Source organism: Catharus ustulatus, chromosome 1, assembly GCF_009819885.2.
Source record: "Catharus ustulatus isolate bCatUst1 chromosome 1, bCatUst1.pri.v2, whole genome shotgun sequence".
Classification (NCBI taxonomy): Eukaryota; Metazoa; Chordata; class Aves; order Passeriformes; family Turdidae; genus Catharus; species Catharus ustulatus.
The window spans coordinates 98,572,753-98,716,931 of NC_046221.1; the positions used below are offsets into that span (position 1 = coordinate 98,572,753).

At 42.5% G+C, this 144,179-nt stretch overlaps 3 protein-coding genes and 1 long non-coding RNA gene across 4 annotated transcripts; all 4 read right to left on the reverse strand.

The window, feature by feature from the left end:
• Positions 1–9,357: 9,357 nt before the first annotated feature.
• On the reverse strand, positions 9,358–34,512 carry GLIPR2 (GLI pathogenesis related 2). The gene is made up of 5 exons (XM_033070636.1): positions 34,324–34,512; positions 22,678–22,786; positions 19,095–19,198; positions 11,789–11,866; positions 9,358–10,940 (listed from the first exon to the last, which is right to left on the reverse strand). Exons 1-5 carry the CDS (start codon positions 34,334–34,336, stop codon positions 10,780–10,782), a joined length of 465 nt encoding a protein of 154 aa, XP_032926527.1. The 5' UTR covers positions 34,337–34,512; the 3' UTR covers positions 9,358–10,779.
• A 3,827-nt stretch (positions 34,513–38,339) lies between these two features.
• LOC117000456 lies at positions 38,340–40,561 on the reverse strand. Its single transcript, XR_004418778.1, has 3 exons — positions 39,382–40,561; positions 38,829–39,215; positions 38,340–38,746 (listed from the first exon to the last, which is right to left on the reverse strand). It is a non-coding gene; the product is annotated as an uncharacterized LOC117000456 (long non-coding RNA).
• A 5,824-nt stretch (positions 40,562–46,385) lies between these two features.
• BLOC1S4 (biogenesis of lysosomal organelles complex 1 subunit 4) lies at positions 46,386–53,120 on the reverse strand. Its single transcript, XM_033079463.1, has 5 exons — positions 52,909–53,120; positions 52,509–52,580; positions 51,188–51,289; positions 50,386–50,520; positions 46,386–47,379 (listed from the first exon to the last, which is right to left on the reverse strand). The coding sequence occupies exons 1-5, from the start codon at positions 53,113–53,115 to the stop codon at positions 47,281–47,283; spliced, it is 615 nt and encodes a 204-aa protein (XP_032935354.1). The 5' UTR covers positions 53,116–53,120; the 3' UTR covers positions 46,386–47,280.
• A 1,655-nt stretch (positions 53,121–54,775) lies between these two features.
• PARD6G (par-6 family cell polarity regulator gamma) lies at positions 54,776–118,975 on the reverse strand. Its single transcript, XM_033082594.1, has 3 exons — positions 118,835–118,975; positions 105,769–105,991; positions 54,776–56,870 (listed from the first exon to the last, which is right to left on the reverse strand). The coding sequence occupies exons 1-3, from the start codon at positions 118,904–118,906 to the stop codon at positions 56,011–56,013; spliced, it is 1,155 nt and encodes a 384-aa protein (XP_032938485.1). The 5' UTR covers positions 118,907–118,975; the 3' UTR covers positions 54,776–56,010.
• Positions 118,976–144,179: the final 25,204 nt, after the last annotated feature.

Consider the following 144,179-nt stretch of genomic DNA (forward strand, 5'->3'; position numbering starts at 1 on the left):
AATTTCAGCTACTCTCCACTGCTGGCAGACTGCCACAAGAGTTTGTTCTTCCTCCTGGCTGAGGTAACACCAGCAGGCCAATGCAAACAGCATTTTCAGAAAGGCTTTTAGATCAGCTGTGGTTTCTCTGCACTTTCAACTGTGTTGGTTGAGCTTCGAGGCTCTTGGGTCAGACTGGACAGGCTGCCATGGTCTGGCTGACACAGGGAGCAGGGATTGAGGGCTGTGTTCCTCCCTGCCTTCCCCAGCTCCACGAGTGCACTGAATTCCCACATTTTGCTGATTGCCATGCATAATCTCTCACTGATCTCCTCTCTGAAGGCTGCTTATCTAATGAAGTCTATGTCAGTGCATATTTGAAGCAATAGAGATTCCATTAGGAAGAATACTATTTAGAAAAGAAAAAAAATATACTGGAGATAGAAGATTAGAAAGAAAACTTTCTCTAGGTTAAGCACAGATCAGAAGTTTGCAGTGACACACTTTTTTGGTAGAAAAGGCTGGAGCACTGTACTGAATTTGCATGTCAAGGTTCTGGATAGAATAATCTCTTCCTGTCCTTAACTTGACCTATAAGCTTTTTGTCCTATTTTGCCCTCTTTTTGTCATATTTTCCTCTCATTTCCCTTCCTCAGAAAGACCCCTGTCTAGCTGAGGGGGGAGGGGTGAGAGATCAGCTTGGTGGGCACCTGATACCCAGCCAAACTCAACCCATTGCAAGATCCAAACTTTTAATGGAAAAATTGCTTGATCTCATCTTTTCCCAACACGGTGTGGGATTGTGTTTCTGGAGATGAAAGCTCTCAAATTGCAATATCAGCTGCTGTCCTCTGTTTCAGGGCAGGGATCTGAACCTACAAATTAGGGGTTGTACATGGGTATCCACTCTGCTGGAGGGAAGAGAGGGTCTACATCAGCCTATCTGTAGAACATGCTGCTCTCTTTCTTACTCTTTCATTCAAATAAATAAAAGATAAGCTATTGAAGGCTGTACCTGCAACCTGGTGGTTTCAACACTTGTCTTAAACACAATTGATCCTGGGACATAATACTGGGGGGAAGTGAGGGTAGGAGGATCATAATAGAAGGTTTTCTTCTGATCTTGAATAAAATAAAAGTTCTGCAAACTCTCACAACTGTCATAAAGCTAAAAAATTGTTTTTCAGGCGGCCCTATGAATTCACAAGTGGTGATAATTACTTGTGAGAGGTTTTGGCCATCTCTGAAAACATTTCCATTACAAAGTTATCAAGCAGAGGGTGGTTCAGGTAGGGGAGGCACAAAGTGTACTCTCTTCTGTTAAACCTGTTAACATTGCCACATATTGTGCCAAATAACAACCCTTCCCTGCAGAAAGACCACCGGAAAGCTCAGGTGTACAGACTGGCCTCTAGACTATTGTTTAATCCTGTGTTGCAGTCAGAGCTCTCCTCACTTGGAACCTGTAACCTGTTAATTGCCTTACCCTCATTTATATGATAAGTGGTTCATTTCCTTTATTGTGATTGAATCCCCTCCCTATATTACAAGAAAACTGGAGCTGCAGAGAGTGCTTGATTGGATTTCATTGCTGTAGGCCATTTCTTAAACAGGTTACAGGTTGACAAACATAGAAGGGGGATCAATATCCATCCTTTGCCTCATTGACAAGCTAATCTTTTCAGTAAACATTTCATCAGTACCTGCCATTTGTATACACACCTGCCTCATGAGGATGGAGAAAGCTCTGCTTTATAAGGTTTAGGTAACTAATAAATGAAAAGACAAGAATATAAATTGGGCAAATCATTAAGATAGCATTTTTAGGAAAATGTCCTTTCATTGCCTGCAGAATATAACCAAACACATTTCCAACCACTCTTAATTTTAATTAGGTTGCATTACACTCAGACCTGGTGTCAGCTCCTGTTTCTTTAACTCAGCTTGTACTGCTCTCTCGGAAAGGTCTGTCCCTCAGCCCAAAATCTCACACTAGCCAGAGCTGAAGATACTAAATGAGCTCAGGGGAACTAAACTGTCTCTTTTTTAGGCACGTGGCCTGCCCACTTTTTGCCTGCTTTTTCATTCCAGTGCAGATAAGAAGGGCTGCCACATTCAGTAAAGTGACATCCTCCTCTCTTATCAGAGCCAACAGGGCTATTGTGAGTGGGGATTGAAGTTGAGGCTCTAGTAATAATTTAAAACACATGAGTCATACTCCAAAAGAAAGCAAGTGTGTTCTGTTAAATGTGTTGGGAGACATTTTTTTGTTTTATTTTGTGTCACATGTTGAAGCCTCCTTCCCCCACAATGATGTGGGCTAGAAACTGGCATTGTCTCTAGCACAAATAAGGGCCAAGAGAATCACTGTATTTAGGCTTCTCTCACAGTCCTGCGTATTAGAATTGCATGGTTGGATGACGAATGCTGCCAAAATTGGTGATGTTGGATTTCAGTCTAACCTAAGATGGAGCATGAACACGTTCCCTGCAAGTTCTGGGGTGAAGGAAAATAAACAGCAAACTTTGAAACTTGGCGTTGACAAGAAGATTAAGTAATTCTGATGTGGATACTTTAGTAATGAGTTTATTACTACCCTCTTGTCTTTATTATTAATCAAAAAGTATATCTTAGGGATGCAAATAGGCTGTGAAGCATGAGAGGTGATTTAATTCTTTACTAGCCCTTCCTGTGCTGCCAGCATCCAAAGCTGTGCTAGAGGAGTGCACTATTTCCTCTTGCACTTCTGAAATACCACCTGAAGGATGCATGCATGAAAAATACTCCTTTCCAGGCAGAAAAGCTTCCTTTCATTGCTCACCAAGGCTAACAGAAGTGGGTCTGCTGGTGCATGTGCTGCTTTATCTAAGCTGCTTCTGATCACAGTTACAGGACTTGATATTACTCCAGCTTTGGGCAACGTTAAGGCTTCAGGACCATCACCATACCGAGCTGCCAGTGGATGGGAGACACTGGTCCTCTGCAGTCATATCAGTACAGGTAGGATACTGCACCTGCTCTGCTTATGATGTGCATTTGTTCCTTTGGACAGCTGTAATTTGCCATCTCACAAAGACCTGCAAACCAGAAAATGTCCCCTGCAATAATTTCAGAGGCAAACTGTTTCTCCAATTTCTCTCTAACTTTCCTGTTTCCTTTCTTCTCTGAGAGAAGGGAACTCTACAAAGTCACACAGTAACACTTTCCAGCCAAATACATTTGCAGAGAGTAGAATATATTAGAGGGGGAGATTTCCCCAGGTGTAACTTCACTGACACCACTTAAGTAATACCAGGAATAGTTTGGTGCTGCATCTCACTAGTGAAAAATGAGGGAATACCACTACTTAGTGGCACCACTGAGTTTAAAGGCAATGTAAAGGTCAGGGGAACACATATACAGTTCCTTTTCTCCCCAAGGGAGTATTTCAATAGGTATTTTAAAACACATAGTAACTAAAAACGACACATCTCGGATGTGAATTCTATTATTGATATAATATTAGGAAGAGCAAGTAGAAAGCGAGAGATCAAATAATGTTCAGCAATCTGAGGAAGTATTTAATGTAACGTTTTCCCAGGGTATTGGATGCCCTCTTTTCCCATATCAAGCTGGTCTGTGTAGGCCTGAGAACCTTTGTTTTCGAGACTCTTCAATTAGCAAAAGCAAAAAGTGTTAGGATACATCTTTTATTTGGTGTGCAGACTAGAATAGAAATGTAATAGCAGAAAAAAAAAAATCCCATACCCATAGGTTAATTGCTAGCAAATGTTGCTCAAGCAGTCCTGGGTATGTTGATTAATGGCCTCAGTAAGCAGCTGAAAAATAGCTGGGCTGCTGGAAAGATCATTAGCAATTTTAACTCCTCAGCTATTGTGATGGGCATAGAGAAACAATTGCTAACATATATAATACATTTTTCTGAGTACAGTGGCACACTGAAACCAGTTATAGCAAGGGAGAAACAATCACTAAGTTGTTCTTGAATTCAATTTTATAGAAGTTTACAAGACAAAGAAAGAAAAGATTTTTTTTTTCTTGTCTTTCCAAAGCTTTTGGACACCTCCTTGATAAATGCATGGGAGGTTTTACATGTAAACACAAATACTCAGTTCTGCTCATTAAATCCTATTATTTGAAGGAGGAGAGGGATGGAGATGCTGTGTGAAAGGTACCATGCCAGCAAGCAGACCCTATTTTTACTTGTAAAGGCACATAATATTAAGCAGAGCCTTGTGACAGCACAAAGCTGGCAGTCCAGGGGCTGAGGAAAAGAATTACAATCTTTCAAGTTTTCTCTGATCTTTGAAAGCCCTGCATACCACTGCCTCCAGGAGACTGTGATCCTTTAGGGAATTCATGGCAATACCTCTCCTTACCCAGAGTGGCTGCAGACCCTGAGGGTGCCACAGTACCAGCTGAAGTTTTGGAAAGGAAATCTCTCAGCAACCAGAAGAAGGGAATTCAAAGCTCTTACAGACCACTCCTGGCCATTTACACCAATAAAACCAGGACAAGGATACCAACATCCTCCTCTGGATAGATGCCCAGCTCCACAAACACAGTCATAAATTGCATTTTTCTACCAAAGTCCTCAGAAAAGAAGGAAACATCACCTTCAGGCTGGCTCTTCCTAGTGAGGCTTCTGCAGAGCAGAGCATGGCCCCACAAGACCTGAAGGACTGCATGCAGGAGGCTGGGAAAACAGGCAGCTAAGAAGAAAGCTCATAGAAACACACCTGCATACACAGCAGTGAATACTGCTTTGTTCAGGAATACAGCAACCTCCAGAAACTATGATCAGGTTCCTTGAAATTATGTGTTCCTTTCAGCTGACTGTGTGGTAGGCAGGGTGTATGGGCGCACAGGTCTGTCAAAACCAGCTCTGTGTTGCTGAATGATCTTCCTAGCCCTAAGAGTCCTTGACTCTCTTCAGGCACAGCTGGGGCATCTCCTCTGTCTGCTCTGCTGCATGAACCAGACATGTAGAATGATCCTTTGAAGTCCTGCTGGCATTTCTGTCAATCCTCCCATATTCTTTGGGCCACCTGCCACCTTCAGCCCCAGGAATTTCACAATGACCTCTGCAAACCAGATCATGTCTTTACCGAAGAGTGGCATAAAGGTGATACACTCTCATGAACAGTCATTGCTGTCTCCTGGAATATCCTTTGGTAAGCCCTGGTCTAGGATATAGGCACCATATAAACCCTTTATGAAGCATCCCTACTGCTCAGAGCCCTCTCTTCCTGACATTTTTCTGTGCTAACCCAGACAATCTTGTGACACCTACTGTCAGAGACTCCATGATCCATATTAGCACTCAAATCCCAGGAGGAGAAAATAAAACAATCCTGAAAGACAAGAGAAAAAGGGTGGCAAGAAGCTGAAGGCTATAACTGGCTGATAATTAGACAAGTTCAATTGCAGCAGGCTCCTGGAAAGCTCATCAGGAGCAATCCCTCACATGGTTTCAGAAAATATGCAACAGGAAATTACAGCCTGAAGGCACTGTGTTCACTAGCAATTCCCAACCAAGGAAAAGAGAGACAACACAAGCCAAAATAATTGCATAAGACTCTTTGAGCTTTGTATGCAAGCTCTGCACTTGTCAAGCAAAGTGGGCAAGCAGCCAAAAGGGACACAATATGTCACTAATTATCAAATGTAGGAGAGAAATAGCTGGCTTGTTGGAGAAACAATTCATAGAAACAGAGAAACATAGTATCTTTTATTATGGAAAAGACTTTTAAGGTTACCAAATCCAGCCATGAATCCAGCACTGCCAATTCCAGCAATGAACCATGTCCCTAAACTATGAATCTTTTAAATATCTCCAGGGATGGTGACTCAACACATATTCCACAGTTTTACCCTGTCTGGAGCAAGGCATTTGGTAAAGTACCTGTGATGGAAGGGCAGGGGAAATCCCTTCATGCTCCTTACACTTGGCATAGCTTTTGTACTGAGGCTTCTAAGAGGGACTCAGCCAGTGCACAGCATGGACACAAAGCATGCCAGGCACTCTAAGCTATTTGCTTTGGGTAAGAAACACACGGGACGGTAATTTCACCCAGAAGTTTGCCACTGTCAAAAGGCAAATGAGCCCTTCTTGCCAATCCCACAAAAAGCCAACTTTCTCTGTTGCAGGGGGTTTCTTATCTATTTTGCAGAAAGCCTAACTAAATGCGAGGGAATGAAGAAAAGTGGAGACAGGAGGAGTGGGAAAGCCATCTACATCCTCTGTTGCAGCCTGGAAGGACAAAGCTTTCCCTCAGATTGCAGAAAGCACCGCAAGTCCTGCCAAGCTGCTCTCAAGCAGTGTTCCAGGTAGTGGTTCCCTCCTCTGTGTCCTGCCACTCCCAACATCGACAGACACCCATCAGTGCATGCACAGGTACCAGCACCACCTTCTCCCTGCGCCTAAGGCACGTTTGGCCACTGAGTCAGGACTGCCAAACAGCGCTGAGAACTGTGTCAGACAGCACGCTGCAATAAATGCAAGGTTTTTGTGAATGTCTTAATTATTGCTTTGTTTTCTGGCAGCTCAACGCGAATTTTGGATGCAGGTGTGGGTGGACCTGCAGCCCCTGAGCCATAGCTACAGGTGCAAACACTGGAGTGAAAAAAAGAATATAAATCCACTCCCTGTTCCCATCACTTTATCTCACTGTGTATTTGGGCGGGCTCAGTTAAACCCTTCCAAATCGCATTTTCAGTCCAATCCGTGCAGCAGAGCCCCAAATCCCGGCCTGAGTTACTCCCCCGGGTGCCGTGGGATTAAGAACACCCGGACGAGGCTGGAGCAGAGCGGGAGGAGCGGCGGCAGCGCCGGGGCCGGGTGGGGCCGGGCGGGATGCGCGGGGCTCGGCTTCCCCCTGCGGGCCTCGCTGGGAACAGCGACCACGGGAAACCGCCGGGAATCTGTCGGGAAACTGCTGGGGAACCACTGAGAAACTTCCAGGAAACCGCTGGGAAATTACCAGGAAACTTCTGAGAAACTGCTGGGAAACTGCCGTGATTCTGCTGGGAAACCACCTGGAAACTAGTGGGAAACCACTGGGAAACTGCCATGAATCTGCCAGGAAACCACCTGGAATCTCCCAGGAAACCACCTGGAAGCTGCTGGGAAACTGCCAGGAAACCGCTGGGTATTTGCTGGGAATCTGCCGGGCTGGTGCTCCAGCGGGACCACAGCGGGAAAGGTGAGTGGTCAAAAACCGGCAAACCAGGTAGCAGACTGAGGGGATGTCTGATCACAGAATCACAGAATGGTTCGGGCTGGGAGGAACCTTAAGGATCATCCAGCTACAGTCCTCCTTGCCAGCCCCTGCCAGCCTGGCTGTGAACACTTCCAGGGATGGGGGTAGCCACAGTTTCTCTGGACATCCTGTTGCAGTGCCTCAGCACCCCCACAGTGAAGAATCTCTTCCTAATATATAATCTAAACCTGGCTTCTGCTGGTTTAAAGCCATTCCCCGCATCACTACATGCCCTGGAAGCAAGTCCCACTCCAGCTCTCATGCAGGTCCCTTTTACACATTGGAAGAATGCTACAAAGTCTTCCAGGAGCTTTCTCTTCTCCAGGCTCATCAGTCCCATCTCTCTCAGCCTATCTTCACAGGAGAGGTGCTCCAGCCCCCCAATCACCTTCATGTCCCTCCTCTGAACCAGTCCAACAGGCCCACATCCTTTTTATACCAGGGGCCCCAGATGCTCCAGGGATACAGTACTCTGGGAGCAGGGAGAGGGTCTCACCAGAGCAGAATAGAGGGGGGAAATCCCCTCCCTCACCCTGCTGGCCACACTGCTCTTGATGCAGCCCAGGATACCTTTGGCTTTCTGGATTGAGAGCGCACATTGGTGGGTCGTCATGAACTCCCAGTCAACCAACAGCCTCAAGTCTCCTCAGGAAGAGGTTTTGTCCTTTTGGGAAGGTAAAGGAGGGAAGCTGGCAATTGAAAAATGCTTAATGCAGACTTCCTTTTTCAGCACCTTTTAAAGACCAATTCCAGTTCTTCCCCAAATGCTTTGTTATTATTTAATCCAGAAGTCTAGAAATTAAGCCTCAGACCAACAAGTATTCCTCCTCTTTCTCCTCCTGCTGCAAAAAGCCCTTGGAAATCATCTGCAGGCCTCTAAAAACAGCTATTTTTGTCAGTTTAGCCTATTCTTTGTTCCCAGGGCAAATGTTACTTCTACCTCTAAAACTCTGAGGAACATCTTGTTTTGCTCTAACCTGACAGGAGATAATCTTTGCCACCTCCCAATCTCCACAACTCTCCAAGATGTGGTAGGGGAGTGAGGCAATACACCAACACAGTCTTTTAACACTGATGGCTGGAAAGTCAAGGTTCAGTATACAATTCCCAAAAATCATGTGGCTTTTGAGTGAGTCACATCAGCAGCATTACCCTTCCCTTGGCATTTGGACTCCTACATACATCATGGTTTGCTGCACTGCCAGAGTTCATTTGCAGAAGGTATCAGCATCATAATCTTGGGTGATAAAGAAGTAAATTAACAGTTTGGGGTTTTTTAATTGTTCCAGTCATACTTACATGGACTCTTTGTGGAGTGCACGTAGCAAGCACTGAGGTGATCTGAGTGGCTTTGTGCTTCTTCCATGTCCAATTACGTCTAAAAATCTCCAGAAGTTCACTTGCCATTATTATTTTAAACAAAGATAAGCAAATCTTTGTTTTGTTTTGTCCTCTCTTTATCTACCTTCCCAGTTCTCTCTGAACTTTAAATAAAACCTAGGTGGCAGCAGAGAAAGATTCTGACTTGACTCGCTCAACTACAATATGTACAGTTTTGCATCAATCATTCAAGTGTCAATAGCATGAAAGCCATCAGGATAAAACCAGAGTAGGTTAATACTGCCAATTCCCTTAACATCAGCTTTTAACTTTATGTCAGTTGCAGCAAGCCTGTTTTTTTTTTTTTAGAATGTCCTCTTTGCATTCCCATCTTTCTTGTCATCTGAGGGCTGAGGGAAAGGAGGCCCCAAGGCTGCAGTTCCTGAAACACAAACACACCTGAGTGGGAGTCGAGTGGGTTTTCTTTACTGACAACACGTCAGCCGAGAGAGGGAGCAGCAGAATGAGACAAGGTACAGAGCAGGAGCTCGGGAGAGAAAGAGAGAACGCCTCTTCAGCTTCAACTCTTCACCCAGTCTTTGTATGAAGTGAGGATTTATGATCTGTTGTATGATCTAGCTTCTCTTAGAAGGTCTCCTCTTTCTTTGCTGGAGTAGAACAGTTGCTGCTTTTATTTTCCCCGATGTTACAAAAGTAATAATGTCATATGTTAATGTCCTGGAAATAAAATTTGAGGATTATTCTACAAAGACTTAGGTAACAGTAAAGGCTTGAGTAGTTCATATTCAAAAATATTTATTTTTCAGTTGTTCATGATAAGTGTCAAATTCTTGGTTACAGCAAAAAATTATAACAAACAGCATCACAGTGACATATAATCAAGCCATCTGAGTGCAGTTTATTACAACTGTGTAAACAAAAAGAACTATTTCTGTAATGGCACTGTCCATAAACCAGATTATGGCATACAAAATCTCAGCAAAAGTCAAGGGAAACTTTGCAAAGAAAACAAACCCCCAGACTGAAGCACAGTATATGAGCCTGGCCAAAATGGTCCAATCCACATTTAATCAGAGAAAAAATTGTTCCCAGAATTTTTGCTTGGCTTATTGTTAAGGATATTAAATCTTCATTGTTTTCAAGGCATCAATCCAGCATGTGAAATAGTACTATTATTGAATAATCTGAGTAAAGAGCAAACATGTCTTAATTATGACAATGTGAATACCCCTACTGTTACATTATTAAAGGAGATGAGATGATTTGGGAATGTTATTACCTGTATAGCATGACACCTTTAAAAGGTATTCCTTAGGAAATAAAAAATAAGTTACTGAGAAATAAAATCCAAAGTGCACCATCAAAGAAAGTTTTTCTTGTGCATAAATATCAAAAAAGTAGAGTCTTATTTTTCTGCAACAGAAGTAAACAATTGGATTATAATCCAAGTTACATACTGTAAACTGCAGGATGCACTTTGAACTTAAAATACACTCATCTCAAACATATTTTATGTATCAGCATCTAAAATGGGATTTTAAAAATCTTAGGGGTTTCTTTTAGATCATGCATTAGTTACATCTGGCTTGATGGCCACAGTTTTGCCAGCAGCCTTTTAGTGTTCTGTGAGATCCTCTTAATGAAAACACACAGGTCTGAATTCCACTACATTTTACACATGTACCTTTCACACAGGAAGTTTTGCATGTGTTCCATCTGCAGAGAGTAGGTCCCACAACAGCAGGAGGTAGAGACAGAACAATGAAGGTACAGTTATTAAAAAGTACTGGACAGTTGTGAGTACATAATATAATTACAAGCTGGTATCTTCAGTTTACAGAAAGCTATAAATTTGTTTGTTTAAAAAAAAAAAATAGACATCCAACATGGGCTTACTTACATGCTGACACAGAGTTCATGCAAACAATTAAAAATAAATCTTGCCCATTTTATCCCTTTTATAGAAATGTTGCATATAACTCATCCTCAAATAAATTGAGGTCCCCTCAGAAACAACAGGGGCTTGATGTGCAGATTGACTCAAGCAACATGTAATTGCTTCCTCCACAATGAGACATGAACAGCAGTATCAAACAGGAAATTTCATTGAATTGGGCTTCATTTCAAACACTGTTAGGTCCAAATCTAGGTTCACTTCTCATTAAGCAATAAGACTACCTTAAAAAAACAAAAAGAGTTATTTTCTTGGAGGAAGAACATTTTCTTCATAATAGCCTGGATTTACTACATTTCCAGCTGGGTCATATCTAGCCACCACAAAGGTTGAGCCGTCACTAGCAGATGCTTTTCCAACTCCCATCTTCTTTGTGTTTTTCCAAACCATTGCTGTGAAGTGACCTGAAGAAAGAGAAAGAAACATAAATGTTCCCTTTAGATATACCCTTTAACAAGTGAGATGCTGGGGGGAAAAACCCTAATCTGATCTGTTTTCATACCACTATTCTCATTTCCATGTCCTATATCCAAATAAGAACATGTAGCAGGAAAATCATGAAAGAAGTAGTTTGATGAGTATCTGATGTAAGATTTGACAAAGACATCACAGTCTGTACTCCCTGCAGTGTGAACAGCAGTTTTGGAAGTGACTATTATTCATTTGCTTTAACCACCTCATACTCCCCCATGTGTTTGCACGTGCAACTCTCCAAAAACCCCACTCTTTTTGTGGCTTCTTCTGCCTAGTTTAATAGCCACCCCTACACTGTTGTTCCCTCCATGCATAGGCAAATCCCAGAATCAGGGAGAAAAGCGTGATTTTCTTAGTCTGAAACAAGGTCAGGCACCTCTCTTGCTTGAGCAATATTTAAAGAACAATGTTCTCAAATGCATTTTGCACTAGATTGTCAATATGCAGCCAATAGCCTGTTCCCAATCTCCAAATTTTAGCTGAAGCGATCTCTGTGAGTGGAGTGATATAATTCAGCAGAAGTCATATGTCAATGTAAACAACAACATAGTACATTTAGTAAGACTCCTTTGTATGATTCCAATTTCTTACAAATTAATTTGCTTTACAATAAGTTGCCTGTTCAAAACTTTGAAGTTGGAGTAAAAATGCAGTACTAAAAAATCCCTACAAATTTTGCTTAGTTTCTAATTTCTCAGAGTCTTTTACACATTTGTCAGTTTTTAGCATAACAGTAGAAGTTTCATTTTTGAAAAGACAGTTCCCAGTCTGAACTTACCTGTCCTAGAAGAGAACCCTGGGTTTTGAAAGCTGTAATTTTTTATTTCACTGTACCATCTGTCAGCCACATCTTTTCCTGAAAGACAAAAGAAATGTGTGCAGAATCATGACATAAACACAAAAGTGTAGCTCACTCCCAGCCTGGCCAGTAAGATCTGGTGTAACTTTCAGCTTGGAAGGTAATGAAGACACATCTCCCTCATCTTGGGTAAGTGCTCCTGTCACCAGGCTTACACATACAGCTTTCACCAGCTCCTTCCTCCTGAAATGTGTTTGAAAATGCCTGTGTGCCACATTTTCTAAGCAAAAGGCCATACCTGTGGATGTTTACCCCGTCCAGCTCCAGGTAAACCAAAGAAAAATTAAATTTCTGATGTCTTTTAGTTTCCCATGTTCTCACAAGTGTTGAATATTTCAGATTTCTGAGTGCATTTATTTTTAGTAGTTTCTACCTAGCACTAAAGCAATTGTGAAGGTCCATTTTGAGGCACTCTGATCCAGGGTACTACAGAAGAAACCTCAAATACTTGGGAGCTGCTTCTGTGAGGAAGTCTGTGTGTCCAGCACCATCTCATCCCATCCAAGGCTTTCCCTGACAACAGCTGTATAAGGACAATCACTATGGCCAGGGATGTAGCTCAGAATCTGCAGATGCAATGCAGACAAATGTCAAATGTTACTTGTTTTCCATTACTGGTTGATAGGAAATTCTTGTGTCAAACACCAGGGGGATGAGAGGGGTCAGGTTTTTCCCTGAGCAACCTCGGTAATTAAATTTCTGCCTAGCATTCCAGGATGCATCATCCACACAAGGCCAGGAGGTTTCAAAGCAAGCTGCCAAAGCTGTTAAGCCTGCCATCATGAAGAATGCTGGTCCCTGGTGGACTGTTGGCTGCAGAAGAACAATGACTCATGCTTTGCTATTTTGCTGCAAAAAGTCTTAAACTTGCACACTTCTAGAAGTCAGACACTGCATTGACTTCTTTAAACTTCGGTTCATTGTGACTGAAGTCAGCTAAAAGGATGGTGCTGTCAGCCTGGCAAGCTGGCTGTCAGAGCCCTAGCTGATAAGCAAATATTCTATGAAATGCCATCTCTAGAGAGCTTTATGAACTGGAAATACTATAAACTTATACATCACACAGCTTGTTAGGAATGGTGCTTAGCAGAGTCAAATCATTTTTTCTACATAAAAAGGTAACAAAACAGCTCTTGCCTCCCAAAGTAAAAGTTTCAGGAATAACAATTGGTTTCTTCTTTTCCTGCTCTACTTGTGCCAAAAAACCAAACCCAGTAGACCTGTATTATGGTCTAAGTATGTAACACGTACTTATTTATTCATTTCTTTTTCTAAAGCTAAAATGAAGACTAAAAGAAAGTGCAAATAGTGACCTTTATGCAATACAAGGGGAAAAGAAAAAGCACATAGTAAAAAAACACAAACCAAACCAATCAGATCATCCTGTCCCACTCTAGATTTCATAGCTATGAAGGATTTAGATGGCAAAAATTTGTGGTAAGCTGGGTGTAACAGAAGTACAGAATGTGACTGACACATCAGGCCTTATGAAGCCCATGTATTTTACGTGTACAAGTGTTGAAGTGACTACACTACATAAGCAGGATTTTAGCAGATGTAGGACTGCATTCTCACTGCTGCCAGCTTTTTATTCCCTCTGTTAACATATCAGTGTGATATAGTATAAACAGTATTTAAACAGAAAGTCACCCCCACTCTGCTTACTGTAGCTCTGAGAAGTGTGCCTAGGCTGCACGTGACAGAACTTAAAATCTCCATAATGCAAGTATTGCAGGGCACATGAAAGCTTTGGCAAACACTAGCTCTTCATAATTAATTTGCTTTTAATTTAAAGAGTACTATTATTTGAAAAATGTTTGCTTTTTAATTCAAGGGAGATATCAATGGCATCAGGCAAGACTGCCTCAATCCTGTACCTGAAAGACAATGAGCATAGTTGAGCAGCGCAGGCTATCATGTGTTAATTCCCAGATTTCAAGGATGAAAGCTTTCAACTGACTGAGGTCAGGCAGTTAAAGCCAAGAAGTGGATCACTGTTCTCCATTTTTCACATGCAGGATAAAGTTTTCATTATACAGCATTGCTGTCATCATCCTTGAATTAAATCATGGCCTCATAAGGTGTGAGAAAATGAAGACTGGCTTTATTCCAGCAAAAGAGAAGGTCACCAAAGGACTAGGCAACTTTTGACAAACTCTGTCTTGAAATCATGTTAAATAAGTGTCTTGTAAGTGAAGGGAATGAATTGTATCTGTCACATGGCACAAGAAGTGAGAGAGAGTCCAGTGTGCAAGATATTGCCCTGTGAGAAGACAGGTAGGCACCTAGTGATTAAACAGTCTCTATTTCCTCTGGAATACTTTTCTCATTCTTTGCCTTGGTGGGACACAAGCCAAAACAGTGTTGAAAGTGAGAGCCGACACACAAGGGACTAAGGAAAACCCCTGTTTTGTACCCATTGACTCCCAGGCTTCCAGAGAGAAAACAGCACAAGGGTCAGGAGCGCATTGAGCCTACCTGCTTTAGCAGCAACCTGCATCCTCAGAAAACTGACCACAATATTTCCATTTACAGCAATTTCACGATTATAAGCCACACCATTTTGACTAAAATTTTGGCCCAAACCTGGAAGTGCGGCTTATAATCAGGTGCGGCCAATATATTGATGAGGTTCAGAAATTTGCCAACCCGGAAGCGCGAGCCCGCATGGCCTGAGCCAATCTGAGCCCACACGGCCCCGGCAGGGGAAAAGCGGGGCCAATCCAAGCCTTCCTGGCCCTGAGCTGAGCCAGTACACTCCACGATCCCGCAATTCTGTTACTAATTGGCAACTTTGTGAAAGTTGTGCAAGCATCCTTGCTGTGAACGAAAGTGCGGCTTATAATCAGGTGCGGCTTATATATGGACGAAGACCTAAACGTTGCCGACACCCAGAAGTGCGGCTTATAATCAGGTGCAGCTTGTAATCGTGAAATTACTGTAAATATATTATGGAATAAATTATGCAGTCGTATTTAGGGTCTGTTTTGATTGCTTTCCAATGTTTCATTGAAAACAGCTCCCCCTGCTCCCAAAGTTCCCCCAAAACAGAGGAAACTGGTTGTTGTTCAAAATGCTTTTCAGTCAGAAGGAGAAAAACATAGAAAAGAAATTGCTGACATCCCTCATTCCTGATCAGAGAAGAAATTATAAAGTTTACAGTAATTTCACGACCATAAGGCGCACCGGACTATAAGGCACACTCCCCGGGAGCCGGCACATTTCGCAACTTTGTAGATCAGATAAGGCGCACCGGACTATAAGGCGCACTTTTTTTTGCAGCGAGGCTCCGCCCCCAGTTTCCCCCACATGGTTGCTGGCCGAGGCCCCGCCTCAACCCGGTAGCCATTGGCCCCCGGGACCGCCTGTACCTGGCGGGGCCGGGGCATGGCCGCCACCCCTCCGTGCCGCCTCCACGGGGCCAGGGGGTGCCTCTGGAGGGGCCGTCCCGCCTCCATGGGGCCGGGGCGTGCCCACCGCTGCTCCGCCCCACCTCCACCTGGCAGCCATGGCCCTGCCAGCTCCCCCCGCGGCTCGCAGCTCACTTCCAGGTAGGAAAACTTCTGAACTTTGTCCATCAGATAAGGCGCACCGGACTATAAGGTGCACTTCCAGGTTCCGGGGAAAATTTTAGTCAAAAGGGTGCGCCTTATAGTCATGAAATTACTGTCCTCCTCTCAATAAGCACAGGGGTCTGCCCTGCAGTCAGAGCTGTAGCTTCTCTTCTGTTGCTTTGCTTCTGCAACAGGTTTATAAATATTCTGCTGGGTTTTTTATTACCCTTCCTCTTTCCACTGCTGTAAAGCACACTCAGTTTCAACACTTTCACTAAGGAAACACAGTTTGACTCCACCCTTCTCCCAGTGAGAGAGAGCTCACTGGTGCTCAGCTAGGCTGAGCTAGTTCATTTCAGAACAGGCTGAATCTCACTCTAATGAGTTTCAGTCATGATGGACAATCTTTGTCACATGAAAACTTGGTGCAACAATTCTTGAACTAATGTCCAACTGTAGTTTTGCCCAAGACTAGGACCAGAACCAGCATAGTGATTTGACTTTATTTACACAAGCTACATGCTTGCAACATGGCCACACTGATTGTGCCTCAAGCTTCCTCAAAGGGTCAGAAGGGTGACCATGCAGGCTCAGCCTATATGTAGGACTAATCTAAATTATGTCCCTTTTATTATCAAGGGGTCACTGCAGGTAAGCGGGTGCCATTACTCTTGCCTGGCCATGCTCTCATCTCATCAGTTGTGCTGTTGTCTCATTAAATGTCATTTTTAGCTACTCTCCTGGGTGAGGAGCTCGATTCTGTGTGGATGTTGAGGTGTGAGTGCCAACAACCAGTACCAGACCAAGGGTTGCATGGTACTGGTACTGCATCTGTTTGTGCTGCTCCACACATAAACACATGTCCATGCTACATGTGTTTATGTGTGTAAGGCTGGACACACATTCCCAGCCACACCATTGGGAACGCAATGCTGTGGCAGCCCTATTCCTGTATTCAGCTCCCCTCAACTGGACCAAATTATTTCTCTCAGCCCAGCCTTACTGCTTCTTCCAAAGACTGCTTTAATTCTCAAGTAATCCCACTAACTTGCCAAAAAACATTGTAATAGAATCACATAGACCATATTTCTCTGCAAATGGGCAGCACCTTGGTGATCTACTTAAAAACTAAGTTTTCACAACATTCCTTCCACCAAGGGGAAAGAGGGTAGATTTAACATTGCCTCAAAAACAAATTATCTACCTAAAATCATACCAATGGCTTTTGGAAGTAATTCTATACTTTCAACATCCCTCATGCAGGTCCTTGTTTTATTTTTCTTTATTTAACAGTATTGTATGGCCCTGGTGTTACACAGTAAGAGGTATCTGAGTCAGAGCACACTCCTCTAGGGCTTGCACAGACAGTGCTTGTGCTGCTCTGCCCACAAGTCCCAGCTTCAGGAGACCCAGATTCCTCCCATGACAAATTGGGTGATAGCACACTGTGGATATCTCTTACAAATTCTCTAGAGAGTTCATATGCTGCAGTGTTTCCACCAGTAACAGGACATGTTCTTCTCAGCCACACCAGCCATCCCAAACAGAATTCAGACATCCAGTGCTTGCCTTCAGCCTCCTGACACATGAGAAAGGAGATGAGGTATCCTGAGAAGCCTGACATAGCACAGCTGCCAAGGCAGGCTGTGGTCTCTCGCATTAGAGGCAGATGACAGCTCACTTATTTGAACACAAAGAAAAGTCTGCCACAGAGCAGTTCCTGCAGGACTGGAGGCAGGAAACAGCTGCCAACTATTTCTTGGATTACAGGGATAAACATATTTCTAGCAACAGCTTTAGGCTATGTAACTCTAAAATCCTGAATAGAATTCAAGGTATTCTTGTACTAGGAGAGAAGTCATATTAGAAGGCTTTATAGTTGAAAACTTAAATCTTCCCTGAAACAGGAAATGTATCTTCTGGCATTATTAGAGAACTCAGTAAGAGCCAAAATAAATACCATCGTCACTTTTTGAGAGAGAATACAGAGTATTCTAGAGGTTTATTGAGTCTTGCTTTATCTGGGAAAGAAACCAGAAGACACTGCCTGCCTTTGTTAAGCCCCTGAATGGATGTCTTAATCCAAATTTCAGCCTCATTGAGCAGGGTACAAATTAACTATCCAGAGGGAACTATATGAGAAAAAGAGGAAGAATGAACCAACTCCACACAGGTGAAGACTAAGCCTAGATGAGAAAATAACTTCTTTTGAAGAACTAGCTTTCTCATTATGGTACTTTGAGTGATCCTGTTGCATTGGAAATGTAGAAAAGTTTCACAGAACAAAAGAGGGTACAGCTCAGTTTTCTCAACACGGCATTTAATCCTGTGGATGAAAAAGAGCAAAACTTCTCAAAACTGGAAAGTTATGTATGGAAACTGCATTGAAGAAAACAGATCGGATCCAGAGAAAAGACAGACATTACGTAGAAGGATTTGTGTGTTGTGTTTCCAGCTCTCTAAACGGGAATTCTGTGGCTTTAATCTCGAGGGAAGGAGCAAAGGACATTAACACAAACAAGAAGAAAGAAGTAAGCTCAGGCAGTGAGTCATAGCCACTATGCAAACTGTGCTGTACATCTGTGTTTTCCCATGCTGCTATGAATCCTTTCCTCACACCCTTGAAAAGGACTGAATGCCAAATATGAGCAGATCAAATTGCATTTTTCCACCATGGGTTTCTTTTTCAACATGAAAATGTGCTCATTTTGGACTAGAGTTGGCACTCATAGAAGAACCAAACAGCATCCCTGGGACTAAAATGCACTAAACTTTCCAGGTCCTTCAAGCAGAGCCTCTAGCCTGCAGAAACAAGCTTCTGCTTCTTTGGGGCTGTGCTGGAAATTCCAGGGGTAGATTGGAATAAAGAAGGCAAGTGGTCACTTTTAATACATCCCACCTGCTGTCCCAGCAGGCTGAGGCATGAGCCCTGCCCACCGGAGGAGGCAGCAGGGAGGAGCGTGCTGAATCTGCAGCTGAGGGCTCACTGCAGGCTGTCAGCCTGACCAAAATTCAGCTCCCACACCCAAACAAAAGGCTCCCAGTTACATATTGCATTTACAGTCAGAAAATACAATGGAGTAAAATAGTCTTCAAAAATGTAATTGTGGAAAAGAGCTTAAAGCCTGTTTGCTGACAGAGAGGAGGATATTTAGTGGAAGGACATTAGCCACTGCCACTTTGGTGTCCAGTCCCCTGCTTTTGCCCCCACAAAGAGGAACTGCTGTGCAGTGTGCAAGAGACATTTTTCCACTTCCCTCACCACAGCTGTGGGCAGACCTCTCCTTGGCTGGGACAAACTAAGGATATAGGAGAAGCATGGGCATTGTCAGCTTCCTTCTCTCCTGCCATGGATACACAGGTACCACTAAAGGCAGTTCCACAGCAGGCACACACGGAGCAGCCTGGCTGCCAAGCCCTGCCTCCAAAGGGTCAGAACACACCACCACAATCCTTTACTCCCCCTGCCCATATATGCTTCTTGGTCCCAGGGTGTAGAGGTGACTGCAAACCACCAGGCTGTCCCCAGGGAGCCAGGGCTGGGCTATGTTGGACGCATTATTGAAGCAGAGGAAAACTCCAGCACTGTTGCAACCAGATGCTCTGAGCCCAAGCACTTGAGATAAGAAATTTATCAGGAGTCTGTGAGACAACAAGAGAAGAGAGCTCACCTGATTGGTCATAGGATGCCCATGCTAGGTTTTCTCCACAATTCCCATTAGCAGACTCGGAGCTGTGCTTGAGGACCCTCGTGGCAGCCAGTTCTTCTGCATACCTAGCAAAGGAATCCACACATTGGGTCAGGGACCACAGCTGCAACGAGCAGAAAGGAGAAGGAACAAAAGGGAGAGAAGGCTATGCAAGCAAGGAATTGTGCTGGAAGATGACAGGTTTAAGTCAAGTTGCAAAGCTCTGAAGCCAGAGATACTTTAAGGTTACATAGATCTATGAGTTAGGCAAAGGAAAAACACATTTTCCCTGTCTTTCAAGACCATCTGTAAAAATTCTGAGAAGGGCCAAGAAGAAATCAAAGGGCAGATCCCCTTGCACCACATTTTAACCAGCACCTGGAAATCCAATGGCCATTCTTAGCCACAGCAGCTGGTGGAAAGGGAAGTATCTACAGCAGTTGCTACAGGTGTCACCTCCTGGTCCCTCACAGGAGTAAATTAAATGTTCTCAGTGAGGCTGGGAAAAAAACCCAGAAGTGGGGATTCAGTCAAAGCAAGTGAAAACCCCCCATATTTATAAATGAAAGAAAAAACGTCAAATGCAGAAAAAGAGCAATGTACCAGGAAACAAGATGGAAGAGGAGGGGACCACATGGAGACTCTGAAGTAACAACTGTGTAAAAACCAACATAGGGATAAGCAGCACTGTTTCTATAGAATTTGACATGTGTGGGATGTATTTTATTTTGTTAGAACAATAAGGTTAAGTGGAACATCATGGGTAAAACAATTACTCTCTTTATCGACCATTGGAAAGGGTCAGTACAGAGACAGGGAAATTGGAAAGACCATTTGTTATTTCTTATAGTGGCAACACAGAGAGTCATCAGGTCATAGATTTAAAATTCAAGTGAGACAAAGCATTTCTTCCACACTGTGCAGCAGAAACGTGCAGCAGCACATTGCCACAGGACAATGCAGACACCAAAGCACACGTGAGTTTGAAAAATAGAGAGGCAAATTCACAGTGTATGGATGTGGGGAGGAATCTTCATTGCATATTGAACAACAGCAACAAATTAATGAGGAAACAACTTATTAGGTAAACTGTAATTTCCAGGATGAATCTGTTATTTCCAGGAGAAGATAATGGGGGAAGGATCACGATTGTTTTGTCCTCCTATTCCCTCCCTAATCATGAGTTACTGGCATCTGCCAGAGACATGAATTTTGTCCAGCTGAACATTTTGACCCAAGCTAGTACTTCAGTCTTTAGGTTGTAATTTCCTTCTGCCCCAATCCTCCCACATAAAAAAAAAAAGGCAAAAGGAAAAAAAATGAAAAAAGAAAAAGAAAATAAAAAAGAGTATTTAGCCACATCCATTAATTTACAGATAATGAAAACTTGTCAGTTGCTAGATCCTGGACGTGAGGATCTTTAGATGCTATCTCTACAGTCCTGTAATTTTTCTCAGGATCCTCATATCCTAAGTTAGAGGCAGGACTGGGACAAAGTACACTTTGCAGGTGGATGAAGCTGCCAGGGATTTGAGACAAAGGGTGTTTAATCGACTCCAGCTTAGGCAGTTGGAAGCATGAGATTTTCATCTGAGATCATCACCCAATGCTTCATCACAGTCAGACTCAAACAGATACCTGCTGAGGCTGACTCATCTCATGTTAAAACATGGATCCAATAGTCAGTTCACATGCCACAATAACTGGGCCTGAAAATAGTAGGAAACGTACCATTCTCAACATGGTAGAGAAGCACAGAAAAGTACCCAGAGATACACCAGATACACACCAACAAAGGTATATATGTATAGGATATGTATATATATATAGGAGAGATATAGATATATATAGGATATATTTATATATATATTATATACCCAAAGAAAAGGTGAAGTTCTTCTTTCAATTTAAGAATATGAAAAATCTGTCTTGACAAATATGAGATTTCTTAAATTCCATGTCTTTTATTCAGACCAAAATATTTCTTGTTCTATCAACCAGTTTTACCAGTCTCTGAACATGTCTTTTAATTCTTACAAGTTATAGACCTCAACCAAAGAGAGGTTTCCTATTGTTGTTCATCACAGCAGGGCATCAGCTGAGACCAAAGATGGCTGTGAGGAATTTCTGAAGGATCTAAAAATACCCAGCAAGGGCAACAGTACACTTAGAGATAAATGTGGAGCAATGTATATTTGCTAGAATAATCTGAACTATTCTTACAAGCCGACTTGTTCAAACCAAGTGTTGCACTTCTGAGACCAAACAAGTGCTATTGACAAGTCACTGAAATCTCTTCCTCACTGTGAGCATGAAAAACAGAAACAAACAAAAAAACCCTTAGAAGAAGAGAAGGAAAGTCCCAGCAGATTACAAGGTTGGTGAATGAGTCACTGGCATTCCAAGTCCTAAGAATACTATATCCAGTTACAATGATGTCTCAAGAGAAAAAGGAAAAAAAAAAAAAAAAAAGAGAGAGAAAAAAAAAGTGAAAAGACCAAGATTTTTCTTGCTGCCAGAGGTCATGTCCACATGCAATTTACATGGTGTGTTGTACAGCACAACATCTGGGAGAAATCTAGGAGTTGGAGCCAGTTCATCTGTGTGACATCCGTGTGACATCTGTGTCCCATCATGCTGGGACAATAAATCAGTTCTGGAAAGACTACAGCATCTCTGTCTCCCAGTCACCCAGCACAGAGAAATCTGCATGGTTACAGTAAAGCTAATGGGAGGAGATCTTATGCCTAGAGTAAGGATCAAACTGCCCACCATTTAGTATAATTTATCTTCTGAATAGTTTAATCAGCATTTACTCCTTCAGTGATCTCCTTTGTACTGTGAGGATCAGCATGAAAAAGAATTGAAGATTTTTAAATCTGCTTTATGAAAAGATTGCTGTAAAGAGAAGGGAATTAATCTGGTTATCGTAATTACAGTAAAGAGGACAAGCAGTATTGGACTCAAACTTCTGTAAGAGAGACTCAAGTCAGAAAGCAGGAAGATGGATTCACTGTGTGTTAGATTGAGAAGAAGTTGTGCAGTCTTCAACACTGGAGAAGAGGCAAGATGTTTCCTTCCTGAGAGAACAGAGAACATCTAATACTTTTACATTTGGGACTGGGAGATAGATAAATTAATCTGAAATTACTTCCTCCCAATCTTAGACCAGTCACCACTTCTTGCGATGAAAAAGTTATTTTCTCACTATTTCAGCAGGAGTAGATATTCTCCTGCAGATGACAATCCCTCATCTGACAGAAGGGGTGGTGAAGCATATTTTAGACAACTGCCTTCTGCAGAGAACACCCACCAGTGCAGACAGATGTGGTCCACATCTGTAAAAGGCACCAAGAAAGATTTATACAGCTATGACCACAGAAGTGACCAGCTGCTGCTGTGTGATGGAAAAAGAGGGGATGAAAGAGTCCCTCACTTTCTACTCAGTAAGTCTTCACTGGTTATCAACATGTCAAAATGCAAATATCTTTGCAGTAAACACAGTCAAACCTAGCAGACAAAAATACCACAAATCTCATTAGAGGAAAGAAAGGACTGAACTCACTGTTGGGCTCCTCTGTTTAACTTCTTGCAGAGTTTTAATGGGGGGACTCCATGTTTCTTCCTGTAGTCATTGTGCACTTTCAAGACTTCTTCAGCAAATTGTTTGGAAGCTGAAATCACATTAAAAAGTGAGAAAGGTTTGTCAAATACAGACATTAGTGAAGACAGAAGAAGCATACCCTGTACCTGATATGCCACTGGTGCAGGCTGGACATAAGAACACAAGAGTACCACCCTCATTACCTGGCAGCTGGGTGAAACAAATCACTAATGACTTCCATCCAGAAACAAACTCTAACAGACAATCCCATTGGGAAGCTATGGACTCACCAAAGGTTGAAGAAAACTGTGATCCTTACTGCTTTCCTCAATAGCAAGGTGATTTGACATTAATCAATCAGTTTGTTTAAAACAAAGTTTAAAACAGAAATCGGTTTGACTGCCTTTCATCCTAACAATTAAAATCGGTGCACTGCATCACCATTCCAATCACAGAGTAAGCAACAAATAAGTCCATTAAGGAGATGCATTAAAAATGTAAATGATTGTCCCTTTATGCAAGAATTGTCTGTATCAGTCAGGGCACCACCTAAAGAGAATGAATATACTAAAATGTTTACAACTCTTCAAGTTCTTAGAAACATGCACTATTCTTGTAATTAATTTTATAGTACAAATTCGTAGAAATCTCAAAATGCAGCTTTATTTGGCTCAAGACAAATAAATGTTCAAAACCAGCAAGAGGTAAGGAAAGAAACAGCTACTGTGGCATGGGTTTTTATATTTATTAATGATTCATCAGCTTCATTTCTGAATATCCCAATTAGCATGACTACCATAATTTTCCTTGTAAGACATTTGGGAAACCCAAAGAGATCGCATGACTAGAAAGCATTTCCTGCTATTAACCTTAGATTTCTCAACTTCCTCTCACTGCTTGATCCTAACAACTAAAATCAGTCAGTCATTCTCTGTTGTATTAGCATATTCTCTTCTGCTGTTTGTAATGATGCACTTTCCCCACAACAGAGCTGTCAGTTTGCACACACTGCTCTCAGAACTTTTTCCCAAAGTGATTACCCAGCTCACTCTCATGCTTTAGGCTGTTCTTGGAGTTCTCTCCAGTTTCCTCAATAGCACTGGGATAATATAGCAGCCTAACATAATCTCACAATCCAATACACATAAGAAAGTCATTACAGTTTCATGCAGTACCTTAAATCTTTTGAACACAGTCTGAGGTTGGGTTGACTCTTTCCTGATCGAAGTGCCATTGTGGACATATATCTAATATATTCACCATAAAATGCTTTCAGGCTCACTTTTTTCGGTATCAGTTTGTTGGTATAACACATCAGCTCTCATGAACAAGGTGACATCTGCCCGTCACCTTCCTCCTCTTCAGTTCTCTCTCAATTTTGTGTATCACATGTTGCACATCATCAGAAAAACAGGCACCTCCCTTGTACTCAAGCACACAAACTCCCTTTTCCTAATGAACCTGTCCCATCACTCTTGTTACCATCACACACTCAGCTCACTAATTCTATCAGGCCAGAGTCCTAAACCTTTCATCTGCTCTGTTATAGAGGTAGCCAATTTCTACGGCATCTATCAGAAGTCACTGAGGAAAGAAAGCCTAGATCCAATTCAACCCCTTCCCCTGATGCAGGGGGTCCAAGTTTTCAGCAAGGAAATGTTAAGTCAGCCTAAAAATTAAAGGTATTAAAAAACACAGCTTTGAAAGTTGGATCACATACTCCAGACTACTTTTCTTTTTTTTTCCGCTTGAGACCATGCTAAACTTCAGGCTGTTATCACCTAGACTTAATATCCCACCCACTCAGCACTGGATAGTAGATAAACAATCCGACCTGCAAGTACAGATGTTTCTATCCAAATCATTTGCTCACAATGACAACATCAAATTGAAATTCTAATTAAAAAAAAAGGCAACTGAAATACAGATTTTATCAGTGCTCAGCCCATACAGTAACTGAAATACTGCATAAAGTATCTCTGTATTAACATTCTGATTTACAAAGAGTAACAAATCATAGACAAAACTGAGTTGCTTGTAGCTACAGCAGGCATTGCTATGCTGTCCCTGGAGAACCTCCATCCTCCCCTTCCCTCAAAGGTGGCTGCTATAGAAATGCTTATCTTCTGTGACTCAAACTCATGTGCTAACCACCTCCCTCTGTACAGCTTCTCCTGTGCCTGGTGATGTGTGGAGAGGGACGCCCAAGTGCCAGATAAATTTCAGATTTGTTTCAGAAGGCACATTAAGTTTTTCCATTTTATGAGTGTTCCATACACTGAGAAGCCAGGCATTAAAAGTGAGAGTTAATGGGAGTTTTCAGGCTCCCACCCAAATGGGAACAGCTTCCCAAACAGCTGTGGAGACATACTTCTTTCCCTTCATGTAAACTGCTAGAAGAAAATTATTTTCTGCTGCCAGAGAGTTAAGTTTGGTGATGAATCATTACACAGCTTAATAAGTAAAACAACTGAAGGTATTAGATACAGTTGCTTGCTCCTCAATATTCAATTATTTGCCTCTGATTCTTGTTCTTCTGGAACATTGGCTAAGATAATGGCAGCATGTGACGAATTTCTAGGCTATGATGTGGTACAGAGCGTACCTTACAGCTGTTATGCTCTTGGACTTCCAGTTTCATTAAACAATTTTGTGTGACAGGGAAAAATAAGCAGAGGGATCTAGGTTGCCTTTCCTCATCACGTTTGTTTTTCAGAGAATTTTATTTCTCTATTCTTACTGTCTCTAAACAGTGCCAATCTACTCCGTCTTTCTTGCATTAAGAGCTCTTCATGCCTGAGTCCATACAGCCTCCTCTTAGGGGCACCTTCTCCTGCCATTTCTGCCTTAATTTGAGCCTCAAAACAGAGGTGAATTACCCAAACATGTGTTTCACAACCCGAGCTGCCCTGCATCACCTTTGCAGCTGTCAACTGCACCTCCTCCACTGGTCTTGTGGAGCTGCAAGATGGTAACAGTGATATCAGATAATCGTTCCACAAAGCACCAAATCCCTACACAGCATAAATGCTGTGGGTAGCCTTTATGTCAGCACTCAGGACACACAACATTACAGCAGGCATACACATGACTAGCAAAACAGGCATACATTTTTGTGCCTAAATATCCACCCTGGTGACTCAAAAATGAGCCCTGTATCAATCTCTAGAAGTATTGTTTCTTCTCAGTGCTTTTTGTCCTATTGTTTATGGATTAACCTTCACTGGTAATGTTTTACTTTCCATAAATGCTAAGTTTTTCTATTCAGACTGCAAATAATTAATATATAATGCTATCAACAAGAGAGAGTTGGGACTGTTCAGTCTAGAGAAGACAAAGCTTTGGAGTGACCTTGTTGTGGTCTCTGCTTAAAGGAGCTTATAAGAAAGATAGAGGCAGACCATTTATAAGGCCTGAAGTGATACAACAAGGGGTAATATGTTTAAAATGAAAGAAAATAGATTCAGGCTAGATGTATGGAAGAATCTTTTTATGATGAGGGTGGTGAAACACTGGCACAGGCTGCCGAGAGAGCTGGTGAATAATCCATCCCTGGAAACATTCAACGTCAGGTTGGATGGAGCTCTGAGAAACCCAATGTAGTTGAAGATAGACCTTCTCTGGGGATTGTATTAGAGGACCTTCAACACTCTCTTCCAACCCAAATTTCCCTGTTACTATGAAACAAACCTCATTCAGAATCCTACACAGGATCTCTGTCTCAATCTCTCTTTGAACCATGACAGCAGTCTCAAACTTTTCACCCAATGTGTGCATTAGAGGTAAATTGAGATAATGACCTCAAATTTCAATCTTCCCCCAAAAACAAATAACTAGAAATGTGCTCATATAATAACAGGACACTGCATGTTCCTTCCATGTTACTCTTTTGGTCCAGAACCTGGGCAGAAAGAAACTGCCCTGCTTCCAGCCAGGCCACTGCTAATTTTTGCAGCAGCATACGAATTTCTCACCTGACATGTACATTTTTCTATTAATATTGTTACTGTCTGTTTTCTTCCTCTTTCCAGTAAATTGTTTCTCATTGCTGTTTCCAGTAAATTGTTCTTAGCTCAACACGTCTTTATATTTTGTTTCTCCAATTCTTCTCTCCAGCCACCTATGGGTAAGGAGAGAGGGGACTGAGAGCAATGCATCATTTGGGGTGGTTTCAGTGGGAACACTAAATTGGAGAGTACCATTCCTAAACCACAACAGAAGCCAAGTGCCAGAATACATGGAGAAGACACATGCAAAGTAGATAGAAAACATATAAAAGGTAATCAAGGAACAGTTTAAACATTGAGTTTAAAACTCGGCTTTAAAACTGAAATCCCTTCAGTTTTCCTTGATTCTGCAGAATTGCTGTACTCCACCCTGGAAGCAGAAGTGGGTTATGGAATAAGAATGCAGCAAATACAGCTTTTAGTATGCCAAACAGGTTTGTGGAAAAATTAATTTGGGAACTGTAAAGTAATTACATCAAGAAGTCCTTTGTTACTGTCCCAGGTAACTGATACTTCTATTGTGACAAACTTCTCAAAGTATATTCACCAACTGGAAACAAACAAAATTCTCAAGTAAAACAGATCCCAGCTTCTAAAGATCACAGTTGTATCTAGACTCTAAGAGAACTGACATTTATTATTAATCTTTATTCACATTTGAAATGCAACTCTCTGGAAACCAGCCCTAGCTGAGTCTTTCTCAGTCTGAGAATTCCTTCTATGGAGAAGTGATGGATGTGCAACTGATATGAGAAATGCTAAGAAGACAGGCATGTTCTATTGCACTTTGACTCAGCACTTTGGTTTGAAGCCACAAATGCTTCAGGGTGGTCTCATGCTGGCTGGTGTCTGCAGCAACACAGGGAGTGAATGTTCCATGCTTCTTTATGCACGTATTTCAATTTCTTCCCTCCCATTTGGGACTGCAACATCTTCCAAGACTGGTCCTCAACGCTATATGTCATTTGGGAAAATGGATCTGACAGTCCAATTCATGACTCATTTCCAGCCATAAAAACCGATCTCCCTCAGTGTTAAACTCCCTTTTTCCCTAACAAAACTGGCTGGTTGGTTGGAAATTTACAGAAGAAATGAAACTGTGCATAAATCCTGGAGGAAAGGAAAGATAAAATCATACTATGTTTAGAAAGCATTGTATCCTGGGTGGAGTTTTCTTGTCTCCTTTTACACAATCAAGAATTCAATAAAGGGCAAGATCTCCATCCAATACAATAGGCATTTATGAGATATCATAATTGTTGGTACATGATTTCCCTTCCAACCTGAATTATCCTGTAACCTTACAGAAGAGAAAGTATCGCTGATGAAAGTGAAAGGAATTGGGAGTTATAATTAGATGCTAGTTTAAATGGGAGTAGTTTCCTGGAATGTTCCTATGTTTGCTGCTCAAAATAGCTTTCCCTTCAGCTCAGGAGATCCTTCTTCAGGGAGGAGTTTCTGTGATGTTTCCCAGCATCCAGTTTTACCTGAATTGGCTCACACACCTGCTTACCACTGGGGTGAGCTTCGGGACAGCCGTAAGATGTCTGAGTTAACTGGATCTGATGGACAAGAACCCCACTTATTTTAGTATCTTGGTTGCTCTACAGCAAACCGGCAACTTAATAACCTTGCATTTTCCGTGCCACATGATTTAACCCACTCTTCTCCCCCATACCCAATTTGGGGCATGTGGTCTGAGAATATGAAGCTGCCAACGCAATAATGTTTCAATGACATCAGTCATGTCACTGTTTGATTGCAAATCCTATTCTTGCTCTCTAACAGACAGTGCTGATTACTTCCTCACTTAAAGCCTTTTATAAACAGTAAGGCAATTGACTGCCCTGATTAAAAAGGAACACCTGGTAAACTGGAGGCTGCCCAGCTCTGAGAGGCAGCAGAGCCTTACATGATACAGGCATTCAAAAAACAAGCAGCATTAATCAGCAGTCTTGAGGTCTTGAGCACTGACAGAAGCAAGTTTTCACTTTCACTGGAGGCAAGGGCATAAGAAGTCCTTGGCTTGCAGCCCCTGTCTCTTCCAAACTGACCAACAATCAGGACAGCAAGCTGTCACTTCCATGAAATGCTCATCTTACATTAGGTTGGAACTGACTGCTCATCATCTCCAGAGCAGCCAGTCCTGGCTTTGCATGAAAGACAATCAAAAGAGTTGTTTTTATTACTGTTCTGCCAGGGAGGACACCTGAATATTGTAATCATGCCACACACCCACAGGGAAAATAGTAGTAGGCAGCTAATGTGTATGCTGCTATCCCTTTTAAAAAGGCCAAGGAGACTCTCCCATCAGAAAGACCTTCTATTCTTAAATCCAATTACCTCAGAATTCCTAGGGCACATGCACTTCCAAATACAAAGCCACAAGTGACCTGCATGTGTTAGAATCACATTATGCAGGAGAAGCAATTCATGTAATCTTCTCCATCTCTTCTTTCCCCATCACTGTATCTGCTTAGAGTTTATAATTACAGCAATTTATTGAAGAAAATAAGGCACAACTATATTTACTAGTGAATTTTGATTAACTGAAAAGAAATAATTGAATTGAAATGGAATAATTTTTTGCTATTCATATTTTGGATGCTGCATGTTCTTAGGCTCTGTAGATGGACAGCAACAGACATAATTTTGATTTTACCCAGTGCCAATGTCATTTTACATAGCACTGCTAACCGTGTGGTGTCAACCAAAGTCTTTGGAAAGTGAAAAATTGTGCAAACAAGAACCAAAGGGAGATAGAAGAACTATCCCATGTCTCCTGGGATATACTCCTTCATTTTACACCCCTACCATTCATGTTCTATCATGGTTTGGGGTAGGCATACCTGAACTAGCTTTAATCTCATCAGCTGAAATATCCTCCCACCTTGCTTTTCTGCCAAGGACATCCAAGATAGCTGTGGCAATGCCCAAAGTATGTTTACTCATGCACCTCCCTGAGGCATGGAAATATGGCCATGCACATTTCTTCTGATCACTGATGTGTGTGAACTCACCTACCCAGGAGCCAAGTCAGGCAGGGAGGCACAGAAATCTTTCTTTACTCACATTTACTATCAATTACATCACCTCTTTTTCATCCCTCTGATCAACAGGTTAAACTCCAGTTCTCACAATTCAGAATCTTTTAAGAAAGATTTATTTCATAGAACCATAGAAGAATAGAATGGTTTGGATTGAAAGGCAACTTGGAAGGTCATCTAGTCCAATCCTCTAGTCCAATGAGCAGGGACACCTCCAACCATACCAGGTTGCTCAGAGCCTCATCTGACCTCATCTTGAACATTTCCAGGGATAAACATTAAATGATATTTACAGTGACCTAAACAGGCCCATATTGGTTTCCTACACAACACCTCAGACTCCTATCACCTCCTCACACCTACTTGCACAGGAGCCAGTTGTGCACAACGGAGATTGGGCAACTGCACAGCCTCACCTCATCCCCCTCTGTGGGGCCATCCAGCCCAGCTCTGGCTGCTGTTCAGACCTTCACAGTCTGGGCAGAACTTGCCTACATCTGCCTGTGAAAACAGAACAGAGATAGGCTCCAACTTATCTTTCAGAGAACAGCACAGCCTCTACAGAAAGAGAGATCTGTAGCCTTCTGGCCTGTTGAGATAAATAACAAACAACAACACAGTTAAAATCAAAATACATGTTTTCTCATACTTTTTGTTCCTGCACATAGAGCACCAACAGAAGCAAATTCAAACCCGGGCAAGACAGACACTACCAACTGCACTGATAGAAAATGCAGGGTTTGCATGTTTCCAGTAATAAAAGCTTTCTTCGTGCTCAATTTTTTTTTTTTTATGTACAACACAATAACATGGGAAATCTTGGTAGGTATCTCAGTTACTACAGACCATCCCATTCTATCTTATTCTTCCTGAGTCCTTCCCACTTTTTTTGGTATTTATCTGCCTTGAACATGAGGAGCTAAGGGTATAATCTAACAGCTGATAGGAGCAACTGCTGTTGCATGGGCTGGCTGCTGCATTCTCCTCCCCCACCAGAACCCTGATGGTTCAACAGACAGGTAAAAATTGGATATATCCCTGGAAGACTTTTTTTTATCTGCTATTTATTGAACTTGAACCCAACAATCAATGTCTTCTGCACACAACAACTGGAGATGCAGGGCTATGAATTGAATTAACTTTGGTTTTGAAATGCCATTTTCCTACTACACCTCCAGTTCAGTTCTGCCGGAAAGAAAAAGACACTAACTTGTGTTACCAAGTTCTGCAAATATCCCAATGTTACCAAATTCTAAAGCTCAGTTTCTAACAGCTCAGAATAATCCATCTTCCCTATCCTCACCACTACTATAAAACCAGCCAGCACAACTGTTTGTCATTTTGGCAGCTTGGGAGTATCTCATTTCTCAAAAAGCAAACAAATCCCTTGCCCGTATTTTTCTCATGACCTGCCATGGCTGTCTCTTACCAGGATGCTGAAGTACAAGTCAGCATTTCAGCTGAAGATGTAGCTTGTTCTGCAGAAAACACAATAGTCCTTTTTACTCTGAAGATGCATCTTAAGAGTTAAAAACCAGCACATGCCTCTAAATGAGATTAAAACTAGCATGGAAAGCGGCACTGAGTCTGGTTCCTGTCTCTTTTCCTTTTGTCAAAACCCCTTCTCAGCCCCTCTTTGTTTTTTTGTACTGACTCAACATGCAGAGCAGTTGAGAAACTCCCAGCCCTTTCTCCGGAGTCCCACCCACATTTACAGAAGGGTGGGGGGGAAGTAGAAACAGCAGAAAAATAAAACCAAACTATAAAAAGAAACCCAAACTCTGTAAAATGATCTCAGTATTTACTGAGCCTGACCTTGACTTTTACACCGACTGCACCCACTTGCCAGGATGAAGAGGGCTATTCCCCCGCAGGGAGCAAGAGGGGCAAGATCCCTTCCCCCACGAAGCTGAACCCGGGGGGAAGTGGGAGAAATAAGACTTTTAGCAGCCTTTCCTACCACTATCCCAGCCTTTTCAGAGACTCCCACTGCTCAGCAGAAATCCACGTGCTCCAGAGCGGAGGAGTGGAGCTTGCAGCCAGCTGCTTTCCTGAGCATCGCCTGCAGCTGCCCGCAGGGATGGATATCCTGGATCTCCAGCTGCAGCAGGGACAGAGCCCTGCCGGCACGGCAGTCCCAGCAACAGGGCAACCAAGAGCTGCCAGCTCACCATTCCCTCCTTTCCTGCCGAAATACTTATCCCTGTCTGTTTGGTTACAGCTCTCTGGGGTCTGTGGGGCCAGCTGCTTGCATCCCCCACTGATCCAAATGGTGTCTGAAAAGAGAAGACCTGGGGGAGGACAGAGGAGGTCTCTGTGTTTGGCTTAAGTTTTTGCAGGAGTTATGAGCACAGGATGAATTTTTCTGACCCTGACAAGGAAGTTTCAATATGAATTTGGTTTCGTCAGCCTGCAGCTTCCAGGAAAGAAAGCTGAGTCAGAGATGCTTTCAACACTCAGCTGTATTCAATGAAACAAAGAAATGCTCGTCTCTAGCTCTGACACTTGGAATGAACATTGCTTCAAACATAACCAAACAACTAGCAATACAAAGTTACATTAAAGTAGTGGCCCCGCTTGTCATGAATTAGAGCATCCTTAAATTAAACCTTCAGGGAATCTCTGCCTTAATCTTTCTGACCCAGGAGAGGAGCAAGGAATCTGTTTTGAGGTCAAGCAGATCTGTCATGCAACCTGTTACACGTTCATGTACAGTACAGAGAAATGTGTCTGCATCACACCTTAGGAGTACTAGAGCAGGAACACCTTTTGTATTTCTCACAAAACACAGAGGAAGTAGTGTTCTGAAAAACAGCTGCTCTCCCCATTCAAAGGCAAGCCAAACTGAATGATCTCAGACAGGAATTTGAGGACCTCAGTGAACTAGAAAGGGCAGATGAGATTTAGTCAATAAACCAATTGTCAGGGTAGGATCTCAGTTTTTGGTTCATCTGAAAATACTGCACACAGCTCAAAGACAATAACCTGGACCCAGTTTAACATTGGTTTGAAAAGTGTGACACAACTGACAAAACATTTTTAACATGTACCTAGATCTCAACCTCTATTTGTATGACCACCTAAGGATGCAAACATTACCTAAGCCTTGGCAGAGGTAGTTTCTGGTCTGTCATTGTTCCCAAGTTTGTAAAAATCAGCTAATGCACAGCAATAAATGCGTAGGGGAAAAAATGAAGATAGTAATTGTCTTATGACTGCTCTAGCAATTTGCATGTATTAAAACAAAAGAAGATTTTTATTCTTTTGGGGACTGGGAGGTGCACAGTGGAGTATCTCTGCTGCTTTTGCCCAATGTGCTTTGCTAATGTAATGGCACTACACTGATTTGGCATTTGTACTTCTCATGATGTTAGCATGGGAAGTGCTGAACTTGATACTTCACATCAACTACACTTATTCAAACTGTTATAGGGTTATTTATCCCAATCTAGCTGCCAGGATATGAGGCCAAACCCACCCACTGGCAGCTGGACTTTCAAAAAAAAAAAAAAAAAAAAAAAAAAAAAAAAAAAAAAGCAGGTGGTTTGTCTGGACTGGGTGTCATACTAGTCAGCCTTCTACAGCCACATTTGCAGACAGCTCTGATCTCATCTAGAAAGCTGACCTTTAAAAACAAAGAAAAAGGGGAAAAAAGCTGAGGCCCTTTAAAGTGTTACTCAAGGATTTTCCTTAGGTTTCTCTGGAGGCCTATAGTTTTGAGTTAATCAAGTACTAGGTTTTGCTGAGCATGTCCCCATATGTGCTGTTCACACACAGGACAGACAGACGACATGCCACCAAGTTCTGATTTGTCACAGAAACAAAGCCCTAAGAACAAGAAATCCCATCCAGTTTCACAGCTGTTTCAGAAACTCAGGGCAGTTTTTCACTCATGGCCTTAACAGGACAAAGGTGAAGGAAACCCGGGGCACTGAGCACTCCCTTCTTAAGGTCTCTGACTCTTTGGCAGGTTTAGGGAAGTCTCTTCCAGCCTAAACCCAACAGGGTACACAGACAGAGAGACAGACAGGCAGCAGCAGCAGGGAAAGGCTTAAAGAACATTTGCACAGCTGGGGAGAGACTTAGGAGCTGAGCAAGGCTGTCCTCAGTTAAATGGTAACCAAATCTTACATTTAAATCCTTCCGACAGGAAGGGTGATAAGGCTTACCCCCCTCGAAGCATCCTGCTGTTTATCCTGCAAGGCTAATAAGTTTTGTCAGACAGCAAGACGCAAAAGAACTTTAAAGCTACAGGATTCGTAGCCATTATTTTACAGCAGAGCAAAAGCACTTTAGGTTACAAAATACAACCTGTACACGAAATACAACTACCTCTACACCGTGCAGGCTGAGGAGGGGGGTCGCTTTTCTTTTCCTTTTTTTCCAATCCAACCCTTTGTCAGAGAGAAAGCTCCTCCCAGGCTGTACCATGCACAAGTGAAAGCAGCCTTCTCCGAGGCAAGCCGCAGAACGCTTCGGCAGCGCTTTGCAAGCAAAACCAGGCACGGACTTTGTGCGAACGCACGGCCAGCTGCACGAAGGCATTTGCTCACCTGATTTCCCCATGACCAAGTGGCTTTCTTTTTTGTTTGTTTGTTTTGTTTTTAATTTCACCGGCTTCCTCCTCTCTTGGCTGAGTTTGCCGCTAAGTGCCGGGATGGAGTGTTCGCAGTTTCAGCTCAACTTCATTCGCCCGCGACCGCTGCTGGAAAAAAAACTCAGCAGCACGAACCCGCTACCGCCCCTTCTTGAGCGCTGGAATAAGCCTGCCCATGCCTTTATAAGGCATAAGGACACCGCTCTTTTTCATGAAAAGATCCTGGTTAGGGTCAGGAGCTATTTATCCTCCACAGCAACCAAGCAGCTCCAAAACACCATATGTTTTCACATACCATTTTAGCTTAGTAATTGCATCTGTCTTCTGATAAGAGTAGGCTGTGAGAAGAAATTCTGCTGACAAATAGCTCTGCTGCCACAGTGGGTATAGCTCATGGGGTTAATTCATACAGCTAAATGCTGTTGAAGTTTTACCCTCTTGCTGTACGTAAAGTTGAAACAGAAAAGCGATAAAGAAAAGTGATAAAGTAAAACTACATTTATGTCTAAAATGAATCACTTCCTGCACTGTTACAACATAGTCTGTAGAAGGTATTAGTAAAATAAGATTTTGCAGGTTAAAGAGGAACTGTGCTGATGGTGTGTTTCTGTGAAAAGCATTGGATGTATGTCTCGTTTTATCTGTGTAAGCACGCTGTGCCACCACTATCTTCACATTACATCAAAATGCCTCAAGCTAATCTGGCAAATATTAACCACTTTAACTACAGTGAACATGATACTTTGATTTAACTTCAGAAGTGCTGCATATCTACAAACAATAATTCAGTTACGTGTTTCCAACTTTCATCTTCTCATCAAAAATCATCTGAGGTTAATGCTTCCCAATTTTTTACAATGCCTTTCACTATTTCAAGGTTCTTCTTGGGTTTGTGACAAGTCTGCCAGCTCAGCAGGATTTAATTATCCTTTGTCCACCTCTGTAGGCTTGGCTTCATGGTAAGAAAAGAAAAAAAATGATGCAAGGGTTGGGTTTTTTCTTTTTATGCAAGTAGCAGCAGCAGTGGGGAAAGGCAACACCCCTTCACCAACACACTGCTCCTCCTGTGGTTGTTTCACTGGCAGGGCTGAAACACAGGTTGAGGGAGTGTCACTGACAGCTGATGGGTTCACTGAGAAGAGGCATCAGAGCAACTGATCACCACCCAGAGGAGGAAACCACAAGGTGCGAGGCCACATTCATCTTCACAGCTGCCTGACATTTTCCTTTGCTGGCAGCAAGGCAGGCAGCAGGAGAAGGAAGTCAGAGAAGGTGCAGAAGGAAATCTCTTCTCAGTCCCTCTGCTACAAGTGGCAGTAGTTGGCTGAGGAAGAAGGTGGAGAGCTGGAATTGGTACTATCAGAGCCCTATCAGGAAAAAGCTGCTGTTTTACTTTGCTTGCAGGAGTGAAGAAACCATGGACCAGTCTGAATGAGCCAAATCCTTAGTCTCTGAAAATGCCCTGCTAAACTTGAAGTACTGGGCTGTGCTACTCCTAGGACATAGGAGTAGTTCAGCCCAGCTCAGCAATCTGTGCTCAGCCATAGCCAGTGCCACCCCATGGCCATGACAAGGAATAAAAGGGAATTTATATTTGCATAGTTGGGAGTCTCTGGTATTTGAAATGTTCATTTATATTTTCATACTTGATTGTTACATTTTATACTATTTATGTTTTAGATCTTTATAATATTCAGCTGAATTATAAAGCAACACCACTTCAGGACCTGGACTGTTAGTAGGACACAGCACCAAGCATTTTCAAAAGTGACCAGATACATCTGCATGCCATTGATACAACATCCTGTGAAATCATAACTTAGAAAAGAGGGTTTCTCTGATCTGACAAAAATCCAGTGATACCTATAGGCAAAAAAATTGTGCTTTTCCTGATCAGAAAACCAAGAAATCAACATCAATGCTCCAGTCTGAAATGCCAAAGTATCAGTACAAAGTAAATGCAATGACTCATCAAAGACAGGAAAACAGTGTAAGCTGAGACATACAAAAACAAAGAGGAAGGAGGGAGTTGGGCTTTTTTATTATTTTAACATCATCTGCAGAAAGTTCCACACTAAAGGATATTACTGAAGAATATTATCAGATGGATATTTAGAGGAGTTATGTGCACTAATAATTGAGAATGCAAACAAGCCTTTGAAAATAATAAGAGTAATTTAATAAAAACCACTGCTAGTGATAATTATCAAGCTGTAAGCCATTAATATGCTTTTACCAGTTTCAGGCAGTATCAAATAAATGTGAATGGTAAAAACCAGGATTTTCTGTTTGCTTTATAATGTGTCAAAGCATTTCCAAAAGCATGATTCCTTTACACAGAGAAAATACTAGGATGATGTTGGCATGATCTAATAGTGGACATTGGAAACTACATTGCAGGTACAGAAATGCCCTGTGCAGTAAGAGGCATTCAGTATTCTGCCTCCTGTGGCCATACCTATTAAATATTCCTGGACAAGGAGGCAAAAAAAGTACAATGTGGACTGACTAAATTTTAACTCTTTCATCTTCCTGTTAAAAGGAAAGCAGAACAGAAGCAGCAGGCTAAGAGAAGTAACACACAGTAAAGACTGCTGTAATAAATCTTCTTTCTGGGAAGAGGCTATAGAGCACATGATAAGGAAAAATTAAATTTTAAAGGAAGTGCATGAATCACTACATTCAGGCAGTTAGTGATAACTCATCTACAGTACAGTGATTCCATCTGCATCCTGAAAATCTGTGACTAAAATTTTGGTGTCAAGCTGACTGGGCCATTCAGATGACAGAACATTCCTCCTATCCTATCTCCCTTTTTCTCCTAACAAAGCAAATCCTTTTCACCTGCCCTCATCAGTCTCTTCTCTTTACCTTGATGTGACTGACCCTAATGCACACAGTCTCATAACCTCCCCTGGTGCCACCAGATACTTCCTTTCTTTGCTTTCCTGTCTCTTCTGGAAGCTTTCTGCACCTCTCTTTCTCCTGTGCCCCAGCCTGCCCCATTTGACCTGCTGTTTGCATTGTGACCAGCCCTGGGGAGCTACAGGCACTCCTGTGGTGCCCCACAGGTTGCCCCATGGCTGTGGACCTGGCAAGGCCAGTGGTGGAGGTGGCAGCGTGGATTTTTGGGCTCAGCTGGGATTCTGCTGCTGCTGCCTGCTGTCTCATCCAGCTTGGCCTTCACAGCCGTGTGCCAACAGCCTTCAATATTCCTCCAGGATCCCCCACCAGTCAGCCATAAATCCGTAGAAACTCAGGATTAAACAGATGTCTTTTTGATAGAGCAAGGAGCCCCAAGCAGATCCCAGGTTACCTGTTGTCTTCCCAGAGGTCTGCCTGCAAACAGCTAAATGCCTCCTTCCAGCTGGCAAGGGCACCCCCCTAAGCAGGCTCCCCAGCACCTGTGTGCCTGTTCCAAGAGCCCTGGTAGCATCATGGACTTCAGCCTGCACATTTCTGTCCCAGCAGCAGTGCAAGTAAAGAAGTAACAGCCAGCCAGCTGCTGCCTATGCAGATCCCCAACTGCTGGCAGGCAGGTTCAGACACATAAAAGAAAGCCTGAGATGAACCTTTCTACATGTCCACGCTCTGATGGGTCCAGTTTATGCAAATGCCTGTCATCATCAATATTTTGAGTCATTAATTCATTCCATCAGTTGGCATCTATCAGGTATAATTAGATGTCCATACAGACTGGGACAGACATTTGACAATGCTGTCACACGCAGGCCTTACCAGGGAGGTGTGGATGCATCCCATCCTTCTTTTAAATACAACACTGAGCAGTTTTTCCTCAAGTCAAACCATGCAGATGAAAAGTCAGTGAGCAATTCTAAATGTAACAAATCTGTTTTCCCCAGACACCCTTAACAAGTGACACTCAGGACCAACAGTATTTATATGATTATAAAAACATGACACAGGAATAATATCACGTATAGTTACAAGAACCATGAATAAACTGTAAAATTATGCACAAAGCTGTACCAGACAACAAGAAAACTGCTTTTTTAAAAAAATGTAAAAGGAAAATGGGGCAAAAAATGATGGTAGAATATTTCAAAATATTTCTTCCTCTTACAGTTATGCCAGGCTTTGCTTCTGGTCTCTGATCAAAAAACGTCAACTTGAACAACAGTTGGAGATGTTAATTTTTCTTGCAAGACAAGATACCGCTTTTTAGTTTGACTATAATGCTCAGTTGCTGAAGAAAATGAAAAGAACTGAGCTGGAAAGAGGAAGAGTGCAAAAGCAAGGTTATACCTCTTTTCTCAGCACTATGCTGTTATCAGATGGCCACATCCACAAAACTCTCACACAGAAAGCAGCAGACTGTGATTGCAGAACAGTCATTCACTTCAACTTCTTCCTACACACTGCAAGATAAAAGTAGCGCGTGATTAATCATCATCATAGAATTACAAAATGCTTTGGGTTGGAAGGGACCTTAAAGATCACCTGGTTCAAATCCTCCTGCCATGGTGTGGATTGGAACCAACAATGGTCTCAAGGGCTGGATTCCAAGCAAAGGTTTGGGGAACAAAATGAGTGAGTATTGTTGTCCAAAGGAGTGTCGCACAAGCACAGCTGTTCTCTCAAGAGGCCCAGCAGACATTCTTCAGGATCATCCAAAAGCCTGAGAATAACAGCACGCTAATCTCACCAGGGCAGGGCAGTGAAATGCCTGCTTTGGACTTGGGATGTTCCTCAACAGGGCTCGAACCACAGGGGTTCTCACTTCACAAAACTCTCAGCACGGTTGCTCTCAACCAGCTCAAAGCAGGAGCCTCCATAGGAAATGCCACTTCCCACCTGTCCAGATGCTCGGAGTGCTTCCCCTCTACCCTGCCAGGGAGGAAAGAGGCTCTTGTAAGAGGCAGCTCAGTCTCAGGATACAGAGGAGTTAAGGGAAAGAGGAGGGGAGAAGAAGGTACCCTGGACAGACTTGTGACACAAAGAAGGACTTGGGAGCACAGAAAAGAGAGTTTCCACCATTTCCTCAAAGTGCTACCTGTCTCTTCCAAGGCTGCAGTGGGCTGAACAGTATCCGGAGCATACTTCATGGGCTCTCTGCTTCAGCACAGTACCTCAGGTTGAGTTTAAGCACCGTTTTACCAGGACCACTGCTCTGTAGCTGTGATGAGAAAAGGTAAATGATAGCCCAGGTGAGCACAAATACACAAAAGGGTCAGACTAGGCCAGTTGCTGTCCTCCAGTAATGGTGTATCCACACAAACACACTGATCAATGCAGTACCTTCTTTTTGCCTTCTTGTGCATTGCCCCACAATCTACTACTTTTTATATCTGATCCACATAGCCTTTGTTTTAGCAAAATCTCATCCTACTGATTGGAAGTAGCTCCTGCTTAACAGCCACAGATTTAGCTATTACATTAAAATATCCTTGTACAAGAACCACATTATGAGTCAGAAAGTAAATTTGTGCAGTTACTCATAAATGAGATCACACAACTCTGATAGGTCCTGGAAACCATCAGTTTAAACATTCAGAACAAGACAAGAAAGCACATCTAATATTGGGATATAACTAAAGAAAGAAAAAAAAGGCAGGTTGTGGTACTGTTTAAATCTCTGATTTGCTGCTGCCTTAAATTACATGGGTAGTCCTAGTTTTCTGATCTCAGATAGGATAGAGCAGAAGTGGGAAAGGATCAGAGAAGGGCAGCAAGTACATGGAAGCTTCATACACAAAATAACAGGGCTTTAAGCAACCTGTTCTACAGGCAAGTATCCCTGCCCATGGTGAGGGGTGGAACCAGATGATCTTTAAGGTCCCTTCACAGCCAGGCCATTCTATGATACTTCAGCCAACAGAAGAGATCATGGAAAAGGAAATAACAGACATTACTACAAGAGGATGAGCAACACAAATGGCTCATGACTGTTGATTGTGTCCTCCAATACAAGAATTAGAGGATATTAAAAGCAGCCTGTGGGAACAGGGTTCAAAAATATGAGTATGGGATGCAACAGAGAAAGTCCTTTGGCAAGGAGATTTTATTTTTGTGCACTGTTGTCCTACCAGTGGGCACTGCTGAGAAGTGCTTTTCTCCCTCTCCTCCACTCCCTCCCTTCAGGTATTTATACAGATTGATGAGATCACTTCTGAGTCTTCTTCAGGATGAACCATCCCAGTTCTCTCAGACACTCCTCACAGGAGATGTTCTAGTCCCTTAATTGTCTTTGTGGACCTGAACTGAACTTGCTTTAGTTACAAGATCTATGTCTATCCCTCCATCATGTCCTCTTCAGCAGCTTTCCTACCTGACATTTACATCAGGCTTTTCACAATTCCCACACTGTCCATATTCAAGCACCATCATATCTGCATTCATCCCAGAGCTTTGTTTCAGTCTTTTTACCCCTGCAGAGTGCTGCTTGCCACCCTAGGGCTATGACTGAGCTAGTAAGTACTTCAGCACTGTAGTTCAGGTAGATTTGTAGCTTAATGTTTCACTGGGTTTCATCTTGGCCTAAAACTAGTGCATGGCCAGCAGCATAGAATGAATACCCAATAGCAGTTGTAGCAAGCCAGCTCAATTCCAAAAGAATCCATTTTACACCCAGAGGCAGCCCCATAGTGCAAACCAGTGAGAAACAGAATGCTTTTCAAGATAGGCACTGGTATCTCGTATAACCCTGCTTTTGCTGACCTCTTTTGATTATTGACTCTGTGTCCTCATAATTTCATCTAACTCACTTGGTAGAATCTTGACTTATCTCACTGGTACATGTAATGAGTTTGCAATGGCACTGCTCATCTACCTTGTTAGATAACAATACCATATTAGATTTTTCTTAGGCAAGATTCCTCTGACATTACTGCTTTGTGTTGTCCTTCAACTATAGAAACACAATTAAATTCAGGAGAAGTCAAGCTAATAAATCCAGAAAGAAAATACAATTTTTGTTCAATTATATTGTTCAGTATTTTTCCTCACAAATATTATTTTGCTTAATAATACACAGAATTTTAGATGCAACAGGCATGCTTCAAAAAAAGTTCCCAGCAACCTTTGACACCAAGAATAAGGGCACTGCTCATCACTAGCAGATGAATAATCACATTTTAGTTGATAAAATATTGCTGGAAGCAGGCATCTGAGCAGGACACGCAGACATCTCTGTAATGACAACAAGAAGGTTATTCCCAACACCTTATTTCTTTCTTGTTCTTTCCCTCTGTGTTTCCAATTAAATTGCAAAGCTATCCCTGTAGAGAAAAGGGCTAATCAAAGAAACACAAAGGAAACAGATGTTAATTCCACAGCAGGCATCTCCCCAGCTGTACATGGGTGTAAGCTTTATTTTTGTCTCTGGTAGTAGTTTTACCAGGACCTGAGAGTGCTAATATCGATTAGCCATCTCCCAGGAGCTTACATCAGCCAGCAGAGAAAGACCAGAGGCCTTACTTGACACGTTCCACAAGAATCTTTATTTCACGTGAAGGGTGGTCAAGCAGGGATTCTCACAGAACAAAGGGCAGACAGCCATATTTATAGGTTCAAGGGGGATTCAAACTACATCAAATAAAAAGTTTATACAAAGAACAACATCCAATCTAAGACAAAAGTTCTAAGGGTGACCTGACCAATTACACAAACTAATTTCTAACCAAATATCTTCCAAGGTGTTAGAGAGTGACCAAATTCTTAAGGAATTGGGCTCAGCCTTGGTATCTAGGAGACCTTATCTATTATAGCAAGTTCCAGGGGCCAGGGGAAGATGGCTTTGGAGAAATTGTATCATCCACACATGGGGAGACAGTGCCCGGCTAAGTGCTTTGCTTACCTTCTCAGGGGGATGGCTGGGAGTAGAGGAGTGTCACCCCTCACCCTTGTGCCAGGACATCAGTGCTGGGGCTGGACTGTTCGGCTTGGCAGGAATGATTTTTAGCCAGAACAGTCCAATAACCTGGTTAGCTACCTGCAAGTCCTACTGCTTTTGAGAAAGAGGCTGTAACCAGAGGCAGTTACAGCAGCCTGCTCCACACACACACACACAAACACACACACACACACACACACAAACACAGACACACAAACACACACTAACTTGTCCACAGCTCTAGTACAGTTATAGTCCCTCCTAAAACTATGTACTTGGGGATACTGCACACTGGAGGGAAAAAAAACCAGTCTCCTAAACTGTGAAAAAATAACAACAGCACATATATATGCTATGTCTGCTGTGGATCTCTATTCATACCTCCCAGTTCAGGGATCTTGCCCTCGTCTGTTGATGCTGCTCACAGCTCTGTCACCACAAGTTCACACCTTGGCACGTGCCCTGGCTTATCTCCTGGCTATGCTATTTTCTGCCTCTTCCATTCCTGCACAAGGCTCTTACCATTCCTTTTTAAATTTTTTTATTTAGTGCCAGCCCTTGGTTTTAAAGTCCTAGGATTGTGGAAATGCGTGCTTTTGTTTTTTTCTTAGAAGTTGCTTTCTAGATCTCTTGCTTGTAAAGAAACTCCTGATGGCGTCACCTGTAAGGAACAGATGGCAATTAATTTATTTTTAAATAATGTAGGCATTGAGCTATTCTCATGAAACCTTCTGAAACAGTGGGAGATGAGAAATTGAATTGGATACTTATCCTTTTTTTCTCAGCGAGTTCACTTTCCCCCCATGTGAATTCTGTCCCTTTGTCTTTTCACTCAGAACCCTCTGATGAAATCCTTGCTGACATTCAGTTAATTTTCTTAGGTCTATCAGCACATTCATATACCTGTATTTTCAACGTACTTTTAAAATATACTATTTAAAATCCCATATAGATAGCACACTGGAATGATTATTAATGCAATTTAAATGTATTTTTTATTACTTTAATTGTCCACTAATGAACGTACAGCCAATATTAAAGTTGACAAAAATGAAATATTGTTTCAATTCTTCCATGTGGATTTTAGACAGGCTATTTCAGTTTCCCTACCATATCCTTTAGTCTGATATAATTCCATAATTTCTGTATCTATAGGTGATTGCATTCTGTCTCCCTGGCCTTGTACTGTATTGCTCACAAGAAACAGTTTCTATTCCCCTTTTTCTGTTTTACTTCTTCCTTAACACTTTTAAGACAACATGCACTATTCACATATCCCTTACAGTTTTTCAAAATCATAAAAAATGATCAGTATTGAAAGAGTTTGTGAGTAGATAACATCAGGCAAGAAAGCCAAGAGCACTCCCAAAATCTCTGAGATCAGCTGGAGTCTATACTACCATCTTTAGGTTGTACTACCACCCATCGGCTTGAAGCAGAACTAAAAGCAGATGAGCGGACAAAGCCCTTGCTCTGTTACTGCAGCACAGCCTGCCACAGCAGCTCAGCTCCTATAGGGATGTGAATCCCAGCAGCTGGAAACTCCTCATCCCTGATGGATTTAGCTGCAGTGGCTAGAAAGATACCAACCCCTGTTATGGTCCTCTTTGACCATAGCTATATCTGACACAGATTTTGGCTTTTCAAGGATATTCTTGGTAGCTGGTGCAGGACTAGATTTCTTTTCTATAAAATGTGTGGAAGTTTAAAAAAATAATTGCTGAAAAAAACATTTTCCTTTTTTATTTTTTTTTTAATAGGAATGTTATTTACCCATTCCAAATATGAAGTTTGTTTCACAGATGAAGGTGCAAGCTATCATGCTCTTCCATGTTCCTTCTTTCATTCTATGCTGATGGCTGTGCACTACTTTTAGGCCAAGATGAAACTCCTCCTTCATTCTGGGAGGTCTTTCACAAAGGATCACTCTTTACAGCTTTAGCATGCTACTTAATTCTTAGTATTGCAGGTCAAACCACTTAACCTTGAAGGCTATTGTCAGCAGAAGTAATGAAATGCCTAATGAATGCCACAGGTTTTGATTGTCAATGTAACCCAGTGCATCTTCAAGTAATTTATCTTATTTGATCAGATAAACCATCAAACCTTTTAAATTTAATTTAAGTCATTGCAAACTTCTGTAATTTCTTTGGGCTTTACTGCAGTTGCAGCAGCACTATTTGACTGGAACAAACCATGATGGTCCAAAAATAATTGAATACAAATATCAATCTTTATGTGCTGACTTCAGGTATAGTTTATCATACAACTAAGTATCTGTATAAGATACATCACACTGATTTTTGTCCAGGAGCTATGACAAGTGTAGTCTAGCCTGACTGTGATATAACCTCACTGTGCATACCTTGTGAATGGAGCTTCTGTGACATATTGACATACACTGTACAGCAAACAGGTAATTTTTAGAAAGCTGCAGCATCAGTTTCAATTAGCATTAGACTAATGCTGATTAACACTGGCCTAAAATGTACATAACTATAAGAATATAAAAACTTATAGCATTACTTTTGCTAGGACTGCACAGTGATCACATACTGCTTTACACCAGTTCTAGATTAAGAGCTCTTCATGATAAAAACAGGTGATTAGCTCCTTAGTTACTGGTTTGTATCTTGGAACTCAGGCAAGAGGACAAACATTGTGTAGGGAAAGATGCAAGTACAGCCTTCTGGGGCTGTTAATATTGGTATCAGTGGATTTTGAGATTCGGATTTTGTTTACACCTGGCAAACCCAGTAAACATTGAACCTAATTAATAATATACTTATTACTTAAACTTATTAAGTTTGTTACTTAAACTTAATAGTTTTACACTTACACAAGGTAACAGAAGACAGAGTAAAGGAATATTCTGAGTCTTTCCTGACTGAGTGCGAAAAATTGGGATGTATTTCATGCTATTCCTGCATGGTAAGACTGACCATGAATAAGGAGACAGCCAAGATGCAAACAAACTAACAGCAGAGTGCATAGTCAGTATTATGAGACTGCTTAATTTCATAACCATGAGTTTTATTTCATAACAGATGAACTGTGACCTTGATATTTTGTGCCAGGTATTTCTAAAAGACACAATTTATTTATTGTCTGTACTTTTATAGCATTTCCTCAATTTTTTTCCCATGTATTGTCCATTATTTTCAGTAATAAAAATATTTTGGAGAATTTCCAACATAGAACTATACTAATTAAAGGAACTGTATGATTTTCTTTTTGTAGTGTGCCTTGAAGATACAGATCTTTTTTTTCCCATACAACAGTTCAACAAAAATGCCCACTTCAGAATATATTAATTTTTACTCTTATTAATATGAACAATATTGTGTGAAAAAGACTCAGCTATATAAACTCATTGAGATCTTTATTAATTTTTCAAACATCATCTGTTCAAAAGAAACTCAATTTCAGCTTCACACAGCAGAGGGCAAAGTTATTTAAGAAGGTGATTAATGTAATTAGAAAGTTGTTCTATATATAACTTCTTTTTTTTCATAGCAGTATTAATATGTTTGAGAGTATTTGACTGCAGCCTCATGCTGCTACACTAAGTAGGTAATTTTATTAGATCCCACTGCGGAGGGATAAACCTTCAAGTATTATTTATGCATACACTGGAAGATACCACGCCTTTTAGAAATGCAACTGTTGCTCCAATGGAACATCTGAATAATGAATTATTTATGAAAGCAAGGAGGATGGGAGGGGAGCCCTTCTTCAAAGTCATGTCTGTTTCTTTCTGCATGTTTATACATTATCATTGTGATTATTTTTCTAGAGTCTTGATGTTCAAATTCAGGTATGTTTTACATCAGAACTGCTTTAGGAGCCTACTAAACTTTGACTTTAATATCTTTGTTTTAGTCTTTAATAAATGTTGCTTCAGATCCTGAAGATGTTTAGAACCCAATCCCTGCTGGTCTTTGGAGATAGAATCTACTAATATATAATCTCTGCTAGGCCACTCCATACCTGTTTTGTATTGTTTCTCTAAAGCATTCCTCCCAAACTTGCATTTTGAGGATTTCTAGTGAGTTACACTGGCAACAGAGCAGCAGACATAAAACTTGTTCAGAGGAATACATCAATTTATGACTAACACTTGCTAGGTGGGTCAGTACTGTCCAGTGAAATGCAAGACCACAACGTGGGTTAGCCAGCTATTAGTTTATTGATAACATAAACTGCAATCAGCACAGGAAGCCTCAGCAACCACAGAGAGCTCTGAAGGAAATGCAAACTGATCAGGTACCTGATCAAGGGTCAGTCCAGGGTCAACATTCCCCCCTCAAATTAGATACTTGTTCTTTTTGACAGCAGGTTTTAGGCATCAATATCTCTCTCTATATATATATAAAAGTCTATTTCATGCCCATCTGGTTACACATCAAACAATACAATGATGCAATAATTAAAAGCTTGGGTCCTTGTGACCTGAGGATCATCAGTGGGGCAGGATGTTTGCTTTGTGAGCAGGGACTACATCACATGCATCGAGCCATGTCCTTGATTCCTTGATGATCTTTCAGACCCTGCCTCTGCAACAAGTACATCCCAATGTGGTGCATTTTTCTGTACAAACTGCAGGAACCAGGCTTAAAACCTTGGAACAGATGATTTTATGCATAGTTTTTCTTTCACCTCAATCAGCACATTATGAAAAAAGACAAATAAACCCCCATCCTTGTGGTACAGCTATTTACACTTGCAGCAGCACAGATATTTACGCATTAAAAAACTTATATACAAGAGTATGTTTCTTATTATTACCATATTTTAAAAAACGTAATGCAAAAATATTCTTAAATTCCTTCCCCAAAATAATCTGAAAACTTACATGGTGTTTTAGGAAGGCTTTTGAAATAATGTGCACAAACAAAGATTACCTGAAAATATTACCTGAAGGAAGACAATGAGAATCAGAATGGCAATATGCCATCAATAGTGCTTAGAAAAATGCAGCTGTTCAGAGGTTGGCATTCCTTTTGTTCACTTGGCTCTCTCTATTCTGGCTGATTAATATCAATCCCAAAGCAAAAATCATCAATATGGTCCTTCATTAAGACATGGAAAATAGTCTTCAGTCTTGAAGAGGACTGGAGGTTCATAGAGCGTCTGCTGTTGTCGTGAGGAAGACGATTTCTGCAAATTAGATAAATTTATTTTTCACAAAGCATATTAAAACAAAGCCTGCAGAGCTAAAATGCAAAACAAGGTAAGTTTATAAGGTGTATCTCCTTAGTTGAATTAATTCCTAATCACAGCTCAGATGAGTCTGGCATATTCCTAACGTTAGTGAAGAAGCACAGCCTTTGACCTTCGCCATTTCAGCACCTAAACAGAGCCAGTCCTGGAACATGTATGATATGCCAGCACTGCAGGAGCCAAACTGTACCCTCCAGCTGATAGGAGTGTCCTTCATCCTTTCCAAGCCATACCTTTACCTTTTCTGCTCCAGCCTTCAAATTCTCCTCAGCTGCTTCTTCTGAGTCAACTCTGGGCCTGGGTTCTCATTTAGTTACTCAAAAAGTCCTCCTATGGAAACACACCTAGCAAATGACTCTTTCAAGAAGTTTGCTGCTCCTGCCGAGCTTCTTCATATGATACACTGTTAAAAATAATCTGGTGGTGGACTGGGAAACAGCTGTTACACTGTTTTTCAGGAAAATATGTGTACATGTTTCTTTTAAACATTAAGTGTACATTGTTTTGCTGTATCAAATGGCACACTGAGAGACAACATCAAGGACCACTTGTGACTACTGTGTCAGCCTTGCTGCATGTAAATAATGCTGCAAGACAACACAGACACGTTTTCAATACCCAATGCTAAACAGAAGGCTTGAAATCAAGATTTCATTCATTAAAAGTTCTTTTCAACTAATAAAAAGATTTTGATGAACTATTTTGTAGAGCCCTGTCAGTCTGGAATGAGGAAATTAGCCTTCACCAATAATTAAATGAAAAGTATACCAAATATCATTAGCAGCCTTGGAGTTTAGAATGGTTTTACAGCACCAAAACGAAGGTAATAGCAACCATACCTACAAAACAAAGTGGAAATTTCTCAATATGCAGTTGAGCTGTATACTAGTACTCCATATGAAGTAAGTACATATTCTCCTGCTTTATACAAAATTGCTGATACATTAAATTACGTCTTTATAATAACATTAATTTTTCCAAGTGTGCTTTGCCATTCAAGTTGCAATGAAATTAAAAAATATAAACAAAGATCTGAACAGTGTATATTATCAGTTTACAGTTCCACAGTATCATAAATTTTGCCAATTGTAAAAGCAACCTTCAAAATAAAAGTTCTGATTTTTAAAATAATTTCTTACCCTGTACTGTCCTGTCAGATAACAACCTGCAAGCATGGGAAACTAAGGTCACAGGTTTTCTGCAACTCCTGACAAGGATTTAAGAGGCGCCGTATTTGCTTCTGTGCAAGAAGGTGGTAATTTCAATCCAGTGAGGAAATTTGTAGGCAGGGACAGTATCCACAATTGCCTAAGCACACATTTGTGATTAGTTACTTTTGCAGGAAAATCATGACATCAGAATAACCTCCTCTTCCATACCATGTATTTTACCATTGATATATTGAGCTAGTTAAATACCAGGCATGTGGAGAAACCTCTGTAAGTATTTTCATTCACATATGCTTGTGTTTACTAGTGAAAGTAGGTATTTTACTATGCAACACCAAGAACCACCATGGAACTGTAACCTACTTTTTAGTGAATCAAATAATGCCAATAAATTCTGAGTGTTATTTTTTTGCTATCCATAATCAAACTAAGAAATCATTGGAGATGCCAGGTTTACCTTCCTGACACTTTCAAATATTTTTTACCTTTTAAGTTGTGGAAAAAGTGCTAATTTGACAAATTAACACTCAACAAAGTGTTCCCATGCAACACTAAAAAAGCACTTTCTTGGAACTATCAACCTTTTAATCTGAAGATTATAATTCCTTGGTCGATAATGGTTTTTAGCAAAAATAAAATGGAAAATACTGTTAAATATTCTTCAGGGCAACTTAGGCAGTTTTTTGGTTTTGTAACTAGCCCATAAAGAGCAATTTTGTGCAGAACTCTAAACTTAAACACCAATGAAAATGAAGGAATGAGATGAGAAATTAACTAACTTAAGACTACACAGTATAAACAACAGTGAAGAACAAGTTCTTTGAACTGAGCCTCAACAAGACAACATGTTCTTTTTATATGTATTTTTCTCTGCTGCCATACGTGCTTGGAAGATGTAGGAACAAAAATACCTTGAAGAGCCACAACCTTCTTCCTCTCCCCCTCTACAAAACTTTTTTCTTCATTCTTATAAGAATACAGAAAACTATGTTAATTAGTTAGGATGAATATAAAAAAAAAAGATAAAACAATCTGTGAGCTTGCAAGATGCAAAAGAGTAGAACTTATAAACAGTGTACTGCCATTTGATGTCAAGAAGCATCAGGTATTCATTCAGGTGATTTTTTTTTTAAACCAAAAGGTTATTTTAAACCCGAGGTATAATGACAGTTCCGTGAGGCATCTCTGAAAAATACCAGAGACAGCACTTCAAGTCTTTTTTATAGGAAGAGTCAATAAGGTAAGAACAGAGAAAACTGCATCCTTAGAAAGTTTACCAAGATGGTAACATGATTATCCAGCTGTGTGGATTGAATATAAACATGAGCTTTGTTTTAAAAACAGTGTGCAGATTAGCATTTATTTTCTTTTTTGGTTACATTTGTGCAGTGATGTTATCAATGCAGAAGGATCCTTTAGCAGTGTTGCCTGTACAGGCTCTTCCTACTTGCTTTGCATACCACCAGAGATCAGGGGTGCTTTAGTATAAAGGCTTGCTTATTATGTGCTTGTTTGTGTCCTTCACATTCATTTCTTTGTGTGCTCAGTTTTGTTTTGCAACGTTGCACAAATCCTTGTATTTAAATTGTATTTAAAAGTTTGGTTGTTTTCTTTTTTTTAAGAAGCCTGAGAACTCTGTAAAAATCCTAATAAAGTATATTAAAAGGCATACAGCTACATTCAGATACATGTGTAACAAACATTATTATTTTAATCATCTGCTCTAGTAAGCAGAGCAACTAAGCTGGTCACACAGCAGCAAAACTTTACTTACATTAAGGAAGGATGGTATGCTGATTGTGTGCAAGATTTTCTTGAATGTGCTCGGAAAAGCTCCAAGGTCTGTTTCTGCCTTTGTGACCCGTTCTTCCAGTCCAGCTACGCTATTCCCAATCATTTTCACAAAAGCCTAGTGTGAAAAAAGATCCCAAAATAAATATGACATTTTCACTAACAAAATAAAACAGATTATGCATTGCAAAACAGCAGTGAAAGATCCATTGCTTAAATGAGGAAACTTCAAAAACTCCACGCTCTATTTCCTGTCTGCATACAAGTCCATTCTAATGCTAGAAATGGAAATACTTAAGCTGAAAACCAGCTTAAATCTAAGAAAATAATTTTCCTTTTCCAATTTACCTTTCAAACAACTAACCTGGATTTTTCAGAATCTAGACTTCTGCCTGCCTTTCTGCTACCAAAAGAAAACCCAAGAATCAGAATCACGGTTTTGAAGCTTTATTAGGCATCAAGAGATCTGTCATTCTATTTGTTTCTGAAACTTTGGAAGCTAACACCAAAAAACTGCCTTGCTTCAAAAAGTCAATGAACAGGGTTTTTTAAAATATATGTTAAAAAAAATCTAAAACATGTCTGGAATTCCCCCAGTCCCCAGGAATTCTTCATAAACGTAGTCGTCTTTATTAACCCTGAAGTATTGAACCCAGCATGGACATGGAGAGCACAATTCACCTGAGCTCACTCCATGTGAGTGCATATACACACACAAATACGCAGACATTGATCTTCCCCTCTGTTAGGAAACAAAATGCATCTAGAAGACAGCAAATACATACCTCTAGTTTGTCAATCTTCCTATATATCTGTCTCATTTCTGTAGCTTTTGTGTAAATTTGAGGTATACTTTCATTGACAAGCTGAGAGGAATCACTTCGAATCTAAAGACAATGCAAAAAAATAATACAAAAAGCAATTAATGAAGTAAAATGTTTAGTAGGTTTTATTCTGGAAACTAGAACTGTGCTCCAATGAACAGACTAAAATTTAGAGTTTAAAAATACCAGAAAAAAATCAGTATAAAAACACTAGATTAAAATCAATGCACTATAGCTTTTTCATATAGTTTCTAGTTTCTAAGTAACTTTGAAGAAAATGTATTTTACAGAGACTTATATTTACCTTTATACTTTTATTAAAATAGGATAATACAATCTCTTCTGAGCTGAGATGGAACATTTTCTAAGACACATTAAAAATATATTAAGCTAAAATTTTGTCTTAAGTTTTACTACCTGTACTTCTCCTCAGGTTTGTTTAAAAAGTCAGAAAGTCAGGCCACAGAAATCTTAGTTTACTGGTATTAAAAAAGAATTCCAAACCTACAATACAGCTGTGCAGGAAAATCATATGTGCTACACTTTAAAAGACAGTCTATGTACCAATGTCAGCTTACAGGAACTTTCCATTCAGTTCCCCCATCTAACCCTATAAGAAAAGTGAAAACAAAGCTGCCTTTCTGAAAAGAGGGTCCCCTAAAGACAAATCTAGTTCTGATGGTTTGGCAAGTCTGTTTAGACACTTTTATTATAAAACCAACAAGGATGTCTTTATGTATTTTAAAGGATAAGCAAAATATCATACTGTTCTTTTAAACCTCTGTCACTACACCGTTCAAAATGGGATTCTGTGCATATACAAAGACAAGAATACAAAAACAAATATGTAGTTAGGAAAAAAAATCTTCACTGAAAGGGTTGTCAAGCATTGAAGCAGGCTGCCCAGGGAAGTGGTGCAGTCACCATCCCTGGAGGTATATAGAAGATGTGCTACTTTGGGACAGGGTTTAGGGGTGACTATGGCAGTGCTGGGTTAATGGTTGGATTTGATGATCTTAGAGGTCTTTTCCAACCTAAGAAGCTCTATATGGTTCTATGACTCTATAGCTGTATGGACACAGTACTCTGACATGAAAGCCTGGTCGTTTTCATCCATGAGTTACCTGATTACCAAAATAAGTCACATAATCATCAAATGTGTTTTCACACTGGAACCTGCCTAGACCAAAGGCTTCTTTCTCTCTGTGTCTTACTTACAAATACCGATCAAACTCTGTTTAATCTGACTTCGAACACACAACCACATGCAAGTTACACATACCATGTCCAGCATTCCCACGAATTCATCCACCCTGGTCAGTAAGTCTTCCAGACTCTTGTCTAAGCTTTCTATCTGCAAAACAGAGGTCACTTACAGTACGTGAAAACACACACACACAGAGACACATTCACAAAACCCCAGCCAGTCTCACAAACAAGACCACCCAGTACAGACACAGGTCAGACTATAGTCAGTCCCACAGGAATCCCGCGGCTTTTCCCTCTCTGGCTTCGTTCAGGGCGAAGGACGCGATCCCCCGTGGGTCCTGTCCTGCTGCCACCCGGGAGCGTGTCCAGCTCCGGAGGGCTGCGCTCCCAGCACGCCGCTCCCGGCGCCGGCCCGGCCGCACGCCGCTGTGCCCGGGAGCTGTGCGGGGGCCCCGGCCCGGCCCCTCGCCCACCTGCTCGCTGAAGAGGCTGCGGTCGGCGAGCAGGTACGCGGAGTAGGCGGCGGCGGTGGCGCTGAGCGACGCCTCCGAAGCGTCCTCGTCCTCGGCCTCCCCGAGACCGGAGGCTCTGCTCTGGCTCTGGGACACGTTCCCGCTGTCCGCGCCGCCGTCCGGCAACTCGGCTGCACCCCGCTCGCCCGCACCGGGGGCCGCCGCCATCCCACCGCCCGCTCCCGCCGGGATGCGCCGCCCCTCACATGACCGGGCGGGCCGGCGCAGCCGCGCTCCCGGCAGGCGGGGCGGGATCGGCCCGGCCCCACGCCCCGGCACCGGCAGCGGGAGGAGCGGGATCGGCCCGGCCCCGGCACTGGGCGGAGCGCTCGCATAGCCGGTGCCCTGGCAGGGAATCCCCCCTGGCTGGAGGAAACTGAGGCTCCGCCGCCTCCGTGCCGGCCGTGCCGCGGCTCTGTCAGCGGGAGATTGTGGAGGTTGTGGCCTTCAGCGAGGGCTGGCGTGCCGCTGCTCCCTCAGAGCCCGCCCGGCAATGGAATCCCACAGCCCACGGGGCCCCGGCCTGGCGTGTGAAAGCCGAGCGGCTCGGCCGCGTTTCCACGCAGAACCCTCCCCTTACGGCCTGAGCTGGGAAGGGAGCTCACTGTACAGCATATCTTCATTTGTGGTTATAGGGCGCTCAACGTAGAAGCTGGGTTGTGTGTTTATTTTCCCCACGAGGAAGCTGCAGAAAATGTTTACTAGCCTTAAACGGGTTGGATCCAAGGTCAACATATCAATAGATGGCTGTTCTCAGTTTGTAATTTGTAGGTGTGCATGAAATAACTAACGCTTCCTCCCCTGCACGATGAATGGGGTAGAAAAGTTTGGATATGTAGAAATAGAATGCTTCTTATGGACAGTGACAGCCAGCAGACAAAGGGGTGCACAGTGGCCATCAGAGGTATCCTGGCCTTTTTCCAAGGAGCCACAATTACCCCTCAAAGCTCAGAGATCTGCAGCAGGCCATGCTGGCAGGAGGGTAGGAAGCTACTTGGCTCCCATGGAAATCAGAGTAACAGGAACCTTTAGTAAAAGCAGCGCTGAGAAAAAACACTGCACTGAAATGAGTCCGTGGTTAAAGAGCCACCCAAACCGGATACCTTGTTTTCATAGTGAGGGGAGATAATTCCACATAAAATGCTTGAGGCACAGGGAAAAAAATACAGAGTAGAAGTAAGACAGTGAACATTTTATTGCAGACAAGGTCACATTTTCATCAGTTAACTAAGGTAAAATGAGTCACTTCAGCCAGACAAATCCACTTATTCATAAAAGTAGTCTTATTTAAGGTGTAACAATTTTTCTGGATAAGATGGTCTGATTGACTGAAGCATATCCAGCTATTCATTTTTTTTTACTGCACCAATAATCAGATTTTTATTTTAATGAAAACCTTTGGTAAAGTACAAACACAGTTTTAAGATGAACAGGATCAATGTTCTATTCTTACTGTGCTGGGAAAAATAAGTACAGCTCTATAGCTGCTTTGATACCTAGAAAAGTTTTAATTAGAGTAAGTGAAAGACTTTTAAAATAAACTCTTAAAGCAAATCTAAAAGAAATAAACTAAGTTCAATGTCCCAAAGATATTTAACCATGAGCAGAAGACTGGTTGTTCCACAGGTATCCTAAATTAGCGACAATGAATTAGTCCACACATCCTTTTTCCAGCCATCACAGATTCCAAAACTGAATGCAATTTTTCCAAACCAAGACTCCTGAATTTTCATATTCATAAAATATTTAAGAAATGTCTATTCCACCATATAAAAAAAGCTTTAATGTACTACAAAGTTAAAAACAAAGAGCAAATGACACAAGCTAAAAGTAGAAAAATACATTTTTAAACATTTATATTTTGTTCCTTACACTGATCAAGATATAACAAAATATTTTAGATTAGACCACTTTCATAAAACTCATGGTGTTTCCAGAAGCAGACGGGTACTGACTCAACAGTCACTGACCACTCACTAGCCACCTGGCCAAAGGTGTCTGACCTTCACAAATATCCAGTATATTTTATCTTTCTAGAAGTCCTGTAGACATTAAGCTTTATTACTGGAGGAGTCCAAAAATAACAGAACTATTCTAAGTTAGGCTTGAGAGTCAGTCAGCACCCTTCCCCTCCATAGGGCAATCCCTTGCCAAGGAAAGACCTTGTGGATTTGGGATGCCCCAAAGGTACAGCAAGGACCTGTGTCAGCTCTGAGGCTTGCACGCCTAAAAACTCACACGAACCATGATTGAAAAAAACCAGAAGATGATGCAGGGAGGGATTAAAAAAAACCAAAACAAAACCAACCAAAAAAAGGAGGTATTATCTAATAAATATGGTGAGAGAATACAAGAGGGCAGCGGCGCTGCCCCGCCGCGGTGCCCCCGCCGGCCGGCAGGTGGCGCCCATGGCCCGGCAGCCGCGGGAAACGCGGGTTTACATGGATATGGATTTCTGTCGTTTCCTTTGGAAAATGTGTCTGCAGCGTCTCCCGAACGCTGTGACCACCGCAATAGGAAACGGCTGCTTTTACACAGCTCGTCTGGATTAGACATAATGCTGAGAATACGGTGTAAACAAGTCGGCAGAAGGGCTGTATGTAACAGAAGAAGATGGAATGGCTACTAAAAAGCACTCTCTCCTTAGCTGGTATTAGAAGAAATCCAGGTTCCACTTCAAACAGACATGCCTGTTACTATTAAAATCTAATTCATATACATGCATGTATAAATACATCTACCCATGCTTTCAAACCCGAGTATATAACACTGCCATGGGTAGCCTATAAGACTGCTTAGGTTCATACCAACTGAAACAAATTTATGTTCTCACTTCAGGGCTGGGACATATACCAGGTTTTGCACTCTGGCTTTCTCCTGACAAATTTTGCAGTGCATGACAGTTTTATGTCTAACTCCAGATGCCACGTTTCCTAGAACGCAACAATTTTCTGCACCCGTGAGGTCTGTGAGAATATCAGCTCCCTGTTTTGTGCACGTGTTGCACGAGTCGATTGTCCCAATTGGCACTTAAGACTGTAAGGAGAATGGCAGAAATTGCTACTAAAGTGTAATGACTGTTCCGTCCTCCTCGATACCTCCTCTGGGGATAACCAGACTGTGTCGGGGATCAGTTTTTAAGGAACTGAGTAATTTGTGGATGTTGCCGTTGCTTTCTCGGCCAGAGTTGTTGTTGAGCACCAGGTCCCTTTGAAGTCTGTGGCTAAGGCTGCTGCCATTGATTCGAGAGAGGCTACTGGAAGTAAGGTTGTGCAGTTTAGGAATGTGTTGTGGCTCCAGACCACCCTCGATGACAATGTCAGCCTCTTCGTCACTCTCCATTTCATCAGGGTGGAAGTTCTGCAGCACGTGGGATGTAGGCAAGCTGTGGTGACTCGCAGTGCTGTCTGTAGACTGGCCAGAGCTACCAGACATCCTACTGCTCCGAATAATATTGTTCCTCTGGTTGGCTGGCTTGACCGTGATAATGAGATTGTGGCTGTTGGCAATCATCATGTCTGTGACTTGGTCAAGAGTCTTTCCTGCTACTTCAATGCCATTAACTTCCAGGACTTCGTCATTCACAGCCAGCAAGCCCGTGCTCTCTGCCAAGCCCCCAGGAACCATACGGGAGATGAAGATACCGGGTACTTTCTCCAGTCCGTGAGGAGTCACCCTTACGCTGGTGCCATCGCGAATGTAAAACCCCAAGGGTTTCTCGCACCCGTGCCGATACAGCCTCACTCTCCTGTGTGTTTCGGGGAGAATGTCCACATCAATTATGGAAGACACAGGTCTAAAATCATGAGGCATGCTAATGTTGATGTGGGGACGCCGGCGGAGGTTGTCATTGCGCAGTGTCACCAGAGCCTTCTTCTTCCTCGACAGCGTATTGGTCCCGAAATTGCTGTAGTCCACTTCATCTGAAAAAGAAGCAGTACCAATGTATCAAACAGAATAATTCAATCTGCAGGGCATTTTCCTCCTCCAATTGGTTCAGTGAAGCCACTAATAATAATGTGGAAATAATAATATGAAAAATGTAATATTAACATGGGAAAAAAATAAAATTAATTCTTCCATTTAGTGTAATCTTTGTTTCACTTTATGTCCATTAGCACAACACTCAGAATTAATTAACTGTTTACAGTGACTCCCCATACTTCTTCCATGCTTTGGAGAAAAGAGACTTCTGATTCTCAACTCTTGTAGTCAGCTGTGCAGAAGGCAATTTCTTGCTGCAAGCCTGATACACCATCTTGGATGTGAGACTGTATTTTCAGAGCTGGATTGTAATTTTACACATACCTCTCAAGTGGGCAAAGAGCACATATGCATTCCTAACTAGAAGTCTAAATTGGGGAGTATTCTAATACCCAATACACTGCCTTAACCTTAGGTACAAACATGACAGCAAGAGAGTATTAGGTATGTTTTCAGCCTAGGATTTTCTAGTGATGGAGTTTTGTTAATAGGCATCTCTTGGAACATCGCTTTTCTCTCTGGAGTATTTTACTTCAGTTCAGCTGAACTTGACAACAATAAAAAGTGCTTAGAGTGACAGACAACAAAAGATACTGTGTAAGCAAGCAGACTGTCAGAAAGGGAAGCAGGTAGAAGGAAACTCCTCTGCTTAGTCTGTATGCTAAAGATCACAGAATGGACATGGATTCACACACACACTCCTGCCTTGGAGAGCAAGATTCACAGGAAAATGTTTTTCTGGGGTCTGCAGTTTAAGGACTTGTTTAAATATTTCTGTCTCTGTAGCAGTTATCTCAACGGCATGTGAGAAGCGATTACCTTTAATTCATCCAAGTAAACTAAATTATTCTACATAAGAAATTCATGTGTGCTTTGCATAAAAAACACTTAACACATGAAGTTGTTAGTGTACAAATCGTGTCACTGCATCTCACAATAAAAATACTGTGCATATTTTAAACATGAACCAGGCACTAGCTGGAAAGTTATTTCACCAGGAGACGAAGCATACTTTTCAGATAAACCAGCAGACGTTCAGTTTATTCTCCTGTTGAAGATGAGCAATACCATACAAAGTACAATTACAGAACTTCCACTAAGAAAATTACTTCTCTGACAAATTAACCTTGCATAGCAATGTTTGAGAGTGTAAGACAATACCTCTACCTGATAAAGATTGGAGGGGGGGAAAGGGTGTTAGTAAAAACAAGCTTATAATTGCATTTTTATGTCTTGCAAGGTTTCATTTTCAAGCCCACTTTCAAGATGTATTATTGACAGACTTCAATCAAGTGACATTAAGTTACACTAATTAAAGAACACTAAAAAAGAGCCGTCAGTAGCAACCTGATCCGAGCCTCCTTGGAGCAGGGTGTTAAATTAGCTGGGCTCCAGAGGTGGTCTCTTCCAGTCTAAGTTATGCAGTGATCCTACATAGTCCTTTGGGCTGGAAAAAAATAATTTAAAGACTTCAGAAAGGATTATTTCTGCATTCTTCTACAACTTATTTTCACTGCCTATAGTAGCCCTGGGGACATCACAAGACATCTAGAAGGTCATCCTGAAGAAAAGTTTCTGTGAAATGAAGATACTCCTTGGACAAATCTGTTGTGTTTAATCACACATTCACCTCTTCTCTCTCCTCCCAGGACGTTCAGAGCTGTACCAGCTGCACAGGCCCTATTGTTTTATTTAGATGGGTAAGGCACAGGCTTGGAAGTCCTTAAAACCACCCAAACATCAGAAGCTCCCAGTTGGTTTCTGGAAGGGTATTCCCAGCCAAAACAGTGACTGTGGAGAGATGGCACCTTCTCAAGTCCACCCGGTGGACAGTCAGTGCAGTGACTACTCTTTTGAGTACAGTAGCCAAAGCCAGGTATTATTCCTCTTCTTCCATAAACAAGATCACCATCTACATTCAGCTGCTTCTGATGGATGACTCCAAAGGTTCACAACAAATATTCTTCCTTGTAAAGTATGGGTGTACGAGAGTATCTTTCATCACCACAGTCTCCAACACTGTGCCCAGCTCACCCCCACAACTAACTGATAAATTTCTGTGATAGTTCTATGAAAACAACTTGGGGCTTCAGATCTAGAATCCAAATTCTTCCTTACTTGAAATACAATGCTGTAGAATAGCAGTGCTCTGCCTTAATATCCAAGAGAACCTTTATCCCAAATTTTAAGTTTAAGATGCCAATTATAATTACACGTGGGTTTATGCATTTAAGACTGTCTCTAGGAGGACTGGCAAAAAAGCTTAAAACAAAACCTGCATTCCTTAAAGACTCAGAAAATTAGGCAGGTCAGTACAGTTCACTGCACTGCAGATAAAATGAAACACATGCCCTGGTTAGCCATCTATCCCCTGGAAGCAAGCTGGTAGCTGTTATCTCCCTCTCTCTCTCTCTCTCTCTGTTGGTACATTAACAATTACTTTACGGCAGACCTGCAAAAGCTTTACCAAATAATTAATCTGTGAATATTTGTTGACAACACTTTTTTCTTTCCCTTAAATTAACAACAACCTAGAGAGTTAATTCTCACAAGATGCAAGTTTGTGACAATAAAGTAGCAAAGTCACAGAAGTATGATGGCCCTCCTAACAGACATAAGTGGTTTCTGATGCACCTCCCTTGAGCAGAGCCACCAGCAGGGCACTGGCACAAAAGAAGTGGTTGTTTTGTGCCTGTCACCTCCTCACCTGTGCTCAGCCCACTAACCAGTCTCCCCAGATGATTGCCAGCATTCCTAACCTCTGAACAGCTTCAAAACAACCACCTCCTTTAATAACAAAAAGCCCATCTCACCACAAAAATGCAAACTTTTTCCTCCAAGCACAAACCAGGAATGAGCAGGGATTACATTACAAGTGATGCAGGTTACCTTCAGTGTGGAACCACTGGCTATTCTAGGATTTGGTATTACAGGGGTAGATCACGTTAAAAAACGAAGTCCATGTCCTGTTGATGACTGGACTTTTTGTTTTTATAACAGAGCCAAGCAGTAGTTTCTAACTCCAACTATAAATGGGATTCTATATGAGGAAGATGAAATCCTAATTTTAACAGATAAAACCTGTTAAAAGACATTACAGGTTGGAGAAACAAGAGCTTCTGAAGAGCTTTTAAGAAAAAAATACTAGTTAACTTTATTTTCTAGAAAAAAATTGAAATTCAGAATACATGCTGTTTGACAATACAGGGATTATTACATCACTTGAATTCAAGATAATCTGCTCTCTAGAGGCTACATTCGAATGAGACATCACCTTAAAATTAAAAAAAAAAAAACAAACAAGAAAGTTACTGTAGAATGAAACAGCTACACCCTCAATGTTATTTAGAACTCTTGCTGCAGGAATGAAGGAAAGTATCTCAACTGAAGTTTAATGTCATGAGCTGTTGCTGTGGCAGCTGAAAGTCATCAATCCCTGCCACAATGAAAATAAAATTTCCTTCTTCACAAGGGAACTGGGAGAAGTTAGCCAGCATCACTCACTTTTATCAACTATGGAGTGGTCACACAATGGTGCACTATCCCCTTCAGTACTGAACTGCTCAGGTGGCATGTGCTGGGCTGAAACAGAAACTGTATCAGTGCATAATTTATGATGACACGCTTTTAATGAAGGTCAGCAGCTTGTTAGGTTTTGAGTTTCTCACCATACAGGATTTCAAGCAGGAATGCCACTTCAGCTAAAGAAAGGGACTGTACTTGGTTCCAGGTCTCAGGCAAGACCAGACCATATGGAACCAGACAGAACTAATTTTTCATTTTTCATTTGTTGCAATATCAAATTTTGCTTTGCAAAATGGATCTGTAGAACTCTGCATGTACATTTGCATGAGAAATGTCATCAAATGGCACATCTGAACAATGCTAAAAGCACTGAATCTCATATGGTGTCGTATTTTCTTATATCTCAAAGGAGGCCAGAGTTAAATGTTACTTACATACAGGTGACAGAGGGAGAATTAGTCTTTTAAGTCTTTACATCCCTCATTTCTCAGAATACACCAGATTACATGGATCATTTTAATCTACAAGTTGCAGTGCTTTCAGATAAAAGGTATTACTAACTGGATGGATAATCCTAGATAACCACTAAACTTTAAAAGACTTGGACTGAATGTTACTTGTGCCCACAATTTGCTTCTGACTGAAAATATTCTTCCTGTAAAAAGAGATGAGTAATATAATTTACCACAGTTGGAGAAGAACTCCTGAACTTTTCAATTCTCTCTTACTTGAATCTGCAACCCAAAGGTACCCAAAAAATACCTCAAACTCTTCTGTAGGCACTGAACAGCCGCTCTTTTCTCCAAAAGCTTCAGCTTTCATCACATTTGAAGAAACATTTTCTCTGTTAATGAGTTACACAAAATCTGAAGTATTTGTCTCAGTCTTTTCTGTTACTATGTTACTTTATCGGTGGGGTATTTTTGGTTTTTTTAAAATAGCGTTGTCTCTACCCACTTACCCATAGGGACCTTTCTGTTAGAGAAAACACATGCACAGATCTCTTCATGCAGAGACAGAAACTGTGCTCACTTTCTTGACAATGGTGATGGTGGTGGTAAAAAAAAAACCACCCAGCCACTAAAATCTATAACTTTGAGGTGCTCTTCTAACAATTCTGTAGTCAGCCTGTGGCTTTACAGAATACCTTACACCTTCCTAGTGGGCATCACGAATCCTGTCGTTAAGTCACACAGAACATAACAGCAGAGCATACTAAAGGGCTATTTATAAGGCTAAGAAAACTGCTTAGAGCATTTGGTTGTAGCCAAGAGAGTATTGTATTTCTGTAATTTACATGAAACAAGAAATTATAGACCTTCTGAAAAAACCACCAGGAGCACCACTCCCACTGCTTGGACAGCTGCTTTTCATAGGAACTGCCTGCCAGATAAAATACCAAAGCTTAGCCAGATAAGATTGTATAAACAAGCTGAATTCCACAGAGAAGCAGACAGCCAGGCTCCTATAGGAACAGTTCAGTTTAGGCTCTACATTTTCAGTGTACATGCACTCATGGCTTATTATTTCCTCTGGGAACTGTGGAACATTAGTTGACAGGTCTGGAAAGTACTTCAAAGACAAAATTACTTCCACTAGGGAGAGCGGCACTTCAGGCAGCTTGGGAAGGAGGCCAATGAGTCATTAATAGTGAAGGGTAACCCCTCCATCCAACAGATCTCTATTACTGAGCATTCAAATTAGCAGCAGTCATAAAGCCACTTCAAGGGAACATGTTATGTTTAACCCTTCTACCTTTCTGTGTCCCGGCTACAAAACACTGTCCATGTTTGACAGAAACTGCAATCACTTTCTATTTTCTCAGAAAGATCAACACCAGAAGCATTTGTGAAAGCAATCAGGCAGCAAATAAGCTGACAGACTCTCATTTATGACCTGTAAGGCTGACTGCATGCAAAAGGATTAAAGAGGAAACAGATACAAAATGAACTATGACTTGGGGGGAGGACCAGTGCCAATACTGCTCGTCAAGGAGTATTTAATGGCGGGAAAAAGAAGGTTATCTGAATGCTAACATTGCATTGTATGTGTTGCAGGAATATTTTTTAAAAATCCAGCCACACTGCTGCCAGCAACCCTTGGGTGAACTAAACAAAAAAAAAAAAAAACCAAACAAAAAAAACACCCACACTGTAGGTAAAGTAGTTGTAGCTGCTATTCTGTCAAAAATCCAATAATGTATCCCACACATGCACAGACTCCCACACAGATACTTACTCCTCTCTCTCCCCTCATATCACTGTATCAGAAGAAACTGGACATGATCTCATCAACATTTAGAAGACCACCTAAATGTTATAGTTTATCATTAACATTCAACAGGACTTTTGAAGCAGGAACTATGCCTAATAAACTGCAGCTTTGCAAAAGGCACCCTTCTTTCTCCAGTGATTCAGTCAGTACTAGAGAGATAAACTTGCCTTCATACTTAGGAAGTGATCATCAGTAGGTTAAGATTAGGATCTAACACGGATGCATAATAAAAATGTATCTCTACTTCCGACATGTTTATAAACCTGCAATATCCTACATTCTTTCAAGAAGGTAAATGTTATTTTGTTCTTTGATTTAGCATGTTACAGCAATCAAAACTAGAATTGCATTCATCTCCGTCTCTTTACAGTGCCAGACATGTATAAAAAACATTTTTAAGCTGGTTGCCTTGAGGATAGAGACAATCAATTCCTTGGGACTTCAGCCTGTGCTACTGGTGTGGCCTCCTGCACTTCTCACTGCTTGTCATCAGAGGCCACTGTTCCCTTGCTGAACCTCTTCCTTTCCCAGCAGGAGGCCCTTGTTTTGGACTCCAAGCACGACCTGTAAGTTTGCCCCATGAAAGAAGTGAGCCTTTGGAAGAGACAGGTGCAAATATAAGTAAGCACCCAGGCATGTATCTCCCAAAGTTATCCTTACCCTCAGAAACATCAAAACCCACCTCTCCAAACTGTCCCATAAGCCAACTACAGGACTCCAAATTTTACAGGGGAATTGCAGATAGTGATTAACAGGATTGTCTAAGTTTGCTTTGTGACTTCTCTTCTATCCTAAAACAAGACAGAACCAGCCTTTCTCCCATTGTTGCTTTCCACAAACCACATTCTGCCAAGATTACATTATTGTAGCACTAGAAAATTGTGGTGTTTGAGCTTTGGCTTCAAGGTTGGGTTTTTTTAAAGTATTAGTTAATCTTTCCCACTTCCTGCAGGAGGTCAGCAGGAAGTTGGGAGCAGTCATGTTTCTGCTGCACTTCGCAGGTATCAATCATTATTATGTTCATCCCAGGTCACAGGCGCTGCCTGGAAGGTTTTGATGGTGAGATGGCTTCCCAGGACATCACCTGTAAACAGCTCTCCTGCTGGCCTGGCAAAAGGAGCCTATCCCCATTTATCCAACACCTCCCAGCAACCATCCACAACTGTATTCATTCAGCTGATGGTACCAAAATGGGAGAGCTATCAATCCTATTCAAAGATATTTGGGGAAGGGGAATCACCCTCAAAATCAACCCTCTCCAACCAATAATTTCATACAATCTATTCAACAAGTCATCATTATAAAGTTATTAAAAAGTAACCCTTAATTATTCTACTTCAACCATTCCATTTTTCACCTACAAACACTGTCCTATTCATTCAGATCAGGCAATTGAGGGGAGCACCATTTGCTCCCTCAAATAGGCACTAAAGGAATCACTTCTTCCAACAGAAAACATGTATGTGTTATGCAAAACAAAATGAGAGACGAAACTGCAATAACTCTTCTTAGCCAGTGCAGATACAATAAAAATCTCATTAATGACACAAAAAGTGGTAAATTTAATCAGGTGAATATTGAATATAACAGTTTCCCAACTGGTAGTAGAAAATACTACTTCTTGCACTGTGGAAGGCATGAAATATTTACAGATTGAGCCAAAGAGCAAATGCAGGAGAATAAAATTCTATTTTTCATAGCTGAAATATTTGGAAAAATAATGAGTAATAAAAAAACTTCCCCTCAGGATCACATGAATTCACAGGAATACGAATTTTATTCCTCTGAAAAGAAACAAAATTTTTGTCCCATACTAGTCTCAGGAGATGCTTCAAATGTGGCTTGGAAAAAGCAGCACAAAATAAAGGCGGTGTATTGGCATGATGAGACTGTTTACACAGCCATACGTGAAAGGGCTGCAATACTGAACCTGATCAGAACCATCATCCTACAGATGAAAATATTAAAATGCAGCCTTTTCCTCTGTCCAGAGGTAACTTGATCAGCATCAAAGGTCATTTCAAACAGCCAGCAGAGGTGAGCCACACCAGGAAGGCAGGACCTCTATTACCCAGGAGGGAACTGGAATCCAGTGTGGTACTTCACACTCCCTTCTGCTACTGTCTGCCACTTATGCACACCTTCTCTGCCAGGTGCTCTCCTCCTCTCCAGTCTAGGGTGATCCTCCCTCCATAGCTAAAAGCAAAACTGATAGTGATCAAGATTCTTTTATAACGTGCTCAGCTACCTGCTAATCATGTTTCTATAGCATGCAAGCAGTTTTTCCTTCTTGGAAGGAAAAGATACCCCAGAACTAGGAGCACTTATTCAAAGGTGACAATAGAGACATTCAATTGCTGCAAACATTAAATCTGTGACATACAAGAATACCACTAAAAGTTCTGAAGTAATTCTTTCTCACGCATTCTTCTGCTGAGTAACACCTTATTCATCCCAAGCTAGCTCAGACAGGCAAGCTAGGAAGTGCCTTTTCATTTATTCCTCTAAATTCCCAGTAAAAAAAAAAATTAAAAAATCACCAAACTGTGAAGTTCATATTTAATGAAAATCTAAGTCTCAAATAAATAAATAAATGGCAATCTCTTCCACACTCTTTATCCTGGCATGTTCTGAAGTTGCTACCAGATTTTCTCAGAGAAAGATGTGGTTTTATGCAGTTAAAATTTTTTCTAAGGTTGTGTTTTCTGTCTTCAAAAAAAGGACACAATAATGTTTTGATAGCTTCACTGTTGTGGTGTGATAATACCACATACATCCTGCAAAGAGGGGATGGAGAGAAAAACATTTGCAGCACTTCACAAAGCACTTTCCTGGTTCCTGCCTCCAACCCAGCAGATTGTAAATGAACTCCAGATTCTGCCTCTTATCATGGAATTAAAAAGGAGTCAAAACAAGTGTGGCATAAGAAATTAATTACAACACTTGTCTTTCGAGCCACGACCTCTGGGAGTCTCCCAGACTTCGCTGGCTGGAGCCAGGTTAGTCACAAGAGCAGCGGCGGCGGGGGCCAGCGCCGGCAGCTGCAGCCTCTCATCAGCCCCGCACAGCCGCTGCCCCGGATGCCCCGGGCCCTGGGGCGCTGGCAGCCTCCTGCCTCCACCTGCGGCCTCCCGGATGCACCGGGATGCCCTGCTGGCTGGTGGGACTGTGGGAATCCCAGACAGCTTATCTCCGGTGTGCTGGCGGGGCAGGAACAGGCGGCACTGCCCCTGCAGAGACATGTTTTCCAGCCCCCTGTTCCCAGGCTGGAGCAGGCCGGGGCAGGCAGGAGCAAGCCCGCGGGCAGGAGGAGAAGGAGCGGCACGGAGCCCTGGCAGGAGCAGCTCTGAGCCAGCCACCATCCACGCCAAGGAGTCCGGCCGGCACAACCCCGCCGTCCCACACTGAAAAGGAGCATCCGCGAGTGAAACAAAATCGTGGGCTCCTCAGGTGGTGGGGGACAAGCGAGGAGCAATTTCAAAGTGCTGCTGGTGCAAAGCAGAAAAGTTGCAAACATGTCCTTTATAAATATATTTAATGTTCGGTTTTCTAATGCAGAGGAGAAGCAAGGTCAAGAGCCCAGTCTATTACAATTCAAACTGCATCTGTAACACTTGCCCAAGTTGCCGGCACGCTTCCCCCTTCAGAGGACACGGCTGGTCACCTCACAAATGGAAATAATCTTCTTCCCCGTAATAAACAGAGCAAAAGCCGGGAAGCCCTCTTTCCTGAGGACAGGTTGCAAAGCATAAAAGCTGCCTGCAGAATGCAAAGTCAGAGTTTTCCTGAATGATGAGGGCAGAAGCAAAGGAGACTTTTCTCTAGAGCTCAGTCACTCCTGCAGAGGCTCAGCCGTGTGCCAGGCAGTGCAGAGCCCACCTCTACAGAGGCTGGGAAGAACTGCCCACTTGGGAAACAAGAAAAATGGCAACCCTATCCCCAGTGCACAGCTGCCCCTAGCTGAACACTGCTACTGGTGTGCCCTGAGCCCTTGCCCACAAGCTAAGGAAGGGATGAAAAAAAGCCAGTCTGAGGAGGACTGCCTGTGTTTGCCCTATGGAAAGCCTTCCTACAGAGTCAAGGACATGCTGGCCATCTTGGTGGAGGGAGAGGCTCCACAATATATTTTTCCCCCAGTACAACAGTAGATATTTAAAGAAAAAACCTTTATCTTACAGGCTCTCAGTGTGATATTTATCAAAATCCCTGTGGTCTTTACACTCGTACACATATATGGCACATTACCATGTGGCTCCCATAACCCCTGCTGCAATGGTGGCCTTACCTGGGCTACAGCAACACATCACCTCCTCTTTTCCTTTGCTGCCTTAACACCATGAAGTGAGAGGGTTACAGCAATGTCCCCACCCCTCGTCCTCAAAACAGAAATGAAGCCTTGCCTAACATACAAGAACTATGGCTTCCACTGCTTAAAACAAAATCAGCTTGTTACTTCTAATGTTAGATTAGCAATAACCTTTCCTGGCTGTCATCAGAAAGCAAGAGGCCCTTAACTCTCATCCCCAATTCTGTCAGTAAAAACTGCATGTTTTACTTAGAAGCAGCTTAAAGGATCATGGTGATTCAGGCAGAAGGATCAGCTGTGTAGAGCTACTGGCTAAGTGATTTCCATAACATTTTTATAATGCTGTATTCCTTTTTCCATCACTGGCTACAGCTCCATACCCAATTATGCACACAAAGGAATTAAAGGCTGCAGCTTGGGCAAACTTTGCAGCTGAGGAGGCTCCCCAAGATCTGTTGACACTCACAGCACCTGCATACTTGAGGGGCTTATCCCACAGATGACCACTAACTGTGAAGTTTCTCTTTTCCTAGAACATTAAGCAGTGATCTGCAACACTGAAAAAAAAATAGGAGAAAAAAAATTCCAAGTACACCATCTATGTTTACACCACTTAAAACCTGGCTTCTTTCCTCCAACTTTTGAGATGCTCCATCATTATGAGAGTGTGGTAAGCTCGTGGCTGGTGCACTTTTTCCTTTAAAAAAAGTGCTTCTTCCTTCAAGCACATGATACAAACAAGGGAGTGGCAGACAGGAAGTGATTATTCAGAAATTAAAGAATTAGATCAGGTTCTATGATATCAGAAAAAAACATGACACATGGCAAGTGAAGCTGACATTTACTGGCTCAAATGTAAGAAAACTTTTCTTTATTTACTAAATATAATTCAGGCCTCGTGCAAACATTTTGCCCCCTTAATATCAGTGTTGACAGCTGTGAGCATCAACATGTCTCCTGGGAGCACCAGTTACTTCATGTATTTCACCAGCAAAGTTACACCAAACACAGAAATACAGACCTACAGCTTCTGGCCAAACAAGTTTTTTTGAATGAAAGCATAACTCTGCCAGTAGCAGCAGCAAGTGATGGAACTTCTGCTCATGGTTTGACTGGCACGGCTGCTCCAGGGATGCTAAACACAGACACTGCTCCAGTTCAGCCCTGATCTCTGTTGCTAACAATCTCCTGCCACAATGAACGGAGGTTCCCAATGCCACGGGTACACCCAGTATTCATGCCACTGGGAATTCCCTTAATGATCTCAGCTTTCCTGCTACACAAGAGATAACATCACTGAGTCATCACCACATTTGCCTGTTGATTGTTGGGGAGTAGGGGCAGACATCTACCTGACAGAACATACAGCCTTCATAGCCTGATCCCTGCTGTAAGTGCACCAACTATGTTAGGACATGAATTTTACTGTAGCTGGAAAATTAAGTCGTGGCCAGACTACTGCTGTGCAAGTCTTAGTGTGGAATTGCTCCTCCTGATTTACTACCATTTGAAGTTCCAGAAAAGACACCTTAAAGAAAAGCATCCCACACAAGAGAACTAATTACATAAAGTCCTTTTCATCTGTGAATCTTGAAATGCTAAAAATAAAATTTTACTGTTCATGGGAGACTAAGCTGCCATTAAAATGGTTAAACTAAAAACCTGGAGAATACATAAGAGGTTATGCAAAGCCCAGCAGCTTTAAAGGAAAGAGGAGGGATTTGCAGGGTTCAAAGGCAGGAAAGAACAGATGAGGTATATTAGGACTTATTTTCATTACACTGCATAGTTTGTTTCCAAGAATGCTTTCAACAGAAGCATCCTCTCCATACAAAAGGCAAGTGCTTGTTAAGCTGACAAGCTTGGACACAGGCTGTGTCTCAGAGACAGTGAACTGCTACCAGTAGTAACCTTGGCTCACCACTTCTCGTGTCTGCTTCTGAGACCTTTCTCCCCTTCAGTCCCTCGGGGCTCTACTGAGAGCAGCCTGATCACATCTTCACCTCCCATATGAAACAAGAATGAATTAAAAACACCTTCTGCTTTCTTTAGACAAAAGCCCAGTGTTTCTTTTCTGTCTTTCCTCACCTCACTTAAATTGCTAGACAGCATCAGGAATTGGCAAGATCTTTGATAATAAGATCAGGCAGTATTACTAAATCCATACTTAATTCCCACAACAGGAGCCAAATGGTGACCAAGACAGGAATTTTTATTCAATGATGTGTTCTATCTTCAGAAGAAAAACATTCCAAAGACATGAAAAGTGAAGACAAATAGCTATATAAAACAAAACAATGGCTCAGAGGTTGATGTGAGTAAAATGCCTTCTCACTAAGATGCTCTTGGGGGGGGATAGAAACACTCAGCACTGAGTTGTGCTGTATTTTAATACACTAGCTAATAGAACATCTTATTTACAGCCTTCCAGCTTGACAAAGTTTTGTAGCTGCAGTGTAGAGAACAACAATAAGAACCAACAACTCACTCTCAGGGTTAAGGAAGTTTTCTTTGTGCTTATGTTAAGTGTTATGGACATGTTTAAAGGACATCAAGAACCAAAGTGCAGCACCTTTCTGTTCTGTACATCATCAGTGAAGGGCACCTCCTGTGTACAAGCATCAGTGCAGGGCACCTCCTGCAGAAACTGGGAAGATCCCAGAGCTTCCTGCCACGCTGAAGGACAGATAGAGACCATCAAAAAGACAGGTTAAACAAGTTCCGAAGTTAACAACACCTGTCCTTAGCTTAGCAGCTAACATAATATTAACTCGGGGAGCTGCAGTGACAAAAAATAAAATAAAACAGAGAAGTTGAAATTTTTTTCTGGGGCTTTCTTCCTTACCCAGGCAGACTGCATTTCTCTGTTCAGCTCCAGTTTTTCTTTCTGCGTGGACGCAATTTAAACAACCACATCATCACGCTAAAACTCTACACAAGACAGCTCATCTTGCCATTGTCAGCTGATTTCACAAAAGTCAAGCCTTCAACCATGGCAAATCAAATGATATGTTAGTTGAAAGGAATCCACTTGAACTCTTAGTCTCCACTTTTTAATACAGCACTGAAAGTTTAAGAAAGAAAGTTTAAGAAAGAAAATTGGGAAAAGGGCTGTGCCTATGAATTACCTGCTTGTCTGCAGAAAAAAAATTTGGAAAATCCTGATACTAAGACTACCTAAAGTACAGTGAGAGCAGTGAGGCATTCAAGACCAGCTAGGCATCATAGAGATCAAAAAGCCAGTCAATAGAAGGGAGAATCTCATTTGCAACACATATTTCTCCTAGGAAAGCACCACTGTCCTGTTTGGTTTTATGCCTCTCATGTCAGATCAGTCAAAGGCCCATGTAAAGTTAACATGCCAGATTTCACATCATCTGCTTGCCCAAACAGCTGGGAAAACTGTTTTAGCTGAGCTCTGCTCTTTTGCTCGCTTCAGATTGTTGTGTTAATTAAAAAGTCTTGCTCTTGTGTTACACAGCCCACAGGAAGTGAGGAGGAGATTCCTAACTTCATAATCACATTAGCCAATAGCTCCCAGCGCTCCCCGCTCTGTTCCGCAGAGCAGCAGTGCTGTGCTCTCGGGCTGGCAGGCTGTGGGAGGATGCTGCGTAGGAGACTCCTCACGTTATGCAGCGTCAGCCCCAGCTCCTTCACAATGGGAGCTTTCTGCCAAACAGCAACATAAAAGCCTCCCTAAAACTCTACAAGCCTGTCCGAGCAAATTTCCCAAACAGAAAGCCAGCCTAACAAAAATCCACTCGATAAGCAAAAGGTAGTCGCTAGCTGGGGAGTTAGTGGATATGGATGTGTCCCCTTTGGGCTCACACCTAGCCTAACAAGTGAAAAATATTACTATTGTCACCTCCAAGCTTAGACTTTAGAATTTCCATCTTGGAAGCACTACAAGGAGTGAGTCACTCTATATACCTTGGCACTGACTTGCAGGCCAACAGGGAATATCCAGAAGGAAATAATGTCACCAGTTGGTGAGGCAGCAGCTATGTTTGCCAGCCTAAACAAGCTCGTGTCTCAGTACTTTTAGTTAAGTGTGGCCAGCAGTGAATCTCCAATTCACAGGTCATACAACTTCCAGTTCAGAAGTAGTTTACAATTTAATATGTCTGAAAATTAGAGATCTTCAAAAGTTATCCCAGTCACTGAAGAAGAATACTAGATATTAGAACCACACCAAGCAATTAATTCTTTTGAATACCATATTGTTCTTGCCTAATCTCTCCAAGGCCTTTAGCAGAGCGGGAGGTTTGGACATTGGAAATGCAGAAGGTCAGAGTGGCTGCCACCTTTTCCTATCTCTGTGAAGCAGGAAGAAGCCTTCACAAACAGGAGCCAGGCGTGGTGGCACAGGGCACCCACAGAACAGCAATCACAGCAGCTCAGCTCAGACAGGTGCAAGGTAGGAGATGTCAACCTGATTGATTTTGACAGCCTGAGGAAGGTTTAGGCATTTCAGCAGCTACAGTTGACCATCATCAAGAATTTGCAAGGTGTGATCAAGCTAGTTAGGAAAAAGCAAACAAACAAAACCCCCACCCCAACCCATTTTGTACTGGTCAAACTGAGTTTTGAGGGAGATATCAATAAACAAGGTACTGAATAATTAAGAAGACTGCTTATGTGTCAAATGAGATGGTTAATACTGTACAAGGCGGCACTTGTTTACTAGCTAAGGCTAAGAATAAACTGAGGAATTAAGGGCTCTCAACACATCAGTTTACTCCATAAGCTCTAGCAATTCACACCCGTGCTACCTGATGAACAGTGCTAAAGACACTCAGCAGTGCAGTTAAGGAAGTCTTTCTTACTTCATGGCAAATACACTCTGTACATGACTTATTCACAACTTGTGCTGTAAGTTTACTTTTAAAAAGGGCTAATGGAGATGTATTCACTGCACCTTTGAAGCAGACAGTGAGGGAGCAGCACAGAGCCAAGTTTATGGCATGGTAGAGTTAGGATGAATGTTCACACCGAAGGCTGATTAGGAAGCTGTGAGAATACCACTAAGCAACCACTTGAGAGGAAGTGTATTAACGAAGCAAGACCCTTAAGCTGGCTTTTGTCTCCTTCTAACAGATCTATTACCCTCAGAGGATTCATTCTTTCCAAAGCATGCCAACTGCCTTCATTACAGAAATGCTTTATAAAAAGCTGTACACTTGTATGAGCAAGTACCACATGCAAAAACTGCATGTTTTCAAAACAGTCTGCAAAAAAAATGAGGATGCAAACCCCTTCCACTACATTTATTCAGAAATCAAGAGACATATCTTGCCACCTTTGCCCCTCCCTAAGAAATTTTAAAATTGTCTGACAATAGACTACATACACATCCTTTCAAGTCTTTTTACTTGTGGATATTCTTGCAAGTCTCTAGGATGCTACCCTTAAGGCCACAAGAAGAAAGTAACCATGCCTATTCCTCTTTGGAATTTACAGATGCCTTAAGTAAGCCTTAAAGTAAGGCACAACAGTGACCAAAATGCTTCAATCCCCAGGTTTTATCTCCTTCACTGTATATACTCCATGCCCTATCAGCTGCCAAAAGTTAACAGGCAGAAACAAAGGTGTCATGGACTTTTAACACTGTAACCCCAAACCCACAAAATAAAGCCTTGCAAGAGCCTCATTTTCTTTTAATAAAATACTAAGTTTTTGCTGCCCACTTGTGAGGGCCCTTCAAGCATCCTTATGTTCTAAATCATCAGAAACTGTGTCCTAGCAAACCCAAGGAAGGCAGCCTTACAAGACCTATGTTCATTTCGTCTTATGAGGAAACAGTTTTCTGAAATTCACTTTCAGATTTCCATTTTTTGATGTATCAGCACATGGGGCAGCAGCACACTCAAAGTGTCCCTAACTGGCATCTGCAGTTACTGCAGGTTGAATTAATTGCTCATGCAGATATTAACTGTCATCACACACTTATCACCAACCATAATTATTTGCAGACTCTTCAAGAGAAAGCCTGCCTTTCTATAATAGTGTTCTCACTACACCCATTTTAAGAAATCACTCACATTACAATGGAGGTAAACAAATGAAAGTGACCGTCTTGATAAAGCATTTACAATTGGAGTAACTTGTAAAGTTTGAGAACTTGATTTAGGCAGAATGTTTGCACAGCAAGTTCTCTTTAGATGACTAAGCTGTCACTGAAACTGGCTGAAACTCTGAACCACAATTCCTCTCACAGGGGGCTTTGCCAGCTCTGCTGCCTACTGCCAGTTTTCATCAGCTCAGCAGCAGCTGGCACCACCACCTGACAAAACTGCTTCCAAATTCAACTTCTGCATCAAGCAGTCTAGGGGCAAGGCAAGGCAGCCAAGCACGGCAAGAAAATTCAGACTTCTTACACTGTGGAGCTTGACTCAGAATGATGGAGAAGTTCTTTTGTTTCTAGGAATTTATACAAGATCAATACTGATAAACTTCTCCCTATTGCTCTAGCAGGGAAAGCCACATGAAAGACTACTGTATCAGACTTCTTCTCTCCTCCAACGTTTTTATTTTCCCCCTTCACATGTCTAATGAAGTATGAAAGCTGTTGCTCTGTCCCCTCTGCTGTCTCTCTCCGCCAGCAATACAGCCAAGAGATGCTAGCTCTAAAATTTACAGACTGTATTATAACCTGTTATGCTGGTTTTGCACACTGTTGGCACCTCTAATACACAAAAAATATGCCAGATCACATCTTTCAAACAATTTTCATCAGAAGTCATGCTGTCAATGAGGCGTAGAAAGTGAAGGAATTCCTGTTTACTGTTGACTTGAAAATTTACAGGGGAAAGGACTTCCAAATACAAGCTAATACCTGAAACACCACACCAATTTGTGTGTCATTAGTATAGATGTTTATCTAGAAGAACAACCTGAAGTTTGTGGATGAAGAATCATTGCAGAAGGTGACCAGTAACTAAGATGAGAGGCATGGGACATGCAGAAAAACACTGCTCAATGCCTTTTAGGGTAGGAAGCGATACCAGAGGAGGGACGTGGTCCTGTCCTCTTAGAGGACAGCCATGCAAAAGCTGTACTCTGTGTCATGCTGTTGCACTCCCAAATGTCACTGTCAGGGCTCAGACTGCTATAGGATTCTGACACTGAGCTGCCAGGCATGCACAGACTTCAGCTTCCACAAATTAGGATCTGTCACTTCATTTTAGGACAGGCTTGGATTTGTGATGTTTTATGTTTTAGACACTGTATTACTTTTACATGTCCCTTACAAGTTAAGCCATGAGCTGTTAGCTGGAGTTGGCCTCCTAAAAGGTACCTTAAACATGAAACTCAAACCTGACCACCAAATGCAGGCAAAGAGTCACTAGTATCCTAGTGTGAGAGTCAAAGTTGGCGAAGCCAGGACTGCCACTGCAAGAACATACCTAACATCCTGCAGCATGCACAAGTGGATGCCACCTGCTCCAGCCAGGGCTGAGCACAGCTCCATCCTACTCTTACTCAATTGCTGCAAAATGGGGAGAGGGGAAGTATTCACACTGTGGGTCTTCTCACAACTCAAATAAAAGCCAGATTCCTGCCCAGTGTTGGGAAAGAACACACCTGGAAATCACCACATCTCTCCTGAGTAAGGGCAGTGAGGTCCTCAGAACACAAGCTGGCTCATTACTGAGCTGAAACACACAGACAGATCTCATTTCTGCCTATTCACGGGTGGCTGATTTGTACCAAGAGTGCAGCTCTGCCAAACCCACCCAACAGGCCCAGTGTGAAACCTCCAATGCTGCCAGCTTCCCATGGACAAACCTGATCTTTGCTAAATAAACTCCACCCTCAGCTCTTTCATCCTGACAAGAGACTAGGTTGTCCAGGATGCTCCTGGCTGATAAGCAAACTCCTTTTGATTACTGCTGGTTCTAATACAGGCAATGCTCTAGCAGCCGGCTCTACACAACAGAAAGAGGAGGAGACAAAAACCCAATCACCACACCAATAAAATCAGGGCCATTGCCAGATGAACTGCTTGGAGAAGCAAAGTGTCAGCCATTGGCCTGCTGCACTCTGCTCATGCAGCAACTCTGTCTAGTTTCTCCTTCTCCTGACAGACTTTTTTCAGCACAGGGACTGGACCCACATTTTTGGCACACTGAGTCTTCAAATTCTAAACACAATACGGAGATCACTGAAGCTTGTGGAAGAGAAAATGCAAGAAGAGAAAGCACTGGTTTGTAAACAATCTTCACAATTTTCCTGAAAAAAGAATGCAACATTATATATATATATATATATAATGTTCATACATACATATGAACAAGCATTTCACAATTTTCAATCACACATTTTCATTTGCTTTGGCCCACTGCTGTCTGGAAGACAGCCACACTGTATTGAACATTCCACAGTTTCCAAGTTTAGACAGAACAGGCCTGAAGACAATCTGGATTCAACCCAAAAAGCAACTTTGCCTCAATTGAACTTTATTGGCAATTCTTCTTGTGAAGAGGCAACCTAAGAGAAGGGAAGGCTCATGTCAGTGCTACATTCCATTTCAGTCACAGAGAGACTTTCAGTGTGAAAGTTTTTCTCTGTTTACACCATGAAAAGTAAAAAAGCAATATGGGAAACACATTTGAGAGGCAGTAGGAAAGAAGTATCCATACTGTTAAGTTCTGAAGAAGGGCTATGAACAGAGATGTGAGTAATGAGGACCACATCCAGCCTGTTGGTAGTTTTGCAGAAAGGACAGATCAACCCATGAGCAATTCCAGCATGCCTCCATGGTTCAAGGTTACATGTTTAGGTCTCAGACTGAGAATTTTAAATACCTTCTGTACTCAAGCTTGAATTCGGGTTGACTTCTTGCCTACCCTTCCATCTAGCTTTTGTGGCTAATCCAATTGACCCCTGCCTCTATCTTCTCAGGCTGCCATGGTATGACCATAGCCTGATCTCAGGATTGCTACAGCAAGTCAAACCCACTGCTATATCTTTCCTCACTTTCCCAGTACAGTGGGTTTTTGTGGCCAGGTAAGAGTGTTTCCTCCCTGAAAGCCTCCAAGCCATCAGCAGGAAGTCACTGCTAGTTCCTGCAGATAACCAACTATGGCTTTTAGTCACTTCCCATGGGAAACTAGAAGTTTGGGATTCATCAGGTCAATGAAGTAGCAGCAATGCTGCCAGCAGTTTTGCAGATCACTATTAACAAGGTGATTTTTACTTTAACCTTTCCTTGACTGCAGGATATCTAGTGCATGAACTGTTTCTTCTGAGTCCTCCTAGCTAAACAATGAGATGTTTCCAGGCCAAGTCAATTCACACAGCTCCTAGAATTTCTACCATAATTGAAGTTTCCACTTCATTGTCCTCTTGCTCCTTTCCTAAGGAATTCCCAAGTTGCTAAAAAAAAAACCAAAAACCAAACCCAAAACCACACATTTTCTGGGAGTACAGAATTATTTAATGCAGTTTATGTGCAAATTTGTAGTAGAAGACTACCCATTCAGGATCAGTAAGTTATATCAAACATTGAAAACACTGGTCCTTAGAAATAAATGCTTCCTATGTTGTCTTAGCTCAAAAGCCTAAGCCTTGCCTGCTCCAAGTTTGATTTGCAGACTTTGCTTTGGAAAGGATTCTTTTCAAGTCAGGAGAGGCCTGTTAAATAAAGTAATATATATATGATAGCTCTGTATCAGCTATTTCTAGATGTCTTTATAGCAGTAATCAGCAATCTTATGCATGTTATCACCCGACTATACAGACACCACCTCTAAAGCAGCTACTGAGGAAAGCAGGCAGGAAATAAAGTCATGAATTCTGCTTTGGAGATAAGGGAAACACTTGAAGAACTATTAACAAAAACCACAAAGATAGCAAGCTAGTAACTGGCTGTTCATCTGTCCTGGCTTCAGAATAAATCCTTGAAATTTGTCTACCAATCCTCAAGCAGCCCCAGGATCAAAAGGAGAGTGAAGAACCTCTGCCCTCATCAAGCTCCTTCTGGAACAAAGACGTACATGCATACATGTGCTGGAGCACAGATGATGATAAGCTCTGCAGAGCACTCCCTGAAGCTAGGCCATGTGGCCAGCATCAGAGGGGCGATAAACTCGGTGTGAATCCATCTGCACAGAAAAAAGGCCTTTAAAGTCAGATTGCTGACTGCAGGATGTGCTGTTCCTACCAGCCATCAGCTTGCTCCAAAAGGATGACTGCGATCTGTATGGCTGCTCATTGCCTTGCAGTGTGAAAGAGAAGCTGGATTTACCACTCATGAATGTAACCCCAAGTTCCTAAACACAGGGCCGTAACCCAGACTCTGTTCTTAATGTCAGACATCCTTCCAGTCCAATCTGCAGAGAAGTGACAGCAAGTTACTTCAGTATGAGCAGAGGAACCTGGAGAAGGGACAGTGCCATGGCTCACTTTGACAATCTAGCTAAATTCTGAAGGCACATATAAAGAAAGGAAAGGTTTGCATCTTATGTTGAGTGAGATTTGGAGTAAGAGCAGATAAAAACCAGGGTTGTTTGTCCTAGGAGGTTCTGATAGGATCTTAAAGCAATACTTAGTGTCTGGTCAGCATCACTAACAAAGGACAGCAGAGCTATGGTGATATGCCAGCAGACAGAAAGCAGTGTAAGTGCTACTGGGGCAGGAGCAAAAAGCATCTGACCATCTGCTGAGCTCACTGAAACAGTGGCTACTTAAGTGAAAAAATTAACTTCCAGAAAAACAAAAGCAAGCACAGTCTATTCTTGACACTCAACTTCATAGATATCCACTCTAAGAATCTGGATTTTACAGCAGAGGCATACAAGGCAGCAGCCCAGTGTACACACAGAGAGCCAAAGGCTGTCATGGGCACTCAGTTACAGAGATATTTAGAGGAACACAATGGAGAAAGAGAAAAAACAAAAATGAACAGGAACAGAGGAGAGAGGAAGAAAAGGGGCGTGCGGAGTGGGTTAGTGCTGGACTAATAACAAGTAGTACATATCATGGAAAAGAAGCACTGAGAGCATTTACAAGAGTCAAAGTCTGTATAGTACTAAAAGGCTGGACACAGGGAAAGAAGATAAGAAAACCAGAGGGTAAAGCATCAGCTCATGAAGTAGAAAGAACACTGTGGCCAGCACTGAGAAAAAATGAGATTCATTAAATAACGAAGAGAGGATAAATAATGGAGAGGATGGAACCAAAACCAAAGCTAAAGACTGAAAGTACTTATGTTAATAGACCTACATACATTTCCTCAAACACCTCATATCAGTCTAAGATATACTGCTCTCAATGCAGATTCCGAGAGGCACATGAAGAAAAAGTTTACAATTCACCCCACTGAGATGCAAAGTGCTGATTTATTTGTATCATCTTTTCTTTCTGCTGAAGACAGTATACAGGCAGAAAACCCTATTCCAAATTCACATGAAAATCTTTCGTTTTCACCTCTAGAAAAAGAAAGCTGTAGCTTTTATTGTCAAATGATGTATTAAGAACTCTACATTGTAAGGCCTCCATGTGCTGTGACTAGATTTATAGGGCTGCATTCATCGGTTGTCACGTATCACTATCACTCCACTGCAGCCAGTGGAGCTGCAGCTGGATCTACTTCCTGAACTTCACTATTTAAACATCAGCCTGATGTGCTGTCAAATTGCAGGAAAAAAAAAATTATCTATCTTTCAGAGATTTATATATTTTTTACCAAGACAGTGAATCTTGACTTCTGGTTTTGGTCAAGTCTTCAAAGTCTGGGCCTAGTCTTTGATGGCCTAGTGGAGGCTATCAAAGCCAGCACCTGCCTCAGTTGTCCAGAACTTGGCACCAACATCTGCAGCCTGTGTTGAGATGTCCTCTGAAGACTTACCCCCTGGAAATGTGCAGATAGGTGGATTGCATTGCCCAAAGTCTACACAAGTGTCCAATGAACAGTGTTTATAAGCTCTTTAGCCTACAGGGATAGAGTTATCACACCATGTCTTGGTGACTTCTCTACGAAGGCTCAGGTTAACTTGCAAGTGGGCAGGAGCCACACCATTACACTTCTGTGCTGCTGAAAGATGAGCATTGCTTAAAACTAGGAAAAGACACAGCATTTCCAACCCAGTAACACATCATGCAAAATAAATTTTGACTCTACCCTGAAGTCATTTCATGCCTATTCCCCATGCTGCTCCTCTCAGCTGCTGAAGCAATTGAGTTGTACAGCTCCACTCCTACAGCAGAGCACAAAACCAGAACTAAGGGCAGAGGAGACAGGAGGCTGGGCTAGCTGCTGCACTGCACTCAGAGAATTCTTGTTCCCTGAACTGATGAGACCACAGAGAAAAATCTCTCACTCCTGCAACTCTGTTCTCTCAAGTTATGACTGCTAGGTGTTGGATAAGGGTGGTGGGGGTGGTGGTAAGAGGTGATCTCACACAGCTATCAAGAAAAACAGGAGAGAGGGAGAGGAAGGAAAGCACACCTGACAGACATGTTAAGAGATGTCTGAACAAGAACAGGGCTGGCCCAAAACCACACCAGTCTCTTGGGAGCTGTGGAAGTAAAAGCAGTTCTGCAACTAAAGGCTTATCAATCACTTGTGTGCATATGCTCTACAGAACTCCTGAGGAATAAAAGATGGGAATTGAAGGATGACTCTAACAGGCTCTCGACAGGAAGAGAAGAGCATATATGGGAAGAGGGGAGAGCATGAGAAGTAGCACAAATATTACATTTGGGAAAAGCCAGGACATACAAAATGCCCCTGTGCCATATGCCTGGAACAATTCTTATCTCACCTCCTTTGAATAACCAGTGTCACATTGCTGACATCCTTCATATTCCCACTTACATCAGACTCTCCCCAAACATCATTTCTTTTTCAGGAGTGGTGACTGCTATGCTGCAACCTATGAAACAAACAGCTGCTGAAGGAAGGAAGCAGTGAGTTTTCAGTCGTGCAACTAGTCATGCAACTCTGTCAAAAGAGAATAATAATTCACAGAATCATTCTGTGGAACAGGATGATGAGAATTAGATACTGAACTATCACCATTAGTTTACTAAGCACGCTTGTCCACAACTTTAGCAATCCAGAAGAGGTGGTCGGCTTTCTTCCTAGGGGGGAAAAAAAGCAAGCTGGATAACACCACACTTAATCCCACAAAACATGACACCACCTTGCGAAAACATATTCCAGCCTAAGCTTGTTTAGGCAATTAAGACAAAAGATCTTCCACCCTACCTTTGCTATAAGGTATTCCAGTACAACTGTACCCGACGCTTAGCCTGAAAACATGCCCATTCAAGTTTGGATACTGGATTCAACCCACTTAAAAATTCTTCTGCATAACTTGAAAAACTGAGCATATACTTCCTTAACAGCTGGATGATTAGGGTTAATCAGCCATTTCACTCCTCTCTCACTGTTGCTGTAGCCAAAGGCTGAAAGGACTCACTATAAAAGCCACTCAATTTATAAATCTTTATCACATGATAATATGGTCATGATTTAAGATTATCACCAAGCCCTTCCTGAGTCAGCACCACCAGACTGACCCATCTCTTGCAGTAAGTGTCTGCACAGTGCAGCCACATTACTCCAGGAGTACACACTCCAACTCTTATTTCTGGCAAAATTGCTCTATCCTCACCAGAGCAGGTTTTAACATGGACTTTAAGTCCAACACGATGCAGCTGTAGCTGTACGTCAGTATTCAGTGCTGCTGGATTGCTACATTGATTTGGTGTTTGTCCTAGTCCATTCCTGTTTGAATGTCTAGTTCTCTAACAACCCTGCAGACTAGCACAGCACACTCAGTAGCAGCACAAGCCTCCCTCATAATACAGCTCCTCCTCAACCCAGAAACCAGAGCGCTAGAAGGGCAGAGTAAGGTAATTTTAAACTTTCAGGTTTGGAGGAATTTTGCAGAGCACATGTGTCCAATCTCTCACTACCACACTCAATTTCATAGAGTGGTCTCCTGGAGCCAGTCAGATGCTTTTTTTCATTTTGTGCCACTGGAAGGCTCCATGAAATCACACGCTCCATTGATTGGTGTCCATTTCAGTTGCAGCACAGGTGTATTTCTATCAGTTCACAAACATTCTCATGCCAAAAGAAGCCTGCAGCTTCTTCACTTCCTTTCCCTTCCCCAGTTCTAACCCATCAATGCTTCATATATTGACATCCATAGAACTCCTCCTTACATGACTCTGGCCAGGAGCAGTGACCTTTGGGTTGGTATAGCCAGGTCTTTCCCATCTAATGAGTTTCTTTCTAGCTCTGAATGATGTGAAGGCATCTGCCTCTAAAGGCCTGGACTGCAAGCAGAAGCATTTCAGAGCTGCTGCTCCATTATTTCACCTATGACAAAGTCAGGAGTTTACAAGAACAGAATAGGAATAGGCATGTCAGTTTTGACAAGCTGAGGCTTGAAAATAGGAGCATGAGGGCATGTCAAGTAAAAAAATTAGCACGATTCTCAGAGTTTTATGAGAAACTTATTGAGAAAACATTAATGGTTTTTGCCTTTATTTAAACTTCACCCTTCACTTTCACCAGAGCTAACAGAAGGTAATTAAGTCCTTTGTTTATTGCATTTGCTTATGTTGCCCTTCTTTGGGGGGGGTGAGGGTGTAATCTATATCACACTAGACCTGATCATGAAAGACTCCCAACAAATTGTTTGAGCATTTTCAAGTATGTCAAATCAGAATTACCACTCTTCACTCAATCTGCCCTCCCACACCCCTTATAAGCCTACTCATTGTATAAGCACACCTGCTGAAAGAGCAGACATCACACAACTGACATGTTTTCGTAAGGTAGTGAGACACCTCCAGCCACCCATTTCCTGTGGATTCCCAACAAAGATGGTCTGCTGAGACTCCAGGCATGAAAGAAAAGAAACCAAACAAAAACAAATCACCAAGTCACAGTTTCACATCAGCAAAACACAATGCTTCTTCTGCAGCAAGTAGTTTGGAGAAGACATTTCTGAGTATCTGCCACTTGCCTCCTCCAGATTCCAACAATTCAAGTCTTTCTAGTCAGCAGAAGTCCCTTTCTTCACAGGAGCAAGGGGTTAAGAAGTCAGCTGTGCCATACAGCCGTGTGCTGTGAGACTGCTGTGACAGTCAGCTTGAATCTTGCCAGCATAGACATATTTGTGAAGAAATTAAAGCAGCTTTAGCAACACACTACAACTACACGGCCACCTACGCATCTTGTGAAGTCACAGCTTGGCCCCATGTGCTGAGGAGATCTGTGGAATGCTGGCAAGCAGAAACAGTTGCCAAAACCAACAAACCAAAGTGGCATCAGCGTCGGAGGGAAACCAGTGGTTAACACCTGCTGCTCTAAGTCAGACCTGCAAGCATCGGATGTTCCAGGGAACAGTTTTTCAAAGTCATATACAAGATATAACCAACTTCTGCTGCAAGGATGCTTCAAGCAAAAAAAAATCTTCATTTCTTCTCCCCAATCAGACAGCAAAGACATTTTCAGTGAAGCTAGAAATAGGATAAAAACAAAAAAAATGAATTCTCCCTTCATACACAGCAGGACAGGGGAAAAGTGCATTTCTCATTCAGTAGAGGCAGCTGCTGAAGGAAGGCAGAGGATGGAAGGAGCAGTAGTGCCAAAATCAGCAAGATAAACATCAGAACAGCTTCAGCATCCCATCCCCTGCCTGCTGGCAAAGTAGATGCCCTTCTGCCAAGGCACAGGGGAAGGTCAGCCATCACAGAAGTAATTGAAACACAGATGTTCACTGGGGATAGATTTCCTTGAGGAGTCTCACTAGCAGATCAACTAGAGCCTGATCCCCTCCCTCTTTACTATAAAAACATCAAAACATATTCTTTATTAAACTCCACTTGCAAGTGATTTCAGAGAGACTAAAAGAAGCGCACATTTAATAAGAAAACATGACTGGAAGGGCTAGACCTGATTTTAAAAGTCAATAAAGTGTGTGTTTTCATTTAAGAAACACAACTTAACTGTGGTTTTAATAAAAATCCAACCCTTATTTATTTTGGAGAAGGGAGATCAGTGTGCCGCTCCTCTTGCCTCCTCAATTTTGAATCCATCTCGCTGCTCATGGCAACAACAAACAAAATTCAGCTCATCCCTACAAGAGGTCTGCTCCTAAATCAAGTGGAAAACCCAGGCATATGCTGGAGTGTTAGAGGAAAACCACTTGAAGATTCTTGCATTGCTTCAAAGATTAATCTAACATTTTAATTTTAGACCAGAAGCAGCACAGCAAGATAGGGATTTTGTTTTTAAAGGGCAATTAGAGCCTTCCTCCTCCATTTGTTCTTTCTTTAGAAGAAATATCTCTATTGTCTTGACATTTTGGAAAGGAAAAGCCCCACTGTGATTGTTTCACAGCAGTTATGAAATGCAGCAGTCACACAATATGTGTTTTTGGTTTGTGCTTTTGGTTCTCATTTAGGTGCCCAGTCAGGGTGGTGCAGGCATGAAATCATTTGCCTGACAGCTCAGCTGCTGGTCACTTATCTAAGGAGAAAATCACTGATGACTACAAACCAAGATAAACACCCAATCTAGACAATGGAAGAACTCTGAAAAACAATATACTCTTTCAAAGAGCACCCACACATTAATGACCCATTGCTTTTCCACCTTAGCCACTACTTCAACCAGACTCAGATCTTAGTGATCAGCCTATTCAAACTCAGATATAAAAATATTTGGTTTACAGAGCACACACAGTCTTAAGAACAAGTCACCCTGGAAGGCACCCTGCTAAATTTATAGTCTAGAAACATCAGGACAAACAACTGTCTACTCAAAAGGCATCTAAGAGCCATCTTTAAAGTCCTTTAATCTGTTATCTCGAGAAGGCTGGCCAGTATCAAATGAATTGCAGTCATGTTGCCTGCTAGCTAGGTCAAGAGTTCTGCAACACCGTGCTATATGATTTTATCAGGCATGAGAAATGCAGAACTCCTCACATGTGCCAGCAGCCGCCTCACAATACTTGCAGTGAGTGGATTTTCTCACTGTAAGCAGTTCCCTGAAGTCATCTCAGATTCTTCAAAATTTTGCCGTTTATGAGGTGCTTGCTTTTCACCCTGCGAGACTGCAACTCTGTTCCAGAGTCTGAAGGAAGAAATTTTGGGAAGCTTTAGTCAAGACACAGCAGGACAGAAGCTGACTGCATAAAGGCCAGGTCCTCATTTATCCCATACAGCAGTCATCAAAAACCAAACCAAGAATTCCCAGGATTTTCACCTCAGTTTAGGGCTGGAGGAGGTGGGGGGAGGTGTCTGGTATTTGATTCCAGATTTCCCACAGTGATTAACGCATTTTTAAAAAGTTCCCTGGTAAGACACAAGAGCTGTAGTGATCCAATCGATTTCACGCCATGACACTGACAGCAAGACGCCTTCCTGCCAACAGCTGGCTCTTACTAATCCTCCCATTCAACCTGCTGGAACATGACTTTGCACCCAAGGCCCCATGCAAAAGCTTCTGGCTCAGGAGCAGAAAAGAGATGCTGTTAAGCAGGAGAGTTCCACACCTTTCCTTTTTCTATCCCTGCCAGTGAACACAAACAAAGTTTGATGCCAGATCCCACAGGCCCTGAGATGGAGGCAGCAGCCAGGAAATGCTTCTTTAGAAATGGGGGCAAAATCATGTGCTATAAATTAGATACAGTCCGGTGCAGATGGCCACAAAATTTTAATGTAATGCAAACTTAATTATAGACTGAATTAATTCTGAGTCCAGAAGTGCATAGCACATCATTGAAGTCTCTTCTACTTACTAAACAGAAGAGACCAAGCAGTCGAGAGTCTGCTGCGAACTCCTTTCATCTTACAATTGCCATAGGAAGATCAAGGAGGTGAACAGCAGTTTCCAACATATGTGAATTCCAGCAGAGCCCATTTTAAGAAGCTAACAGAAACAGGGCTGGACAGTAAAAAGGCTAAACTTAAGCAGATTCAACACACTCCAGCCCTTTCCTGCTATAACATACCGTGTTTAAATGGAATCAAGTTTTTATGCCTTGATCCAGGGAGGATTTCCTTTTCTAGGACAGAGTAGCATGCCATTTCCTTCCCTCATATAAAAGCAGCAAAACTAGATCTTCTGAGCTTAACTTGATCTAGCAATGCTGGCATCGAATGCTGATCAAACAACAAGGGAGAAATTATTTTTAAAAATAATTAACATAATAGTTCACTCAGAGACTGCCTTTGCACTAAGACTCAGGAAATGGATGGCAGAGGTTTTATTATAACTAGAGGGGGAACATTTTTCTTTAATAATCTCCACAACTGAAGTTACTCAGGTGTGTCTCCAGCAGACCTAGTCTGAGACACATTGCATAGTCAAAAGATGAAGTCATCGTCAGGGCAAAAACCAGTCTAGCCACCAAAGACAGAGGCTTTTCTCACAGTCAGCTACTTACAGCAAACATCTGGTGCATCTGAACAAGGCAGAGCATGGCCAAAAGTCACAGCAAGCTCCTCAAGAAGAGGCAAGACAGGGCACAAGCTACAAATTCAGTAATAGAGAGCCCTGTGAAAGTTGCTAAGCTGTGGAACTGCTCTGTTACTAATGGGGTTTAAGAACACTAACATGTATCTGCCTTGGAGCTTCAAAACAAGACAACTGGAAAGCCTTTAATGCATCTCACTCTCCTGTGTCAGGAGCGTGTCCCAACCATCCAGGTGCGGGGCAGTTAATGGTGGTTAATGGTTGGAATTGCTTCCTGAGCTGGTCAAATTTAAACATAGAGCATAATGAGTTTATGCAAGGTGTGCGCCATTTAGGACACAGCATCCTTCATTCAGATTAGGTTTTATTTATTTACTATTTATGTCAGTCAATGTTCCCTCCTCTTCCATCTTAGGCAATTTCAAATGCTGGAGGGGAAGAATGAGAGGGAAAGAAGAAAGAGGAAGTAAAATCATAAAATCATAGAATAGCCTGGGTTAGAAGAGACCTATCATCCAGTTCCAACCTCCATGCCATAGCCAGGGACACTTTCCACTAGACCAGGCTGCTCAGAGCTCCATCCAACTTGGCCTGAAATACTTCCAGGGATGGGGCATCCCCAACTTCTCTGGGCAATCTGTTCCAGTGTTTCCCATGAGGAAAGACAATTCTACCAAGACAATTCTTTCTTATGTTACCTTTTGTAACCCTGTTCTGGGGAAAAGTATGGCTTTGCTTCCCCCACTTTGTTTGATTTTTGTCTTATTCACTCTCCTAACCATCATTTCAATCTGGGCAATATATGCTAAGACTGCAGCATCACCTGCTTATGGTGAAAGGCATACAGGCATCTCTAAATATCTCTGCAGGAGCACACAGCAGCCAAGGAAAACTCCTACCACATACCAGCTGTTTGGTATGCAAGGACTGAGAAAGCTCCTCAAGAGACCATTTAGTGCCATTCTCTACAGCAAGACAAAAATCAATTCTTTACCAGAAAGGGAAAATAGTAAGATGATGAAAAAACGACTTCTGACAACTTTCAATGACAGCACGAAAGGCAGCTATAAAAAACAAACAAACAAACAAAACAACAACACAACAAAAAACAAACATAAAGAACCCCACCCACCAAAAAATGCGAATCCACTGAAAGGGAGCACAAAAGTGTGCCACGCGTTTCCAGTGGAACAAGGGGACCTGCAGCCACAGCAAGTCAACATTCACCATCTCCAGCCTCCCCTCTGGGCAGTCTGTCCTCAGCACCACACTAGAGCTGGCTCTCCAGTTCCAAATAGCTTGGCCCACTTGAAGCAACCTATAGAACAATGACATAGAAGGTCTCAACAGCCTGATTATTAAAGGTCTATGAGGCTTTTATTTCAGACCAGGTCTCCTGCCACCGATCAAACATCCAGCATATCAGGTGAGCCAGGTGGGCTTTGAAAATGCAGCCTCTGGTTTTGTTTTACAGAGAAGGAATTCAGCTTGCAGCTCCTGATGCTAGCCAGCACACAGGGCAATACAAGGGGGAAGTCAAGAGGTTCATTTCAGAAGTGCCTTCCCCATCCAAATCAAAATATAAAAGGCAGGCATATCAAACTTCCAGTGCCTTTACCCCGTACCAGTATCAGACACTTGTTCCCCCTGCTTAGTTCATCTGTTCACTTTGGGAAACAAGAGAAGGAAAAAAGTTTCCTAAGCCTCTTTGCCTTCTTGCTGGACCCTCTGGACCCTTCTTTAAGATGAAGGGTTAATAGCAAAAAAAAGACACAGCACATTAAACAGAGGTTTCCCCTGTGCCAAATTGTTTCTCAGCTGCCAGTGTGCTGATTCTATCGATGAACGCAATCTTCACAGCATATTTTTATCTCATGTTCCCTAGTCTGCCATTGACAACACTGGATGAAATCATTGACTTAAAGAACAGCTTTTATAACTATTTTTGAAGAGCTTCTCCACCACCTGCAGCATTGCTTATAAAATGGCTCAAGGCCAGGAGCGGTGAGGGAAGAAGACACTGCACTGACATGGGCCAGGTGCTGGGCTGCTGCTGGAGCAGGGAGGGATGGGAAACAGCAGCCAGGACAAGGACCCTGGTCCAGTTGAAAGCACTTACTGGTGGAGTGGGACAGGTATCAGCAGCCACTCTGTGAACTTGAAAGCTCCTTGGCTGAAGAACCTTCCTCAGAAAATGGGCATTACCACCAGTTGCAGCAGGCGTATGTGCAGTGCCATGGGCAAAGAAAAGATGGATGCTTTGCTAGGCTGCAGAATCTGAAAGCACAACTTGGTCCTATGTAATAACTTCACTTTTAAAGAGACACTGTCACTAGTGGGAAGCTTTTGCAGAGAACATGAATTACCCTTACATGCCTTCAAGAGCTTCAAGCAAAACTCAAAACACTCCCAAGACTTTCAGTTGCTGTCTCAGCTAAACTGCTTAATACAGGATCATACACTTTTCCCTCTTCCCACATGTATGCCTTCCCCAGGTTTCCAGAGATTCCACTGTTGCCCACATGAAGAGAGACAGGGGTTACACTTCTGGCAGCTGAGGGAATAAAGCTGCACGATACACACAGCAGATCTGCAGCAACTTCTCACAGCACAAAAGAATGCTTGAGATAGGGAAGAGGAAAGCACAAGGGGAACAGTGTGCTTTTCTCCAGCTAGGAGATACCAAGTGGGAGTGTTTTTGTTTATTTCAAGGGAAAAAAACAATAAATTCTTATTAGTATGCATACTATAATTCAAAGTCTTACAGGCTTTTGTAGAACAGCGATCTGAAAAACACAGCCAGGCACAGAACTGCTGTATGGTAGAAAACTGAGCATAAGCGGAAAAACTGCACCAAGTAAGGTTTCCCCCTCTTCCAAAGGAGTTTTACATCAACACACTGGCATTTCATTTCCTCCCTCCATCACTGCAGTCACTGATGCTCTGGAGGATGACAGCACTCATCTGCATCACTCTCCCCCAGATGGGTATGACCAGGGTAATTCAGTGCATGCAAAGGGGGATTCAAATTCAGCTAGGAAAAGTGTGAGTAGCAAAGCCAGACCCCTGTGCTTTCAAGAGGGTCTGCTTCTCTGCCCTCAAACAGCAGCCCCACCTCCTTCAGTCCCACTCCTCGTTGAGGCCACCTTTCCTTCTAGTCCCCATTGTTGTGAGTCACCAAAGGACTGAGGTTAGCCTCTGGAAACCACCACTTTTCTTCCTTCCTGTAATGTGTGGTGATAGAGACCATACAAACTTTTCAGGAAAAATCTGCCCCAAGGGCATGCATTTGTTCGATGTCACCCAATGACCCTTTTGGCTGCACAGGTGCTTATTTTAATGCTGGTAAAGAACTGTTCATACCACATATGCTACAAAAAATTGAGGTGCAGTAGAGAAAATTATCTGTTTATAATATTGTGAATAACTGGTGAGAGTCACACATGGTAAATTCCCCTCCTCCACTTCCTCAACCAGAAAGAGGGCACAGCACAGCAAAAATAAAACAAATATGCATAGTTCTGCTAATTCACCCACAAAGGACCAAGGCCAAGGGCATTGCTCTCCTGTCCACAGAGGATGGCTGCTCTCCCAGCCCAGTCCAGACACCAGGCACAGGAGTATGAGTTTGGCACCCCACTAACCCAGCTATGTGGCTTCTGGAGCAAAACCAGGTCATGTTCAGCCAAGAAAGCAGATCAGCCAAAAACGCAGCTGCCTGTACCACTATGCCCTTAGATACTGGTACTGCTTGTGTTTTCAGGTCAAATTCTTTTTTCCTTGGTAACTATGAAAAATAGACAACTTTCAGAAGTGTCTCAGAAGTTGACCACAGACTCCAGAATGCAAGGGCTTTGCAAATAAAAACACCCTGCACTGTCAGAACTAAATAAAGCAGCTGAAGTTTACCTAGTTAAGAGCATGTTAACTATAACATGCTTTCTTGGAAGTCACTGTTCCATTCTTTGAAAACTACAAGCAACAGCGTGTGCTGCAGTGCTGCCTCCCCAGACTGCATGGAGGATATACTCTGCTACTTTAATTTTCTACTCCTTGAATTTTTCCTTGGAAGTCTCCACCCCCTAGACCACATTCCCATCTAGCCACCCCCAACACTTGGACTAAATTATGCCAAAATATCAAAGCCAGCTGATTATTTATTAAACAAACAGGACACATTTTCTCTTTGGTAGAATGGAGCACTCCCGGTTAGCTGAAGACTTTAAACTTCATGGAGGTGGGGGGAGGCAGACAGAAAGGAAGGAAGCAGTGTTTCACTTTAGGAGAGCACACTGAGAACTTGTTATTTGACTTAAAAGCCATCTGCCTACAAAATGAAACTGTACACACACATAAGACTTAACAAGCTGCAAGCAAGCATCAATAGCAACAATCATATTTCAGTGATAATAGCCAGCTTTGATCATGTTTCTTTAGGATAACCCTCCCTTCAAATAATTTTCAATTCTCTCAACTCCTGTCAAGCCCATCTCCCACATCTGCCAATTAAAGGAAGAAGCAGAAATTGAAATTAATGGGGGTGCAGGGAGCAAGTTAGTGTGCTTTGTTTGTGGGTCAAAAACTTTAAGAGGATGCAGAGAGGTCCCTGATAAACAGGGGCCAGAAACACGTGCAAATGAAAAAAAGCCAGTTATGTATATGGAAAGGCATTCCTAAATTTTTCCAGACAAATTCTGAATACTTTGTTTCCTGTGAGAAAATAAGCATTTGACTAGAGATCTCCTAATCAGGAAACAGACACGTCAGGTATTTCTAGAATGCTAATGAATGTACAGAACAGTGCAGGGATTATCTGCTGCCTGCCTCAGCTGACACCAGGGACTCCCAGTATCTGAACTCCCTCCTGTTTTTATTCAAGCCACAGTTTGCAGAAAGACTTTTTGCATGAAAAGAAAAACATTATGTGAAGTCACTTCCCAAACAGATACAGAGAGCTACATGTGGAACTACAGGAAGACAGAGCTTAGAAGCCACTTGCATCAGGGATTGTTTTCTTCTTCTGGTTAGGGGAAAAAAGAAAATACATGTCCAAGACAAGAATGTGCAATAAAATCAGATTAAGGAATGTTAGTCACTCCTGGCTTCCCCTCAAAACAGAAGTCAGAAAGTTTCCTCCATTTATTCACAAGATGTCTAAACAGTGAGTCTTGCTGAAAGAACAGGAAAAGAAAGAAAAACAAAAAGGTAAAAGTGAAAGGAAAGAAAGAAGGTTGTTCTTCTTAAACCACTAATAAGCTCCTGAAGTATTCTTCCTTCATCCATGTACTAAAAGCCAAAGCAATCCCTGCAGCATCAGCAGGCACCGTGGTCAGTGCTGGGTCCCAGCTAGCCAAGAGTGCAAATACAGTATTAAATGCATTCATACTTTCCCACTGAGACAAAGCCTGAACAGCCTAACAACTGCTCCATCCTCTGTGCTCCCTCTTCCCAGATAAGCTCCTGATATTGCTCCTAAATACAGATGTCCCTGACTGTTTCCATCTATGTTTACACAAGGAAGAGGCTGAGGGTCACAGGGTGGAACAGCTGAGAAGAGCAGGCACATTGCTGCAAACGTGTCCACTCTTCTTCAGATTTGGCTCTGGTACTCAATGGCTTTGCTATTGCTGCTCAGCATCCATTTACACAAACACCAGTGTGGTTCTTGGAGAAAGGAGGATTGTAATTGAAACCACCAAAAATAACCATTGGCATACAACACTTGTTATTTAGCACAGACCCCCTTCAGCAGTTTTCATGGTCATGATTCAGCAGACACAGGGGCAGCACTCCAAAATAAGGTCTCTCTCTCCTTTTTCTGCAAAAAAACCATGGAGCTGCACAAGCAGCCTAGGAGAGGACCTCATACCCCAAGCTTAACCAATTTACCACCACACTGCATTCCAGCCACAAGAGAAAACACAGACTAAATGCAGTTGCAGGCAGAGAATTGTGCTAAGCCTTCACAAAGCCTCTCCCATGGAGCCCTGTTTCCCCACAAGCAAAATGGACCTGGGCTATTCCCAGCAGCTGATGAGTCAAATAACTTCATTATGAAACACTTGCTTAAGACCAGAGTTGTTATTTAAGGAGCCAGTATCTCACCTGCCTCTCAGAGATAATACAGGTGCACGAGACAACACACCCACAGCACAGCTCCTCTCTCTACCTGCAGAAGTGATGCACTCTGAAGCAGCTTTTGACTGCTTTGAATGTGTCACGCTAGCACAGGAGCTGTTTACCCAATTTCTTCAGAGATAATAAAACTGTAACACCTCCCAGCAGCTGCAGAAAGCAGCCAACGTACCAAATACAACTGTTAGGTTTGGTTGGTTGGGTTTTTTTAAAAAATAATGAAAATTCCTCATTTCAAAGAGGGCCTGGTAGAAAAAGTTACTGAATGGATGTATGAAGTGATGTTTTTCTCCAATTTTTGCCACACGAAGAGCACAGGGAGTAACATATGCCCAGGATTTCTTGTAAATATTTTTCAATACAAAAAACTGTACCACACAGTTTCAAAACAGTTGAAATAGAACTCCCTTCCTGTAAATCTGTACTTAAACTACAGGCATAACATTACATACCATATTTAGCGTTTCCAGAGGAATGCACACAGAGATGACCATGAGGAAGATGACTGTGGTTGCAGACTTCCCTTTAAACTCCATCTTTTGCTTTGAAAACAAACACGCCACGTTGTAAGAGAAGCTGTTTAACAGCTCCCAATTTACACATCTGCTGGGCAAGAGAGCTCCCACAGCCATAAGAGCTTTTGTCTTGCATTGGTGACATCAGAGACTCCAAGCTGTCAGACACAACCATCTTCATATATGAGGAGTCAGAATCTCTAACCCAATTTGGAGGAACAATTCTTCTCCTTGGAGTCTTTACAGGGCTTTAATTGAACCTGGTCCATCAGATTTGAACCTCACCATCCTCCAAAGGTCCTGGACTGCTGCCTATTAAGATTGTTACTGGCCATTTCCCCCTTGGGAGGGCTGGGAATCAGAGTACAAATAAAGAGCAGCAGAGTGTAGCAGTGGTATCATGCTGGTGTTTGGAGAGACATACAGAAAATGACAGACAGGAAACAACTTTTTTAAAAATTGTGGAATTGTGCATTTGACAGGTTTTTTTTACTTTTTTTTAAATCAAAGTAAACCACTCAGAAATGCATACATGTGTTCTGAGCAGATTATTCATCATAACCATTTTTAAACTATTAGCTGGCAATTATTTCCCAGCTGATGTGGATTCCAAGTTGAAGGTGCACTAGACAACAGACCTACACTTCTTTGTTTTTATCCCCATCATTAAAAACAACTAAGTGGCATGGGATCCAAGTGTCCTAAAAACACCTGACGAAATCTTATCAAACAAGTGCAAAAGCTGTTCACCCAGCTCCTGCTGGGAAGATAAAGAGGTATACAACTTACACATCACAAGAGGAAAAAAAGAAGTAGCTGTTGGGAAAGCAGGATTCTGCAAGTTGCAAAAGCTCATATGCTTTATCATGGAAATGATTACATTATTCAGGAGTGACAGTGACTGTGCCACCACCCTGGCAGACACACCACTTGTGTGAACTGGCAGCTTGGCAATCATCAGTTGCCCACCCTCTGTTTCCAAAAAAAAAAAAAGCACCAGTTTGAAGAGCAAAAAGCAAAGCTCTCCACAGAAGCTCTACACTGCAAGCAACTTCAGAAGCTGTGTTTCAGTAGCTCTACTCTTTCACACCTCACAAAAGAATTTTATTTTACTGACTTTCAAGCTGCCAAAGATTGAGTTGAGATTTAGATAAAAGCAACAAGTATAGATAAATATTACAATCACTGTTTCTTCCAAATGCCAATATTTTCAGTGCCATTGACACTGATAAAATGCTCGAACTGTATACTGTACTTTACTATCCAAATTCAACATCCAGCCTCCTTGTGATGCCCTCCCCAATAGGGTTTCTCCAAAGCCATTCTAGCCAGATTGTGGGATATCAGCTATCTAAGCCTCTCAAATTGCTGTTCAGAACAGCTACTGTTTCTACACTTGTACTTTCAAGCCACTTGGTTGAGAATGCCAAGTGCTATAGAGTTAAGTTGATTATTTGTTTTAAAATTATTAATGTTTTAACTACATTAAGAAAAAGTCTTTAGGCAAAAGATCTAGGAAATAAGGTTTTGCAGAAAAAAATATGTGGAATTTGGAACTGAAATCTTTCTTTCTAAAACCAGTGAGCTTTTGCCTTTTTTCTCCTTCCAGTTTTTTTCCCCCATCTTTCCCATAGATATTTCCTGTACATTCTCTCTTCCCTGCACTTTGCATTTTACTAGAACTTTGTGTCTGCGGGAGGTAGATTCAGGAGGAAACCTCAGAGATATGAAGACAGCAGTCTCAGACCCATCAGACCTCCTCCAAGCTAATGAAGCAGCCAAGTGCACAGCGGGAAGTTAGGTACTGTGTGAGCCCAAAGAGACCCAGACTGCACCTGAACAGGGGCAAGACCTCCCCTTTGATCCTGAACTCTGCCCTGATGCTCTACTCTGCCCTAAAGTGCACCTACCTTTGGATCAGCTCACAGAGCCCATCCACGTGTGCTGTAGCCAAACATCGTGTTCAACAGGACAGGGTTCACTGCATGCAATAACAAGCATTCCTGATTTATTTTAGGCTGCATGAAAGCTAATAACATAAGCAAATCTTATGTTTGCCTTGAAACAGTACAAACACTCAGAGTCAGGGAACAATGTCTCAGCAAGACAACAGGAACCAAATGTGAGTAACCACAGAAGAGTTTGGATTGGAAGGTAGCTTTAAAGGTCATCTAGTCCATCCCCACTGCAATGAGCAGGGACAGAGACCCCATAACTGCATGGCACAGAGCTGACACAGCCCTATCATGCAGGAGGGATGCAGGGCCATGCCAGAACCTTTGTGCACCTTACAGACACAGGACTGTAGCATGCCCCTTTCCAGATCTTTGGATCTCAGCATAACCCCTGAAATACCTCCAGCAGCATTCCCTTCACAGTGATCCCTCCTGAGCAGGGCTGCAACCTCTGCTTGTTACCTCCACATGCAAGCAGCTATCCAGCTATTTATCTTACTGACACTGATGTGCCTGGTAGTGCCAGGAGGTTCTCTAAGGCAGAGAGACCTGGAATTGTTCAGTTCACACCAGCTGTGAGAGCCACCAAGCCACCATGGAAAGGTACCATTGGCAAGATGCTGGCAAACAGCCCAGCTAACCCAGGTTACACTAGCAGCTTCTCTCACAGACGCTACTGATGCACATACATAAGCATCTTCATCTCACTGATCTCTTTCAGGTCTCTTGGGACATCTACATGGAACTGAAGTCGTCTGAAACAGAGGCAATAACATTTCTGAAGACAGATGGTGCTAGGAACCCTGATTTTCCAAGATAAGCACACACCCATAAACCAGACCAACAAGACTCAGGAGCGTGCTACCCACACACTGTATGACACCCATCATGGTAGAAAGGCACCTGCACCACACTCTGCAGCTCCAGTACTTCCTCATGATGCAATACAGCTCTGGGATCTCAGGATGCAACTGGTGAGAGGAAGGGTGTGGGACATTGCCTCCACTTACCAGATGAACTGGGACCGAATGAGGTACAGAGCTAAAAAAATCCACCCAGGGAAATTATTATTCCAGACATCCAGAGGCAGGACAAACTAGCTGCAGGGATGCTCTGCACATGGTCTGGTGATCAGCACTGGTGAAGTCCATTGTAAGACAGGGCTTGGTACACACTTCCAACAATATCCTTTCTCTTGCTCATCACCACTGTGCCCTTGCCAGAGTTGATGCAGATGACACATACCCTTGCTGAGGGCTCATCTGAGCAAAGGAAGATGAGTTTGTTGCAGCAAGCTGTTTCCTGTGATCTGCACCCCATGACCTGGCTTCTGTGGACAGCTGCTTCTGGGAATGTTTCAGGGACAGGAGATGAGTTCTGAGGTACTGCCAAGCCACTCTGCCCACAGCAGAACATGTTAAATCACAACAATATCCAGTCTGGAGCTTCTCCCAGAGCTCCCCCTCTCCTCTCCATCCCTTCTAGAAGGTATAGCATGCCTGTAAGACGGGCTTAAAAACCTCCCTGCACCCCAGAGTGCCCAGCCTCACTCGTACAACAGAGAGCAGCATACAGCAAAGAACAACCCCAACACAGACCCTGTTACACCCACAGGTACTCCTGCATGTCCCCTGTCAGGTGACTGGAAAATCCGTGTGCCAGGGGGAGGCATGCTATGGTAGGGTAGTCAAGAACCTCAAGGAAGGAAAAATTAAACCCCCTTTAAGCGAAATACAGCACAGGGAACTAGTGTTCTTCTGGGGGACAGGCTGGGACCCTCAGGACAGCCTGCAGACAGCTATTCAATTCCCCTCTTTCAGGGAGAAAAAATGTTAACTCTACACATGGGTGACAAAAGCCAGGTAATGCTGTCACATTGCCTTAGAAGTCAGCCAAAAAAACAGGGAAGGGAAAATTCCACAATACTATCAACAGCACCTTTGCATCCACAAGCAAAAGGCAAGAGACCTGAACAGAAGACTAAGCTAAATAAAAAAGTTTCCTGTTTTTCAGAGTCACAAGCACAGATACATTGACGAGGTCAGAAAGGCACCAGCCACACAACTACTGAAATCAACTGAAAAAAAGTAATCTGATGTGCCTCTGGGCTTGGTCTATTTACACAAGAAGTGTTAGCCAGATCTAGCGAAAATCATGAGTAGTATTAGCATTTTCAGTCACCCATGCACATGTTAAGCTCACTAGCAGATCATTGTCAGCACTGTTTGCCCTCAATTATTGTCTGCCCAGGGCAAACATTTGGGATACTTTTGGGTACAAGCTGATAAATGGAGACATCATGTGGTTACCCATACAGAAAAGCAACTCCCTCATTAAAGAACCTCATGGATGAAGAAGCAGCTTTTGAACCACAGCACTGTATGACCCACCTTCAGTTTAACACTGGAAACAAGGATCTCACATTTTGTAAGTAGTACAGATAAATCCTGTTCCAGGATTTGATGCACAAATGTTGACTGCCTACATGCTCCCTTCTCTCTAACATGCAGGGATTTTAAAATGCAATGAGTACATTGCACTAGTGATCACTGAACTTTTAATTGACTGAAGAATAATGCAGACACAAACAATCCTCCTGCTATTGATATTCTTTGTTTCAACCAGGAATCATTCTGAAACAAAATTTTTAACTGTCCAAATGTCTTGTACTTTTTCTCCCTTACAAAGGATAAGGCATGTTAGAATCATGTTGCTTCAAGGAATACAAGCTTAGGAAACTCCATTTTTAATTTTTATTAGCCACAAAGGCACTACCCTGGGAGTTATTTATGGGCTCTATTATAAAGCATTCATTTATTCACTCAGAGTCAGAAAGAATGTCTCCCAAACTGAAAGAAATTAATGTTTTTCTGATTAACAGATTTTTGTTAAAGCAATGAGTTTTCCTCCACTTTACTCATGTCAGCTGTATTTCAAACTAGACCTTAGTAAGCATACAAAAGCAAAAATGTAGAGATTACATTAATTTGTATACAAAAATCACTGCATCATACCACTAAAACTACCAGTTTGCTTGGCAGAACAAAAACAAAGCCATAATAAATCTGTCAGTGAACTAATAGGTTGCCACCAGTGTCCATCCTGAGGCTGTAACTAACAGACCTCTTAGGACACCTCCATGGCATCCAGGGATGAAGGAAACAGTTTTATGCCTTTTCAAATCCCAGCTGGTAACTCAGCTTTAAAGGAAGCAGTTGTGTTCACCGAGAGCAGCTGAAGAGGCAGAAAAGCTGGCTCAGAGCTTGCCACTACCATCAGCTGAGTAGCCTTGCAGTGCCTTGCAGACAGAGCTTTTCCTCAACTCCACTGAATTCCAGCTCATTTCCAAAGACACCACACAGTACAGAATTTCTTATTTATATGCATTCTTATATCAATTCAATAATCATTTTTCTTCAAAACTTTTACAACTTTTTTTTTTAAATTCTCAAGTAATCTATTTTTTTTAAAGGCAAAGGGATAATTAGAGAGGAAAACTAACTGGTCCAAGACTGACAGCAAAAGGCCAGTTCTCACTAACTGTTACTTCCATATCTGTTCTGTCACTGCTCTCCAAGACTTCTTCTAGTGCTGGGAGTAAAGCAACACCAGCACTTTCACCTAACAGGGAGCCTGCCCAGGGAGGAAGAAAAAGCAAAACATGGGAGAAAAAGCAGAAGAGAAAAACTACGAGAAAACTGGGGGTAGCAGGGGAGATAAGTGGTGCAGATGTTATTCATTCATGTGTTATTCAGCTTTCAGAGGTTACTTAATATCAGCATATGGCAGGGGCCTGAAGAGCAAGAATAACAGTGAAGTTTTCTAGGTTAATAGTTTCCTTAATATTCCCACAGGATTCTTTACTACTCTAAACATAGCACAGAGGAAAAAATAAGATCCAAGGAGATCATCATCGGGGGCAGCTTCAAGAAAAGGTTCTTTCAACCTCCCCCAAACTGCTTTCTCTCTTGGAGCTGAAAAATACCCACAGTTCTTAGGCAGTATTAATACTGACCCATTTACATTTCAAACATGCAATCCCAACAACACAGGCAGACAAAAGAGAAGGTTTCATTCACTTTAAAAAACAGATTGAGTGGAGTTATATTTGTTGAACTATATTTGGTGTTAATTTTTCAATGCCTACTACAAACACCTAGCAGAAATATCCTTCACTGCATGCTTGTTTTCAGTGCAAGAGTCTACCAATTAAGTTGTCCTAAGACCATTAATGTACTTAAGGGTTTAGAATACTTCAAAACTTCAGTAGAAAACCTATTGCTAAAGCCCTGAATCTTGAGTTAATGTTTATATTTGCACTGTGCTAGCCACTTCATATGCTATGTGAAAGCTACTTTGAGCTTGTGAGGTCTTGTCAGGTAAAATCCAGTGTCAAAGAAGAGACTGTCCACTCTCATTATTATCTGCACATTATGTTTGTTTCCATCACTCACAGAAGGGAAATGACAACTAGGCTCAACAGGAAAAAACCTGAGCCATGAGCAGGAAACAGAATCTCTTGTTTTGGCTACTAAGGTAAGGAAAGGTAAATAGTGGAAAATTCCCCTCATACAGGGACCATAAGAGAAGTTGATCATTTGACAAGTCTTCCTCACCACTGTTTTTATACAGCCAAGCCACCTGTCAGAGCAGCTTCTTAAAGAAAAAGCACCAAGCCAAGGAAGGAAACAAACAGCATTACTCAAGACAATCTGTGAGTATATGTAATAGGGAAGTTCTTGTGTCTTGGTTTTTCCAAGCACTTTTAGGGCAGCAATCCACAACTATAAAACAACAAACAGAAGTTTGGAGGGACAGGAGAGTGTTTATTTGCCTGTTCTTACATGGGTTAGGAAGCTAGACATGGGAGTTGAGGAGAAGCTCCTATTAAAGGCTGCACAAGTTCCCACTGTAAACAAGTTTCTTTAGCCTAAATTCAGCACAGTGTGTAGTGCTGGTATGAGCTTGATGCAATTTTTAAGACTGTGAAAGTCTATTTTCATTCTTAATATAGTTGGTTATGTGTATTTATTATTAAGTTATTAAACTTTGAAACTGAAAACAAATCCCATTTAGTTTTAACAAGGAAGTGCAACAAATGTTTGCTGTTTTTGCCAGGCTTCTGTTCTGTGATTACTGTACACTGCAGCTACAAATATTTATGCAGCACATTTTTCTGTGACAGTTCCCACTATCAGCTATCGACCTGACCCCACAAAGCCTAGCTGCAGGCTATGCTATTTCCATCCCTCTTTTACTGAAATTCTTCCTTAGCAGCTGTTCTGGTTGCAATTAAAAGTAGCTGGTGATGAAAATCAAATATCCTCATACTCTAAAAATGGAGTTTCCAAGAAGAACAGCAGCAGTCTCACACTGGCTCTGCTCGGCCACCAGGTATCACTAACCATGCAAGCAACAAAATCCAAGCCTGTTTTTTGTTTATGTCTGACAAGCCAGATTAAAAACTTTATGTTTTCAAAGTTGCTTCATAAACCAGTAGAAAGATAATGATTACCCAGTCTCATCATTTGCACATGAAAGGTAGAACAGAGAAGTTACAGTAATTTGTTGCCAGACTTCACTGGAACAAACAGCTGCATTTTAGTTATCTTCAGATATCAAAGGACTTGAGTGGGACAAAGATTACTTGGCTTGACAAGCTTTCAAAGACCCCTCCAGCTCAAAACCAGAAATGTTTCTGAAGAACGTCATGAAAGGATTTAATATAAGCCTAGCAGCAATTCCTAATACTAGCATGAAATTTACCACCATCCTCTAATCTTGTCAAAGCTAAGACAAGATGCTTTCCCTCCTTTCCAAATCCAGTGGAATTGCACACTTCCAAAGGCCAGAAGCAGACAAGTTCTTCCTCCCAGGAAGCAGAGGCTTCTTGGCAGTGTTCAGCTGCTTTAAATCTGCCTATCCCATGCTAGCTCCTCACTCAAGCAACTTGTTTTCTGCCAAAAAGATGGCTCGGGGAACCCAGCCACTGGGTCACATTAGTGCCAGGGCAGAGGAGACAGGGAAGCAGCCTTGGGACAGTCTGGCCAACAGCAGAGCCACATCCTCCAGTGCACCCATAAGCTATGAGTGTCAGCAGAGTTTCCTCTTCAGCCTCCCACCCTCCTTTGGAGCAGATAAACTGAAGACCTCAAATCACCTTCTCTGCACGTTAATAAAATTTATTTTATTCCCTCAGTCTCCTAGAAGACCACTCTGAAAATTTGCTCAGCTCAACCAAAAGGAAGACAGAAAGGAGTTCAGTATTTTCTCTTAATATGTGCTGCAACGAATTATTTAACATATCATATACCCTTGATAAAAGCAGTAAAATCACATTGTTCTCATTTATAAATACAACCTTTTGAAAAAATAAAGTCAATGCCTGTGCTGCAAAACAAAGAGGACAGTTACTGAAGAACCAAAAAGAACATGTGAAAGAATTGAAATCAAGCTTTTGTAGCTGTACCCACTCTAGAAGGCTGAGCAGAGAGTTAAAAGTTTTAGGTAGCTGGAAATAGCTGCTGCCTCAAAGCCACTCTTTGTGTTTAACACAAGTGGTTAGACAGCCAACAACCATTCCTGGGGATTATCTGCTCAGAGCATGAAAGACAATAAAACAACCCAACACTGGTTTTTCAGGCAGACCTGGGCATGATTCCCATTAGCACATTTTTATTTTAAAACTGAGTATGATTGTTCTGATTTTATAATACAGGAAGGCTGAGCACAGATCTTGGTACTTAGAGCTGGACAAAACTTTGCCAGGTAAATAACAAATTGCAGAGTTATGAACTGCTTCTGAACACGCACAAATATGCATGGCACAGCAGTTTAAATACATTAGTCACTGTATGCAGTTGAAGAAAAACAGCATCTTCCAATCTTTACATTAAAACAAGCCAAATCCAAAACCCAACCAGGTAAATGCACATTTTTCCCCTGTTGATTTTGGATCAAGATTTAAGTGAGAACTGATGGTAGACTGCAGTTCTAACCACTCAAGGAAGGAAGCAATGACTGGTGTTCAGTACTGGTTTACTGTAACAGTAATGGACTATTAAAAAATCTAACTACAAAAGAAAAGACACTTATACCAAGTTTCTGAAGATGGTACTTGACGGCTTTGCACACACTATGAGTTTTCCTGACTGCAAATGCAAGACAACACAGATATCCGAAGTTATTAGCCTTTTCTAACTTCCATCCATGTCAATTAACAGCTACAGTTAATTTGTGGTATTCACTAATTTATGATGTGAGGCCCTGCTCCATTTTGCTGTGGAGTGTGGTTTAGTGTATTGGCTATAAGAATGCTCTTCAGCTTGTTCAGATTTTTTTTGCCTTTCATGCTCCTGCAAGAAGTGTAATACTTGACAAAGTTAACCTGAAATTCAAATTTGTCACCTGACACTTCAGTGCTTCATCTGTCTCCTACTTGCAGGATATTCATAATGAAACCATTTAAATGTTTAGAAAGTTTTAAAATTAACTTTACTGATGGAGAGATTGTGAATTTGATGTAGAATATGCTTTAGGATTGACAAAGTGCCCCCACATTCATTAATTTATTGTTATTTTTATAGAACCAGAACATACCTCCTGTTGTGGACAAAACAGAAAGGCTTCTCAGGAGAGTTCATTTGACCTCAGTCTGGCATCAGGATGAGACCAGATAGGCTGTGCACCACCTCTCCCACCTCCTTTGCAACTTGAGCTACAGCAGATTTTCTGTTACTGCCCAAACAAACACTATAAACCTGCTGACCCTGGTAGGAAGTGAAGGTCTGGTCATCAGCAGCCTTCATCAGTTCTCCCAGTACCAGAATCATTAGCCTGGACTTACAGTGGTGTGCTCAGTTAACCACTCTGTTCACTCTGCTTGCTATACCTGGTCCTAGACATACCACTTAGAAAAAAAGAAACCTTGGGAAAAAAGCGCTGCACAGAGTACTTACAGGGTGATCAGCTTGTTCATTTTGCCATGTTTCCTCAAGTTTCTGAACTTTCTAGGTTGAACACACCCCAGTATGCAACACAAGCAAAAGAGGAGAAATTTTCAAATCTCTTTTACTTGGTAGACCTCCACTTCCTCTACATGCTCATACTACCCCCTGCAAAGTTCAAGGAGTCATTTGAGGCAGGTTTACCATGAAGAACTCATCATAATTCTGCTATTTATTCCAGTCTATTTAAGATGCTCCAATATAGATCAGGTTGAACACACACTGTGCCTCTGTGAGATAGGCATTAAAAAGCAAGATTTGATAATAATTTCATTCCATTTAATCATGCGAGAAATAATGTAATGCACTCGCAGTATGTAATACTAACTCCTTTCAGTTTTTCTGGTTTATGTTTCTGCTTGAATTCATAGCTTACACTTAAATATTTTTGCAGTATACAAGAGATTGTTTCAAGTGGTGTAGTTTAAGTCAGACACAGACCAAACAGTCTTGAAAAACATGATCAGCATCATCAGATAAGCTCTTCCTTGATGCAGGTCTTGGCTAAAATGCAGAAGTCACATGGAACAAGTGAAACACATGCTCAAGTTCCTGTATTGTTCTAAGGTCTTTGAGACATCTACCCCTTCCACAGCAGCAGGCACCTTCCGTAGGGAGTTCTATGTATGTCTGGTATCAGTTACAGCTGAGTGAACAAATCCTCATACTCAAAGCATCAGTTGATGTAAATCACTACTGTACTAACGAAGCCAAAAGAGCCACATCAGTTTACAACACAGGACATGACCCATACTTGCAGTCTGGGAAAGCAAGTCAAAGGCAAACTGCTTTTTCTTTTTATAGACTGGTTCTCTAATTAGGATTTTTGTCTGAACTGTAATTTGGTATTGGAGGGAAAAAAAACCAAAAAAACAAAAGAGAGCACCATATACTTTAAGCAGACAAATCACTGTGGGCTACAAAAATTTGCTATAGCTGAATTTACTCAAACACAACCTGCAAATGTCCCAGATTCTTCAAGACCCAAAAACTATGAACAACAATTGTTGCAAGCACACTGGGAACACCAATTCTAGTCCTTATTAAAATGGCTGGCTAATAAGCACTAAAATCCCCTGTGTGGGACTACTGTGATCCTGAAAAATTTGGGGCTCAGGAGATTTGAACCAAAAAATGAAAAGAAAAAAAAAGAGAGAGAGACAAAGGAGAATAATAAAACAGCTATCCCACACCCGGACACCAACCTGGAATGAAGAGTCCAAGCAATGTTTGCTTCTGGGGACAAGTGAGAGAAAGGCTTTTGAACTGAAAAAGTGCAAGACTAAGCTCAGATGAAAAACACCTAAGCAAACAAAAACATCGAACTAGGAAACTGTTGCTTGATCATTGTGCAAAGACAAAGTTACCTATTTTGCCACTCTGGGAATGTTTTAAGTGTTTTATCATGACTGTGAAATTGACCTGACAAGAGAAAGGGTAACTCAGCTATAAACTGGGCAAACAGACAGGATGACTAATCGTGCAGTTGATAAACAGTTTGCTTTGCTAGAAAAAGAGACCTGACCTTCAACTATTCAGTCCTTCTGTGCCTGCATGCTTCTGCCCTGTTCCCTGAAACTCTCCCTACTCTACAACATTGTGAGAACAACCTCTGGCAGTCAGCTCCCAGGACTACTCCCACTGAACAGCAGTGACCCCTGATCCAATAGCCTACAGTGCCCAGGCTCTGCAGCCTCCTTCAAAGTGCCAAGAAAGCACTGCTCACATATTTTACTAGCATCCCTGTCATGCTAATTTCCTGCCTCTGAAGTCAGAATTTAGGGCGCAGGTACACCACATTCCCGTGAATAGCACAATGATTTCTTGATGCTAGTTACCTTATTCTCTTGTGCAGGTCTCCAACCAGCGCTGCTCTATCACCCCAGCAGAGCAAAGGAAAAAGAGATGAAGATTTCACCTTCATTTCTGAAGGGAAAAATTTCTAAAGGCTTTGTCTATGCAAAGAAGATAAGCATGACTGTTAGGGACCATCCACAAGCATGAATCTCAAATGGTAACCTCAGGAGACCCTTATGAAAGTTAGCACTAAGCAAAGGGATGGGCCAGTATTTATTGTTTCCTTCAGCTTTACAGAGGGAGAATGTATGTTGGGAAAGATTTCAGGCTTTGCCACACTTGAGGAAGAACAGGCCTGTCTTCCTTCACTTGTCAGCATAATTCTTCTCACTGAACAACGGGTAAAATAAAAGTTTTTAAAAAAGGAAATATTGCCCTTTTCCATTAAGGTTAAGGGATGGAAACCTTAACAACCAGCACACTTCTCCTAGAAGAAGAGGGAGAATTTTTTTCTGTATGTAGACAACAGTTCTGATTTGCCTACTTCTGTGATCAACATTTCAGTGGTAAGCTCCTTCCAGTGCAGGATTAGGTCAGTGGTTTCAGCTGCCTGTCCAGAGCATGGACAACTGTGTTCTGAACAGGACTGATCCAGAGACATGAACAAACTGAAACTGAAGTAGGCATGGCAAACTCTTGCAAAGGATTTCTCATGACTTGACCCACCATGAACATTCACAAGCCCTAACAGGCATTGCAAGAAGACTTAATCAGATTTGTGATCCACATTTGCACTTCCTGCACAAGAAGGAGGAGCAAGTTTTCTCCCAGAGACATTTCTACTCACCTAATACACAGACCAACTACACAAACTGCTGCAAACCCTCTTTTCAACTGGCTTGAGCATCTAAAAATCACATCTAAAAGGTGGCAGATGATATGATCTGGACAGACAGGAGCCACACAGCCCTGGATATATTTGATGACACCAAATCAAACCATACACCACACCAGCTCACACCAGTGAGCAGGCTGGAGTCTGTTGCTAAATCCTCATCAGTACATAGCAAGAGTCCAGGCCAAAAAAAGCTACATGACTGATCCAAGTCTCAAACCTAGTCTTGCTTCTGCATCTGTTGCTGACAAGATTTTAATTCTAAAAGCCCTATGCTATAAATCACTACATGGCTGGAAAAAAAAACTGTGGAGGAAGTGTTAACACAGTGTTAGGTTCCCCTGGGATTTGAGGAGCTCTGTGAGAAGACACCTTATTATAAAAGCCAATTCTCTTCTGAAGAGATGCCAAACATGGTTCTTACAGAGAATAACACACAGACGACTTAAACATGATGTCACCTTGACATTCAGGCAATTCTGCCCAAGGTATGCGTGATGATTCAAAATGGGAAGAATCAGAATTCCTTAGTGTAAGGACAGAGGGAAAAAAATCATCGTTTCCCTGTTTGCCAGGTTAACATAGTAAACAAGATGACACTTGTGCCAATTTATTTTGCCTTTCAGAACTACACATCTGTGTGCATTCACACACAGGCATGAATAACTTGGGTATGACACTGACTATCAAGACAGATAGATAAGATGTCTAAATGTGAAACAGTAGTACTGAGATCCTCTCCCTCCACCAAGTGGAACGGTGCACTTGGCATGCTCAGGTAGTGACATGGTACCAACAGGACAAGGTACATTTGTCTCAGGCAACAAGGGCTCATGGTCATTCCCAGCATGGCATCCTTCAAACACCTTACAGGCAGCAATGCAGCCCCTCTACCTGCCATGAAGCCATGCCATTCCTGCCAGCTGCAGTGAAGTGCCTGTAAGGAAGAGCAAGATGGCTCCTAGATGCCTTTTTGCACCTTACCTTGTCTTTGGATAAAAACCCTGAGCAGTGGATGAGCACTTGAAACAGCCTTGAAGAAGTTGTCATCATTATTAATAGGGAGGAGGTCTCCATGCACATCAGCATATCCAATCATCACTTCCAGGTTGGCTATGTGATGAATGTGAAGAATCAGTTTGTAGAAGTCTTCAAACTTCCCTGGCTTGTAGCGATCCAGAGAGAACCTTCTGAACTCTGCCCCAAACTGCAAGACAAAGCAAACAGAACATCAGCAGATGTGTCACCACAGGCCAACGCTCCAGTTTGGCATATGAACGTGGTAAACATCACCTTTCTTTTCACAGACTTAGAGAGCCACAGAATCAGTCAGGTTGGAAAAGACTTCTGAGATCACCAAGTCCAACTTCTACTATTCAAACCTGCTCTGTGGTGAATACAATCACATGTTGGTGCTTACAAGTCTACTGATAGCCTTTTAGGTCCTCCCATCAGAACAGAACCATGGCTACCAAGACATCACAGGTACACTTAAGTGTTCCAAATTAAAAGAAATCACATTTTTAAAATATTAAGTTTTCATTAAATCCTCTAGAGGATAACTGCATTTGTAGGACTTAACTTTGGAGGTCCATTATTCATTATCATCATCTCAGGCATCCACAGAACCATTCTCCAAAGCAGAAGTATTCACTGCTTTCAAAAGAAGGTACTCAGCTATTCAAACAGCCTTATCAAAATTCTTTGCACGTTTCCTATCAATACCACTGGGATCCCAACCACAAGACCTTTAAAGAAGCATGGTATGTGAGCACACAGTTTGTTATTAGAAAATACACTCACTCTACATGACCCCTGAATTTCCTGGCAGTCCACGCAGCAGAAGGAAAGTTAGTTTTCATGGCTTTAATTTTTCAGTCACTCCACTGGCTTTTATTTTTAAAGCTTTATAGACCATTAAACAGTGATTGTCAAAAAAAAAAAAAATAGCAGGGGTAGGAGGGTGTGACTTGGCACAAGACAATAGAAAATGTTATAAATCCATGAAGCTGTTTTAAGTAAGTCAAAGGGACTGAGGAGAAGATTTCAATGGTCCTTATTTCTGATATTAGAAACATGCTGTTAAGAACAGGAAGGGAAAAATTGATCCTCTATTTAAGGAAATTAAAAGAATGAAAACAGGCATCTAGTTAGACTAAACAGGTTAAATCACCTTTCTGGTACATTTCATTTAATATTTTAGATTGTATATTATGAGCAAACTACTGTTCATCAACCAAACCTCTAAAACCATCCTAACTCACTCTTGGACACATGGAACCAAAGCCACAAATCCAAGAAAAAGTAAGGCTGTAACTAGAACCTCATAGAAGTTCAAGTCAGCCAATACCAGTGCTAGAAACCAAAGACACAAAATTAACAAGCACACAAAAGAAATAAAAAGGGGGAGAATTTTCTCTAGACAAATTCTTCCTCAAAATGGAGAATGACTTGCTTAGAGGTTCTCAGCTGCTAAATCAACATGCATGCCACTCTTTTGCTGAGACTAACAAAAGTATGAATCATCACCATAATCATCTTCAAGCAAAAAGGATAAAAAGAAGCCAACATAACCCTACTGGCTTTGGGCACAAGCATGTTCTCAAATTACTTCCGCAGTCATGAAAATCCCACTCTTGAGCATCAAAGCCTAGTTGTGATCATCTGACAGCTTGTTTAGTCAAATTCTGCTGCTTGTTTGCAATATTAACTGCTAGTTCCAGTTTGGATTTCAGAGTGCCCATCCAAAGGCACAAAAGGCAAACAAACCACAGCTGGTTCCAATGGACGAAAAGCAGTTCTCCTTTGTCCTTCACCCCCTGCTCCTCTCCAGAAAAATCCGAGTGGCAAATTACCTCTGTGGATACACTTCAAACTGAAAAGAAAAAGCTTATGTCTTTTTTATTTTAAAAGTATCCTAAAGTTTTCTTTACCTTAGAGTCGAGCTAGAAAAAAACCATCTTCAAGTATCAAGTTTAACACCTATCTAAATGATAAACTAAAGGGGCAAGACCAAGGTGCTTGTAGGTTTTGCTAAGAACTGCATTTACTGCTCTGCACACCTGAACAGGAACCCGGGATTCCTCGGGATTCCCTTAGCCAAAATACCAGGGCACTCACTCAGATGCCAGTCCCAGTAACCATTTGTTTAATGGACAGTTTGCCCAGCACCATTAGCACACACATGGTACTCTGGAGGACACAGCTGCTGTGCAGTCTCAGCCCAGGCAGTAAAACACCCATCCTACACAGCTCCCTCAGACCCCAGGTCTGCCGAGGGAACCCATCCCACCTGCTCAGCCCTACACAGCCAAGGCAGAGCTCGGGTCCTGCACAGAGACATTGCACCCAGCAGGAACGTGACATGGAAAAGGACAGAGGACAGAACTAAGGACACTAAGGACAGTTACTTGCACTTGTCTGGTACGACCCAAAGCTCAGCTTAAGTTACCACATAAAACAGCTGGCAAAAGGGCCAAGCCTCCCAGCCTGGCCCCTGCAGGCACACTGGAAACTACTGGATCAGTGGAGCCTGACATGTGGGAATGCCATGGCAGGCTTGGGGCACTGAGGTCTGACAGGAATGCTGTACAGTCAAACTGACTTGTTCACATGTTCAGCCTTAGGAAAGCCCAAGAGCCAATTTCACTTGCAGGGGAATAGCACAATAGTAAACAAATGCAAAAGATTTCACTTGTGCTTTCTGCACGACCCAGCTCTTTAAGGCAAGGGAGCTGAAGGTTATTCTGTAGAGGAGAAGGGAAGAGTCAAGAGATTTAAGCAGATAATGAGAATTACCTTCTTTTTGTTTAAAAGTTAGTACTGCTGTAGCAATAGTTTAGCTGATTGATTCACCCTGCGCATATACCAGTGTCAGCAGGTCTTTTCAGAAGAGGGGAAAAAACTGCTTCAGCTCATTCATCATCCCTAATGAGGCTGATAGAGAGTATCACAGTAATAATGGGGTTTGCAGTACCACTCAGCTGGGCGACTGGGTGCTCTGCATTGTATTCAGCCAGGAGTTCCAGATAACATCCGCCGTGTATCTTACAGAAACTACAAATTCTGATAGCCCAAACGACTGATCTGCTTCTCTAAGTCACAAAGTCCTTCTTATCATATCCCTTCACAGAGAGACACACAAGGACTGGTGTCTGCCAGCAAAGTCTTTGCCAGAACAATACTGTATTACACTCTTTGATAAACTAACAGTTTTAACAAGCAGATTAGTTTTCCATAATGAAGTAAATTACTCAGGTCTATTTAACTAATGCAAATACTGCAGCCAATATTGCAGAAGTCAGAGGACAGGAGGAACACAGGGAAATTTAAAAGAATTTAGTCTGACAGGGCTTATTATGACTGAAAAAAACAACTTAGAAAGAACTGCACATTTTGTTTCACAAAAATAACCTCCACCCCAAGATCCTCAGAGTATCAGCCAATCACTGTATTTGCTGTCTGCAGACTGATGACAAAAAGCACACAACAAAATGCAACACATCAGGCAGGAATCCCGAACAAAAACAGATGCCCAGAGAAGTGCTCTGATAAAAGTTAAAGAAGAAAGAAGACACAGCTAGCTGATCAAAACTTACACGGGCTAATCAAGAGCAATCAACTGCTTTCTTTGGGTTTTTTTCTGGCTAAGGGGTATAAGAGGTCAGAGAAGATGAGGGAGCAGGATTTTGAGGTTTGCTTACTTAGAGATGCTATTTTGTGAAATGAAGGAGTTATTTGCAAGCAAAAGAGAGCATTTTTTTCTTTAAATTTTAAATTTCAAGATGTTTACAGGGCCAAAAATTAAGCCTTATGTTTATGAGGTGCAATCCCTCTAGTTTATTGTTGGCTTTGAAATTAGGTATTGTAATAAGAAGACATCAAAGAGCAACATTTAGCAATAAACATGAGTTACATTAGCCACCTACTTCTCTCATGAAGTAAAAAAATCAAGAACACTTTCATCCTTGCATAGACTGTAATTTCTGCTTACATGTGAGATTTTCAGAACTCAGAAGACCTAATCAGGGATGCTTTATCAGTGAGAATGAGCAGAGAGCAAGAAAGAGGAGGAGGGAAGACAAGGTTCATGATTCTGTGCTTGCTGACTTCACCTGGGACTTCAGAGCTCTGCTGTCACATTTCTGTCTGTTTCTCTGCTCCCTTTTTCTCCCCCAGTTACATCTTGCCCAGCTCACACAGCATTCCCCAGCTCTGATCCCTGTCTCAGAGCGGTTGTCACTAGTGGCAAGAGGCCACCAAGCAAGTAGATGTTCTCTGCAACCAGTTTTCTCTTCAATGGCTTGCTCCAGAGTTTGGTTCACTAAAATCATGGAGCTGGTGGAAAGTGTGAAATTTCACATTCTGCTCAGATCTTGCTATTTCTTTCAAGAGAGAGTCACACAGGCAAGACAGCCTCTCTTCTGTTTTCCCATAAGAGAAATCCCATCAGGGATACAGTTTTGCTACCTTCTGCCCCAAACTTTTTTCCTGATTGACATCATGCCATACTTCTACCCTTCTTCCTTCTATTCCCTCCTTTTACTCTCCCAGAAAACCACAGCCATGCTTCAGTATCACTTAGAATAGCTTCTCTTACTAAAGAAAACCAGTAGTTCCCCTTCATTTTCATGCTTCTTTGACACAATGTTTCACATCTCTGCTTTTTGTTTGAAGAACAACCTTTGTAACCCCTTCAACCCTCTCCAGGGGGCTGTAAGGCTCAGATCAGGGCAAGTTTTCTCTCTTTTGCCATCTACTTGGAAGAGAAATTATTCTCTCTCTATTGCCATCACCCTCAGATCACCTTCTGCTCATGAGATGCACCTCACGTTCAGTCTCACAGAGATCTTTTCAAACATGCTTGGCTGTCAGCTCAAAGGTAACCTAAAACCAAGGTTACCCTTTCCCTTGCCTCACCTTATTTCATGATTTTTGAGAACTAGACCACTACACTCCTTATTTTGCCTCACTAGCACATGGCAGTCTGTGAAAATAGTTATTCACAAAAGCAACAGCATCAGCCTGTTTGTTTGGAACCATCATCCCTTTCTTTGCCAGCCTTGATCCAGTAGTTTTTCTCCCATCAGGTCACCCATGTAGCTGCTTTCCCTCTACCATTTCTGTCAGCAGTGCCCCCAAGCAGCACACTGCCAGCCTTCCTCACTGCCTCACCTGCTCATATTTAAACCCCCAGTGCTGCTGTCCTTCAAGAAATAATCGTCTGCAGGAAAGTAAAAGCTTTAAAATAAATCTCTGATTTAAGTGCCAAGCCTACCTTTCCAAAAGCAAGTATCTTCCTTTTTTATTCTGGTACCCTGCATCTCTGGGAACAAACCAAAGTCTGTTTGCAAATGACATAGACCAAGGTGGTCCTGTATTTTTATGCAACACACAACTCTATCACACCATGGAGCTCAAGCACAAATACAGCACAGGATGCATACATCCATGGCATGTCACCATCAGTATGAGAGAGAAAAAAGAACATTTGGCACCTTGCCACCTAGAGGGACAAAGCAATTGGGCCTGGTCAGCAGTGTGATAAGCCATGAGCCCAGCTTCCTGCAGAAAGGCAGCCTTGCACTACTGCAGGTTTCCAGCAAGAGCAAACCACGAGAGCAAACCACTTTCAAACACTTACTGAGAGGTATCTACATGGATACAGGAAACCTGTAACCAGTATGGGCTCTGGCTGGTTGCAAACTTATTTAAGACACTTTAAGCTGCCGCCAGAGGTTTTTCCCCATGAGCTCAGTGCCAGCAACAGCTGCAGAGAAGTAATTTGATGCAGCTGCACACACACATCCCTGGCCAGACCTGAAGGGGGACTGGGAACAGCTGTGCAGGACGGAAGCAGGGGGGATGGCACAAGGCTGGGTGGTCCTGAGGTTGGCACCACCCCCTTCCCCAGACATTTCTGCTTCAGTCAACTCCAGGCATTTCCAATGGCAATGGGAATACCGCTGTACTGGAAGATTTTCCCTTCACTTGGAGGGAGGCGGTGTCTCTCAAGGTACATTTCATCTTTTAACTCCTGGCCTGCCATTGTAAAGGTAATTAGAGGCAAGCAGTGAATCCTTGGAAAACCCCTTCTTGGTTCCCAGAAGCTCAGATTAAGTGCACACAAAGTCTCTCACAAAGGGAATGATAAGGGACTACAGAGGAAGGCACTATTAATTGCACCTCTGAAGAACTCCTTGGAGGTGGCTAGTCCTGGAGCCTGTTAGACAGAGCCTCCACAGGTATTTTAACTCACACGGGAGACATTCCTTTCTGACTTGGCTGTAAACAACATTTAATTTTCTGAGGTGCTCTTTAAAGTTGAAAGATCCATTGTTCAGTGTCCTTTAGGACTGTTTCAGTGTGGTGAGACTAAATTTGAGAAGACTACTCACGTAAGACAGACTGGCTGGACGAAGTTTTAAGCAGATCAGAAATTCCCAAGTTACTAGACTAAAAAGTATTACAAACAGGAGAGAAGCTGGAGGCAGGATCAAGAATGGGAAAGCATGGGAATACTGGAACACAAGATAGCCAACCACCCAGTCAGCACAGCTGGTACCCCAGCCCACACCAATATACTTGCTTCAGCTACATTGTTGGAGGAACTACCACCTTTCTGTGACAAGACCGACCTGAGACTACATCAAACCTGAGCACCAGGGATATCCTCCACCACACCATGCTAGGGACACCAGGTAGCTCAAAGCAATGCTCCAGCTTTCCCTGTATCTCCTAGAGGCATTACTGCTCCCACAGTGCCAGAGCACAGGCCAGAGAAGAGTCAAACTGTGCTGGCTGTCACCTGAACACAACTATTGCAAGATGACTTGTCTGTGCTGCACTTTCCAGCTGAAAGGCTTGGCTTCTCGTCTGTGAAGCGTGCCCAGGACCCACTGTTGTGGCTCAGCTGAAAGCTGTGGTCACTTTCTCTCATGTCACCTAGCAGACAGACTTAAGGTTGCTAGGTATGACCACTTCAGAAAGCTATCCTACCACGAAAAGCAAAGATTTGTTTGTAATGAGAGAGGAACCACAAGTTTAGTAGGTGCTATTCAGCACATCAGAATAAGCACAATACCTGCGGTGAGAAGCCCAGCAAACTGGGAGGGAAAGGAACAGAGGCAACACTTCTTAAGAGATATTAATGTTTACAGTCTCTTTCTCTTGACATGTTTTGCAACAATCCAGACCGTCTCAAGTTGCTATTACTGTGGCACACTGTCTTCATTTGAGAGGGGGAAGCACTGCGGTTTTCGGAGTCCGTGCCACATTTGGTTTGCATATAATCGAATATGTTTTCAAGCTCAAAAACAGAAGTTAAATCAGATGGTTACAGGGCTTTTTACTGCACTTATTTTAGTTTTATGCCAGGTATGACAAGTATGACCTTAACTTGGAAGAATCTAAAGTACTGCTTAAAAACCTTAAGCAGACTTCAAGTCTGTTTTAACATTCTGCAGTGTTTAAAAAGAGCGCTGCTTTTTGATCTATTTTGAAGTGTGCTACACATGGAAAACTTTTCTTAAAACTTCAGAAGGCCTGTACAGCTTCAGGGTTAGTGTGAAATCAAAGTACACAAGGCTGGAAAACACAGTTTGTAAACATCTCTCAGTTAACACCAGACAGTGCAGAACCAGACCTTTAAAATCTCTTTAGAGAGGGCTATTAAAGGTAAGCTTGCTCTTAAGTGTTATTGCTGCAGTTTTAACACTGCTTGATGTTGCACTTTATACATTTCAAACACACAGTATGTATACATATACTGCCGTAGCTGAACAGTCATGTGGACATGTGACACCAGCAACTTTAGCAGGGGGGAAGATGCAAAGGAGGTTTAAACCATCAATCTTTGTGTAACAGCACAGGCACACTTCTTCTGAGACAGGGGGACAACACATGAGCAGGACAAAACACCCAAAAGCTGTTTGAATGCTATATCTATCTGGCAGCTGGGCAGGCTTGCTGAAATACTGACTGCTACATGTGCCTCAGACCAAAACTTTTAGCTGCTAGTGACTTTGTAGAGAACGGAGCATAACTGATCCCAAACATGCTTTTTGTCTTTGAACACTGTAACAGTATCATGTCTACTCAGGACATACCAGAAAATGATTGCAAATTCATTTGCAGCACCCATCTAAACACCAACATTTAATGAGAATCAAAACAGGATGGGAGAAGAGAGTGTAAAAAGATATGGTTATAATTAACTGGTTCTATTTATCTTAATGGGTTTGTTTATGGTAGTAGGATGTTAGTCACATTATTGTCAATTTGTAAATCAGTTTGCAATGCAAGAAAACATGACACTATTAATAAGGCAGAAATGTGACAGTCAGCACGTGAGTCAGGTAGCTGTGCTTTTACAATCCTCAGCCACTATCAAAAGTTTCATTGTCCCAGAGGGTTCATCAACAACAAAGGATTCTTTTGCAAAGCACTTTTATCAGGGAACGACAAGTACATTTAACCATCTTTGAAATCATGAAATTAATTCTTACTAGTACATACAGTTCACAGGAATTCATATAGTAGTAACAGAAAAACAGTACTCTGCTGCTTTTAAGCCAGAAACATGGACCTGTCAGTTTCAAAGTGAAAAAAACCCCAACACACACTTTAACAAACAACTCAAAGCGCCATCATTTAAAGGCCCGAGGCAATCTTATACTTCTGCTATTCCAAGATATCTAAGAGATTGAAAAAGAAATACACATTTGGACTGATAGTTACCCTCCTGTTTGAAAAACTGTGCATAATATTCAAGAGAACAAAAAATAAAATCTCCTTTCACTCAGAGCAAGACAAAAGAAGATTGGCTACATGAAGTTACATAATTCAAGAGAAGTTTTACCACTAATGTAGGAATTCCTATTTTAAAAGCATTTGTTCTTCTGTAGGCTTATATTCATGGGCAAAGAAGCCTGTAAGTTCTCTGTAAAGCTAAAGACAGAAACTGAAAAATAGGTTAAGAACTCTGCCTGTGGCCACGAGATCCCAAACAAAACAAACACAAAAAAGCCCCACACATTGCAGGGACTGGAGCTCTTGGTAAAAGGGAAAAAAGGGGAGAGAAAGGGTCATCTGGAAACCTTTTTCAGAGATTAGAGGCAGTTTCTTGAGAGGGGACAGATACTTCACTTGTCACCCAACAGAGGAAAGGAGCCAGTGAGTACTAGACACATGAGAATATGCAGTTGTTCTAAGCCAGCAAGATAATGTGTTTTCAGATCCTGTCTGAAAGGGCTGAAACATTAATCCTGAGCAACAGAGACAACACTTAGATAAGAACTGAGCTTCTAATTTATTTTGTCGTGAAAGACGGGAGAAAAGGGCTAAGGTGTAATTACAATTCAATTAATATTTTCTAATGACATGTGCCAACTTCTAAGCAGGTTTCTCTTTAGCCTTCCTCTTTTCTATCTAGCAATAAGCTTTTAAGTGTTTTGATTTTAAGGCCAACTCTCTGAGGATGAGGCAGAGGAAGGGGGAAAGCAGGGAGCCAGACAGAAGGGGACTCCTTAAAGTGGGAGACTGCAGCAATTTCCACCACTGCCGTGTCTGAAACAGAGGTGTGTACAGATGGCACAGAGGGTTTTCCCCTTCAGAATTTGCTGCAGCACAGAAATCCATGAAGCTTTGGTAGCACCTTACAGTCACCCAGAGGAAAAGTGACCTGACATACACCAAAAGGTACAACACAGTGCCACAAAGATCATCCTTCTGCAATGACACAGCCAGAGAACGTATCACCGCCAGCATTCCCACCACACAGTCACAGACATGAAGAGCCCATGGACACAAGAATCGTGATGTGAAGCATGCTTTGGGCCACGTTCCCAGCAGGGGTGATGGGTCAGGCTAGGTTCAGCAGAGCTGCAGGCTGGTTCAGACCCACTGAAATCTGATCATCCACAAACATCACAGGTCTACTGGACAAAAAAAAAATTGCTGCCTGCAGGTTTTGGCCCTCTGGCACAATAAGGATGTTGAACACTGGAATGAGTTCAGCTATCAAGATGCTCCCTTCTTCTCCTCCTCCTCGCCCTCTCCTCCCCTTTCAACACAGATACATACACATGCACTCTTTGTTTTTAACAACCCTCTGGCACACATCAAGAACCTTATAACTTAAGGATACTTGGGGATTTCCAGAGAAGTGTCTTACCCAGTAGAGCACTTAGTGCTAACAAACTCCCCCCTTTCACTTATCAAGGGCACAAACTAACTTTCAAGAACTTGTTTTTAAGAGAAAAGGAACGAAATTCAGAAAATACAGAAAAAACAGATTTCACAGAAGCCACTTGTGACTAATGTAAGACACCAGCAGGATGCTGGTTTATCCTTTAGGAAGGAACCATAACAGAGGCAGGGATATCAAAACCCCAGTATCTGCAAACTATCTCCCATCCAACTCCCCACAACCATTTTTTCCAGAGCTCTTTCTGATCAAACTCAATCTACAGCAGAGAATAGCTATTTCACACCATTGTGTAAAAGCAGCACTCTCTCACACTCAGCTCCTCTGCTAAAAGGGATTCCACCTGCCCACGGACTGCCACTTCCCCAGCCTTTGAAAAGCCACCAAGAATCCCTTGATCCCCAGCCAGCAGCATGCCCCGGCGCAGAGGCTGAGCTGCACCCACCTCCGCTCACCTGGCAGCCTGCGCTCTCAGGCGATAGCTGCAAAATCATGAGTTCTCAGACTCAACTTTCAAGTTCTCAGGCAAGCCCAGACAGGCCTCATACCTACAAAACACCAGCAACTAAGTGTTTAAAAGGTTGACTGTATAGGGCTACCAAAAGTAGCATTACTGAACTTTTTTGTTTCCCCAGCCTCAGATAGTCCATGCAAACTAAAAAACCTCAACAGTCTGTATTTCTAGATGACCACAGCACAACACCACAATGATCCACAGGGACAAGGCTGCCAGCATCACAACCCACCCTACAAGAACATTGTTTTTGTAAGAGGTATAAGGTTTTTATACAGCAGCTTGCCAGGTACCATTGGCCACAGCTTTTCACTGGATCTCCTTCAGATTGCTGAAGAGTAACTCTGTGAGAGGGAACCTATGAGCTTTACAGGCAAAATAAAACTATCTTGCAATGTCAGCACCAAAGCCTGCTACATCAACAGCCTAGCTGTTATTGTGCCCAAGTCATGCTAACAGTAAAACTCACCAGCACCAGGAAATTCAACAGCACAGCTCCCACTGACACACACTGCAGGTTCACAGACCATCGCTGGGTGTAGGCCCTCAACAGAGTATTTTGAATGTAGCCTCTATTTTAAGTTTTCTTACAATGCAGTAGAGTTCTCTATACTAGCTTCTGGGCCATCAGTAGTGAAAACCCACAGAAAGCCTTCAGTAAACCTGTCCCATCCATACAAGTCTATTTTCCATCCCTCCAAAAATCCACAATTATTCCTAGGCTTACAATCTCCCTATACATCACTCTGTGTCTATAGAACCAGGTAGGATTCACTTACAGAATTCCTGCAGCTGTAAGGGAAACGAAGAGCTCTTTACAATTAGGTTTGCTTTCTAATTGTTAATAGAACAAACTAAAGTTATGGCAATACTGAAGTAGAAGAGAGAGGATGAACTTAAAAAATTCTCATACGTGGTCAAAGCTTTAGTTTAACACTTACAGAATGTAAGGGGTATAATTCAGAGGACAGGATCTGGAGCATTTGGGAGCCACAAGGAATGTTGTGGGTGGGTTACATCTGAGCACCAGTACAAGCTGAACCAAAACTTTCCAGCTATGGAAGGAGAATGGAACTTTCTAGGCCAGTTGAGCCCTTTCAAGTGGCAACAGCAGGTTAGGAAATAAGGGCCTGAACCCACATTTCAGGTGCCATGCTTAGAAACGACTGGAGGCTCCCTTGGACATAAGGTACTTCTCCCTCTGAAGCCATCTCTGCTCTATTTGCTGCTCAAGGCCATTTGATCTGAATGCAAATTTTAACAGCAGAAATGGACAAAAATGAGCAGCATCAAGCAGACAGTCCCAAACACATCACCTTGAACACTATCTCAGCAGGTGGTCAGGGACTCCAGGAAAGGGTTAAAGTTATCTGCACTCTTTTCAACTCATGCATTACCTACACCTTGCCTGTTATACATGTATAAAACACGGGCTTTTGGGGAGATTTCTCAGTTTTGCTTAAATGCTACTTATTTTTGCCCGCAGAGGCACAGGCAAGATTTTGATGTGCTGGTTCAGCCGAGAGCGTCTAAAGTCTCTTGAGAGCTCAGCAAGACCAACGCCAGGCACAGCCACCCGGCACCATCCATCCTCGGAGGCGGCCAGCTCCGGCAGCCCCGCCGATCTCGGCTCCTTCCCCCGCACCACCGGGGACACAAGCTGATGAAACAAGCTTGCACACCGTGCGCAAGCTGATGCCGGTGCCGGCATCCCGGCACAGCCCCGCAGGAGCGGGAAGCTTCCCGCAGGTCCCTCTCCGGCTCCTGCGGCTCGGACCTACGGCGGGACCGCGGCGCGGCCAGCACCGGCGGGGGAACCCTTCCCGGTTCTCTGCTCCTCCGCCCTGAACGCGTCGGGGCACCCATCCCGCCTCCCTGAGCCGGTCGGAGCACCGGGGGGCTGAAACGCCCCGGGGTGGGGCGGGAGCGGCACCGGGGCCGCGCCTCCCGGTGCCCCCGGGCCGAGCCCCAGCTCGCCCGCCAGGCGAGGCCGGCGGCGCTTCCCGAGCCGCCCCACGAAGTTACGGCCGGAGTCCCCGCGGCGAGACAAAAGATGGAGCGGGAGCGGCGGGGGCACGCCGGGGGCGGGCTGGAAGGGTCGCGCCGCCGCCTCCGGCCGGGCAGGGGCGGCTCGCCGGGAGCTGCGCCCGGAGCGCTGATCCCGCCTCCCCGCCAGCCCGGCCCCGCTCTGCGGGCTCAGCCCGGGACACGGCTCCGGCCGCACCGGGCGGGGACGGCAGACACGGGGAATGGGGGGAGCTCCATTCATTTTCGGGAGCACCAACCGGGCAGGGGCGCTCCCGGCCGAGGCCGCGCCGCGGTCTGCTCACCTTACTCTTCACTTCCACCGCGCTGCACTCCAGATACCGCAGAGTCTGAGATTTGTTGAAACTCCGGTTCATCTTCCCGGCCCCGCTGCCTGTCCTCCCCTTCCCTTCGCGCGCCGCCGGCCCCGCTCGCGCCGCGCTCCGCTCCTGCGGCCACTTTGTTCCCGGCGCGCGCGCGCCAACGGCAGCGGCGGCGGCCGCAGGGATCCGCGCGGGGCTGGCGCTCCGGCTGGGCCGGCGGCGGGCGGGCGCCTCGCCCCGGCGGGACCCGCCCCCGGGCCGCCCCGGATCCGCCCCCGGGCCGCCCCGGACACGCCCCCGGCGGCCGCGGGGCTGCGGCGCGGCAGGGATTGTGCGGGAGCGGCGTGCCGGGCCGCAGCACAAAGCGCACCCGCGGGACGGCGGCTCCCCGGGTGCCCCCCAGCGCTCGGAGGTGCCCGTTGTGCGCCACAAAAGGGACCCGCACAAACTTTTCCAGACGGCGCTGATTGTTCTTGAAAGAGGGTTGGGATGTGAGAAGTGCTGCGAGTCATTAATTTGAGACCGCAGATCACCGGGTTTGGGAGGAGAGTTTCCACCACGCCCTCCTTGAAATAAATCGGTGCACTGCCTCCCTCTGCTAGCTGCTCTTACTAATTAGGTAGCTTATTAATTTGAGAATCTCGAAGGAACTTAACTTCTTTACGTCTTCTGCCAAGGATCTTTTTAATTTCAGCAGTCATTTTTCCTTCAGTCAGCATCTTTTAGTCACTGAGAGCCTTTGAAAGTGGTATTTTTTTCCTACACAATCCTGCCCAAAACATCAAGTCGTGATGTACAGAAGCTCAGGACACGGCACAGACCTGTGCAACCAGTTCTCTGCTGCTCAGCATTTCCTAGGATCGTCTGCCTGTCTAAGCAAGGAGCACAAGGTCGTAACAGACCTTACAGCCCACCCATCTCTTCTCCAGGCTTGCTGGGCAGGTGTCAGTGGCAGTGATGGGAATACCCACGAATTTAGGGACAAAAAACAAGAACTGAGTTGACCTTTCATGTGACTCCAAGTAGGAGAATCAAAGCACATGCCCCAAATACAAACCAGCTCCATCTTACTGGAAAATGGACCTGAAATGAACATTTGCCACATGTTCTGGGCTTGCACTGTGCTTGGGAGGTTTGCTATAAGTTAAACTGGAAAAATAAAGTCTAGAGAGTTGAGAAAGGAAATGTTTGTATGAACTTGATCTTTTCCTCTTTTCATCTTAGCATAAGCAATGCAGCAGCTTTGCTTTCCTGCTGTGATGGCCAAGGCCAAGCTGTGGAGATACAGCATCCCTGGGGTGCTCAGTGAACAGCCCTTTTGGGATGTCTCAATGTAAAAATGGATCTTGAAATCCAGCAGCTGGATCTGTATGGTCTAGTGCTTCAACATCTGGAGCAACAAGGCCAGTTCACTGGCATGAAGTTAATCAGTAGCTGAGGGACTGGTCTTCCATCCAGTTTTTTGAAATTTTTTTGTTTCAATTTCTTTTTTGCCACACCCCTCTCCCCTTCTTCTTTTTTTTAATTTTTTTTGTTTTGTTTTTGGTTTTTTAATTTTTGGTTTTTTTTGTTTTTTCAAGAAACAAAGTTCTCAAGAGGCAGAAACCAGCAAGCAATTTTAGTCAATTTTAAATTTGGTACTTGTTGCATTTGCGATGTCCACTTGAGAAGTACAGATTAAACTTGCTTGTCTTTTATTTTATGCTTACTTCAGGGAGCGCAAATGTTTCATTACCATCTCTTTTATATTAATAAACACTCTTCAAACTAATAATGTCTACTGAGCTGCGTGTCACCAGAATGAGAATTAAATGAAAAGGAATTAAAAATATGTATATAATTTTGGGGGTGAGATTTAAGCTGGTAAGCCATACTGAATTGAAAAAAGAATAAAGATATATGTTTCAAAGCACAAAACAGGGGTTTATTTACCAGCAGAGCTAAAGGGATTTCTACTCTTCCCTTCCCCAGCCACTGCAGATCCTGTTTGTATTTCCACCACCACATGAATAGACAGCTCTCTTCTTCTCATCTACCTGTCTTTGAAGCTAACAGGTACATTGAGGACAAAAATTACTTTATTTGAGGAGCGGAGCTAATATTTTTTCTATTTCTTCTATCCTACAAGATTTTAGAAATGGTAGATTACTGCCTCTCCTTTTTTTTAATTCACCTGTTAGAAAAGCTGCTTTTTGGCTCTTCCATTCCTTCCCAATTTTTCAACCTTGTATTAAACACTTAAAATAGAAACAAGGTGAATACACTAATATGAGGAAATATGCTTTTTATACCTCCAAAGAGGCTACTGATAGGAAAGGTTCCTTTCAAATTACTTTTTAAAAAAACTGATTTCTGCTGTTTTTTCTCAATCTGAGTTAAATATCCATCCTTTTATAGATCAGTGTAGACACCTTTAACTCACTCTGATCTGAGAAATTATCCATTTCTGGATAGCTTATTAATTAGGCTAAAATAGGGAAAGTATGAGAAACTGGCTGTATTCTTTTGTTAGCAGAAAAATTAGAATATTACATAAGTATTTACAAATTATCTATGATTTATCAATATTATTTCTCAATAGCATTTAATAATTTATTAAAAGTGGATGCTTCTCAATCAAGCTTTCCTGAAATCCAATTCAGTCCCTTCTTGCAAATTCTCTAAGATATGCTTTTCATTTTGCCATTTCCAAATTAGTTGCAGTACCTTTTCTCTGGAGCAGAGCTGAGGCATGACTGGGACAGCTTGAGAAAATTCCTTTTTCTCTTGCCTCCCCTCTCCATGCCCGTGCCGTGCCGTGCTGTACCGAGCACCAGCAGGAGCCAAAGCACTGGGGGAGCTCCCAGGCCGCCGAGCCCGGGTTGCACGAGGCACTGCAGCCCCTGCCAGCTGTTTTCCTCCTCAGACTCGGTCACAAAGATGGTTTTAATTTAACTGCTTTTGCTCAGCCACCTTTCAGGGGTTTTGTTTTTTCTCATCGCTTGCCAAGGGCACAGCATTCCTTTGACAATTTCTATAAATCTTCATCTGTTTTAGTAATCTGTGGTTACTTTACCCTGTTTCTGACCTGCAGAGCTTTTAAATCACCCTTTCTTCCCACGTGCCCGTCTCTCAGCCCTTTCTTGCAGCCTTGTTCCCAGATGTGTATGGAACGTGGGGGCACATTTGCTGTCACCCAGCCCCTTCCTGCATGCAGCACTTGACCAAATACTCTTGCTTCTTGCCCTAAAGTCGGTAGGGAAGCCACAGTGTAGGGATCCTAACAGGCCATTTAAAAAATATTCAGATTTTCCTGTTTTCACTGCTTTTCATTTGTTAGACCAACAAAAAGTGCTGCAACGTGTGCCAGACTCACATTCCTGCAATGCTGGTTTTCAGCTTGCAAGGGGCTTCCCTCTGACTTGCTGCGTGCCTCCTCAGTATTAACAAGTCATCTGCATGCTTTGAGAGGGAAAAATACCCCAGACTCACATCCAAGGAGTTATTTTTCTAACTCTACATCCTGCATTGAACTTGCAAGAGTTACAAATACCACATCTGAAGGGCTTGGGGAAACTGCTGAAACGACAGACTGGTTTTGGTTTCTTTAAATGTAAACCAAAATGAAGCATAGCGTGAAGAGGAGAAGAGGGAGGATGACAACTATTGTTTTGCTTGTAGCAAGCAATGTTCCTGCCACAGTGAGGATGGTTTCTACTTCATCAAACTCGGAGTACAATGCCAGGGAACATCCATCGCCCTAGTGCAGGAGCTACCTAGAGGGGAACAAGAAGAATAATGCCACTAGCCACAGCAGTAATGGATGCTCCAGGACTAGATACTGGCTGCTCCAATGGTTTTCCATTGTTTCATCCCTTGTGGCAGCGAAATGTCTTCTTTTTCTTTCCTTTTAAGAGCTTTTGCCTTCAGGCCTACAGGAGATGTATGTGCATTTAAGAGGAGAAGGAGCAGAGAGGGGAGGGTTGTTCTCAAGGCTTGGGGAACTTGATGCTTCTCTTCTACCACGGATGATGGAAGCATTTGAGGAAACCTCTTATGTGACTTTACTACAAAACACTTGAAGAGGGGAGACCAGGGCAGTAGTTGGGGAATGGCGCCTGCTCAGCTTGCGTGCAAAGCTCACCAACAAACATGAGGATGAGCATTTGCCATTGCAGCTCCCAGTATTTATCCAGAGAGATGTGCTGGGGGGAGTGGATCAAGGTCCCCAAGCTGTCTGCACACAGATACTCCGGCTTCAGCAGATCAAACCAACATGCTCTGGTGTCAGCTGAAAATTTTCCCATTTGGCTTTACTGGTGAATGTTATATAACCAGTTACACTTTGACACATATCAGTGTGAAAACAATTCAGGAACCAAAGCTGCTGGGATACCACAATCCCAGCAGCCAAACTCTGAGCATCACAAGAGAGGGAATAAGGTGGTTGGCGAGATCATTTGTCCTTTTTCCAAATTACACCTCAGTTGGGATTAAAGGCTTTACAAGGATGGGAAAGGTGAGTTTTGTTGCCCGAGATGAGTTTGGGATTGGAAGGAGGGAAGAGAGAGGATCATGCTCCTTATTCTGCATCCAAAGTATGCTTTAACTACACAATTCACCAGGATTCAACATTTCCCATGAAATACAAAAATACTCAAAATTTATTTATTCTGTACATGAGTCTGCTGAATTTAATGATCTTTACCTCCCTTTCAATTGCTTTGATTATTGGTTTTTCTGTTCTTTACCAAGGAGAAAAACAGGAAAAGCAATGACATTTCCCAGATGTCATTAATTGCAGCAGAGAAATAAATATCATCCCCTCTCAGTGTCCAGAAGTAGGTCCTTCTACTTCTACTTAGGTTAAAAACTTGGTTTACAATGTGTTGCTCTGAAGATAGCAGCTACTCATGATATTAGAATGATTATTGCAAATACCTTTAAAATATTACTGACTTTAAGGCAGTACTGCTGATCACGGGCCTAGGGTGTGCAAAGGTCTGCCTGGTTCCCTTCTCCCTTTATTGCTGGTCCTACTTCTACAGGAAACTGAAGCATAACTGGAAATTGGCAAGTGCAGCATACATCTTCTAATTAGTGTAATGCTGTCAATAATTTATGCAGATGGCATCATCTTTTTCTTCCCAAGCACTTTTTCTGTATGAAACTATGAATATTGAAACACACCATCACACTGGAATAATTTTTCTGCAGTAGTTACCAAATTTTCTAATGGAGCTAAGTTGACCAGATATGAAAAGAAAATTAGTGTTGTTAATTTTTTAAGACAATGTCTTCAAGAGAAAGCTGTTATCATGAAGATATAATCACACCTTCCTTTGAAGTCCTTATCTAACTTGCCCAGTGAACAGAGAATCCTGCCTGCGGAGCCTTTCTGCCATTCTCCTTAATCACAAACTGGCTTTAATCTCTTTTGGGTAGCAATTCAACTCATCTGAATGCCATCTACCATCTTTGTTTCCTGGCAGCCGAAGTGCAGGGTCTGGTAATAGGGTAAGAGAATATGAATTTCGCCCAGACTGGCTCATTTCCTCACCAAGAGCACATAGAGGTTTTCAGGTTTGCATGGAATGCAATTAACTGCAAGGAGCAACGAGGATCTTCGTGAGAATATTATGGAGAACTTCCACTTGGGAAATGACTAAATGTCACCTTAAATAAACAACCCAAATATTCCTGAATAGCAGCTTTAGGCAATTTGTAAGGCACTATGTCTAGCTGTAAGTCGAGCCCTCTCAGAAGTGGTGGTTTGTGGTCTCACCTGCTAATAAAGGAAATAATAAGAAACTGTCCTAGCCATGCGAGTCATACAACAAACAAATCTTGTCTCTTTGCTTACTGACTTGAATTCCTAAAAATGTAATATGCTGCAGCTGAAAGCTTCTTAGTAAAAAAAAAAAAAAGATTAAAAATGTCAGATGACTTTTAAAGTTTGCTCTTTGCAAAATTTCTTTGGCAGATGTGCTAGACCAGTGGCAGTGTTAAAATAAAGATAGATTCAAAGATGTCATTCATGATTAAAAATAATAACAAAAAAAAAGGTTAGAAGGAAAGGAGGAAAGGTCACATATTCACAGAGCAAACTCCATCTGATGTTTACTGCACATAGCTGTACCAGGCTCCAATCACCTGATCCTGTCAGAACTACTGAAGCAAACTCCTCTACGGAAAGGCACTGTAAAGCTCTAATTGGCTGGGACTGGACATAATCTCTTTTTCACCCACCTGATTTGCAAAGAGATTTGCCAAGGAAGCGGCTTACTACTTTGGAGATGTCCTTCAGCATGCCTTTGTGCCCTGCAAACACTGAAATTCAAATCATTTGTGCACAATCAATCCTTTCCAGAGCTTTCAGTGAAGGCAAACAGCCTCATGTGAGGCTTGAAGAAGTCCTTCAGAGCAGCTGTTCAGAAATGCATGAAGCATGAGGCACATTATATTCTCTTCCCACAGGCCGAGGGCCAGATGTTCAGTGGGTGTAAAGCAACAGAGCCTCAGTGTGGCTTTTTGGGGGGCCATGATGATTTACACCAGTCTAGAATCTGGCCCTTTGTGTCTCAGCCAATTGACTTCCCCAAGCTCTGCTGCCGAAGAGCATGGTTTTATGAGGTGAGAAGGGATGGGAAGTGTTCAGGATTGCTGGCTGGAGGTGCTGAAAAGAGAAATCTCTCTGAAGATTCCTGACACCAGTTCTCCAGGACAGATTGCTGAAGTAAGCACAGGTTTTTTGGTTGTGATGCATTTACATGTTTTCCTTCCTGTGTTTCTGCTGCTAGCAAAGTACCGTGGGTTCTTTATATCTGTATACTCCCAAAGCAAGTTCACTTTTCCACCGTCTTAAGATCAGGAAATGAGAATATTTCCAAGCAGAGGTGATGTTCCTGAATTTTTGTTTCCTTCATAACTTGCATTTTCCTGAAACACAACTGAGAATTACTCATGGGAGTATGGATTTCAGAATCAGACCTTTTGGTCATTTAGACAGCGTCATGGGAGGAAAAAACTGTTTCCCAGAACCAAACAATTTTATTGCATTCCAGAATCATGTGCAAAACAGCGATCCCATCTGTTCAACAGCATTCCCACTAAGTATAGTTCTGCCTCTAGCTCACCAGAATAAGCAGCTCAACAAAGGAGCCTCAGTTTTCAATGATAATGTTTTCTTCAAAATACAAGACAGCAGTAGAAAGGGTTTCTTAATAATTTGTACATTTGCCAAGATGTATTTTCTTAAATACCGTTATGACTGCTAAGGGCACTGCAGAGTAGTAGAGCACTAGAGCACTCACTCATAAATTAAGCTTTCTCTGTGGTCAGTTTTGCCAGTTCTTCCAAATCCAGAATAAATTAATAAAAAAATGATAAAAAACCATTAATCTCAGAACTGATGAATTAAAACTGGGCTAAAATAGACCTCTTTGTTTTTTCCCTTGACAGCTTGAAGAGTTTTGAATAAAGGGTGCCTGATTGCAGCACTCTAGGTTTAGGCTAGTTTTCTAGAACAATTCTGCAAGAAAAAGATTATGAAATAAAAGAGAGAGGATTTAATTTATGGGATTCCACTAACTGAGGACTGGGCCTGGGATTTTTATCATCACCATGAACATCAGCAAGTTCTGCTTAGGAAGTGCAATGAAGAGCTTATGGAAACTCCAGGTCAGAGTTTTATAGTTACTTAATTCTGCATATCCCCATTTCTAAGTGTCTGCTTTGAGTTACTTCAAAGTCCTCTTAACAGTTGCTCCATCTGACTGAGATTCCCTTGACTGCTCTGCTCGTGCTTTTCCTCAGAGAATCTCATCTGAAAAATGAAATGCAATTTCAATGCTTGCCTGTGGAAAGGGATCATTGCTGGTCTGGGGAATCAGCCTTGCTGGTACATGTGCTTTGCCTGTGGGTAAAGAGGGATGCCCACCAAGCCCAGTCTGTCCCAACCTCCCTTGTTTCCAGGCTAAGGAGCCTGGAAATACTTGTACCCAGCTCATGGATAGTAGCAAGAGGGCTGGAAGGGAGATGTCTTTCAAGACAGGGGCTGAAGTTGTTTCCTCCTTTCCTGTAAAGATTCAGAGGGAGGGCAGGATATCTATCACTCTTATTCCACCCTTTTTGTCCAAAGTCCACCTGAGCACGTCTGGTGGACCAGGATGGTTCTGCAGCAGAGCCACCTCTTTCCTGTAGTCCTCCTATACACACAGCTCCAGGATCATCACCTGATCTCCCAGGATGGTTCTCACAAGACATAGGTATTGCAGCTGTCACCCATTGCACAGGTTTTCATGCTGACTGTTTTACCATGATGCAAGCAGTGCAGCATGAGTGAATTGTAGGGTGCACTGGAGATAGGTCCGGCTTTCACTCCTTGGATTCAGCTGTAGGTGCAGGTGTCATGAGGGCCACATGCTGCGAATGACAGAGAGGTACAACCCATGGATAATCAAGAGTCATTCCTTGCCTGCCTAATGATTCATATGGGTATGGGTGTCTTCAGGAGTGCATCTGTGGTGAGCTCCCAGGTTTTGGAAAGGAGGGAGGCACTTTCAGGGCAATGATGTAGGGAGTATTACAAACATTGAAAAATTCTTCATGATTTTCATCTTTGTAAGAAAACTTTGTTAGGATTTTGCAGGGACACTGGATGTAGTCTGTTAATTTTATGAACAACAGGTCAAAACTTGTTGATCTGTCAGGTGGGAGTGCACCTAGTGGCTAAAGTGGAGAGGCCAGTAGTGGGCTTGGGGTTTAGGACTGAGTAGCAGGTATAAGCTGGTCCCTCATCTTCTTCATTTGTAAACTATAATGAGGAGAAATAGCTGTAACTCTGCATCACAGGCTTAGCACGAGGCTTAATTACCTTGCGTTTATGACACCCTGCCAAAAAGGTGTTAAGATAATTAGAAACGTGACTCTTACATCTGTTCAGGACTGCTCTGCTGGGGCCACAACCCATGATTAAGATTTCTAGCAGATGTCACAATGCAAATGGCCATGAGTTGTAAGTGGGGGTACAGTAACGAGGAGCACAAGCAGCTCTCCTCCCTCTGAGGATGGGTACACTCACGCCATCGCTGCTGCCCGCACACCCTCATGTTGGGTCTCTTCAAGGGATCCAGCCCCACACCACGGTGCTGCTCAGCTCTGTGTCCAGGGGGAAATGGAGACTATTCTGAAAAATGGTGTTTTATGGTAATCATGCAGCCTCTGGAAAGCAAATTAATCTGTTCCATGCCTTCTACCCTCGCTGCAGGCAACTGCAAGAGAGGCACTTGCTATTGGAAAGCATGCTCTACTAAAACTGTTAGGGAGCAAAGTGACATCATTTAAATATTTTGGAACAATGGCCTTTTTCCCACAACTGCCTTGGCTTTTGTTCCCTTGCAGTGGCGCCATGCAGCTGGCTAGGATCTGACATAATTCCCCTGAGTGCAAGGAGAAAGCAGTCCCTGGAGAGTGGGTGTTTAGGAGGAGTCAGTATAATGTTGATGGGCCCCAGCTGATTTTCGGGGGGAAGTGATGAAATTTGGTTTTAGACTTCTCCATGCTTCAAACTTTAAATCTGTTAGAAACAATGCCTGTCATCAGAGCAAAGATTCAGTCTGTTGGTACCTGTGGTGCTTGATGCGGTGGCATGTGTGGACAGGATGGAGGTGAAGGTACCTATGCTAGGTAAGGGCCGGGAGCTTGATGGTCTGGATCCAGGTGGGAGAACAGAGATAAAACAGGATCCTGTAAATAACAACTGCCCTCATTACTCTCCTTCCTCTCCAGAGCAAGTCAGTCCTTTGCATCAAGGTGAATCTTGGTTCTCCTGCTCTTATCCTATTGTTTCTTTAAAGTTCCCCTGCCTCCTTTGCTTCACTGCATTCCTTCTCCTTAGCCAGAGGCTTTTTCTTCTGTTGCAGCTTGGAGCTGGTTCCCACCAAGCCTGGGGTCCTTACTGCTCACAGAACTGATGGGGCTTTTACCCCCTTGGGTTGCCCTGGCCTAGCATGATTTGCAGGACCTGTGAGTGGATAACCAGGAAAGGTTTTCTGCAAATTTAACCACTCAGATCTCTGGAAGTTGTTCAAACTAGGTCTCCTCACATATTTGGAAGAAACTAGGTGCATATCAGCGGCGATGCCATCAGTCTGCTACTCAGTGTCGTCAGCAAAACATTGTGTAAAAAATGTCATCTGCAGGAATACAATCTTTCTCTCAGGTCCTGCTAGTGTTAGTAATTTCCAGATGAAATATCACAGAATTTATTTCTTTTAAATATGGGTAAGAGGTACCTTCCCTAGCTTCTTCCTTGGCAATGGTAGAGCTGTTTTGCCTGGGAGAAACAATACAAAATAATCGCAAACAACCCCCTCCAAACCACAAAAATCCCAAACTGGAATCAACTCCCAACAAGACTTAACTAGCCTGAGGTAGGCATCCAGGGAAGATTTCAGCTTGCTCACTTTTGGCAGTGCTGTAAGGAAGCAAAGGCAGGATCTCATGCCAGGAAATGCCAGGCAACCTGAACCTGAGGCAGGCTGCTCCTCTTGCCCGCTGAGCTGGCCTGGACACTTGGCACTCCATTCCAGGTGCGTTGGCTGTGTATGGCAGGTAGCCTCTCTTATGAATTCCTGCTGGCAAGCCCGCACCTGAAAAGCAGTACAGCGACTTTTTTATTTAATGCAAAGCAGTTTGAAGCATGTGAAGTAGTGAGGACTATGTGAGGCCATTTCTGTAATCACTGGGCAGAGATTTGGTTTCTGAAATAACAGTTTCCTGGGACATTGATTCAGTGCTAGTGGGAAACACAAATGGACTCTTGAGTTTATTAGGAGGGGAAAGGCAAAACTTCAGCAATGTCTTTATATAAACCACAGTGAATATCTCTATTCATTATCTGGTGTCTAGTCCCAGCCCCATCTCTCAAAGGTGCCATAGCAGAATTTGAAAAGGTGCATAAAGGACCAACAAAGCTGGCCACAGCTTCTCTAATACAGAAAATGAACAGAAATTCTGCAGTCTGGGATAAAAGGGGACTGAGAGGAGAAACTGGGGAGGTTATAAAATCATTAAATGTATGAATCATAGAATGCTTTGGTTTGGAAGAGACCTTAAAATCATCAAGTTCCAACATCCTGCCATGGGCAGGGATACCCTTCACTGGACCAGGTTGCTCAGAGCTCCATCCAACCTGGTCTTGAACACTTCCAGGAATGGGACATCCACAGCTTCTCTGCGCAACCTGTTCCAGTGCCTCACCACCCTCAGAGTAAAGAGTTTTTTCCTTATATCTAATCTTAACCTACTCTACGTTTGTGCTGTCATTACATGCTCTTGTAAATAGTCCCTCTCCATCTTTCTTGGGGCTCCCTTCAGGTTACTGGAAGGACACAATTAGGTCACCCCTAAGCCATCACTTTTCCAGGCTGAATAAAACAAATTCTCTCAGCCTTTCCTCATAGGAGAGGTGCTCTATCTCTCCAATCATCTTGGTGGCCCTGGACTCACTTCAAGAGGCTGATGTCCTTCCTGTGCTGGGGACAGGAAGGTGAATAAGGAGTAGTTACCGGCACTTGCTTATAAGACAAAAATCAGGAACCATCAGATGGAGGTTTAAAGCAAAGAATAAAACATATTTCTCCCCCATAGCACTTCATTCAACAGTGGGATGCCATAGGATGCTGTGAAGGCTAAAATATGAAATTAGTTCTTAAACACTTAGACTTATGGAAGACACACTGTCAGGCTAATAAACACAGAACTGCAGGTATGTTCTTTAGCTCTAGAAACCTCTATCTGCCAGCCGCTAGAAGTCAGAGCAACACATCAGGAGGAGCAGTACTGTATGCTGTTCCCAATCCTTATTTATTTTTTAAAATTTATTCATTTTATATTCAAAGCTAGCATTTTTCTGAAGCTACAGGCTGAGTGGCATTACACACAGTTGCTTTACTTACAGTGCAACAATTGTTGAAGATGCAGCATCTGTCATTTGAGGCAAATGGAAAAACAACATGTCCAAGACAGGGTTCTCTGGGCTGGAAGTTGATAAACACCCCATCAGCAGAACTACATCAGGCTGCAATTTGTACTGTTCATTTTCTACAAGTAGCTGCTTGGAGCATTAGTCCCTTCCAGCTAGGTTGGGTGGGTTGTGCTTCCTTAGGGTGGTTACAGTCTATAAAATAACCATAAGCAAGATAAGTACAAAGAGTGCTTTGGCTGGCTGCTGGTCTTCTCTCTTCATAAAAAGGATGAGATTGGAGTAATGTGCAGTATGTTTTAAGTTATGTTGTGTAGTTGCCTCAAAACTGTTTCTTAGGAGAACAATAATTCTTGGGAGGAAGTGCCAGATAAGAATTAATACTGAAAAAACCTACATATTTCTTCCTGGGGATTCTCATGGGAAATGTCTAGCTTTTCTGTTTGAAATTATTTTTTGAAAAATGTGCTACCAGTTAGGTATTCTGGAAATAGATTGAGTAAAGGAATGGGTGACAGGCATACACATAAAAAAGAATGGTGAACCCTGTCACTGAACTTGTCATGTGCAATTGGAGTACTCCAGAGAAGATAAGCAGTACCTTGGAACCTGTGAGTTTTTAAGCCAGCCACCAGATTGCAGAAGCAGGTCTCCCAGTTTAAGTCAGCTTCAAAGTGAATGACTGAAGGGTGATCCTGGAAAAAAAAAAATCTCCAAAGGTATCTTTTCTCTTTCATACACTGCCAAGAGTTTTCTCTGCAACAGGAAGAGTTAGTTCACAGGGACAGGGAAGCTAGGATTGGCCCTCAAACACTGCAGCAGTAAAGTTAAAATGTAAAATTATGCTGCTAATGAGCCTAAGATGGTTGGCAAGTCATTATCTCCTGTCAGAGAAGCCGGAAAAGCATGTGAGGAAGAAGATGCCTGTGCTGCCTGCAAGAAAATTTTGTCTGCTAATGAACTTGTGTGAGTGAAAGAACATCAAAAACAGGGCAGGAGTCCTTCTTGTTTGTTTATTTCTTCCACAGGAATTTGTCTGAAGCTTCTTAGGACCCTGCTGTCTGATGGCTTCAAGTTTCATCCAGATCATCCTACCTCTGAATAAAGGACCTCAAACCTGTTACTGATAGGTGGCTTTAGACAGCTGTGCTTTCAGACACCCCCCATTTTGCATCCTCTGCTGTCCACCAACACTTCGTTGTGAGGTTGCTGATGGCACTGAAGTGACTGCTGTGACTGGGCACAGTCTGACACAGCATGGAGCCACTTCTTGCTTTTACCATGGCATTCCTCACCATTGTTCTTCTCCATATGGAAGCCTGGGAAATTTTGATTCACCTCCTTGTTTCCCCAGCTGGGGATAACCCAGTGGCTTTGTGATGCCAGTAAGACTTCCTCCTCCTAGAAAAGAAAGCTGTGGGAAGTGTTTTCTTCTGCCTTTTCAGTGTCAGGCCATCAGACTGGACTGTATCCACCTCCTCAGATTTCAGAGTGAGCTTTTGATATCAGACCCCACATCATGATAAGATTTTCCTTCGGCCTTTAAGAACATAATGCCACAAACTTATTGTCCCTTCTTCATCTGCATTTACACCTCATCTTGTCATTTCCTGAGACAAGATTTTCTTTCCTTCAGGCCATAGACCACTTACTGTCCAAATGCCTTGTGTTCATTTCACCAAGTCCTAATAATTTCAGACTATTTTTCCCATTTCTCTGCCTATTTGGGTAATCTGATATAAACCATTCTCCATTCTGTTTCTAAGAGGAAGGCAAAGCTCTCCTGCATGTAAAGCATTGACTCATTTCGGCACTTTTATGCTAACCTACAGTAGGTCTGCTGCAGAGGATTGACTGTCACTCCAGCTTCTTTAACCTTTAGAAGATGGAGAAGTGGAGAAGAGGAAAGCCATTCAGGGCTCCCAGTGAGGATGAGGGAGGTCTTGGTAGGCAGTGAAGCCTGACCCAGAATTATTCTGGGTTGTATATATATAAACGGATTCAAATTTTCACTGAGGTTTCACTGAGGTTTCACCGTTGATATCACCCTTGACAGAGTAGAGAAAGCACCATTACACCCAAGAGACCAAACAATCAATAATTTGTGTGTAGGGCAATAGTAGATTCAGCTTTGCTTCCTGATGGAAAAGCTCACACGGAATAGTAGTTTATTTCCAGTGACAAAGAGGGAAGAACTGCTCATTTCTCAGAGCCTATGGAAAAAATGAAGCTGACAAGAAAGGGAAGAAATTACAGAGATGAAATAGTCAGACTAACTTATTTCCCACATATGCAAGCATAGTATATTTTTTTTCTTAAAAGAACCTGATATGAAAAATGTTATCATTGTTGGACTATGGGAAAGGAAACATTTTGCCTTCTCATCTTGGCTTGGTTTCAGGAGATAGAGCTAAAGCTGCCTTGTGCATCTCCCAGAAGATGAATTTATCTTAAAACTTTTCAGTTGTAGCCCAACGCCTCACCATATGAAGGAATCAGCATATCCAGGGAAGCAGAGCATCCACAGAGCTGTGATACTGACTCTTCTACCAAAGTCAATTGAATTTTGGTTCCTGAATGTCAGAAAAAGTTGTAGGTATTGCCTGGGAATTCCATAAGCTCAGTACATAATAAAAAAGGCTCACATTTATTAAGGACATTCAGATTAGAGTCCCCAGTGATCGGCTGATTGTTTGAAAGACACAACAAGGGGGTGAAGTTCAGGGAGTTTGTGGATAGCATCGTTTGTACTGCCTATGGACATTTAGTTCTGGGATGAAGGAGTACAAGGCTGGAACTTGGGGTGGGACCAGGTCAAGCTTTGCTCAGCAGCAGGAAGAGGAGTCACATGCAAACAGTAATTTACTAGTCCAAGCACACAACCACTGACAATGCCTGGGACCATTCCCAGGAGGCAGAACTTGCTTGCTCTGTTGTTAAACAATTTTGTTCAAATTGTTGAACAATTGCAAAGTATTGTTAAAATGTTAGCATAACTCCTGCCAAAGAGCATCTTCCAAAGATCTCCTGGCCCAAAAACTGTTCCCAGAAGGCAGCTTGAGTAGGCACACTCTTTGCTGAGCAGCAGAGGTTAAACATATGGTACTGGGGTCCTTAGTGCCAGGGAGTGGAGCAGGGCACAAAAAATTTACTTGTACAGACACAGCTACAATTTGTACAGAGACAGTAACAGCTTCATTTGAGTGCTCCTGAAGAACCTATTTGGGAACCAGCAATGATTTTAAAAGGGGTGTTTACCAAGCCAAAGCAAAGGCATGAACAATGCTCCAGATGGTACCAACCCATGAAGGGCTGCAGGCAGTCTTTGCTCCTGCCCTGTCCAAACCCCACACCTGTAAGAGAGCAGCTATCAGCTGGGGGATGGCTAGCCAAGGAAGCAGTACTCACTCCATGCCAGGGACTTTGGATACCAAAGTCTGGCCTTGCAGAGGAGAAGGGAGTGAAGTCACACTTTACAAACACTGCTTTTAATAAAGATTTCTTTTTTTCATATTTAATTTAAACATCTACACAGACAATCCTTTAGAGTTGTAAACACTTGCTGCTTTTAGATTTATTTGGTTGTTGCTGTATTTGTCATGCTGGTGCTCGAGAAACTGAAAGAGGAAATGAGTAGAAACAAAGGGAAACAGCTGAAGTCAGTCATCCTCTGAAGTAAGTAAATCAAAAGCAAATAAATAGCACAGACAATGTAATTGATGATTATAAAACTACATAGGATCCCTTCAAAACACAGAATGAAATGAGCTACTCTCTTGATCTGCCTGTTGCTTATGTAGTTCTTGTTTAAATGTCGTTGAAATAACAGTGTGCCAACAAATATAAACTGCAAACACAGCATTTTAATAAGCTCAAAGTGAAATAAAACAAGCCAGAGCAGATCTGTTGGCTCTTGTAGTTTTTTGTTTGCAAGATGGGGAGGTTGGAGGTGGGCGGCATGTAGGAAGGGTATTATTCCTTGCACATGTTTGTCTGGTGCTGATTAAGAGGGGCAATATTAAAAACTTTCTGTGACATATTACAGGCTATAATCTTCAAATTTAGGGCCCTGTATAGCTCTCAATCTAGTCACAGAATCCCCATCAAGGAGTGTAGAGAGCCCTGAGGAGTTTGTGAAATAGGTTTTAATAATATCTAAGAAACAAAAAATCTCCTCCTTAATTGTGCCCAAACCATCTTTTCTCCCGTTTTGCAGAAGGACCTTGGATACTAGTGTATTTGTCCTTCATGTAATCTGTTGTTCTTTAAGAGTGCTCGTCTAAACGTGGGCTTAAAATAGATCTAATTAACAGATCTGAGCAGCTGCTTAGTCAGATATAACAGCCACTGCAGTGTAGAAAGGTTAATCCCAAATGTGAGGAAAGCCAAGTGACATGTTCTCTTCACCCCAGAATTTACCATACACCCATCATTTCCGCTGTCGCATTCTCCCCTGTTTGTTAGTGCCTTGGTTAACAACACCATCTCCCAACTCACACTGCTCAGTTTTGCTTCTGCTTTGCACAGCTAAAATCTCTGTGAACTTCCGAGCTGAAGCTTCTGCTTTGAATCCCAAAATATCAAGTCTTTTCCAATGTGTGTAGGCAAAAGGCTTTGGCTGTTCCCCTTTGCAAGCATGACCACTCTGTGCTGGTGCTGTCAGAGGGGCCTGGTGGATGGAAAGGAGATGCTCATGGATGCTGCCAGAGAGCTTCTGTCTAAGCAAAAACATAGCCAGACAAGGCTGGGCATGGCGGGATTGCGTGGCATGGCATGGCATGGCATGGCATGGCATGGCATGGCATTCCCCAGGACAATGCCACCCCAGCCCCTTGCTCTGCTGCTACCTCCCTCCTCCCCTCTGAGCAAGCTCCTGCCTGGTGCTTTAGAAAATTAATACTAAGTAGGAAAACGATGAAAGCATATTACCTGTAAATTACCTGACTAATCATATTCTCTCTCCTGGGACCTATTATGCTTCCAAGCTTGCAACTTAGTCATCCTTGCAGGCAAGCTCTCCTCATTTCCCAGGTTTGTTCATCAGGTTCATCCAGAACATTTGCAAATTTCTTCGTTTTCCTCCAAGCTAGCTGTTCAGTCCTGCCAGGTGCTCAGCTCCCTGAGCACCCTCCAGGAAATTAATTAAGCACATGCTTGACTTTAAGATTGTGAAGCTGATGGCAATTAGGAAAATGGCAGGTTCTACAGCACTCTCTTTTTGCTGGCAATTCCTTAGGTAGGTGGGATGAACTGTCCTCTAGAGACACTTGCTTCTCTCCATTGACTTAGGAGGAAATCCTGGCAGCCTGTACACACACCAGTAAGAGCAGTTTGGATATACCAGCCAAGACATAGCATGTGTATCCCTTGACTAGGGTATTTTGACTCACATAGAAGATAAGCGCTATTTTTAGCATCCTTTATTGATTCCTGTATAATTTCCTTTGCTCTTCCTGTGGAAGTTCCTTCCTTTCCAGTAACACCAGCATTTGAAGTAGCACATCAATCCCTATTATGTGTCAAACCTGACTTTTTTTTCCCAAGCCTCGGCATGATGCGGAAACTCTTAAACACAAAGTCTTCCTGTAATTTAAACACCCAACTGTATGTGTAATTCGAATAAGATGTGGTGACTACTAATGAAGTTACCCTCAGGCTCAGCAGATAGTACAACTTTCTGGATTATTTGTAAGAAGGTTGATATAGTGCCACAGAAGACTTTATCTTGCCAGTGGCTCTATGAAACCTAAATTCTAAATAACTTCGGCTCTGCTAACATCCCTTTTGTGGTTCTGATTTATTCTTCCCATCTGAAAATTACTTTAAAAATGCAGTTATTCACAATTTCATTTTGCTTGCTCTCAAGCAACCTGATGCTCAAAACCTCTTGGTGGAGTTGCTGCTTTCATCACTGAAAAGAATTGATGTTTAATTCAAACCGCCCCAAAAGGGAAGAAGCCTTGCCACTAGATCTGAAAGCCAGATTTAGAGGCGAAAGCCCAGCATCCAGTGTTGATACCTGCTTGTGTCTTGATAAACAAAACCAGGCTGTGTGAGATGAAGAGCACACAAGTGTTTTCACTTTAGCAGCAATGTATGCTACATCAGATCTTTTTGGGTTAAGATCTGTCTATGACTATCCATAAAGCACAGAGTGAAGCAAGTGCAGTTTGCTCATTAACTATATTTATCTTGTTCATTTACTATTGGTAAGCCAGCCTTTGTCTCAGGATATATCAAATGCTATCAAATGCTATTGTGCAGGATGACAGCAGACAGAAAGGGTCTTGAAAATTTTTTTTCATTTTAAGAACAAATTGCTTCCACCAAAGAGCCTTAGAGCCACCTTAGAGCCACATTTTCAAGAAGCATCCAGCCAAGTGCCAAGGCATACTCAGTGGGACCAAAAAACCCCTGAGATGGTTTCTCTGCTGTTGCTAAGTACAAAATATTTGTCCCTGATCTGTTAGAGCTATACACACAGTTTCCACGACAGAAACTGTGAGCAAAGGCATTGAACACATCCACATTGACCACAACTGCATTCAAGCACAGGGACCTACCACCTCCTCAAGGTTCACAACCCACAGGCATGTGTGCGCCAGGGGAAGACAGGAGTGAAGGAGGATTTAGCTATTTATGCTACACATGTGTGGCAGGAAAGCCAGCTGCAGGATGTGATGCTCTGAATTCAAGGCTCTTCCATGCTGGGTGAAATCCTCCCGTACACTGCTGTATTTGGGAAATGAAGGGGTTAACCAAAGCGGTGACACTTCCCAACCAATTCTACTTTTTGACTGCCATCTGGGTAAGGGCACCCCAGGTCCATGCTGAGCTTCTCAGTAAAACAAGCAATTTTTCTTGGCTTCTCACTGCCCATGTTTGGAGACAAAAGTGTGACATCAGAGACAGGGGCCATTTTCCCCTCCTGGGAACATCATGAAGTGTGGGAAAGCTTTTCATTAAAGCAGCGTTCTGTCCACCTGTGGGGGTGTGTAAACCCCAAAAGGCTTTGAAGGAGGCTGGAAATACTGAGTCAGTGGGGACAAACTGATACACTCAATGTTACAGAAAAGTTTTCTGTCTTTTCTCCTAGGTGGCTAGTTTGAATTTTGAATGCCAAGACAAGATGCCTGACAAACAATTCACAGGCTGCAATACTTTTATCATTTTCTTCTAAACTCTCAGTAGCTTTAAATGCTTCATAAAACTTGAGTAAAAGTTAGGCTCAACAATGGCCAAGCAGCTCCCACAAAAATTTAGCTGTCTACCTTGCTCTGCAGTTCTGAAATGCTTTAGATGGATGTTCTTGTGCAACACTAGCCCCGGCTTCCACGGTGTGCATTAGGACTGTAATAAATAAGTTGTGAGTTACATAGACCTGACATGGTATTTATGAAAAGATCATATTTACTCCTTTGAAAGAGCCACCCTGCAGAAAGTCTGGCGCTTGTACAAAGGCATTTATTCGGTGCATCCCCTTTAAAGGTCAGGAAAGAAAACTGAGAAGATGGGTAATTGCAAAACTGGTTCTGAAAATGTGCTCTTATCTGCTGGACAAGAGGGGAATGTCAAGAAGGCAGGGAGGTGAGCTAAAGCAGGCTCAGGGAAGATGCGAATACCAGGACCCTCACGTAGGCAGATGTTACGAAAGGCATTCCTCCTGCTTTTGCCATCTGAGGAGTACCGTGCTGTCTTCAGCCAGCAGCAGAGGTATCCAAGGGAGGAAAGAGCCATTTGCTATTTACCCCACTCACCAATTTTTTGCAAGAGTGGGAACAAGGAGGAAAAAAATTCTATTTAGCAACCATTTAACATGGCATTTGGACTTCCCTGTTTTGGTATGGACTTTCCTTTTAAATCCCAAATCTACCTTTCTATTCAGACATGAATTTTGATCTGGCAGATATTTCAATGACCAACCCTCTTTTCTGTTGACTTCGGCAGATTTAAGTAGACTTTTTTACTAATGCTGTTATTAATTTCAAATAGACCTATGTCCTATCTGGTAAATAGCAACTTGAAAAACAACCTAGTGTTATTATAGTCCTGCTTTCTTAGAACTTGTTCCCCAAGACTGACATTACCCTGTTTTCCCTTTTCTGGTACTTTCTATCCACATTTTCCCTTCTTCCAGGTTATGTCCATTAAACACTTGCTGCACTTTGTTACATGAGAGTGAAGATTGGTGTTTCACTATGTAATGTATGTAAGCACATGCCTTGACTTTGTTTGGATTTCAGTCTCTGATGAGTAGAGTTACTGCACACCTGGAGCACAAGCCTTAATCTTGGTGGGTTTTTTTTGACTGGGCTTACAGTGATATGTTGAAGGGCTCAGGGTGGTCCATCCTCAAGCACAGTGCAAGTTTTTAAACCAGAATTTCTGGGGCAACTCCAGATCAGGTACAATAGTGCAGGAAGGAAGGACAGGCAGGACTGATCAACTTGCAAAATGGAAAGTCTCTTACACAGGAGCAGGTGTTCTTGTTGCAGTCAATGCTTGTTCCAGTAAGCACTGGAGTTTCTGGCACTGGTAAAGCTTACTGAACAGACAGAGAGCCCAGCATAGAGGAGCAGAGAGGCACAGGCTGTCACCTGGTTTCATCGAGACTCAAATGGAAGATGTCCAAGGACTCCTGAAGCAGCAGAACTTCTTCTCCATAAAGACCAGATGAAGATGTTGTTCTTTTGAAATCACAAGATATGTTAATTTCTCTATACATATCAGCTGTTTCTTCTGTTTCGTTCATGTAGAAATAACAAAAGAAGATGTCAGAGCCTGTCTGGAGTTAAGTGACAAGTACCATGTGACAGAGGTCCATATTTCTTGACTGTAAAATGAGACAGGCAGCAATGCCAGTGAGACCACAAGGCAAAGGAAAATAAATAAACATTTGTGGTAGCAGCCCAAAACCCCCTCAGTTCCATGTCTCTCTTTTATTTATTGTATTGATGTGTTAGAACAGCTGCATGAATCTGAACTAGTCAAAGAAAGCAGAATTAAACCCCAAAATTCTTGTTTCTGAACCAAGGTGTCCGTGTCACAACGAGCAGCATTGTACCTTGTGCTTTGGTCAGTGAGAACAGTGCTAAGCCAGGGCAGAGGTGGCTGAAGCCAAATCCTGGAAGGGAGAGCCATAGGTTTTGCCACTGGCATTGCCCCGACCTGTTGTGACCTTGGGAAGCCTCTTTGTCCCCACCACCATTATTTCTTTTATCACCCTCATGAAGGTGTTAATTGCTTCACAGTTCCAAGGGCTGCTCTTTTAGTGAGCTCTTTTAGTGGTTTCATTCACTCAGCCACTGGAAACACTGGGTTTCACTGATGTTTGTGCCAATGCAGTGGAAGAAGAGATCCAGCCACAAATCGAGCAACAAGACATGGTGTGGGGTGCGCAGCCATCTCCTGCCAAGTGAAGGAAATGTTAACATTCTGCTCCCCATCCAAAGCCCGCGAACAACAAGGTAAGAACAAAACATGAATTTAAATCTTTGCTCAACAGGCTGTAATGAGATTTATTCTGTGGTCTCTTAGATATTTTGGACTGATAGGCCCAGCACCTCACAGCATGTGGTTTATGCATATCAGATTTAAGACATGCATCTGGAAGAATGCATTTATGGTGGATAAAGGTGAGCCACTATGTCTCCAAACTGAGTTTCTAGTCTAATCTAGACTAGTCTGTTTTTTTGCTTTCCTGTATCCTACCAAAAAGCACATACACATGATCAGATCTCCTTCTTGTCCTTGGAAAGGTTACAGTAGTTACTAAATTATGAACTTCCTCTCCTATTTATCTCCTGTTTTTAAACAAACCCGCAGGAAAAACAATGGGATTAAACACAAGGAAACCTAAATGCTGGGATAGCTACTTCAAAAATGTTTTCGGAAAATGTTTATTTGTGAATGAAAACCTAAGTACTCCTACTCATCCCTCTGCACCTGGCATAATAATGTAACCATCATTTTCAGCAACCATACAGATTTGAAAAGCAGAACTCTGAGTGAACTACCTGCTCTGTCTAACAAACTGTGAATAATGAGTGGGAAATGGGGGCTGATGCACATGGAATCTGTTTTCCTACTTTGGATTTCTGCATAAGCCCATGTGGGTGCCTCACCAGAGTACAAACCTTGTAAAGCCATGACACCAGCAGTGGTGTGTCCGTGTTGTTTCAAGCCAAATGCACAGCTCTCAAGACACGGGTCTGAGCTCCACCAACAGAGCACTAGCAATTGCTATGGTAGATCCTCACAACATTTAGGCACTCACTTTCTTTTATGAGTTACACTCAATGGAGAAAGACAAGAAGGAGGAAAGACATGCAGCTTGTGCTGCTCAGAGGATTCTCCCCCACCGTAATTTCTGGAGCTCCTTGTGGAGCTATGTGATGAGGAGAAGCACTGGCACTCATCTGAGTACAGCTAGCAACTATCATTTTATTCTTTTAGGTTTTTAGCTTCCAAGAAGTGGACATCCATAGTCCTCTCTGCCCATCTCTGAAGGTCTTCAAGGCTCCTGTCTGTATCCAGAAAGGGAGACTGGATTCTTATTTCGCTTATGGACAGCTTTGAAAATGCCTGTATTTGATGCTGTCAGGAGTGGGATCTAAGGTAGGGATGCAAAGAGAGTAACACAAGCCTGGAGGAGAGCTTTAGGAGATTAGAAAAAGATGAATATTTAGATACCTGTATGAGCTGAACAAGAAGCTGTGCAGAAAATTGGCATGATTGAGATGCTACCAGTGTCTGAGGATATGAAAAAAGAGTATTAGGTCAAAGTAGCAGTTCATGGAGAAGCTGTAGATATATAAGAGGAGTATAAAGGCTGTGGTGTCTGCAGCAAGCAAGAGAATTGATACCACACATTGCTGAAGAACACATTTATTCAGAAATAATCATATGAGAATGCAGAGCAGCTGCCCCTTCTAGATTATCTGACTGTTTATAGAAACTGCTCATACACCTTTAAAACTTTCTCCTTTCACCCTTGCCATTCTCTCTAATGATCATAATTGACTTGGTCACTATTTCTCAAGGCCACTAACCTCAAGATAACATCTGGAAGGCATAACCAAGAATCACTTGGAGGCTGACTGAGAAGAATATCTGGGCTTTGCATCACTTCTGCTCTGAGGGAGCATTTAGTGAACCACACCAACACATCAGGGAAAGTCAGCCTTACTCAAGAAGGTGGCAGATTTAATTCAGTGGTTGCTTATGCCTGTGGTGTGAGCAGTTTCAGTGTCTCTGGACAGAAGCCTCTTTCTTTGCTTATTCTTAGTGTCCACTGTAATGTGCCTGCTAGTGGCTGACTCTTGACTAGGTTGCCTTTTCTACTGCATGCCCTTTGTAATATTTTTCAGGAAATAGATTCTGAGCATTATCCCCATGAGAATTTGGGGACTTTTTTGATTTTGCTCTGGGAGCAACCTTTCTGGCCATTGATGAACAAACAGGTTTACACAGGTTTAATGCAAACTCTTAGCACAAAGCAACAGGGTCATTCCAGGAAAGATTTGGCTTGACATGCAGTTGACAGGCAACCTCTGAGGAGACAGTAACAGCTGTCCTCTTTGTCTTAAATGCCTGGAATATTTTAAAACTGAACTGTCTCTTAAAAAGTGCTGGACGGACAATGTCCCTTCCTTTGTCAAAAGATGCTAAATACACATCTCTGGGTCTGCAGCAAGGACTCAAAATTTGAAAGTGCTGGCTCACTGAGTTAGTTTATGATGGCCATGACTTAAACTGAGAAATGAACTTCTTTTCACTCCTCTCAGTCCCTGATGTATCTGGCTCTATGGGCACGTAACAAAGAGCAGAATTTGCACCACTGGGTGGTGAGGTGAAGTTAAACCTTGGCCACAGGTTGTGCTTGTTCACAATGAGCGCCCCTGTGCATGCTCTAAGGTCAAGATAGATTTCAGGGGATTTGAGTTGATCAGCTAACTGTCTCTCATTGAGGGGTAATTCAATCAATTTTCGGCTAAAGCATGCACATGAGTGATTACCACAAATTACATGGAGCAATGACTACTGTGCATGTCTTGGATCCTCTCCTTCGTGTGCCACTGAAGTGCATGCCATGGACCAGGGCTAGATTCTGGCTCCACTGACACACTGGAGCAGCTCTAGTGTGAAAAGCAGTGCATCCAGCTTCATGAATAAGAATATTAGTCTTGTCCCCTCTTAAGTACCTCTCATTGCTGCTGAGGTTTGGTTACATACCAAGATGTCTCACAATTTGTCAGGCTGTCCACTTTCAGGACAAGCTTTCTTTGCTCAGTCCCCTGTTAGATCTATCTGAAGTTTTCAACTTGAAACCTTTTATTGGCTGAAATGATGTTTTACTCTAAAAGGTGCTAAATAAGGCAAATGAGCCTTATTTATCCCCAAATATGACTTTGATAGGAGTAACAGAAAGTCCAGCTCTGGTCTAAGACAACCCTAGTCTGGCGTAGGAGCTGTGTGAAGTAAGACATTAATTTATATTTTACTGAAAAAAAAAACCCCAACCAAACACCAAAACAACATCAGGAGAGTTGTATTCCATCTGTTTCTCCTTTCTATCACCACTGTTAAGTGCTCTTGAATCAGACACAATCAGTATTGGCTTCCTAATAGGAAACACTTTTGTTGCCAGGCAGTTTTATATATAGAATGGGAGCGGTTTAAGATGAGGGATGGGAGTTGTCTCCAAACATTGCCATTATTTCTTTAATGGAATATACAGCTTGCCTCCCTCTTTAAATAGCAGAACAGGCCTCTGTAACCAATTATTAGAGCTTGCAAACCTTCCTCAGGCCCATAGATGGCATATTCCAACTATTTGTGTTCTGTGAAACCAGCAGTGGGCTGAGAGCAGAATAACCTAAAAGGCAAGATTGAAACTGAAATGTTTCTTCACAGTCAAAAGAGAACAGCAGAGTTTTTTATCCCTGGAATTCAAAGGCAGGGAAGTGAGGAGCTCAGAGAAGACTCGGTGAATGCTCACAATGGATTCTCACCATTTACCCTTTGTCTAGCTATAGGCAAGAAATGCAATGTGATGGCACAAATTGTTTCTGTTTTCCTGAAAACAAAAGGGACTGGAAAATGAGGCGCTAAATGTAATGCAGATGGGAACTACGGGGAAAAAAGCACACCACCAATGAATTTGGGAAGAGCTACAGACTCTCTTCCATGCCTGCTTTATTGTGATCTCAGGCTTGCAATGGTCCTTGTCACACTGGTGAAGCCTTTGTAAGCTGATCCAGTTTTACACCAGTGCGTGGCCTTCCTAGAGAAAAAAGGCAACAGGAGGGAATGACAAAAGACTCAAGTTTGTTCTCTGAGAGAGATATCTGTTAAAAAGTC

Coding starts and splice junctions, on each gene's coding strand:
- GLIPR2 (XM_033070636.1), bottom strand. Junction 19,199..22,677: donor TTAAACAGAGGAGCCCAACA/GTGAGTTCAGTC, acceptor TTCCTTTGCTAG/GTATGCAGAAGAACTGGCTG. Junction 11,867..19,094: donor GGCATCCTATGACCAATCAG/GTGAGCTCTCTT, acceptor TTTGTCTTTCAG/GAAAAGATGTGGCTGACAGA.
- BLOC1S4 (XM_033079463.1), bottom strand. CDS start 53,115: ATGGCGGCGGCCCCCGGTGCGGGCGAGCGGGGTGCAGCCGAGTTGCCG. Junction 51,290..52,508: donor TCGTGGGAATGCTGGACATG/GTATGTGTAACT, acceptor CATTGTCTTTAG/ATTCGAAGTGATTCCTCTCA. Junction 50,521..51,187: donor GGAAGATTGACAAACTAGAG/GTATGTATTTGC, acceptor TTTTCACACTAG/GCTTTTGTGAAAATGATTGG.
- PARD6G (XM_033082594.1), bottom strand. CDS start 118,906: ATGAACCGGAGTTTCAACAAATCTCAGACTCTGCGGTATCTGGAGTGC. Junction 105,992..118,834: donor CGGTGGAAGTGAAGAGTAAG/GTGAGCAGACCG, acceptor TTTGTCTTGCAG/TTTGGGGCAGAGTTCAGAAG. Junction 56,871..105,768: donor GGTTTTTATCCAAAGACAAG/GTAAGGTGCAAA, acceptor CTTCTTTTTCAG/ATGAAGTGGACTACAGCAAT.